Here is a 144,179-nt window from a genome sequence, read left to right on the forward strand (position 1 = left end):
AGTCAAGGTGAAGGTGCTGCTGGATTCAGGCAGCTCCTGCAATTTCTTCAGCAAGGACTTCGCTCTGGAGCACCAACTCCACCTGCTGCCCCTGGATTTCCCCTTGCAAGTGACCACCATCGATGGCAGAGAACTTCTGGGAGGGGAAGTGACGCACCAGACCCCGCCAATGAGAATGAGGGTTTCCAGGCACACGGAGACCATTGCCTTTCACGTAGCCACACTGGCAGGACCCCCAATAATACTGGGAATGAGCTGGCTGTCACTGCATGATGCAGTAGTGGCATGGCATCAGCGGACAGTCACCTTTGGGTCAGCTTACTGCTTGGAACACTGCATGGGGGGGAAACCCCAAGGATGACAGTGGCCAGGGTGGCGGGAATGGCGGTGGAGCCAAAAGGGAAGGTGCCACCACAATATGCTGACCTGCAGGAGGTCTTCAGCGAGAAGGAGGCGAATAGACTACCCCCCATAGGCCCTTTGACTGCCAAATCAACCTACTCCCAGGGGCTCAGCTGCCAGTGGGTAAACTGTATGCCATGTCGGACAGGGAGATGCAGGAGTTGCGGGAATTTATTGACAAGAACCTGAAAAGAGGTTTCATAAGAGAATCAAAGGCGACTTCCGGTCGGCGCCAGCGTTAATGGCGGTCCTTGCTTCGAGCTCCGAAGCAGGACTACTCCACGAGTTCGGGTCTGACCCGCTACGGCGAGCGGGGGACCCCTAAAATCACAGGCGCAGAAGCCTGTGAGCAAGGAGATTCGGCGGGCACCTTTGCGCCCCCCGGTACTGTGAAAGAGCCTTTTTAAAGGCTCCGGAGCGGCACCGGGTGTGAGCGTGGTGCTGAGAATCGCTACCCAGCCCGTGGAGTGAAGCCGCGTCGCCATCAACGGAGAGCGCCGATTCCTTTCTGAAACTAAAGATTGACAACATCACCCGTGAGTAAGAACAAGAGAATAAGATTAACGGGACACTAAACATTTTGACATTCGGCTGAAAACGGGAAAGGTATAAATCAAGGAAGTCTGCCTTCCCGAACTGCATGACTAACAAAGCAACGAAAAAGCAAGCTGTATTTAAAAGGGAAACTTTTCTCTAATCCAGCAAACCTGACATCGAACGTAGACCTCCCCCCATCCGGCAGGAGAAGGGGGGAAGATAATTGGGACATTGTTTAACCTGCATTAAATAATTTGGATGGGAAATCTTTCACTGTCAAATCCTCTGACTCGGGCTGCCTGAATAAGGCACCGGGAAAGCGATCTGTCAGACGGATCTTGGATACAAAGTGGGACTTTATCTGTAACAAAATTATGGGACTTTAGTGGATTTATACTGTTGAATTTTGAACTGAAACAAAGTAAGGATTTACAAATGGACTTTTGAACTTTTTCGTCGCTCTATGCTTTCTTGTTTCTTTGTGGCTTATTCCTATTTGGATACAATTTGCTCCCTCTAGAGGGTTTCAAGGGAAACAGTTCCATTGAGGGAAGAAGCAGTGGGATTTTCCACTTGTAAATCTTTCCTGTGAGAACGACCTTGGATATGAGCACCCCAGTGGAGGAGATATCAACTAGATCAAAAACAAAGCAAGCACAAGCACAAAAGAAAAGGGGCTCTATGTCAGGAGCAGTACCAGCTGCACAGGAAAAAGTAACAACTGCATCAATGGATTCTATGACACAGGCACTGCTTAAGATAAATCAATCGCTGGAAGCATTGACAAAGCAGTCTACTGAAAATTCTAAAAAATTGACAGAACTGACAGCGAGATTGGACTTGAATACGGCAACTGTGACAACTAACACAGATTCCATAAATCGATTAATACAAGAAAGTTCAGAAACAAGAAAAATCGCTGAAAGTGCTAAAAGCACTGCAGAGGAGACAAGGGAAAGGTTTGTGCCAATTGCAAAAAAAGTGAATGAGCATGATGCAACTTTGGCCTTAATGGAACTGGAGAGGTAAGGGAAAAATCTGAAACTAAGATTGGTTCCTGAAAGTGAGGGGGACAGCCTTGCGGAATTCCTTACAGAGAACTTTGAGGAATTTTGGCAAGACGAATTGGAGAAAGAGGAGGAGTTTGTGATAACTACAGCCTTCCGGTTGGGCAGGAGACAGGGCAAGAAACCAAGGGATTGCCTAATCACGTTGAGATCCAAGGAAGAAAGAGATAAAATATTGAATCTACACTATCAAAAGGCACTGGTGATCCAGAATTGTCAAATACAGATCTTCAAGGACATCCCTAAATACATTTTGGAGGTGAGAACCTTCTATAAGGATCTAGTCGACCTGCTGAAGGAAAATACCATCCCATTTAGGTGGGAGTTCCCAGAAGGACTGTCCTTTAACTTCAAAGGTAAGAAGATAAAAATAAAAACAATTCAAGACAAAGAACAGTTTTTGGAGAGATATTTAGAAGACCTACGGAAAGGAACGGTAGGAGAAGAGAAACAACTGATATCGCAAACTTATCATTTGGACTTAACCCAATACCAACCGAGGAGGAACAAAAGCTTGGAGCAGTCGGTGGAAAAGGTACCCAGTAACAAGATGTCTCTGCAACTGCTGAGTTGGAATTGTAACGGTCTAAACCTTCCCCGAAAAAGAAATCAAGTTTTTCACATTTTAAAGAAAGAACAGTTAGATATAATATGCCTACAATAAACCCATATTGCCAGGATACACAGGAAACTTCTGACAAATAAGAGATTGGGACAAGAATTTATATCATCAGACAAAGTCAAGAAAAGAGGTGTGGTGATCTATGTAAAAGAAAAACTGGTTCCAAAAATGATATTTAAAGATGAACAAGGAAGATAACTGGCAGTTGAAATTCAAATTCAAGGAGAAAAAGTTCTGATAGTAGGAGTATATGCACCAAACGAAGGGAAGGCCGAATTCTTTAAGAAGCTGCATGAGACATTAATGGACTTCTTGGACTATAAAATCTTAATGATGGGAGATATGAACGGAGTTGTCTCCACAAACATGGATAAAGCACAGAGACAAGTGATTTCTAAGGAAGGGAGACTACCAAAGACTTTTTTTGAAATGACTGAAACTATGGATTTGATTGACATCTGGAGAACAAGGAACCCTCTGGAGAGGGAGGGAACCTTCTTCTCTGAAGCAAAAATGACATGGACAAGAATTGACCAAATATGGGTTACTAGTAGCCTGGCGCCAAGAATAAAAAAAGTAGGAATCTGCCCAAAAACCTGCTCCGACCATAATGCTGTAAAGATGGAGATGAAACTAACAACAACTGGATCCTTTAGATGGAGAATGAATGACACCCTATTTAAAGATGAAGAGATTTACAAGAAGGCCCAAAAAGCAGTGAAAGACTACTTTGAGGTAAACTTGAGAACAGATGTGGAGAAAAGAATAATTTGGGACGCTAGTAAAGCCGTGATGCGAGGTTTTCTAATTCAACAGAATTCTATAAAGAGGAAAAAACAAAATGAGAGGAAAGAAAAAATCTTAGAAAAAATAAAAGAAGCAGAAAAGAAATTGAGGTCCAGACCAAAGTCTCAGGAGATTTTGAGAGAAATAAAGTATTATCAGACGCAATACATGGAACTGATGAACCAAGAAATAGAATGGAAAATAAAGCAGATGAGACAAAAGACATTTGAATCAGCAGACAAATGTGGGAAACTTCTGTCATGGCAATTGAAAAAAAGGCAGAAACTGAACACTGTGACAAGTCTAGAAATGGATGGAAAGATTATCCACAAACCTAACGAGATAAGTAATTGTTTTCAAAGCTTTTTTAGGAAACTGTATGCACAAGGGCCAGTTAATGAACAAGAAATAGAAGAATTTATTAGAAAATATGGTTTACCAAAAATTTCAGAACAAAGCAAAATGATTCTGAATGAAAAGATAACAGATCAGGAAATAGAGGGTGCCATCCAGAACATGCAATTGGGAAAATCTCCAGGACCAGACGGTTTGACTGCTAGATATTACAAAGCGTTGAAGGAATGGTTAATACAACCATTGAAGGAAGTTTGTAATGAAATTATGGAGGGGAAAAAGGCACCTGAATCGTGGAAAGAGGCTTTCATCTCACTTATACCGAAAACAGAGACTGAAAAGAACCAGGTTAAAAACTACCGCCCTATATCCTTACTTAATGTGGATTATAAAATTTTTGCAGACATTTTGGCAAAAAGACTAAAAAAAGTGCTGATAGGGGAGATTCATAAAGATCAAGCTGGCTTTCTCCCAGGGAGACATATGTCAGACAATGTGAGGAACATTATAGACATTTTGGAGTTATTAGAAGTTGACATTAACCGAAAGGCGGTTTTGATTTTTGTGGATGCGGAGAAAGCCTTTGACAACATTTGTTGGAGTTTTATGATGAAGAATCTCCAAGGGATGGGGGTAGGCCAAGGTTTCGAAAACGGTATAGGTGCAATATATTCTAAACAAAAAGCAAAGCTAATAGTGAACAATGTGGTAACGGAAGAAATACCTATAGAAAAAGGTACACGACAGGGGTGCCCAATATCCCCTTTGCTTTTTATATCTGTCCTGGAGGTTTTGTTAAACATGATTAGAAAGGATCAGTTGGTTAAAGGAATACAGGTTGGAGCTAAACATTACAAATTAAGGGCATTTGCAGATGACTTAGTGTTAACGCTGCAACAGCCAGATACTAGTACTAAAAGAGCATTAGAACTAATTGAGATATTTGGTCAAGTAGCAGGATTTAAACTGAATAAACAGAAAACGAAAGTGTTGGAAAAAAAATTTAACAATGGATGAAAAAGAGAGATTTCAGAGTGAAACTGGTTTGGAAATAATGAAAAAAGTGAAATACCTAGGGGTGAATTTAACATCTAAGAATGTGAACTTATTTAAAGACAATTATGAAAAATGTTGGACAGAAGTTAAGAAAGATCTAGAAATATGGTCTAGGCTGAGACTTTCCTTGTTAGGCCGAATTGCTGTTATCAAGATGAACGTATTGCCTAGAATGTTATTCTTATTTCAGACCTTACAGATTCTAGACAAGATGGATTGCTTCAAGGGGTGGCAGAAAGATATATCTAAATTTGTCTGGCAGGGCAAAAAGCCCAGAATAAAATTTAAGATCTTAACTGATGCAAAAGATAGAGGGGGTTTTGCCCTGCCGGACTTAAGACTCTATTATGAATCAGCGGCTTTCTGCTGGTTGAAACACTGGCTACTCCTTGAAGACACAGACATTTTGGACTTAGAAGGGTATGATAATAACTTTGGTTGGCATGCATATCTATGGTATGACAAGGTAAAGGTGCATAAAGGCTTTAAAAACCATATTATTAGGAAAGCTTTGTATAATGTTTGGATTCGATATAAAGATTTGTTGGAAAGCAAAACCCCTAGGTGGCTGTCACCAATGGAAGCCAAGGCGGTGAAAAAATTAAACATGGAACCTAACTGGCCAAAATATTGTGAAATCCTAGAACAAGATGGTGAAAAGTTTAAACTCCAGAGTCATGAGAAGCTAAAGTTTAAAGTTCGAGATTGGTTACATTACTATCAGATAAATGAGACATTTAAGCAGGACAGGAAATTAGGATTTCAGAAGGAGAGGTCAAAGTTAGAAACAGAACTGCTAGAACCCAATACTAAGAATCTATCTAGAATGTATAACTTGCTGTTGAAATGGAATACACAGGAGGAAACGGTTAAATCAGCTATGATTAAATGGGCACAGGATATCGGTCATGACATTATGTTTGCTGACTGGGAACAGTTATGGACCACCGGCATTAAGTTTACGGCATGTAGTGCCTTAAAAGAGAACATAATGAAAATGATCTATAGGTGGTACATGACCCCAGTCAAGCTTGCAAAAATCTACCATTTGCCCAATAATAAATGTTGGAAATGTAATGAGTCTGAAGGTACCTTCTATCATCTCTGGTGGACCTGCCCAAAGATCAAAGCCTTTTGGGAAATGATCTATAATGAAATTAAAAAAGTCCTTAAGTGGACATTTATAAAGAAACCGGAGGCTTTTCTCTTGGGCATGGTCGGCCAGTTGGTGCCAAGGAAGGATAGGACTTTTTTTATGTATGCGACCACAGCAGCAAGGATCCTGTTGGCAAAGTATTGGAAGATGCAAGAACTACCTACTCTGGAAGAATGGCAGACAAAGGTGATTGACTTTATGGGACTGGCAGAGATGACCGGCAGAATCCGCGACCAGGGGAAAGAGACAGTGGAAGAGGACTGGAAGAAATTTAAAGTATATCTTTAAAATTGTTGTAAAATTGAGGACTGACAAGATGTCTAGGGGTAAGAAATAGAGAATTACGGCTGTAAACATTAACATTAAGTAAATTTAAAGAAAACTACTAGAGAAATTGACTGAAGGGTTGCTAAAGAGTTGTAAAACAAGGATGCAGTGAAAGGGAGGTATGGGGAAGTCATGTTTTAAATGTTTTTATATGTTTTTGTTTTGTGTTTTGTTTGTCTTTTTGTTAAAAAACCAATAAAAATTATTATATATAAAAAAAGAGAATCAAAGGCGGTGGGGGGCAGTTCTCTGTGGACAAAAAGGATACTAATCAGCCCAGATTAGTCGTAGATTTTAGGGCCCTAAACCAGGTATCAGAACCCGTGACCTTCCCAATGCCCAGGATTGACGACATTTTAACACGGGTGAGGCAGGGGAAATTTTTTACCAAGCTGGACCTCAGGGGGGCATACAATTTGATCAGGATGAGGGAGGGGGACAAATGGAAAACCACCATGTTCACCCCCCTAGGAGCCTTTGAATACTTAGTTATGCCCTTCGGATTACAGTCCGGCTCCGCCTGCTTTCAAGCTTTCATGCACCACGTGTTGGGGTCCCTACTGTACAAGAACTGCGTAGCCTTTTTGGACGACGTCTTAATCTATTCTGACAATGAGAAGCAACATGTCAGAGACGTCAGGGAAGTGCTAAAGAGACTGCAGAAGCACCAGTTGTGGGTCAAGCTGGAAAAATGGCAATTTCACACAAGGGAGGTCGAGTTTCTGGGGTACAAGTTGTCAGACAAGGGCCTAGCTATGGACCCCAGCAAGGTGCAGGCAGTACTGGAATGAAAGGCCCCCAAAACCCGGAAGGACGTGCAGAGGTTCCTAGGGTTCAGCAACTTCTACAGGAAGTTCATCAAGAACTTCACTCATTTAACAGCACCCATCACAGACTGTCTCAGCAGCAAAAAGAAGTTCGTCTGGACGGAAGGGGCCCAGCAATCCTTTGAAAGCCTGAAGGAAGCGTTCGCGTCGGAAGAGCAGCTCCTGCACGTGGATCTGGAGAAGCCCATGAGGCTAGAGACCGACGTGTCAGACTGGGCCATAGGAGCCATACTTTTGCAGCCAGGAACCCAGCAAGACTGGAAGCCGTGCGCCTTTTCCTCGAGGAAGCTGAACAAGTCGGAGCAGAACTACACGGTGTATGACCGCGAACTGCTAGCTATCTATGCAGCGTTTCGCCGATGGAGACATCTGTTAATAGGGGCGCGGCACAAGATCTAGGTTTGCACGGATCACAAGAACTTGGAGTACTGGAGGACTGTGCGAGTACTCAACCAGAGACAGATTCGATGGGCACAAGAGTTCTCCAAGTTTTCCTTCGAGATCCGGTATGTGCCGGGAGCGGAGAATGTTAGAGCCGATGCTCTCTCCCGGAAGCTGGAGTACATGGAAGGAGAGGGACCTCCGGAAGCCCGACACGTGTTCCCCGAGGACAAATGGGTGTGTGGGGGAGTGTTGGTTGGGAAACGAGAACTAGCCGGTCTCACCAGGGACGACGAGTTCGCCCAAACTAAAATCTACGGGAAGGAAGGGAAAACCAGGGAGAATTTGAGGAAAAGGAAGGGGTACTGTACTATAAGGGAGCGCTGTACGTACCGGGGGAGACCTTGAGGGGAAGGGTACTCAAACAACTCCACGACAACCCAACAGCGGGGCACTTTGGTCAGCACAAGACCATGCTGCTTGTCACCAGGCAGTTCTGGTGGCCAAGGGTAAAGGAAGATGTACGGGAGTACGTATGGGGGTGCGACCGCTGCCAGAGGGCAAAGGGGGAGAGGGCGGCCCCTGCAGGGTTACTGGAACCCTTACCCACACCGGGAAGACCCTGGGAGGTGGTATCCATAGATTTTATGACTGATTTGCCCAAATCAAGAGGGAAGACAGCAGTCATGGTAGTAGTTGACCTACTGACAAAAATGTGCCATTTCATAGCTTGCTCGCATGCGGTGACGGCAGAGGAAACGGCCAGATTGTTTGTGGATCACATATTCAGGTTGCATGGGACTCCCTCGAGGGTCATCTCAGATCGCGGGAAACAATTTACTTCAAGGTTCTGGAGGAAGCTCATGAGCTTGCTGCAGGTCGATGGGGTTCTCGACGGCGAGACACCCGGAAACCAACGGACAAGGGGAACGAGCGAACAGTATACTCCAGCAATACCTACGCTGTTACGTCAGCGAGAGACAGAACGATTGGGTAGAGAAACTAGCGCTGGCTGAATTTGCATACAATAACGCTGAACACGTGTCCACGGGAATGAGCCCGTTCATGGCCAATTATGGGTGTCACCCCAGGGCCTTCCCGGGGAGGGGGGAGGAAGGGTGGAGCATACCTGCAGCAGAGCAGTTTGTGGAAGAAATGGAGGCCTTGCACCAGCAACTCCAGATGAATTTGGAGAGGGCCAAAGAAATTTACAAGAGGCAGGCAGACAAGCACCGTCGGGAAGGGGAGACCATACGGGTGGGGGACCGGGTGTGGTTGTCAATCAGAGGGTTACCCTTTAAGGGAGGGTGCAAGAAGTTGCAGCCGAGGCGACTGGGACCTGTTGAGCAGGTGAACCCCGTGGCATTTAGGCTCAAGCTGCCTGACAGCATGAAGTTACACCCGGTGTTCCATAGGTCCCTACTCTCTCCGTACAGGGAGGGGCGGGAATTCCCGGGACAGGAGGGAGAAGTCACCACACACCCGCAAGTAGAGGAGAGAGAACACCACAACCAAGCCACGGAAATACTCGATTCCAGGTGGCGGGGGCGCAAGGTAGAGTACTTGGTCGCTTGGGAGGGAGAACCCCGATCCGAAGACACGTGGGTTCCCGCGGAGGCAATCAATGACGGGTATCTAGTGGAAGAGTTCCACAGTCTGTTCCCACGCAAACCAAAACAACCAGCGAGATTCTGGGAGGAGCAATTTGGCACCACCGACGACAAGGATTTTGTGGGTTTTCCTGCCTCCGAAGAGGAGGGAGGCGAAGCGTCGGAGAGGGAGGATTCAGACTGGGAGGCCCACCCCGCGGGGAGAGATCAGAGCGGGTGGGAAGCGGGTTTTGAATCTTCTGGGGATGGCGACAGCTCCTTCCGAGGATTTCCTGCATCGTCAGCCGAGGACAGGGACAAAGTTGGATCCAGAGGTCGGGCCGGAGGGAGTTCTGGGTGAGAGATGGATGTCAGGGAACTGCCATCGGAACGAGAGGAGGAGGCGAGGCTCCACGACGATGCTGGAGAGGGGCCAAGTAGGGAGAGAGGCAGGTCTCCTGTTGGGGAAGAAAATCAGCACAACACCAGGGATGGAGGGGGGCCAATGGGGGAAGCAGAGAGCAGGCTCAGAGACTCTTCACTGGACACCAGCGGGGAGAGCACAGGTCCTCCGCTACCCACGCCCTCCCTGCGCAGAAGACTTCCGCGCAGGGAGAGTAGGAGGAGACTGGGCGTCAAACAACTTTTATGTTGGAAAAGGTTTAAGAAACGCCCACTGTCGGATTCTGCCAGCGACTGAACAGCCACGAAGTGAGGGGCTGTCCAGCCAGGAAAGGTTTATCCAGGCCACCTAGCCAGGAGTGGCGGCAACTTACGCATGAGTTCTTTATATCTTATCCAAACATTAAACAATGCTTTCCTGACAATCTGGTTTTTAAATGCTTTATGTGCTTTAACCTTGTCATACCACAAATATGCATGCCACCCAAAACATTGTTTAAACCTTCTAAATCCAAAATGTCTGTGTTCTCAAGAAGCAGCCAGTCTTTCAACCAGCAGAATGCTGCTGATTCATAGTAAAGTTTAAAGTCTGGCAGGGCAAATCCACCCGTTTCCTTTGCATCAGTTAATATCTTAAATTTTATTCTGGGCTTCTTGCCCTGCCAGACAAATCTAGAAATATCTTTCTGCCACTTCTTGAAACAGTCCATCTTGTCCACAATTTGCAGTGTTTGAAACAAAAACAACATTCTAGGCAATACATTCATCTTTATAGCTGCAATTCGACTCAACAAGGAAAGCTTCAAATTTGACCAAATTTCTAAGTCTTTTTTCACTTCTATCCAGCATTTTTCATAATTATCTTTAAATAAATTCCCATTTTTAGCTGTCATATTAATCCCCAAATATTTCACTTTCTTAACCACAGTCAAAGAAGAATATACTTCTTTGGTGTCACTTCTATAAGGTGTTGTAAGTCTTCATAGAATTGGTCAATTTCAGTTTCTTCAGTACCAGTAGTTGGTGCATAAGCTTGGATTCCTGTGATGTTAAAAGATTCCTTGGATTCGTATCGAGATCATTCTATCATTTTTGAGATTGCATCCCAGTACAGCTTTTGCCACTCTTTTGTTGACTATGAGGGCCACTCCATTTCTGTTACGGGTTTCTTGCCCACAGTAGTAGATATGATGGTCCTCCGAACTGAATTCGCCCATTCCCGTCCATTTTAGTTCACTGATGCCCAGGATGTCAATATTTATTCATGCCATCTCATTTTTGACCACATCCAACTTACCAAGGTTCATGGTTCTTACATTCCAGGTTCCTATGCAATATTTTTCTTTACAGCATTGGACTTTCCTTTCGCTTCCAGGCATATCCGCAACTGAGCGACCTTTCGGCTTTGGCCCAGCCGCTTCATCAGCTCTGAATCTACTTGTACTTGTCCTCTGCTCTTCCTCAGTAGCATGTTGGACGCCTTTCGACCTGAGGGGCTCATCTTCCAGCATCATAACTTTTATATGCCTGTAGTCTTTGTCCATGGAGTTTTCTTGGCAGGGATACTGGAGTGGCTTGCCGGTTCCTCCTCCAGGTGGATCACATTTGGTCAAAACTCTCCACTATGACCTATTCATCTTGGGTGCCCTGCTCAGCATAGTTCATAGCTTCTCTGAGTTATTCAAGCCCCTTCGCCACGGCAAGGCAGTGATCCATGAAGGGGCTGTATGGGAGTATATTGTATTTAAAAATGGGGTATCAGAGTTTTTAGGGGGCTAACCAGGTTGGGATAACTGGGATAGCAGGCTTGTTGGGTTTTGAATGTCTTATGTAGATTTTTCAATTTCGTTGTTCTGTATGGGACAATGACAATAAAGATTATCATATCGTAATGATTGCAGCTATTATCACAAAAACGGTTATAGTTATTATCACAATAACGAATGCAATTATTAGCAGCCAACAAAAAGGCCTTTTGGGTCACAGGGAAGGGAGCTGAATATTGAGTGACAGCCGTCAATGCCTTTTGGAGGGACGCCTTGCTCTGATCTAAATCCAAACCTGAGACCGAAATATAAGTGGCAGGCTAAATATAAGCGACATTTCCAGGGCATTTCTCCTGACTAGCTGACTGCCTATTCTATGCTGCAGTTCCTGAATTTCAGCGGGTTGGAATGGATGACCCTTGGTGTCAGGGAACTGACATCGGAGCCAGAAGTGGAGGCAGGGCTCCCAAGCGATGCCGGAGAAGGGCCAAGCAGGGAGAGAGGGGACTCATCAGCTGGGGAAGGAAATCAGCGTAACATCAGGGATAAAGGGGGGTGGATGGGGGAATCGGAGAGAGGGCTCCAGGACTCTTCGCTGGAGACCAGCGGGGAGAGCACAGGTCCTCCGCTACCCACACCCACCCTGCACAGAAGACTTCTGCACAGGGAAAGTAGGTGTAGACTTGGTGTCAAAGAACTTCTTTCCTGGAAGAAGTTCAAGAAACGCCCACTGACGGATTCTGCTAGCGACTGAACAGCCACGAAGTGAAGGGCTGTCCAGCCAGGAAAGGTTTAACCAGGCTACCTAGCCAGGAGTGGCGGCAACTTACGCACAAGCAACCCCATATAACCATTACACTTGGGTCCCACCTGTGCCAGTCATGGCAGATTATTGCTTTCTTATTGTTAAGAAGGAAGCAATAAGAAAGCAGTACTAAGAAGAAGAAGAAAGGAAAAGGAATAAGAAAAGAAGAAAGCAACTATAAAAAGAAAGCATTAATATTATTGCTTTTTTAAGAAAGCAATACTAAAAAGAAAGCAATCATAATAAGAAAAAAGTAATAATAAGAAATCAGTGTTATTGCTTATTAAGAAGAAAGCAATAATAAGAGGAAGAAAATGAAGCAATATTGCTTATTATCAGTAAGAAGAATGAAAGAAACAATAAAAAGAAAATAAAGCAGCAAAAAGAAAAAATGCTTATTAAGAAGGCGATACAGTGGTACCTTGGGTTACATACGCTTCAGGTTACATACGCTTCAGGTTACAGACTCCGCTAACCCAGAAATAGTGCTTCAGGTTAAGAACTTTGCTTCAGGATGAGAACAGAAATCGTGCTTTTGCGGCGTGGCGGCAGCAGGAGGCCCCATTAGCTAAAGTGGTGCTTCAGGTTAAGAACGGATCTCTGGAACAAATTAAGTACTTAACCTGAGGTACCACTGTACTAATAAGAAAGCAATAAAAAGAGGAAGTAAACAAAGAGAAGAAAGCATTATTATTTTCTTATTAGGAAAAAGGGGGTCTGGGTTAAAGGTGGATCTACACAGATCCTCATGGATCCTCCACTTTTTTAAAAATAACTCCAACAAACCCAGTGTCAAATCACACCTGGAAGGCACGCCTACAGACTGGACTATAAAAAACGTGGATCCAATACTTTGCCGCGCTGCGGCACCACAAAAACATGGATCAGAGCCATGGATCCTCATGAATTCATATGATTTTTATATTGAAACAAAATAAAAATACCATGATAAACTAGACCACATCTTAGTCTGTAGCAGAACCAAAAAAATCACGCATCCACTGTTTCGTGGTGCAAAAACATGGTTAAAAAACACGGATCCTCATGATTTTTGCACTAGATCAGCCCAAAGTCACCATCAGATCAAATATCATGGCCATGGTCACAGCCTGCACCACAAAAATGACGGATCCACGGCTTCCTGGCAACACCGTGGCCCAAAAATGTGGTTTTGAAGCACAGATCCTCATGGATCCTCACGCTTTTTGCATTGGGCCAACCCAAGCTCAATGTCAAATCACATATCATAGCCAGGGGCACAGCCTGCACCACAAAAATCATTACTTGCACTACAAAAATCACAAAAATGCCCTTACCTGCACTTTTAATGTCACCATTGGAACATTATTATTAGAGCTGAGAGGAGAATGTATGACTATATATTGTACCAAGATATGGTTCATCTTCAAGAACAGATCAAATACATGCCAAAGTATTAAAGAGGAGAAAAAATATGAAACTGCTTACATACTGTCAACTAATATCCAGATTCAAGAAAGACTATATGGCAAACATTTAAATCAGTGAAAAGACAGAATTTGAATCCATCATAACAGAGTTCTACCTTTTGGGTAAAATTTATAAACTATTACTCAAATATGACACCGAGCCCAAACAAGCAAAACCTTGTATGACAAAATGGATGCAAAAAATTTAAGAGCAGTTTACAGTGGAACAATGAGAACAATTATGAATAAAGGAATAAAATTCACTGCAAGTTAAGCCCTAAAAAAAATTAGTACAGTGAAGCCTCTGGTTGCAGACATAACCTGTGACAAAGGCACGTCCGCAACCCACAGTGTTCGCATCCTGAAGCACTGCGTCTCCGCAGGCGCAGGTGCCAGCGCAATTTGGCGGTTCTGCGCATGTGCCAGCGGCGAAACCTGGAAGTAACCCGTTCCGGCACTTCCAGGTTTCCTGTGGTCCACAACCCAAAAACACGTAACCTGAAGCGGCCGTAACATGAGGTATGACTGTACAAAAATGTTCTTTCAATGGTATATAACTTTGAAAGATATACAGAAGATGAATGGACATTGCTGGAAATGTGATAGACCTTAAGGAATCTTCTTCCAATTATGGTGCACTTGTGAAAAGACCAAAACGTTTTGGAGGAAAGTTCATTTCAAAATGAAAAAATGTAAAAAAAACAACAACCCTAAATTTGCATTGGACCCCAAAACTATGCTGTTGGGAATGACTCCTTCAGCTACTGTATTGTGAAATCGTCAGTGGAACTATTTAGTTATATGACCACAACAATCAGAGTGGTGTTGGCTAACATATGGAAATCTGACATATGTCCTGAAATAGATGCATGGAAAGAGAAACTATCAGAATATGCAGTAATGGCAAAACCCGTCAATTTAGTAAATAATTGACTCATCTTTATAATTTGTATACAACTTAACAGAACTGTAACAAAATGAACATCTGTATGGATTTGTATAATAGACCTTAGTTACAAAAATATTTCCTGTTTAAAAATATGATAAAGAAATAAATATATAGTAGAAGAAATCTTGTCTGTCTGATCTAGAAATGAAATCATATTTTAAAATAATTCTTGCTTTAGATTTTTATAATCATATATGGTATTTCTCCAATAGCAAACTACCTAGAATTGGAAATAATATTTAGTACACTAACCTTTGTTTAACTCTTGATAAATGTCAGCTTGCTGAGTTATTTTGTACCATTGTGATTCAATGTTATATTTGCACTCAACAAGGGAAACCCACATGATCTGTGCAATGATCTGTGCAGGTGTTGCTGTGCAATACTAGGTGAATGATTCATAAGACCACTGCCATCCATGACTTGATCGTGGATGGAGGACTTGATCTGGCATGTGTAACAGAGACTTGGTTGGATGAAGCAGATGGGCCTGTCCTAGCTGCTGCTTGTCCACCAGGTTTCTCTTACGCACAGCAACCCAGGTCATGTGGGCGGGGAGGGGGGGGGTTGCAGTGATTTTTAGGAAGTCACTAGCTTGCATCATGCGTCCTACTGGGAAGACCTGAGTGCATGTTCTGGAAGTTGGGCAATAGGGGCAGTACAGGATTCCTTTTGTTGTACCAACCTCCCCACTTCACCAAGGATTCCCTGCCCGAGCTGCTTCAGGTCATGGCGGATGTTCTCCTGGGGACACCTAGTTTGGTTGTCCTGGGGGATTTTAACATCCATGCCGACACAACCTTACAAGGGGCCGCTCAGGACTTCGTGGAAAGCATGGCCTCCATGGGGCTGTCCCTGAATAAGTTTGGCCCAACTCATAGTCACAGACATGCCTTAGACCTGGTGTTCACCTCTAGTGGCGTGGGTGATCTGACACTAAGTAAAAGTGAAACAAAAAAAGTGCCATGGTCAGATCACTTCCTGCGGCAACTGGACTTCTCCATGACCCTTCTCCTCTGCAGGTAGGTGGGATCAATTTGGATGGTCCACCCCCGCCACTTAATGGATCCAAATGGTTTCCAGAGAGTGGTAGGGGATGCTTTATCCCATGTTGATGGCCTTTCAGCTGATTCCCTGGTGGCCCGCTGGAATGTGGAGTTAACCAGGGCTATCGACTGTCTGGTTCCGAAGCGCCCTCTCCGATTGCATGGAGCCTTGACAGCCCCGTGGTTTTCTTTGGAGCTGAGGGCGAGGAAACAATCGCTGAGACGGCTAGAGCACTGGTGGCAGAAAACTCATTCTGAATTGGACCGGACACAGGTTAGAGCTCAATGTCAAGCCTACCAAGTGCCGATAGCGACGGCGAAGAAGACTTTCTTCACCGCCTCTATTGCATCTGCAGAAAATAGTAGCAGGAGACTCTTTCAGGTGGTTTGCAATTTAACGGAACCACCTTTACCACCGGGGCCTTGTAAAGACCCCAAGATCTCCTGCAACGATTTTGCAAAATTTTTAGCAGATAAAGTTCCTCATATTCGGAAGGAGGTAGACACCACCGTGGGAGCAGGGCTGGGGCGGGAGAGTGCTAGAGCCCTGTCTGGTCAAGTTGCATGGAATCAGTTTCAATCCGTTACCCCCGAGGATGTGGACAGGCTGCTTTGATGCGTGAAACCAACCACCTGTCTCCTTGATCCTTGCCCATCCTGGCTAATAAAAGCAAGTCAGGAAGTGCTGGGCAATGGGCTCTGTGGGGTGGTGAATGCTTCCCTCTGTGAGGGAGCATTCCCAGACCTGCTGAAAGAGGCGGTCATTAAACCGCTTCTTAAAAAACCAACTTTAGGACTTCCGGTTGAGAGCGACCCCATCGCAAGCGGGGATTTTTCCGCTGGGAGAGTCCCGAGTTTTTCGGAGGATTTAGGGGTGTCACAGGGCGCAGTGACCCCCAGAAGTAGTGCCTGGAGGGTGTTCAGACACTCAGGTTCCCGCGGAGAGCAGAAACGCAGACCACCCGGCCGCCAGGTAACTCCTAAAAGGAGCGAAGTGAGCGGCGGGGAGGGTGAGCGGGCTGAAGGGAAGCCATAGCTACCTCCGGGAAACGAAGCCCCGAGCTTGCAGGGGAAGCGCTTAATTCTCGATTATAAGAAATTCGGACCTAATTTGTTTTAAAAGAAGCGGTCTAAAACATAAGGAAAGGAACCGGATGAAAAACATGTAAATACGTGACCAGCTATTATCTGCAATCAGTTTGAACGCATCCAAAAAGCAAAGCCGACAAAAGTGAAAGTAAGTTGCCGCTAGTGGCTATTGTTTTCTTTCCCCCTTCTGACTCTCTAAAAACTAACTTTTTAGAAGATACAAAATATCATAAGAAGAATCTAAGCCAGAAGGGGAGACAGAGGGTTTGAATTTGGTACATTAAAGGTCCTCTTTGGAACTGTGAAGGAAAGGATTGAGAAACCGATTGTGGTTTCACTTCTAAAAAAACTGCGCAGCGGAAGAAGAGTTTCCCACTCCATTGTTCTCTGGGGTTTTTTTGTCCCTTTATTTGCCTTCTTGCAACTATGGAAGATTTTTCCTCTCTTCTTTTTTAACGGGGGTATCTGTCTTTTTTATATATACATTTTGGATTATTTGGATTATTTACTGGTCACTTGCAATTTGGATTACAAATTTATTTCTTTTTCTCCTAACTTTCGGAGACTTTGGGTCCCTGGTGGACAGAAGGAAAATTACAACTTGTTTTTCTCTCCTGTTTTGCTTGTTCTTCTGGGTACTTTTTCGAATTGGCTGAAGAGTTGGATTACAAATTGATTATCAGAATTTAAAAGGATTAGCCTAATTGGTGGCAGAAGATTTGGAATTTTTAAAAGTTGAAATAAATTAATAAATAAATTTCCCCCCTTCTTGGAGGCACAACTTGAACATAATTGGAATACAAATTGGATTATAAAAAGATTATTACGATTTTTGAAAGGATTAGCCTAATTGGTGGCAAGAAGAGTATATTCATCGTGCTCGTGCCTTCAGTTACTTTTGCTCCCCCAAATTTAATGCCTGGATTGGACTGAAGATATTATAAGTTTGATAAACTTTGGAATATATAAATTATAAAATTTGACTTAAGTGGACATATTTGTATTGGGGGTTGGACCCACCTAAGATTGGTGGAAGTGGTGGTGGGATTTTACTCATTACAAAGTGAATTTGTGAGGGGTGTTTAAAGGGTATTTGTGGGAATGCCTCACCCACCGAAGAAAGGAGGGGAGGGAGGGACACCAGGAGATAGAAGAGGATCAAAGCCAGAATCAGATTTTAAGGGAGAAATATTAAAAATGTTCGCAGAAATTAGACAAAGTGAAAAGAATTTAGAGGACAAATTGGAGCATGTGGATACGAGAATTGAACAGGTAGACACGGGAATTGGGAAAATGGACCAAAAAAATGACGAAACAGTAAAAGAATTGAAAGGTCAAATTAAAGAAGTTTCTAAAAGAACACAATCTCTGGAAGAAGGAATGAAGAAGACAAGAGCCAAAATGAAGGAAGTGAAGCGGGAAGAAGAGAAAATCAAGGTGGGATTATCGGAAGTTAATAAATCACAAGAGGAGATATGGGATGCAATCGCTATGAATGAATTGAGGCAGCGAGAAGTGAACCTCAGGCTGAGAGCGGTCCCTGAGAGTCAAGGTGAAAATATCAGAGAGAAATTAGTAGCTGAGATAGCACAATGGCTGGAACTACAAAAGGAAGAAGTCGAGAGATCTGTACAGAATGCATTCAGGATGAGAGTAAGAACAACTAAATCAAGGAAAGTTCCTGGAGATTGTCTGATTACCTTTAAGGATAAGATATGAGAAATTTAATACTTCAAAAAAATAGAGGAACAAGATTGAATATCGATGGGAACTATATAATTATCTTTAAAGACATTCCAGTCAGACTGCTGAAACGAAGAGACCCATATAAACCATTGGTCCAAATTCTCAAGAGGAATAAGATTGAATTTAAATGGGAATTCCCACAGTGGATTTCCTTTGTCTATAAAAGCAAGAGACACAAACTTACTAGCCCAGAGGAAACAGGAAAATTCAGAGGCGTTATAAGGAATTATTGGAGGAGGAGGAAGAAGAAAGCAGTGGGAGGAACCGGTCCTCTAGGGGGGAAGTTTCCGGAAGAAAAGGAGAAGAAGAATGGAGAGATGGACGAGGAACAAGAAGAGGAAGAACAAGAAGAGGATAGATTATAAAGAATAAATAAATTAAATAAATTTTAATTAGGAAGAAAACGTGGCATTGAAACTTTGGAATTGGAATATTAACGGAATGAATGATAGGAAAAAACGAAACAAAATCGAACAATATTTAAAAAAGAAAAATTTGGATATTATCTGTCTTCAAGAAACTCATGTGGCAAGGAAACAGAAAAATTTTGATTAACAACAGATTAGGAAATGAATTTATATCCTCTGACAAAGGGAAAAAGAGAGGGGTTGTATTATATGTAAAGAAAAATATTGAAGCTCCACAAATTTTCAAAGATGAAGAAGGAAGAATAATTGCAATACAGGTCAAATGGCAGGGCGAAAAATTAATAATTGTCGGGATCTATGGACCTAATGGAAATAAGACTGCTTTCTATAGAAACTTGGAAGAAAGACTGTTTGAATATATGGATCAAAAAGTGATACTAATGGGGGATATGAACGGAGTTGTTTCAATGGAAATGGACAGACTAAGAGACAAAGAAGCTAGCAAAGAAGGAAAATTACCTAGGACTTTCTTTTCTATGACGAAAAATTGCAACTTAATTGATGTTTGGAGACTTAGACACCCATTGGAGAAACAGTTTACATTTTATTTGGAACCAAATCAGTCAATGTCAAGAATAGATCAAATTTGGGTCTCAAATGAACTAACTCCAAGAATTTGACAAATAGAAATTCAGCCAAGAGTAATCTCAGACCACAGTCTGATAAAATTGGAGATTAAAGGCTATGAAGAAATATCATTTAGGTGGAGATTAAATGACTATCTGCTGGACGATCAAAAAATTATACAAGAGGCCCGGAAAAAGTTGATGGAATTTTTTATGGACAATATAAATAAAGGCACAAAGATGAGTACAGTTTGGGATGCAAGTAAGGCAGTAATGAGAGGGTTCTTCATCCAACAGAATGCGATTAAAAACAAGAACAGAGAGAAAGGAAAGAAGGAAATTTTAAGACAAATAATGGACAATGAACAAAAACTAATTAAGAAACCGAATAATTTTAGAATAAAACAAAACATCAAAGCCCTGCAAACGCAGTTCGCAATGATTATAAATAAAGAAGTGGAATGGAACATTAAAAAGTTAAGACAAATAAATTTCGAGTTCACCAACAAATCAGGCAAATGGCTTGCATGGCAAATTAAGAAAAGGAAGGAACAAAACACAATTAACAAAATTATCGTGGATGGAGAAGAGATAGAAAACCCAAAAGGTATTAGGAAAGGATTCTTGGACTTTTATAATCATTTGTATAGAAACAGAGAAAAGAATAATATGAAGAAAATAGAAAGATTTTTAAGAGGAAAAAAGGTGCAAAAGATCCCGACAGAAAAGAAAGACAGACTGAACGCCCCAATTGATAATGAGGAAATAACAGAGATTATAAAAGAACTGAAAAAAGGAAAGGCACCAGGACCAGATGGCTTTACATCTAGTTATTACAAAGAATTGAGGCACACCCTGACGGTACCACTGAAAGAAGTTATGAACACTATTATGAAACAACAAGATATCCCGGAAACATGGAAAGAAGCCTTTATTACACTCATCCCCAAGCAAGACTTCGACTTAACACAAGTGAAGAACTATAGGCTGATCTTATTGCTGAATACAGACTATAAGATTTTTTTCTGGAATATTAGCAAGAAGATTTAAAAAGATATTGCAAGAATTTATCGATGAAGACCAAACAGGCTTTCTTCCAGGCAGGCAGATGAAAGATAATGTGAGAAATATAATAAATATTTTGGAATATCTGACTGCTAGGAATGAGAAACAAGCTATATTAATGTTTGTAGACGCGGAGAAGGCATTTGACAATATATAGTGGGAATTTATGTTTAAAAATTTAGAAATGATGGAAGTGGGGAATGATTTTTACAACGGTATAAGGGCAATTTATTCAGAGCAAAGAGCGAAATTGATTGTAAATAATGTACTTACAGAAGAAGTGAAGAAACGGAAAGGTACAAGTCAGGGATGTCCTCTCTCGCCACTGTTATTTATAACAGTTCTGGAGGTCCTTTTGAGTTCAATTAGGCGAAATGCATTAATAAAAGGGGTGACAGTAGGTGAAAACGAATATAAAGTTAAAGCCTTCGCCGACGACCTGGTAATAACGATAGAAGACCCTGTAAACAGTTTAAATGAGGTCTTAAAGGAGACTGACCAATTTGGCAAGGTGGCCAGGTTTATACTAAATAAGAGAAAAACCAAAGTAATGGCTAAGAATATGGATCAGAGTTTAATAGAAGAAATGCAAAGAGAAACAGAGATTGAAGTGGCTAAGAAGGTAAAATATTTGGGAATATGGTTAACCCCAAAAAACATTGATTTATTTCAAAATAACTATATACCGGTGTGGAATGGAATTAAGAAAGATTTGGAAGTTTGGGGCAGGATGAAACTTTCCTTCTGGGGTAGAATTTCAACGATCAAAATGAGTGTGCTTCCAAAGATGTTATTTTTGTTTCAAATTATTCCTATAATTAAGGGGACAAAGACCTTCAGAGAGTGGCAAAGAATGATTTCAAGATATATCTGGCAGGGCAAAAAGCCAAGAATACAATTTAAGTTACTAACCGATGCGAAGGAAAGAGGTGGTTTTGCCCAGCCAGATCTGAAACTATACTATGAAGCGTCTTGTCTCTGCTGGCTAAGGGATTGGATAAAATTAAAAAACAACAAATTATTATTAATTGGCAATATAATATATCGAAAATGCGTAACAAATAGAAAATATGGATGACTGGTGGAGGAGCTGGTGGAAGTACAAAAACTGGAAATTTGAGAACATGGTTGTGTTGATCAATTTGTAAAAGAAAATTTAATAAAAACTTATTATAAAAAATAAAAAAACAACTTTAGACCCGGCCAGTATGGCCAACTATCACCCAGTCTCAAATCTTCCATTCTTGGGCAAGGTGATTGAACAATTCAAAGTGTTGGTACTGACCTTTAAAGCCCTAAACGGCCTCGGCTCAGTAGACCTGAAGGAACATCTCCACCCCCATCGTTCTGCCCGGACGCTGAGGTCCAGCACCAAGGGCCTTCTGGTGGTTGCCTCATTGTGAGAAGCAAAGTGAAAGGGAACCAGGCAGAGGGCCTTCTCGGTAGTGGCGCCCGCCCTGCGGAATGTCCTCCCATTAGATGTCAAAGAGATAAACAACTACCTGACATTTAGAAGACATCTGAAGGCAGCCCTGTTTAGGGACGTTTTTAATGTGTTACTTTTTAATGTATTTTTATTTCATTTTTTTGGAAGCCGCCCAGAGTGGCTGGGGAAACCCAGCCAGATGGGCAGGGTACAAATATATTATTATTATTATTATTATTATTATTATTATTATTATTATTATTATTATTATTATTATCATCATCATCATCATCATCATCATCATCATCATCAGCATCAGCACTTTGTAGGATTTGATAATCTTTATAGGTCTTTTAAATTTCTAATCTATCTATCTATCTATCTGTCTGTCTGTCTGTCTGTCTGTCTGTCTATCTATCTATCTATCTATCTATCTATCTATCTATCTATCTATCTATCTATCTATCCCCTCCCCCTTTTTCCTTTCTGTACTTCCCTATCCTTATAAAATTGAATACCGTATATATATATTTTAAAAATTTACGGCTCCACAGTTTTCTGGGTTACCCCATATTCATTACCCAACCACCTATTCTGCTCATGGCCAGATCACTTTGGGGCACTGCCATGCTGAAAAAACATTCTCATGAAGCACAGATCCCCATGGATCCTTAGGTTTTTTATGTTTTGTCACCCTGAAATCACTATCAAATCACACATGATGTATATGACCATAGAATGAACCACAAAAACCACAGGGCACAGCCAAGGAACAAACACTATATTAAATACTTTAATCCTCATGGATCGTCATGATTGTTAAATGGACTCCACCAAATTACATTGTAAGATCACACCAATGTCCATGGAATGACCGAAATAAAAATTCTATCTGAAATGGTTCTGCATTAGCAAGAACATTGTATTAAAATGACATTCATATCCATAGCTTCCACTGTGAAGAATTGCACCTGGAAATTTTTGACGCTGCTAAACTTCAAGAATATCTAAGGCAGAGATTGTGATGATCTTACCTGTGAATGTAAATTATCAAACCAACTAGATGGAGACCACCAAAGTAACTATGAAAAACAATCATCTGTCTTGCGTCAATTCAGCTACAAATGGTTTGGGGATAAAAGTTGGTTGCTTTGGGGGGGGGGGTGGTAATTAGAAATGGAGGTTTAACTGCAAGTTTTCTTGCCAACAAATTTTGTCAGTGTAAACTTTGAAATACGTGGTGTCCATGGGCACCGTGGTGCCTACTGACAGCTTTCCTGGAGTCTACCACGTGTTTTTAGAAAATGAACAGGATTAGTGGTGAACTGTGCCCAGCATGACTTCAGATGGTTCATAGTACATTTGACTGGCTGCAGGGGGGAGTGCCACACTGGGGGGAGGGCGACAGTACGGTCGCTGTACTGGCTGCCGCTTGTGTGGCGTCCGTTTGGGCTGCCGCTCTTGTGGCAACTGAACAGGCAGCCCCTCTCGCAGCAACCGTATGGGCAGCTGCTCTCGGGGCGACTGTACAGGGTGCTGCTCGCGTGGCGTCGGTACGGGCAGCCGCTCTCCTGGTGACAATAAGGGCTGCCGCACACGCGGCGTCCGTACGGTCTGCCATGCATGCACAGTCCGTAGAGGACATTGTGTGCGCACCCATCATCCAGGACTTGTTATCATATTATAGCTGCCACAAAATCTATCGGCGTGCTACCAGAACTAGGGAAGCAGCTCACACAGTTGAAGCAAAATAAAAGACAGAAGAGTAGATCGGGAAGAAGGTTCCCCAGGCTGCAGGAAAAGATAACAGTAGCTCCAGCATCTGATTCAGTGCAGGCTGCTGAGGGGTTGGACTCCTTAAGATCACCAACTGACTATGAGACACCTGGAAAGCACTCAACCTCAGATGACCTCCACTCCAAAAAGTGGAGAAGAGGATTTGACAGTGACCAATATTGATTCTTTTGATAGCACCCCCATATTCTCAACACAAAGTGAGAAGTGTTTGGACAAATCGCTGATTTGTACATCAGTTCCCCCATGGCACAACTGTACCTTCCCCACACTCAGTCTACAAACCATGGGACTTGTGGGTTCAGTCGCCAACATCTGTGTGTATGACTATGACATAAACACACTGAAAGGATCAAGCTAGATAAATGACCGCATAATAGATGCCTTTCTTGCCTCCAGGGTGATCATGGCCAAAGAGCTAGGTCACGATGGAACAATTTTCCCACTTAGTTGCCACTTCATGCAGATATGTCAAAGATTGCCAGTGCAAGCCCTGAAGAACTGTTTGAGATTTGGAATGCTAAATAAAGATGTTTTGATTATTCCAGTACAGTGGTACCTCAGGTTACATACGCTTCAGATTGCATACGCTTCAGGTTACAGACTCCGCTAACCCAGAAATAGTGCTTCAGGTTAAGAACTTTGCTTCAGAATGAGAACAGAAATCGTGCTTTTGCGGCGTGGCGGCAGCAGGAGGCCCCATTAGCTAAAGTGGTGCTTCAGGTTAAGAACAGTTTCAGGTTAAGAAAAGACCTCCGGAACAAATTAAGTACTTAACCCGAGGTACCACTATAAATGACAGATGTTAAGTTGTGGGCAAACATATCAGACACAGCAAGTCTTCCAAAGCAGCTCTTTATTTGTAAGCTGGAACAGAACTGAACTGAGGAACTCAGTCAGCCTGCTTATATAGAGCTCCAGAACAATGTAACTGTTGCCATTTTCTAACACTATCCAATCACCGAACATCACTTTCGATCCTTCATTTGCATACAAACTATCCAATCACTGAACGTCACTTTCGATCCTTCATTTGCATAACTATCTACAGTATCCCCCTGCTGGCCCAGGGTGAGAACTTCAGTACATAACACCCCTCCCCACCGAGATAAGGCGTTAGTTACAATCGTACTGGTTTCCTTATATACAGCACTACACGTAATGGTTCAATTAGGCACAAAAGCATATCGGTTACATTTCACATACTTAGACCAACAGTGATACATGTCCAACAACATAGTCTTTTAAATAAGTTGGGCGCTTGGAAACTCTGCCAGACCGCCGGGGACTGGTAGCCAAGTCCGGGGGGGGCCACACAATTCTTGCTGAGGCTGTGGTGCGAACCTAGGTGGCATTGAAACCAAGTCCCCTGGATCCGCTGCTGTGGGTGGAGCCTCCGCAAGTGGAGTGGTCTGAGCCTGTGGTAAGTCTGGAAGACCCTCTGAAGTGGCTTGGTTCGGCTCCACGCTGGCAGTTTGCGAGAGAGGTGTAGGTGGAGCCTCACCATCTGTAAGTGTATCTTCCGGAGCCATGAGCGCAGTTGGGGGCACCACGGTACTGTCCAAGTCCCCAACCCTGCACCTAAGCTGGTCTATGTGCTGGCGCCACAAGCGTCCGTCTTCGAATGCCACCTGGTACGAGCGAGGTCCAGTGACTCCCACTACTGTGGCTGGCACCCAAGGAATGTCCCCCACATAGTTCCTGGCAAAGACCTAGTTTCCTGGAACAAATGACCGTGGCGTGTTGGCACAGCCTGGGGGTTTGGTCACGGCAAAGTCCGGGTGCAGCCGGTCGAGCGGGGACCTGAGGCGGTGGCCCATAAGCAGTTCAGCAAGACTCCGCCCTGTGGTCACATGAGGGGTGATGTGTTGCACGAACAAGTATTCGGCGCCCCTCTCATGCCAGTCTGCCCGGTCCAGGCGCGCCAGTGCCTCTTTTGCCGATAGCACCATTCTCTCCGCTTGCCCGTTGCTGGATGGATGAAATGGTGCCATTAGGGCATGGCGGATGCTCAGTCCCAAAAGATACCGCTCAAAAGTGCCTGACGTGAACTGTGGTCCGTTGTTGGAGACAGGGACATCAGGACACCCATGCGTCGCAAAGAGGCCTCGCAGCACCCGGATGACGGCCTCAGTAGTGGTGGAGGGCATCAGGGCCACCTCCAGCCATTTGGAATAGGCGTCCACCACTACCATAAAGGTCCGGCCGTGAAAGGGGCCGGCCAGATCGATGTGCACCCTCCACCAGGGTGTCTTGGGTGTCTCCCAGATGTGTCCCTTAGCTGCCGGTGGTGCAGGCCTCAATTCTTGGCACGCTTGACAGGCGGACACCCAGGCAGTGATGGCATCGTCCATGTTAGGCCACCAGACGTAACACCGAGCCAACGCCTTCATTTTGACGATTCCCGGGTGGCCAACGTGCAGAGCCTCCAGGACACATTGACGGAGTCTTTGGGGAATCATGACGTGGTCTCCCCACAGCAGACAGCCGCGATGAGCCGAGAGTTCATGTTGTCTGGTTGCGAACAGTTGGAACTCCAATGCAAAAGGCCCTTGTGGCCACCCACTCCACACCCAGTTGAGCACACGGCTGATGGTGCGATCCTGGGCAGATGCGGAGGCTACAGTGGCAGCCGATACAGGCGCTGCCGGAAGATCCTCAATCAGGAGGAGCGATGAAGCAGGAGCCGGGTCTTCCACAAACGCTGGAAGAGGGCAACGGCTAAGGGCGTCGGCATGGCCCATCGTTTTCCCCGGGTGATGGACGAGCCGTTAGTGGTAGGCAGCCAGGAAAACAGTCCATCGCAGCATGCGCGGCGAGAGGACCGGTGGAGTTGGATGATCACTGGCGAGGAGGCCCAGGAGCGGCTTGTGGTCAGTGATAAGGTCAAAAGTCCTGCCGTAGAGGTATTCATGGAACCTCTTCACTCCAGCCACAAGTGCCAGTGCCTCCTTGTCGAGCTGGCTGTAATTCCGTTCAGTTAGAGATAGCGTCCTGGAAAAGTAGGTGAGCGGTGCTTCTCTTCCATCTGGAAAACGGTGACTAAGGACAGCGCCAATGCCAAAAGGTGAGGCGTCGCAGGCAAGGACCAGCGGCCTGGCTTCACTGTACTGTACCAGCACACTGTCTGATGAAAGGAGGGCCTTGACCGCGTTGAAGGCCGCCGTCTCCCTTTTGATTTCTATTTCCCTCACTGTGCAGCAAAATGCTTGTCACAAGACAATTGTTTACATTCCACAGTCACAGTTACTGTTGGGTTCCCATGGGAATGGGAGACTGGATGTGACGTACACTGGTTTCCTGTTTTTCAGTGTTCTGTCATTTCTTTGTTAGAGATGGCAATTGCTTCTCTGCTCTCACAGAGGCAGGATGGATGTTTGTATGCTCTCAGCATAGAGTGTAAATAAAATTAGCATGTAGCACATTATCTGCTTATCCTTCTGCTGCGTGGACGACGCTCTGCTTGGGCTCAAGATAAGATGAGCCTGTATCAGCTCCAGATAGGCTGGAGCTGGTCAAAATCTCACACTCCCGATGACCCCAGGACCAAGGCGTCTTTGTGCTGAGGAGTCGGTGAAGAGGCTCAACCACCGTGGCTTTGTGGGGCAGGAACACGTTATAAAAGTTCAGCAGTCCCAGGAACGCCTGCAACTCTGTCATGTTCTTTGGGATGGAGGCCTGCTGGATAGCGCGGATCTTGGATGTGGTCGGGTGAAGGCCAGAGGTGTCGATAAGATAGCCCAGGAACTCCACCTGTGGAACGGCGATCTGGCACTTCTCCCTCTTTACCTTGAGCCCAGCACGGAGGCGCTCGAACAGCTGCTGGTGTGAGTCTGCAGACACCAAGACATCATCAAAATACGGTACCACGCCCGGAAGCCCTTGCAGGAGACGCTCCATAAGGCTTTGGAAGATGCCAGGAGCCACACTCACCCCGAACTGCAAACAGCGGCAACGGAATGCCCCTCGGTGGGTGACGATCGTCTGGGCTTCAGCAGTGGCATCATCGACGGGCAGTTGTTGATAGGCTTGGGCAAGGTCCAGCTTAGCAAAGATCTTACCCGAGAGCCAGTGTGGTGTAGTGGTTAAGAGCGGTAGTCACATAATCTGGGGAACCGGGTTCGTGTCTCCGCTCCTCCACATGCAGCTGCTGGGTGACCTTGGGCCAGTCACACTTCTTTGAAGTCTCTCAGCCCCACTCACCTCACAGAGTGTTTGTTGTGGGGGAGGAAGGGAAAGGAGATTGTTGGCCGCTTTGAGACTCCTGAAGGGGGGTGAAAGGCGGGATATCAAATCCAAACTCTTTTTCTTCTTCTTCTTACCCTCACCCAGGGAATGCAGCAGGTGTTGGACAACAGGAACCGGATAAGCATGCTGCTGAAGTGCCTTGTTGATCGTGCACTTGTAGTCAGTGCAGAGTCTCACCGACCCTTCTGGCTTGATGGGGGTTTCCCACTTGGCATGGTCAACCGGCTCCAAAACTCCTTGGGCGATCAGCTTGTTGTGTTGTTCGTCCACCTTAGCCTTGAGAGCAAAGGGAACCCGGCGTGGCTTTAGCTTGATGGGGGTGACTTGTGGATCAAGGCTAAAGGAGATGGGCGTACCTGTATATGGACCCAAAGTGCCGTCAAAAACCTCAGCAAAGTCTTTGACCAGACCCTCAGCCTCTGCGTTAGAGATGCAGTTGATGCCGGTGACTTCCAGGCCGAGGGCATCAAACCAGTCTAGCCCTAGGAGGCTTCGCCGCTGACCTTCGACCACCACCAGTCGGAGCAGGCCCGAAAAATCATTGAAGGCGATCCGGAACCGGCCAACACCTACCACGGGAATGTCGTTTCCCTGGTAGTCTCTCAGGTGTACGCGGTGAGAGTCGAGTTGCCTTTTGGACACTCTGGGTACCAGTCTTTTGATGGTGCTGCAAGACATGATGGACAGGGCAGACCCGGTGTCGATCTCCATGTCATATGGAGCTCCTTCAATGAGCACCATGACGTTCAGCTTGCGTTGTGTAGGCGAGTCAGTTTGGCCAATCGTGGTTCCAGATGGGCAGCGGCAGTTGGTGAGAGCGAAACAGCTTTCCTTGGCAGACTGGAGTGAAGACTTGGACTTGCGAGTCGGTGAAGGGGGCGTGTCAGACAAAGCCGATCGGCAGACCTTAGCGATGTGGCCCCTTCTGGAACACGTCCGACAGATGGCGTCTCTGAATCAACACTTGGCACGGGAATGGGGACTTCCGGGTTGGCGCCTCTGGCAATGGCGGAGCTCCTCCGATCGGGAGGAACTTGCTCTGTGGAAAGCAGGGTCTGACTGCCATGGCGAAGGCGGAGACCCACTGAAATCACAAGCAGGAGACTTCCGGGTTTAGCGCCATCGGTAATGGCGGATTCCCTCTGAGCTGGAGGGACCCGCTCCGTGGAAATCGGGTCGAACCGCTACGGCGAAGCGGAGGCCCTTCTTAAATCACAGGCGGGGTGAAGCCTGTGAATGTGGGGCTCGGCGGGCACCCTTTGCACCCCCCCAATTCGCATGGGGACCCGACTACGGGCTCCGGAGCGAAGCGGGCGAGTGGCGCGGTGCTGAGAGCAGACTGCTACCTCCACAGAGCGAAGCCGCATAGCTGTTACCGGAGAGCGCTGACTTCTTCCTGAGACAATTCGACTCTAAAAGCAACTACCCGTGAGTAGGATTAATTGGAAAAGGCAAGGGGGAAAAAGGGCTTTAAATTTGGCACCGAAGCGGGAAGGTATAAACAGGAAGTCTACCTTCCGCTTTTGTAAATAGACTAAAGCAAAGAAGCTGTAAGTAAGCTAAAGCCTGGGAAAACTGATTTGAAAGGACTAAAATCCCAACACCCAAATAAGTGATACCCCCCTTTGATGCAGGAGAAGAGGGGGGAGAGATTTGAACTATGTTTACCTGCAAGAGAGAGGGAAGGAAATAAAGATCTACTGCTCAAAACCTGGGAAAGGGCTGCCAATGGACAATAAGATTGCCGTTCTTGAAAGCGCACTGTTTGTGAACAGAGCAACTTTTGACAGCTAGCTCTGTTTTTGGCTGTCTTCTCCTGATCTTAGAAAGAAAGGAAGTAACTGAAAAGTAACTGAAAAGTATCAGAAATGGAAACTGACTTTTACTTTTGTTTCTCTGCTTGAAGTGGGGGTCTTAAAGTGCTACTTTGGAACATAACAATTATAGACTGATACTGTGTCCCCCTAGAGGAAGTTTCTGAAACTGTTAACAATTAGGCCAGGGGAATTTTCCACTTTAAAACAAGTTGTGGCCGTGGGACTGACCTTGGGTTTTCAATTGAAGTGTTATGGCAGATGGGAAAGAAAAAGCAGACTATCCTTTAGACAAAACAACGAGGTCTGGGAAATCTTGGCAGCGAAGACCGTGAACATCGGGTCCTTCCGCCTCATCTGCGGCTGCATCCACACAATCTAAGCCAAAAGGTATGTCATCTGAAGAAGCTTTAGCAGTTGCATTAGGCAAGATAAATGAATCATTGGAAAAATTAAGTAAACAGGTGGTTGAAGCGTCAACTAAAATTGATCAAAATACTATAAGTATTAACAAAAGGTAAATACCAACACAGAAACTATTGAGAAACTGCTACAGGAATCTACCCTGACTCGACAGACAGCTGAAGAAGCTAAGGAAAAAGCAGCTGCAGTAGAGGAGAAGATTTCAGGCATACAGAAGCAATTGGAGGACCATAGGTCGACATTTTCTATGATTGAACTTAAGGAGAAACAAACTAACTTAAGGATTAGATCTGTGCCTGAATTGGAGAAGGATAATCTGACAGACTTTCTTATGCAGGAATTTGCAGACTTCTGGGAACTGGATCCGGGAAAAGAAGGATTTAAGATCGTGAGTGCTTTTAGACTTGGAAGAGGGGGAAGAAGAACAGGGTGAGAGACTGTTTGATTACCCTCCGATCAAAAGAGGAGAGAGACAAAATTTTGGGTCTGCATTTCCAGAAGACTTTAGAAATACATCAGTCAAGTGTTGAGATATTTAAAGATATCCCAAAACATCTTTTGGACCTTAGGTCCAATTAGGGAGATTTGGTTGCCCTGTTGAGAAGGAACAGACTTATCTTCAGGTGGGAATTTCCCCAAGGCCTATCTTTTAGGTTTAAAGGAAGAAAGATAAATATAAGATCAGTGGAAGACAAAGAAAAATTTCTGAAAGATTACGGAGAAGACCTACAGAAAGAATCTGGAGAAGAGCCAAGAGCACTGGACAGAGACTCATTTGACAGAGGCCTAGAGCAAAGAGCATTGGACAGAGGATCATCAAAAAGAGGAATACTAGACATATCAAGACTATCCTTTGGACTGGACTGTCCAGAGAAAGAAACAGCAATACCACCGACAGAACAAGAGCAAGCACTTGGTGCAGTTGGAGGAAAAGTAGAATAATTACATCATGGCCCTGCAACTATTGAGCTGGAATACTAATGGTTTGAACTCCCTCAAAAAAGGAAAAAAGTATTTCACCTACTAAAAAAGGAACAATTGGACTTGATTTGCCTACAGGAAACACATGTGATAAGGCTCCACAGAAAAGTATTGATTAATAAAAGATTGGGTCAAGAATTTATCTCTTCAGACAAAGTAAAAAAAAGAGGAGTAGTAATTTATGCAAAGGAGAGCCTATCACCGAAATTTATATTTAAAGATGATCAAGGAAGATTTGTGGCAATTGAAATTAAACTACAAGGAGAGAAATTTTTGATAGTAGGTGTCTACGGTCCAAATGAGGGGAAATCAGAATTCTTTTAAAAGTTGCATGAAATCTTGTTGGACTATCTGGACTACAATATCATTATGATGGGGGACATGAATGGAGTAGTATCTACAAATATGGACAAGGCACAGTGTAATGGTTATAGGGGTTGCTCGTGTGTAAGTTCCCGCCACTCTTGGCTAGGTTGACTGGTTAAACTTTTTCTGTCTGGACAGCCCTTCACTTCATGGCTGTTTCAGTCGCTAGCAGAATCCGTCAGTGGGCGTTTCTTGAACTACTTCCAGCAAAGAAGTTCTTTGACGCCAAGTCTCCGCCTACTTTCCCTGCGCGGAAGTCTTCTGCGCAGGGTGGGTGTGGGTAGCGGAGGACCCGTGCTCTCTCCGCTGGTCTCCGGTGAGGAGTCCTGGAGCCCCCTCGCCGATTCCCCCATCTGCCCCCCTTTATCCCTGGTGTTACGCTGACTTCCTTCCCCAGCCAAAGAGCTCCCTCTCTCCCTGCTGGGCCCTTCTCCAGCATCGCTTGGGAGCCTTGCCTCCACGTCTGGCTCCAATGTCAGTTCCCTGACATCCACCTCCCCCCCCCCCCACAGGACCCCCTCCACCCCTGGCCCGACATTTTGACCCAACTTGGTCCCTTTCCTCGGCCGACGATGCGGGGAATCCCCGGAAGGAGCTGTTGCCATCCTCTGAGGATTCAAAACCCGCTTCCCACCCGCTCTGATCTCTTCCCGCGGGGTGGGCCTTCCAGTCTGATTCCTCTTCCTCTGACGCCTCTCCTCCCTCCTCTTCGGAGGCAGGAAAACCCACAAAATCCTCTTCATCGTCTGTGGTTCCAAATTGCTCCTCCCAGAATCTCGTTAGTGGTTTAGGTTTTTCTGGGAACACGCTGTGGAACTCCTCAACAAGATACCCATCATTGATAGCCTCCGTGGGAACCCACGTGTTTTCTGACCCGGGTTCTCCCTCCCAAGCTACCAAGTACTCCACCTGGCGCCCTCGCCACCTTGAATCGAGTATTTCCATGGCTTGGTTGTGGTGTTCCCTCTCCTCTACCTGCGGGTGTGTGGTGACTTCTCCCTCTCGCCCCGGGAATTCCCGCCCCTCCCTGTACGGTGAGAGTAGGGACCTATGGAACACCGGGTGTATCTTCATGCTGTCAGGCAACTTGAGCTTGAATGCCACGGGGTTCACCTGCTGTGTTACCTCAAAAGGTCCCAGCCGCCTTGGCTGCAACTTCTTGCACCCTCCCTTAAAGGGTAACCCTTGGGTTGATAACCACACCCGGTCTCCCACCCGTATGGTCTCCCCTTCCCGCCGGTGCTTGTCTGCCTGCCTCTTGTAAATTTCCTTGGCCCGTTCCAAGTTCATCTTAAGTTGCTGGTGCAAGGCCTCCATTTCTTCCACAAACTGCTCTGCCGCAGGTACGCTCCACCCTTCCTCCCCCCTCCCCGGGAAGGCCCTGGGGTGACACCCATAATTGGCCATGAATGGGCTCATTCCCGTGGACACATGTTCAGCGTTATTGTACGCAAATTCAGCCAGCGCTAGTTTCTCTACCCAATCGTTCTGTCTCTCGCTGACGTAGCAGCGTAGGTATTGCTGGAGTATACTGTTCGCTCTTTCTGCTTGCCCATTGGTTTCCGGGTGTCTCGCCGTCGAGAAGCCCACCTCGACCTGCAGTAAGCTCCTGAGCTTCCTCCAGAACCGGGAAGTAAATTGTTTCCCGCGATCTGAGATGACCCTCGAGGGAGTCCCATGCAGCCTGAAGATGTGATCTACAAACAACCTGGCTGTTTCCTCTGCCGTTACCACATGCGAGCAAGCTATGAAATGGCACATTTTTGTCAGCAGATCGACTACTACCATGACTGCTGTCTTCCCCCTTGACTTGGGCAAATCTGTCATAAAATCTATGGATACCACCTCCCAGGGTCTTCCCGGCATGGGTAAGGGTTCCAGTAACCCTGCGGGGGCAGCCCTCTCCCCCTTTTCCCTCTGGCAGCAGTTGCACCCCCGTACATCTTCCCGTACATCTTCCCTTACCCTTGGCCACCAGAACTGCCTGGTGACAAGCAACATGGTTTTGTGTTGACCAAAGTGCCCTGTTGTTGGGTTGTCGTGGAGTTGTTTGAGTACCCTTCCCCTCAAGGTCTCCCCCGGTACGTACAGCGCCCCCTTGTAGTAAAGTACCCCTTCCTTTTCCTCAAACCCTCCATGGTTTTCCCTTCCGTCCCGGAGTTCCCTGATTTTTGTTTGAGCGAATTCGTCGTTTCTAGTAAGCCCGGCCAGTTCTCGTTTCCCAACCAACACTCCCCCCCACACCCATCGGTTCTCGGGGAACACGTGTCTGACTTCCGGCGGTCCCTCTCCTTCCATGTACTCCGGCTTCCGGGAGAGAGCATCTGCTCTTACGTTTTCCTCTCCCGGCACGTACCGGATCTCAAAGAAAAACTTGGAGAACTCCTGTGCCCATCGAATCTGTCTTTGGTTGAGTACTTGCGTAGTCCTCCACTATTCCAAGTTCTTGTGATTCGTACACACCTGGATCTTGTGCTGCGCCCCTATTAGCAGATGTCTCCATCGTCGAAATGCTGCATAAATTGCAAGCAGTTTGCGGTCATATACCGTGTAGTTTTGCTCCGACTTGCTCAGCTTCCTCGAGAAAAAGGCGCACGGCCTCCAGCTCTGCTGGGCCCCTGGCTGCAACAGTACTGCTCCTATGGCCCGGTCTGACGCGTCGGTCTCCAGCCTCATTGGCTTCTGCAGATCCACGTGCAGGAGCTCCTCTTCCGAAGCGAATGCCTTCTTCAGTCTTTCAAAGGATTGCTGGGCACTTTCTGTCCAGATAAACTTCTTTTTGCTACTGAGACAATCTGTGATGGGCGCTGTCAAGTGGGTGAAGTTCTTGATGAACTTCCGGTAGAAGTTGCTGAACTCTAGGAACCTCTGCACGTCCTTCCGGGTTTTGGGGGTCTTCCATTTCAGCACCGCCTGCACCTTGCTGGGGTCCATAGCTAGGCCCTTGTCTGACAACTTGTACCCCAGAAACTCAACCTCCCTTGTGTGAAATTGGCATTTTTCCAGCTTGACCCACAACTGGTGCTTCTGCAGTCTCTTTAGCACTTCCCTGACGTCTCTGACATGTTGCTTCTCATTGTCCGAATAGATCAAGACGTCGTCCAAAAAGGCTACGCAGTTCTTGTACAGCAGGGACCCCAACACGTGGTGCATGAAAGCTTGAAAACAGGCGGAGCCCGACTATAATCCAAATGGCATAACTAAGTATTCAAAGGCTCCTAGGGGGGTGAACATGGTGGTTTTCCATTTGTCCCCCTCCCTCATCCTGATCAAATTGTACGCTCCCCTGAGTTCCAGCTTGGTAAAAAATTTCCCCTGCCTCACCCGTGTTAAAATGTCGTCAATCCTGGGCATTGGGAAGGTCACGGGTTCTGACACCAGGTTGACGGCCCGGTAGTCTACAACGAGCCTGGGCTGATTAGTATCCTTTTTGTCCACAAAGAACACCGGACTGCCCCCCACCGCCTTTGATTCTCTTATGAAACCTGTTTTCAGGTTCTTGTCAATAAATTCCCGCAACTCCTGCATTTCCCGGTCAGACATGGCATACAGCTTACCCACCGGCAGTTGAGCCCCTGGGAGTAAGTTGATTTGGCAGTCAAAGGGCCTATGGGGTGGTAGTCTATCCGCCTCCTTCTCGCTGAAGACCTCCTGCAGATCAGCATATTGTGGTGGCACCTCCCCTTTTGGCTCCACCGCCATTCCCGCCACCCTGGCAACGGTCATCCTGTTAGGATATTTCCGTTCCACCTTAAAAGGGAGCAGGCTTGTGAGTCACAGAGTCTGCGTATTTCCTGTTCTCAGGATGTTTATGTTTGCTATTGCTTTCGTTTTCTCTCTCTGCGCCAGAACACGCTAGCAGGCAGTCACGTTTGTTCTTTGTTCTGACCAACGCTGAATAAACATTCTAAATGATACCCTCCTGAGTGCAACTTTTGCTGTGTGAATTCTGCTGACAGAGTGTGCACCAGCCCAAGAATGTAGCAAGCTATTTCTTAGGCTTCGTGTCACTAATTGCTGATACTGTATCTACGGGAGGTCGATGGATCGTCCGGCAGCCGGCTTGGGGGCTCAGATGGACTTTATCTCCCTGGCAGTATCCCAACAACAGGTTATGGGCCCAGATTCACGGCACTTACAGAAGGGTAAGACTGCGACACACTGCTGAGGTATGTGGAAAAGCGAAAGAGGAGGCTTTTCTGTTGGGCCGCGGCAAAAAGCCTTTGATGTCCTGCAGGCCTAAGTTGGTCTGGGAGCCGAGCCAAGAAGGCTTTGTGATTAATGGGAGCCAAGATAACGAGTCTTTGAGGTAAAGAGAGAGACTCGGGCTCAAGAAAAGACCTGGAATGGAATTTTTCCAAGCGTCTGAATGCCCAAAGTTAAATGGGAAAAATTATCAGACCTGGGCAAAATGGTGTGAGAGTTTGCTGCGTCAGTATGGAGTATGGCATACTGTGTCTCAAGCCCCTCCAATTCCTCTGACAGAGAAATGGGAGGCCCAGAATTCGAAGGCCATAGACCTAATCGTCTTGTCCGTCTCTCTGGAGGAAATAAAAACGCTAGCTGGAAATACGACTGCACGTAAGATGTGGAATGCTTTGAAGAAAGCTCATCTGCAAGTCATCTCAGCTCAGAGTCTGAATGCCCAGAGTGTGAATACATCGGAGGTCCTGGCTGTTTCCCAGAATGCGAGTGAATGCAGGGATGCTGAGGGCACCAGTTGCAAGCTGCAGAGGGAGCAGACTGTGATGTCAGCCCAGGCAGCATTCCAGTCTCCAGGGGGAGCCAAGGAGTCGGCAGCTGAGAGCTCTGTTTCTCGTGGGAACCAAGGTCATCGCCTTTGTAGAGGCCGGAAGGCCAGAGGTAAACAGAGCAAGATGCCTGCAGATGGCCAGGAGCGCAGGGGCAAGCAGCAAAAGCCCACGCCAGGGAAAAACAAAGCTTTGTTCGCTGGCACTGCTTCACCAAAGGCTAAAGGCAAGTCTGATGGCTAGGAGCGGGGGGGCAAGCTGCAAAAGCCCACGCCGGTGGAAAACAAGGTTTTGCTTGCCAGAAAAACTGCTCCAAAGGCCAGGGCCAGGTTTATTGTTGACTCAGGTGCCAGTCGCCATTTATCAAAGGATAGACACCTGTTTATCTCCTTCACACCTCAAGATGGTGAGATCCACCTGGCTGATGGAAGGACGTTGCAAATTGCAGGAGAAGGGACTGTTAAACTTGCAAGTTTGCATACAACCATCAGTAATGTACTTTATGTTCCAGGAGCTGCGGACAATTTGCTGAGTGTCCCACAGCTGACTGGGCGTGGTTTTGAGATTTCCTTCAAGAGGAGCGTCTGTGTCATCAGGAAAGGCAAAGAGGACATTTTGCATGCAAAGTTTATAGATGGTTTATTCTGTATAACTTATGATGACAATGCTGTTGTGTCTAATGTTGATTCTTGTTGTGTTGCACAAACTAACAAGGTTCTTCATGCAGGATGCATTCATGAAGCACATCAAAGGTTTTGTCACATGTCTTGGCAAGCGCTAGCCAAGATGCCTGGGTTGGTTGAAGGTTTGAACATCAAACCCTGTAAGTTTCACATGAAATGTATATCTTGTGCAGAGAACAAGGTGAAGGTTGCTCCAAAAGGCAAGGAGTCTAGCAGGCAGGCTTCCAAACCCTACCAGCTAGTGCGCGCAAACCTGGTTGGTCCTCTTGCGCCCTCTTTGGGAGGAGCAAGGTACTTCATGGTTCTAATTGATTCTTTTTCTGGGTACATTCATGTGTTTATGCTTGAGCAGAAATCGCAAGCGTTTCCTAAGTTCAAGGCATTCTGTGCTTGGTTGGAGAATGTTCGTGGTAAACGTATCGGCTGACTCTTTACTGATCGGGGCGGGGAGTTCACTTCTCAGCAGTTTGAAGCTTTCCTGACTGAGAAGGGAATCCAGCATGACTTGTCAACGCCTAGGTCGCCATGGATGAATGGACTTGCGGAGCGAGCAATCCAAACTTTGCTTCAAGGCCTGAAAACCTTGTTGCATGATGCCAACCTCCCTGAGAAGTTTTGGGGGGAAGCTCTGTCAACGGTTGTTTATACCGTTAATCGGAGACTGTCATCACCCATAGGTTGCACTCCGTACGAGAAGATGTTTGGGAAAAGACCGAACATCAAGCACATGAGAATATTTGGTTCTGACATGTGGGTACACACCCCACAAAGCAACAAGCTTGGGAAGCGTGGGGCACATGGTTTGTTCATGGGGTACGAAAAAGGTGCATACAGGGTATGGATGACTAACTCTAAGTCCATTAAGTTCACCAAGAGTGTTGAGTACAATCCTAAGTGGGGGGAAATGTGGGAATTTTCCAGAGTTACCCTGAGGATGAGGATGAGGATGAGGATGATGATGATGATCAGAGTTCGGATTCCAGTTCAGTGGGTGGCGCTTCTGCTGGTGTCAGCGACAGCGATGACACAGCAGACTACAAGAGCGCAAAGGCCTCAGTCAGACCATCTGATGCGTCTGACAATGAACTGGAAGAACCACTGTTCACCATTGGTCACTTTTCTCCTAAGAAGGAGGAGATGAGTCCAGAAGACTTGCGTCTCGTTCGCAGGTCTGAAAGGGCGACCAAAGGCAGACCTCCAAAGAGATTTGCTGATGAGTTTGCTAAGACGGCAACTGCTGTTCTTAGTAGCTCAGAGAAGGTGTGGGTGTGAAGAGAATCAGAACTTACAGGGTTAAACAGTTCTGAGTGAAGTCTCACATTCTGAGGCGTGGCTATATTCACAGAGGGGAGTGTTTCTCTGTGTTTTTTTCCTTTCGCTTTTGCGGCGAGGCAGCAAGATGTGCGCTCTCTCGCCGGGGTGATTTAAGATGTTTTTCTACACGATTAACGACTATTGGAGTTAAGCAAGAACACTTGCGTGCAGTCTGATTTATTACACACACATTGCAACAGTTTCTAACCGCTGCGACGACTCTGCTACAGGAAGCTGATGGAGAGCTATCCACGGGAGTCCAGTGGGGCACAGGGAAGCGTGCCGGACTCCATCCAAAAGCCACAGGTTATGGAAGTCAGCCAAACGTTTGAAACTGTTGCCAAGTCGTGCAGGTGTGTGTTGAAGCCAGCTTAGGGGAGGCTGAAGCCAGTTGGAGTCCTGCCTAACGTTTGAGGCAGAGGAGATCGCTGGGAGGATCTCAGGACAGGGTGCCGGAGGAGCTGCTGTTACGTGAGTACGCTCAGCCCCGAGGGAGAAATGGCTCAGCCCCGAGAATATGGCTTTGGGCTTAAGCTGCCATGTCAGAAAATGAGTAGCCAAAGTTGGCTGGAGTGGAGTTTTCACGCAGAGCTTCTCCTAGTCGGGGAGCAGCTGTGGGACATAGTCCAGCCACCACAGAAGGCAACTGGGAAAGCAGATGCTGAAAGGGCTGCAGAGCAAAGTGAAGTTGAGCAGCGTGTGCTTGCTTTTTTGGCAGAGAATGTGGATGCTCATCTAAGGCCAGTTGTCCTGGATGCTAAAAGGCCAGAGGCTGCTTGGCTAGCACTCCGTGAGGCTTGTGAAGCTGGGGTGGGAAGCAAAGGCCAAGATGTGGCTGCATCCGAAGGGGAGAGGAAAGATGGCGCTGGCCACATTCTTGAGAGCCGACACACAGCTGGGAGGAGCTGGGAGCCCCCACGGGGGGACGAAGGGACTGTTGCTGTTGCTGCAACGTGTCTGTGTGAGGAGCCAGGAGAGAGGCCAAGAGTTGGGGGCCCTTTACCCACCAGAGGGGGTGCAGGAAAATGTCCTGAGAGCCCTGCGAGCAGTGGGGGGTAGTGAGCGGTGAAAGCTCAGAGACGCCTCATTTTCCAAAGGCTGCCAAGAGTTGTTTATGCCATGAGCTGAAGCCTAGCCGTGCTGGAGGCTTCAAGGCCAGCCACCTGCAGCAAGTACAGATAAGAGCTGTGGAGTTGTGTGGGAACGCTGAGACAAGTCCGGTCTCCAAGGCAACTGAAAGAGTTCCATCTACGGAAGCTGTGAAGGTCGTGGGCAAGTCTTCCTGCCAGGGGGAGTCTGTTGCCGTGACAACCAGAGAGGACATCTGCAGAGGACGGGGGCAGCGAGAAGTTTGTTGCCATGGCAATACTTAAGGACAACTCCAGTGAGGGCAGAGTGCTGCGCTGGGTCATAGACTCTGGAGCGAGTCATCACCTGATAACAGCGACACCTAGTGTCGAAATGTGGAACTGCAGAGCTGTTTCAGCTGGGAAAACAGTTGTTTTTGCTGATGGGTCACAGAGACCTTTGTCTAACGTGGCAAATGTTTTTGTTTCTTTCTTGCAGGTGGAGCTGGAGGTTTACGTTGTGCCTGAGATGAAACACTGTCTTTTATCTGTATCTTGTCTCTTAAAGGAGGGGTACAAGGTTTGCTTTGAAAATGATGTCTGTTCTATTTCCAGGGGTGGGAGGCAACTTGTCAGTGTTGCATGCCAGAACAATCTCTTCGTTTTGGAGACACCTCTGGAGGGTGAGGGAGCACAGGCGAAGTGTGCAAACGTTCCCACTCATGATTCATGTGCTTGTTTGTGGCACAAAAGAATGTCACATGGCTCTTGGGAAGATATCCAAAGGTTGCCCCAGTACACAGTAGGGTGCAGGATAAAACCATGTGACCGATCCCTAGATTGTAGGGCATGCAGAAAGGCAAAGGTAAAAGGGTGCAGTTATCCCAGGGTGGAGAGGGTAACCACAAAACCTTTTGAGCTTGTGCACACAGACCTTTTTGGGCCCATGCCAAAGCCAAGTCTGGGCGGGGCCAGGTTTGTGCTGACACTGACAGATGATTTTAGCCAGAATGGCTGGTCGTTTTCGCTGAGAACGAAAGGCGAAGCAGCGCAACTGATCAAAGATTGGGTTGTGGCAGTGGAACTACGGTTCTCCACCAAAGTACAGGGGTTCAAGAGTGACCGAGGTGCAGAGTTTACTGGGTCTGCTCTGCAGAGTTTCTTCCATCAGGGGATACGTCACAAGGTGACCGGTGCTACTTCTCCTCAGGAGAGGGGCATGGCGGAGCTAAGGAGTAAAGCTCTGGCTCAAGCAACAGAGGTTCTACTGTGTGACTCCGGTTTGCCTCAGAGTTTTTGGAGCGAGGCCTGGAGGGCGGCCAATTTCACGATGAACAGGTCCTACAATTCAGTGGTAGGTGACACCCCGTATTACATGCTCCACGGAATGAAGCCAAAGCTGCATTTCTTCCGTGTGTTCGGTTCACAGGCCTGGGTGCCTGTGCCAAAGGCTCAACGAAAGCAAGGTGACCCGAGGTTCCAGAAAATGATCTTCTGTGGATATGAACCTGCGACAAAGGGGTGGAGGTTTGCATATCCAGAAGGTGATCAGACCAAGCTTCTGATCAGTAAACATGCTGAGTTCTGTGAGCAGAATGGTTGGTCATGGATCCATGCGAATCCTGACATTCTCTCAGAATGTCTGTCTGATTCTGAGGAGGAGGGAGAGCTAGAGGCTGAACCTGTTGCTGAGGACCAAGTCTCTGAACAGGGTCAAGAACAGGGTTGGGCATCTCCACAGGTTGTTAAAAGAGAGCCCAAGAGTGAGCCTTCGTCTCCTGTTAGCAAAGTACAGAAGGCGCGAAGACGCACTAGGTCAGAGGGGGAGTCTTCTGATGTAGAAGACACACTTGCTGGCCACAGTGGGTCAGAAGGAGCACCTGAGTTTGTGCTCAGACGGTCCACTCGCACCACGAAGGGAGTTCCACCTGAGAGGTTTCAGGTCACCAATGCGTGGATTGGTTTCGCACAGTGCGAACCTGGGAGTTTTGAGGAGGTTCAACGGTTGCCTGAGACAAATGCCAGAAAGGGACGAGAGGCAATGGAAAGGGAGTTGAACTCAAAGAGGTCTGTAGATGTGTGTTCACAATTTCCCTCGGGATGCGAGACGAGAGGGTGTGTGAAGAGAATCAGAACTTACAATGTTAAACAGTTCTGAGTGACGTCTCACATTCTGAGGCGTTGCTATATTCACAGAGGGGAGTGTTTCTCTGTGTTTTTTTCCTTTCGCTTTTGCGGCGAGGCAGCAAGATGTGCGCTCTCTCGCCAGGGTGATTTAAGATGTTTTTCTACACGATTAAAGACTATTGGAGTTAAGCAAGAATGCTTGCGTGCAGTCTGATTTATTACACACACATTGCAACAGTTTCTAACCGCTGCGACGACTCTGCTACAGGAAGCTGATGGAGAGCTATCCACGGGAGTCCAGTGGGGCACAGGGAAGCGTGCTGGACTCCATCCAAAAGCCACAGTGGGAACCTTCAAGCTTCAAAGAGGTTCAGGAGTTAACCTCTAAAGATGCTGAGCCTTGGCTAAATGCCATGACGGCTGAAGTTGATTCCTTGAATAGGAACCAAACTTGGGAATTGGTACCGGTAGTCCCAGGAATGAGACTGGTTGGCAGCAAATGGGTCTTCAAGGCCAAGACAGACCAGAATGGCAAGGCTGTCAGACACAAAGCCAGATTGGTTGCCAGAGGTTTTTCACAGGTACCAGGACAGGATTACCACGAGACCTACTCGCCCACTGTCAAATATGAAAGCATTTGACTGATGCTCAAGATAGCTGCAGAGGAGAAACTGCATGTTTCCCACCATGACATTAATACAGCTTTTTTGTACGGGATTTTGGACGAGGAGCTGTTCATGCTTCCACCTGATGGAATGCAGATACAGAAGGGAATGGTCTGTAAACTGTGGAAATCCTTATATGGTCTCAAGCAGAGTGCCAGGTGTTGGAACACAAAACTCACTGAGACATTGCTTTCTCTAGGTTTTCACCAGGGCAAAGCTGATCCATGTGTGTTTTTCAAGGAGGAGGGGCAAAACAAACTGTATTGTTTATGTTTTGTTGATGATCTTCTGAGGTTTTGGAAGAATCAGGCTTTTTACCAAAGCACCCTAGCTCAGCTGAAGGAGCACTTTGACATGAAGGATCTTGGTGAGGTATCCAACTATCTTTCTCTGCAGGTGGAGAGGGACCAAGCAGGTAATTTTCTGGTACACCAAACACAGAAAATTGCTGATGTATTAACCAGGTTGAATTTGGTTGATGCAAACCCAGCAGACACACCGATGGTGACAGGTTACCAGGTAGATAGTACTGCTGAAGCGTTTTCTGACACTACGCTGTACAGATGCATTCTAGGCAAGTTGAATTTCATTGCTAGATGCTCTAGACCTGACATAGCTGTAAGCACTAACCTACTTAGCAGACATGCTAACAATCCTACTGTTCAGGATTGGAAAGCTCTGAAGCGCATAGCCCGCTATTTGAAAGGGACTATGCACTACAGGCTGAGGTTCACCAGTCAGAAGACTGGAGGTCTTGAAATCTTTGCAGATGCTAGCTTTGGAAGTGACACCACGGATGGTACAAGCACTTCTGGAGTATGCTACATGTACAACCACTGTCTGTTTGACTGGCTGTGCAAAAAGCAGACGACAGTGAGCCAAAGTTCCTGTGAAGCAGAACTCAATGCTCTGTCATTTTCACTCATGGATTGTGAATGGTTGATGCAACTGTTTAAGGACATCGGAGTTTCTGTGAAATGTCCTATACAAGTGTATCAAGACAATAGATCCTGTTTGGCTTTGCTGAACTCAGAGAGTTGCAAGCAAAGAACAAAGTACTTGCAGATTAAACTACATCATGCAAGAGAGTGTATTCAGAAAGGACTGATTCAGGTGTCCTACATGGCAGGAAATGAAATTCCTGCTGATCTGTTGTCCAAGGTTGTTAACAGAGAACAACTTAAGGTTTACGTACAGAGGTTGCAATTGGGTTGAACCACAGGTACTACAGGTTACACGGAAAGGGGGAGGATGTTAAGATATTTCCGTTCCACCTTAAAAGGGAGCCGGCTTGTGAGTCACAGAGTCTGCGTATTTCCTGTTCTCAGGATGTTTATGTTTGCTATTGCTTTCGTTTTCTCTCTCTGCGCCAGAACACGCTAGCAGGCAGTCACGTTTGTTCTTTGTTCTGACCAACGCTGAATAAACATTCTAAATGATACCCTCCTGAGTGCAACTTTTGCTGTGTGAATTCTGCTGACAGAGTGTGCACCAGCCCAAGAATGTAGCAAGCTATTTCTTAGGCTTCGTATCGCTAATTGCTGATACTGTAACTACGGGAGGTCGATGGATCGTCCGGCAGCCGGCTTGGGGGCTAAGATGGACTTTATCTCCCTGGCAGTCCCCCCCCCCCCCCAGACAGTGTTCCAAGCAGTGAGCTGACCCAAAGGTGACCGTCCGCTGATGCCATGCCACTACTGGATCATGTAGTGCCAGCCAGCTCATTCCTAGTATTATTGGGGGTCCTGCCAGTGTGGCTACGTGAAAGGCAATGGTCTCCGTGTGCCTGGAAACCCTCATTCTCATTGGTGGGGTCTGGTGCGACAATTCCCCTCCCAGAAGCTCCCTGCCATCGATGGTGGTCACTTGCAAGGGAAAATCCAGGGGCAGCAGGTGGAGTTGGTGCTCTAGAGCGAAGTCCTTGCTGAAGAAATTGCAGGAGCTGCCTGAATCCAGCAGCCCCTTCACCTTGACTGGGTGCCCATTCGGGAGTTCTAGCACCACTTCTATGGCTATAGCTGCCTTGGGGGGGTCTGGCTGGGGCACTTCTATTGGTTGCTGGCCTGGCTGCTGTGCCCGCTGATTGGCAGCCAAGCGTTGGCGTTTCCCTGCGCCTGCCCCTTTCCCCCCTCCTCCTCACAGCCAGCGGCTCCCACCATCCCTTGCCAGGCCTTTCTTTGAGGGCAGACCCTGGCAAAATGTCCTGGCCGTTGGCAGAGGAAACACTTCTTGGTGGTTTTCCAATCCTTTCCCTCCCTCTTGCGACCTTCACTGGAGTTTGAAACCGCGCGCGCCATCTATTTCCATTGGCTCAGCCGGCTGGGAAGGCTGCCTCGGTATTTCAGGAATGCGGTAGTCATGGCAACGTTCCCCTCTCCCTTCGCGCTTCTCCTGAGCCTGCGCTTCCTGTCTTACCCCAATCGCAAGCACAGCCTTGGTCAGCTGATCCATCGACTGTGGGCAGGAAAGCCCGTCCTTCACAATTGGGGACAACCCCTCCTCAAACAACATTTCAATGGGTTCAGAGTCCAGATCCCACCCTAGCCGGTGGATCAACATCGCAAAGCGCGACCAGTAGTCTCTAACTGATTGGCTCCCCTGCTTGCACCCCATCAATTCCCGTCGAGTCACATTTTGCTCCACTTCACTGGAATACATTGCTTCCATCCCCTGAAAAAATTTCCTAAGGTCCTTCAAGGCAGCATTTTGTGTCGCCATTAGGGGCTTGATCCATTCCCGGGCCCCATCTTGTAGATGCCCGACAATATATGCCACCCTTTCCCCATCATCAGCAAAGTCATTATGCTGCAGTTCCAAAGCGTACTCTATTTCCGTTCGGAACGCGTTATAGTTCTGGGGCTTCCCCCCAAACTTGTGTACCAGTCCCGGTACCTTCCTTGCGATGGGGGTGGGTCTGACCTGTGCATCCTGAGCCCGCTTTTCGTCCAGCCGCGCCGTCAGGAGAGCCACATGCTGTTCCAAATCTCGGTTCCTTTTCACCAGATTTTGCACTCCAGCTGCTTGCTCCGTTGCGCCGGCTTCTCCGGTTTGTCTCATTATGCTGCCTGCCTGTCGCTGCGCACAAGCAACGTCAGAGACTGACGGATTGCTGTAATGGTTATAGGGGTTGCTCGTGCGTAAGTTGCCGCCACTCTTGGCTAGGTTGACTGGTTAAAACTTTTCTGTCCGGACAGCCCTTCACTTCGTGGCTGTTTCAGTCGCTAGCAGAATCCGTCAGTGGGCGTTTCTTGAACTTCTTCCAGCAAAGAAGTTCTTTGACGCCAAGTCTACGCCTACTTTCCCTGCGCAGAAGTCTTCTGCGCAGGGTGGGTGTGGGTAGCGGAGGACCCGTGCTCTCCCCGCTGGTCTCCGGCGAGGAGTCCTGGAGCCCCCTCGCTGATTTCCCCATCTGCCCCCCTTTATCCCTGGTGTTACGCTGATTTCCTTCCCCAGCCAATGAGCTCCCTCTCTCCCTGCTGGGCCCTTCTCCGGCATCGCTTGGGAGCCTTGCCTCCACCTCTGGCTCCGATGTCAGTTCCCTGACACACAGAGACAGGTAGTTACTAAGGACGGCAGTGTACCAAAAACCTTTTTTGAGATGACTGACAATATGTACTTAGTTGATATTTGGAGAACAAAGAATCCCCTGGGTAGAGAGGGAACTTACTTCTCTGAAGCCAAAATGACATGGACAAGAATTGACCAAATTTGGATAACTAGAGGACTGGCTCCAAAGACTAGAAAAAGTGGAAATTTGTCCTAAAACTCGCTCCGACCATAATGCTGTGAAAATGGAGATGAAATTAACTGGCTCCTTCAGATGGAGGATGAACGACACCTTGTTTAGAGATGAAGAAGTGACCAAGAAGTCCCAAAAAACTTTGAGAGACTACTTTGAGATAAATATGAATACTACTGTTGAAAAAAGAGTAATCTGGGACACAAGCAAAGCGGTTATGAGAGGGTTTCTGATTCAACAGAATGCAATAAAGAGAACTCAAAATGAGAAAAAAGATAAAATTTTGGAGAAAATAAAAGAAGGTGAGAAGAAATTGAGAGCGAAACCAAAGTCGCAAGAGATTCTGAGAGAAATAAAGCTACATCAAGTACAATATATGAAAATGATGAATCAGGAAATAGAGTGGAAAATCAAACAGAATCGGCTAATAAATGTGGGAAACTGCTAGCTTGGCAAATGAAAAAAAGACAAAAACTTAACACCATTACAAATTTGGAAGTGGAAGGAAAGAACATACAGAATCCAGTGGAGATTAGAAAATGTTTCCAGAGATACTTTAAACAATTATATACACAAGGGCCACAGAAAGAGATTGATATAGATCAAATTTTGAAAATAAATGGACTACAAAATATCTCTCAAGAAAATAAGTTAATGTTGAACTATAAAATAACGGAACAGGAGGTAGAAGGTGCCATCCAGAATATGCAACTGGGTAAATCTCCAGGGCCGGACGGCTTAACTTCAAGATATTATAGATCCTTGAAAGATTGGATAATTCAACCACTAAAGGAAGTTTGTAATTGAATTTTGAGGGGGGGGAATGCACCAGAGTCGTGGAAGGAAGCTTACATTACACTTATACCGAAAACTGAGTCTGAGAAGACACAACTTAAGAACTACCGCCCATATCTCTGCTTAATGTGGATTACAAAATTTTTGCAGATATTTTGGCTAAAAGATTTTAAAAAGTTTTAGCGGAAGAGATACATAAAGACCAAGCTGGCTTTCTCCCGGGCAGACACTTGTCTGATAACACGAGAAATATAATTAATATCTTATGTAATGGGAATTGGGGTTGCTCATGCGTAAGTTGCCTCTACTCTTGGCAAAGTTGCCTGGTTAAACCTTTCCCTGGCTGCACAGCCCTTACTCCGCGGCTGTGTCAGTCACTGGCAGAATCCGTCAGTGGGCGTTTCCTGAACTTCTTCCAGCATAAAAGTTCTTTGATGCCAAGTCTCCGCCTAGCCTCCCTGCGCGGAAGTCTTCTGCGCAGGGTGGCCGTGGCCAGCGGAGGACCTGTGCTCTCCCCGCTAGTTTCTGTGGAAGAGTCCTGGAGACTTCTCTCCGAAGCCCTCCCCTGCTCCCCTTTCTTCCTGGTGTCACACTGATTTCCTTCCTCAGTAGATGAGTTCCCTCTCTCCCTGCTGGGCCCTTCTCCGGCATCGCTGGAGAGCCTTACCTCCACTCCTGGCTCCGATGGCAGTTCCCTGACATCTTAGAAAAATTACAAGTGAACATTAATACCAAAGCAGTTTTGATATTTGTAGACGCGGAGAAAGCTTTTGACAATATTTCTTGGAGTTTTATGAAGAAAAATCTTCAGGGGTTGGGGGTTGGTCAAGGTTTTGGAAATGGTATAGGTGCAATTTATTCAGAACAAAAGGCTAAACTAATTGTTAACAATGTGGTGACGGAGGAATTTAAGATAGAGAAAGGGACACGACAAGGTTGCCCAATTTCCCCATTGCTCTTTATTTCGGTCCTGGAGGTTCTCCTAAAAATGATCAGAAGGGACCAACTGGTTAAAGGTATACAAGTCGGAGCCAAACAGTACAAATTGAAAGCATTTGCAGACGATCTAGTATTGACATTACAGGAGCCAGAATCTAGTACCAAAAGACTACTTGAACTGATTCAAGAATTTGATCAGGTTGCAGGATTTAAGTTGAACAAGTTTAAAACCAAGGTTTTAGAGAAAAATCTAACTGCGATTGAGAAAGAGAGGTTTCAGAAGGAGACAGGTTTAACGCTGGTTAAGAAAGTAAAATACCTGGGGGTTAATATGACTGCTAAGAATGTGAATTTATTTAAAGATAACTATGAAAAATGCTGATCAGAAGTGAAAAATGATTTAGAAATATGGTCAAACTTGAAGCTTTCCTTGCTAGGCCGTATTGCTGCTATAAAAATGAATGTATTGCCAAGAATCTTGTTTTTGTTTCAATCATTGCAAATTTTGGATAAAATTGACTGTTTCAAGAAGTGGCAGAGAGATATTTCAAGATTTGTCTGGCAGGGCAAGAAGCCCAGAATAAAATTTAAAATACTAATTGATGCCAAGGAAAGAGGTGGATTAGCCCTGCCAGACCTTAAACTTTACTATGAATCAGCTGCATTTTGCTGGCTGAAAGAATGGCTGCTTCTTGAGAACACAGACATTTTGGATCTAGAAGGTTTTAATAATGTATTTGGGTGGCATGCATATTTGTGGTATGATAAGTTCAAAGCACATAAAGCATTTAAAAATCATATTGTCAGGAAAGCACTGTTTAATGTCTGGATAAGATATAAAGATCTACTTGAAAGTAAAACCCCAAGGTGGTTATCACCGATGGAAGCGAAGGCTCAGAAAAAGCTCAATATGGAGGCCAAATGGCCAAAATATTGGGAGATTTTGGAACAAGAAGGAGATAAATTGAAATTGCAGAGCTTTGAGAAACTAAAAGATAAAGTGCGAGATTGGCTTCATTATTATCAAATAAGGGAGGCTTACAATCTGGACAAGAAAATTGGCTTCCAGGTGGAAAAATCAAAATTGGAAACAGAACTGTTAGATCCCAAAACTAAGATACTATCAAGAATGTATAACTTGCTGTTGAAATGGAATACTCAGGATGAAATGGTGAAATCTGCTATGATAAAATGGGCACAAGATGTTGGACATAACATTATGTTTGCTGACTGGGAACAGTTGTGGACCACCGGTATGAAATTTACGGCATGTCATGCTTTAAGAGAGAATATTATGAAAATGATATACAGGTGGTACATGACACCAGTCAAGCTTGCAAAAATATATCATTTGCCCGATAATAAGTGTTGGAAATGTAAAGAAAATGAAGGTACATTCTTTCACCTTTGGTGGACGTGCCCAAGGATTAAGGCTTTCTGGGAGATGATCTATAATGAAATGAAAAAGGTATTTAAATATACCTTCCTGAAGAAACCAGAGGCCTTTCTCCTGGGCATGGTCGGCCAATTGGTGCCAAAGAAGGATAGAACTTTCTTTATGTATGCAACGACAGCAGCAAGAATACTCATCGCAAAGTATTGGAAGACACAAGATCTACCCACCCGGGAAGAATGGCAGATGAAGTTGATGGACTACATGGAACTGGCGGAGATGACTGGCAGAATCCGAGACCAGGGAGAAGAGTCGGTAGAAGAAGATTGGTAGAAATTTAAAGACTATTTACAGAAACACTGTAAAATTAAGGAATGCTAGAGGGAATGAAGTTATGTGGTTTTAGCAATAATGTCATAAAGGGGTATTTAAAAATGGATGGTTACCAGGTGAAAATGTAAAGTTACAATATATTAAGATAAAATATCAAGATAAAAGCAAAAAGGGTAAGGACTTGCTGAAACAACTACTGAACTAGAATACAAAAAAGGGAGGTGTGAGGAGGTCAGGGAAACAAGCAAATGAAAGACAAGACATGGAAAGACTGATTTGTTTTTATTTTTTTTTTAATTTTTCTGTATTTTGTATTTTTTGCTTTTTTCTCTTCTTTTTTCTTCTTTCTATTTTTGTAACTTCTTTGAAACTTTAATAAATATTATTCCAAAAAAAAGAGAATGAAATCACAAGCAGGAGAAGCTTGTGAACCTGGGTTTCGGCTGGCACCTTTTGCGCCTCCCCTACTCGCGGGGAAACCCTGTTTTGGGGATCCGGAGCGATGTGGGGTGAGTGGCGCGGTGCTTCGAATTGACTGCTTCTTTCACGGAGTGAAGCCGCATTGCTGTTGCCGGAGAGCGCTGACTTTTTCCTGTGGACAATTGGACTTTAAACAACTACCTGTGAGTAGAACGGAAAATTGGATCTTTAAATACCTTAATTTGGCACCGAAGCGGGAAGGTCTTAAACAGGAAGTCCGCCTTCCGCTTTTGTAAATAAATTGAAGCAAAGACGTTACAAGCTAAAGTCTTTGAAAGCTTTTGGCAAAGAATTAAATTTCCATCGGTTAAAATTACAAAACCCCCCTTGGAAGCAGGAGAAGAGGGGGGAAATTTTGGACCTAGCGAGCCTGCAGGAGAGAGTGAAAAATCAAATTACCACTGCTCTGAACCTGGAAACGGGCTGCCAGAAAGAGTTCATTAACTGCGAACGGAACATATTTGACAGCTAGCTAAATAAGAGAAAGATACTGTTTCCATTGTCCTCTTCTGCGTTTAAAAAAGAGGAAAAGTAACTGAAAATTGAAAGTATCTTTATTGCTTGAGTTGTGCTTGAAAGGATTGATACAAGTGGAGACAGTTTCCCTCTAGAGGGAACTTTTGAAACTGTTACAGGAGTGTAACTGGGGAATCACCAGCTGCAAGATAAGGAATTGTGAGAACCAGAGATTGACCTTGGACCATTTAAAAATGTCGACAGGAGAAGCCATAGTGACTGTATTATGTAAGATAAGCTATTCGCTGGAACAGCTTCATAAGAAGACGGATGACATGACTTTAAAAATTGATAACTTGGAACAGAAAGTGATTAATTTGAGACAAAAAGTGAGCACCAACACAGAAATAATTCAGGACTTGGTACAGGAATCTATTTTGGCAGGACAAATTGTGGAGGAGAAGGAGAAAGCACCTAAAGTAATACAAGCGGGATCCTTAGTCTTACAGAAGCAAATTGAGGACTACAAGTTGAGGCCTTTTATGATTGAATCTAGAAAAAGTCAGATTTTGAGGATTGGATCCCGGCTCGGACTGAAGAAGGAAAGTTGGAAAGATCCCTCTATGCAGGGATTAACTGACTTCTGGGACATGGACTTGGGTCTGGAGGAGATTGAAGTTCTGGGGGCCTTTGGATTTGGAGGAATCTTGAAACATGTCCTGAAACACTTTATGGATCTTAGCTTTAACTATGGAAATTTGGCTGACCTGTCTAGAAGGAATAAAAGAATTGTTAGGTTGGAGTTTTCCCAAGATTTGCTCTTTAGCATTAAAGAATATGAAGAAGACCTGCAGAAGGGACCTGGAAAAGAGTTAAGAGCCTCGGACATAAGCTCTCCAGGTTGATGGACTATATGGAATTGACGGAAAGGACTGGCAGAATCCGAAATCAGGGAGAGGAGATGGTGGAAGAAGATTGGAAAATTTAAAGTTTATATATAGAAATATTGTAAAATGTTATAAGGAGTTAAGCATATATAAGCATTTTAGTTTTAATGGAAAATAAGGTTAAAAAATATGTTATTTATAATATGATAGAAAATAGAGAAAGATGGAAAGGATTTGCTGAAACAATTAACAGAAGTGGAATACAAAAAGGGAGGTGAGAGGAGGTCGAGGAAACAAGGGAATGAAAGATAGAATATGGAAAAGGTGTGATGTATGTTTTTAAATTGTTTTTTTATTATTTAGGGTTAGGGTTAGGGATTGGGTTTTGTTTAGTTTAGTTTAATGTGTTTAGTTTAATGGGTTTAGGTTGTGTTTTTGATGCTGCCTACAGAGTAAGACATGGTCTACAGGATCCATTTAAAATCAGCTGGACGGGCAGGCCTGGAAATGTCTGGCATCCAAGCAGGTTGAAGTTCAACAGGCAGAGCGGTAGGTGGTTTTTTTTGAAGGGCATGAAGGAATGGAAATGTCCAGTAGGCAGGCGGATGTTCAACAGGTGGAACATCTGACGGGGGCTTTTTATAGGGTGTGCAGGCAGGCGGGAGTTCAACAGGCTCCTCTCCTCCATCTCTCCGCAGAACCCCATGACGGGCCTGCTGCCAGCCAGTGCTGACCACCCAGACGCCTGAGTCTGCTACAATATCTACAGCGTCCTGACAGTTTGGGTGCTGGGATTGGCTTACCTCAAGAATGCTGACCATGACGAGGACAAGGACAAGGCGTATGAGCCGGAGCAGGTAGCTAGGACGGAGTTGGAAAATAAAATAAAATAAAATAGGAAGGGAACAGAAAGGAATAAATTAAGAGAAAAGGAAAAAAAGGAAAGGAAGGAAATTAAGATAAAAGAAATTAAAAGAAATGTAAAGAAAATAGAAAATGAAATAATAGGGAAAGGAAAGAAATTAAATGAAATGAAACAAAGAAAGGAAAAAATAAAATAAAATAAAATAAAAAATAATAAGAAAAGAGAAATTAAAAGAAAAGAGAAAAATGAAATAATATAATAAAATCCAATAAGATAGAACACCATAAAATGGAACATAATAATTAAGTAAGATAAGATAAGATAAGATAAGATAAGATAAGATAAGATAAGATAAGATAAGATAAGATAAGATAAGATAAGATAAGATAAGATAAAATAATAATATAATATAAAATAAAATAAAATAATAATATAATATAATATAAAATAAAATAAAATAATAACTGTCAGGGACTCAAGAGCGGGAGCACAGGGAAGGGAGGAGATGGAGAGCGAGGGGGAGCAATCCGAGGGCAGCGTAGGAGAAGATGACAGTAGCCCGAGAGATTCCATGAGCCTCTCCAGCGAATCGGAAGATTCACAGAAGGGGGCGCCGGTGGCCAGAGCAAGGGGGGCCCCAAGGGGGACACTCCAGAAACAAGGGGCCAGCGGGGACTCCCAGAGCAGCAGTTGGAGATCAGGACCGGCTTCCCCACCAGAGCGTAGTGGGGGGGAGGAGTCCCAGGTATCGGGGCCAGCGTATTCACCACCAGCGAGAGAAGATGAGTCAGGGTTGACCATGCCTACATCGGAGAGTCAGGCAACGGAGGGGAGGTCACGTCCAGCCAGCTTCCAGGAGGAAGGAAGCAGGGATAGAAGCAGTGTAACGGTCAGGAGGAGGATCACGGGGTTGGCGCGAGAGCCAAGTTCAAATGTACAGGAGCGCGGGACAGCAGAGAACGAGGATTGGGAACCAGGTCCTAAAGCCCACAGGAGGCAGGGGGAGGAGTCAGGCGACTCAGCGTCAGAAGAGTCCAGAATGGTGAATGCCCCAGCGGGCAGGAGGACCCAGAGGAGGAGAGAGGAGAGGAAGAGGTGGAGCAGGGCTAGGATCTTAAACTGGTGTCAGAGGGGAGGAGATTCAGACGGAGCTTCGCCGGTCTAGGGTTTAAGACGTAGAGCTGCGCGCTGCGGCTTTGAAATAGAAACTGAACTTCAATAAAGACTTTTGTACATAACGACAGCCTGGCATTGGTCCTCTGTGAGCTGGGACCTAGGGGCAGCTCTGACAATAACTTAAATTAGGAAGAGAGAAATGGAAAGAAAATAAAAAATAAAAAATACAATAAGATAGAACACAATAATAAAGTGGCTTTGGGGTTGTCCGTCCCGAGTTCAAGTTCTAAGTTTCCGGCAGCGTTTTTCTTCCCCCTGCAGAGCGTGGTCAAGCTGATGCGAGGGCAGCTGTAGTGCATGATGAGACAGGTAGGGGGTCAGGCTGGATGACCGCTGGGGTGTACCTTCCCTCCATTTATTGCTATTCTATGGACCCCAAAAGGGAGGTTTTTCCAACATTTCCCGGAGCCGAGATTTGGTGTCAGGCTAGATGTCCGCTGGTAGATCCCTTTTTTTCCTCCAGGTGGACAAAGTGGAGACCTTTAAATACACCAGAGCCCCCGCAACGCTGTGCACGCCAAATCCCCTGGGTCGGGGACAACCGGTGGGGTCACTTGGAACCCATGATCAGAATAACTCCTAACAATAATGGTAATAATAGCCCCTAATGAAAACGGTCACCCCTAATGACCCCTAAGAATAATAACCCCTTAAGAACAACAAACCCCTAAGGACAACCCCTAAGAAGAATAACCACTAATAAAATTTATAAACCCTTAATCCAAACCCAGGATCATAATAACCCCTAATAATAGCGATAATAACAGTCCCTAATAAAAGTGATAACCCCTAAGAATAATAACCCCACAGAATAAGAAACCCTGAAGAATCACACCTAAGAAGAAGAACCCCTAATAAAAATAATAAACGCTTGATCCGAACCCACGATCGTAATAAGTCCCTAATAATACTTTGGCCACCTCATGAGAAGAGAAGACTCCCTGGAAAAGACCCTGATGTTGGGAAAGATGGAGGGCACAAGGAGAAGGACAGTGTCATCGAAGCTACCAGCATGAGTTTGACCAAACTGCAGGAGGCAGTGGAAGACAGGAGTGCCTGGGGTGCTCTGGTCCATGGGGTTACGAAGAGGCGGACACGACTAAACGACTAAACAACAACAATAGCAATAATAATAATCCCTAATAAAAACAATCACCCCTAATAACCCACAATAATAATAACCCCTATGTGTAACAAACAATTTAAGAAGAATGACCCCTAATAATAATAAAATATAAATAATAATAAATGATAGGAACCCATGATCATAATAACCCCTAATAATAGCAATAATAATAACCCCTAATAAAAATGGTCACCCCAATAAGGATAACAAACCCCTAAGAATAACAAACACCCCTCAGAAGAACCCCTAATAGAAATAATATGCCCTTAATCCAAAACCAGGATTGTAATAGCCGCTAATAATAGCAACAATAATAAAAACGGTAGCCCCTAATCACCCCTAATAATAATAATAACCCTTTTTTTGTGGGGCAGGATTTTGGGATCTGGGAACGCGGCAACAAGAGCAACCGGAGCATCACAGAGCTCAATGCCAGCTCGGTCGGTATGGCCAAGGTGAGGGGCACGGGGCGAGGTGGGATCAGGTGCTCACCCATGGGTGCTCTTTCTCCCTCTGCAGGTGGCCCTCGAGGTCTTCGACGAGCTGGACCTCTTCAGGGCCAACGGAAGCCCCCAATCGGTGATCCACGTGTTGTCGGACGAGGTGCAGCACTGTCTGGTATGGACCCGGGTTTGGGAGGGATCCAGATACCGAAATACTTGAATTTCTGAAAATTTTGAAAATTCTCAAAATTTTCTAAATTCCCAAAATTTTCTAAATTCCCAAAATTCAAATCTGAAGGGTTCCAGGTAGCCTCCTCCTCAGGATGTATGTTTGTATGTTTTGAACGCAGAGCTTGGAGGGGCACCCGTCATGGATGCCTGAGACTTTGAAAATTGAAATTGAATCGAAATGGAATAAAAATTTAAAGATTAAAATTTTAAAATTCAAACGGTACATTGACAGTTTAAAATCTAAAATTATTAAATAGACATCATAACATAAACAAATTAAAATTTAAAACTAACATGGAAACTTTGAAATTGAAAATTAACTTGAATTTTTTTAAATTAACATTAAAAATTAAAGAATTAAAACTCATTTTCACAGTTTAAAATTAGCATTGAAATTTGATGGCCCTCAGGGTCCCTTCCAGCTCTCTGGTTGCGTCCTGCTTTCCTGGTCTCCCTTTACTTGAAGGGGTGGACTGGATGACCCTTCTAGGATGGCGCTCTATGATTCCTCCGCCTCTCCCCACAGTCCATCCTCCATTCGATGCTGCTGAGGGTGTCGGCTTCCAAGGAGAATGAAGCAAGCCTCTTGTCCATCATCTCGTACGCCGAGGATGCTGAGGTGGTGGAGAAAGCAAAGCAGGATATCATTGACAAGTTGCAGGCAAAAATTTTCAAAAAAAAATTCCATTTCTTGGGGGAATAAAAAAAATTCAAAGAATTTTCGGGGGGGGTAATATTTTTTCTGGTGGTTTTTTTGGAAAAGATTCAATTTTTCGGAACGGCCAAAATCATTTGGAAATAATTCGAAGGATTTTCCAAAACCATTCAAAGGAGATGGAATTTCTCCCCCAAAAGATCAAAGAATTTTTCAGGAAATAAATTCGGGGGAAATGTGATTTTTTTTGAAGAACAAAACAAAGAAAGCAAAGAATTCTTTAATTTTTTCTTTAAAAATCAATCTTTTCCTCATTTCTTTTTTAAAAATCAAATTGGACAAATCAGTAAAAATGACTTGTAAAGCAGTTTCCCCTTCCTCTCCTCCAAAGGGAACGTGTCAGGGAACTGGGGGCTGAGAAGGGGGAAACGCTGGGGAAATACAGAGAGCAGCCTCCGATAATGAGCAGCTCCACCTCATCAGAGAGGGAGGATGACGAAGGGTTGTCAGGAAGCAATGAATCAGGGAAGGGGGAGCAACTTCCAGGGCTTCGCTCTTTACGTAAAGGAGGAAGGAAAAGGGGAGGTTTCAGGAAGTGGTTATGCTGGAGAAAATGAAGGGAGGGGCCAGTCTCAGCAACTGACACCAAATGAGGAGGACATGCTTTTTGAGAGCTCCGGATTGTAAATAGAATAATGGACTCAATAAATCTTGTAAAGTTGGCTGGAGTCTCGAGCTGTTATCTCTTCTAGCACCCACCACTCACCCTTGACAGCTTGCCGAGACTCCTTGCCGGGTGCTGGCAAGAAAAGGAAGATAACAACATGGAGGGGTCAGCGAGGAGAGAATTTGTTGCTTTGAAGAAAAGTCATTTGGAATTACAAGAGCACGCGAAGGAGCTGCGAATTAGGCTTGAGGAACGCCGTTCGCAAGCTGGGGAAGCGAGGGGTGCCGTACTGGGAAGCAGAATGTCTTCATTAGTCGGTAGGTTCGATGGGGACCCTCAGGAGTATTTGAGCTTTAAGACTGAAATGAAATATGCATTAGAGCTCCAGGGGAGTGAATTTGCTAACGATCAGCAGAAAGTGGCATTTGTAATCAGCCACCTATCTGGGCCAGCTAGAGAGTGGATGAGGCCACTAATAGCCACCGGTAACGATGCACTCCAGGACTTGGAAAAGTTTTATCAGGCGATGGACGCCATGTTTACAAATGAGAGCCAAGTTGATATGACTCAGCAGCAGCTATTGGCTTTGAGGCAAGGGAATATGACTGTCTGCAGTTACTGGTCTCAATTTGCCATGCTGGTCCACAAGCTGGGCTGGGATTTGAGTTTTGAACCAGTGCAGGCCCTTTTTAAGGCAGGGCTAAATTCAGACGTGAAAGACGAGCTTTCAAGAGGCCCCCGGCCCAAAGATATGGACACATTAACCAAGGCTGCCTTAGCCATCAGAGTCCGACAGGAATCCCGTTTGCTGGAGAGGAGGGGGAACAGAGGGGAGCGTTTCCATGGCAATCGCATTCCTGAAATGCCGGCAGGGGCTACTCAAGGTCAGAGCCAGCCAGAGCCCATGGAAATCGACTCAGCCTGCACGCGGGAGCATTCAAAAGTCCAGTCACAGGGCAAAAAGGAGGGAAAGGACGGGCAAGCTGCCAAGAAGTGTTTTCTGTGCCAGAAACCAGGCCACTTTGCCAGAGTGTGTCCGGAGCGTCATAACTGGCAGGGAATGGTGGGGGCCACTCCACAAGGAGAAGAAGAAGTGCCCCAGGTGCAGGGAAACGGGAAGGCCTGGCTGGTGGTAAACCGGGGCAGCAGCCAGGCAGGAGCAGCAGCAAAGAGCCCCGACCAGGCCACCCCAAACCAGGCATAGTGGTTAGGGTGCTGCTGGAGCTCCCAAATGGCCACACAGTGGAGGTCCACGCCCTAGTGGATTCGGGGGCCAGTGCTAATTTCTTCAGCAGGGACTTTGCTGCACAGCACCAGCTGCATCTCCGGCCGTTTGATTTTCCTCTGCAAGTTACCACGATTGATGGAAGGGCACTTTTGGGAGGGGAAGTCACGCATCAGACTCCTCGCATGAGAATGCGGATTTCCACCTTGGCTGGGCCTCCTATTATTCTGGGAATGAGTTGGTTGGCCTTGCATGACCCGGTGGTTTCTTGGCACCAGCGGTCCCTGACTTTCGGGTCGACCCACTGTTTGGAGAACTGCCTGGGAGGAGGAGAACCTCGGGTAAGGAAGGCCCAGGTGGTGACAATGTGCCTAGGAAAGAAAGGCGAAATCTCTCCACAATACAGGGACTTGGAGGAGATGTTCAGTGAGAGAGAGGCCAACACGTTACCGCCTCACCGGCCATACGATTGCCAGATTAACTTGGTCCCGGGGGCCAAGCTACCGGTGGGTAATCTGTACTCGATGTCCGACCAAGAGATACAGGAGTTGAACAAGTTTTATTGACAAAAACTTGAAAAGGGGGTTCATCAGGGAGTCCAAGGCAGTGGGTGGCAGCCCTGTGTTCTTTGTGGACAAGAAAGGGACTAAAGAACGGAGGCTGGTAGTTGACTTTAGAATTTTGAATTCCTTGACAGAACCCCTGGCCTTCCCCATGCCATGAATCGACGACGTTTTGGCGAGAGTGCGGAAAGGGAAAATTTTTAACAAAGCTGGACCTCAGGGGGGCGTACAATGTCATTAGGGTGCGAGAGGGAGACGAGTGGAAAACCACCATGTTTACTCCCCTTGGGGCATTTGGATATCTCGTTATGCCCTTCGGCTTACAATGCGGAAGCCCATGCTTTCAGGCGTTCGTGCACCACGTGCTAGGGCTGCTTCTATACCGTAACTGCGTTTGTTTTTTGGATGACATTCTGGTATTCTCCGAGAACAAAAAGCAGCATGTGCAGGACATGTGTGAGGTTCTGGGGAAGCTAAAGGAGCATCGCTGTGCTGGTCCTGGGGGGAGGTTACCGCAAGGCGTGGTCAGAGTCCGGTCCTGGGTCGAGGGTCTGGAGACTGTCCACCAAGGGCGAAGCGGGGTCCAAAGCAAGGAGCCGGGCAAGGTCGGGAACTCTGGAAGAACAGGTCTGGGTGCTGGCAGAAACAGGTTTCCAACGACATTGCTCCCGCAACCTGGGACCGGGCTGACTGGCCTTTATCTTCTCTGAGGGCAGGGGCGGTCCCGGCCCACAGGTGACCCGCCTCTCCTGGCGTTAAAGCGAGCACTCCTCCTGAGAGAACCCAGTTCCCTCCGCCTCTCTGCCCTGAGCCTCTGCAGCTCAGGAGAGGCTGGAGGGTTACTGGACCCAGGGGGAGGCTCACCTTCCCCTGACCGGGCTGGGAAAGGCGCACCTGTAGGCAATCGCCTCCGGAGCCAGAGTGGATTCATCTGGTGTCTGCTCCTGAGGATCCGGCACAGGTGCAGGCGCTTCAGATTCAAGGCCCTGCCCCGGCTCAGCCGGCCCTGGTGGCGGGGACTCCTGTGCAGGCTGGGATTCCTCTGGTTCAGCCTCTGAATCAGACTCCCAGGCCATCACAATCGCCTGTGGGTAAAGCTGGAAAAGTGCCAGTTCCACATGAGGGAGGTTGAGTTCCTGGGCTACCGGCTGTCGGATAAGGGTCTAGCAATGGATCCTGAGAAAGTGAAGGCCGTGGTGGAATGGAAAAACCCCAAGACCAGGAAGGATGTTCAGCGGTTCCTGGGGTTCAGCAACTTCTACAGGAAGTTCATCAAGAACTTTGCACGTTTGATGGCACCCATAACTGAGTGCCTTAGTGGGAAGAAGAAGTTTCTGTGGACTGAAGCGGCACAAGAGGGATTTGAGAAACTGAAGAAGGTTTTTGCATCGGAGGAGCAGTTATTGCACGTCAACCCCAACCTGCTGCTGCGAGTGGGAACTGATGCATCAGACCGGGCCATCAGAGCGGTCCTGATGCAGCAAGATGGTAGGGGGGATTGGAGACGGTGCAGCTTTTTCTCCCATAAACTGAAAAAATCAGAGTTAAACTACAGTATTTACGACAAAGAATTGCTTGCTATTTTTGCAGCTTTCAAACAGTGGAGACATTTCCTGATTGGTGTGAAACATCAGATACAGGTATGCACAGATCATAAGAACCTGGAGTACTGGCGTACGGCTCGTGTGTTATACCAAAGGCATGTGAGGGGAATCAGAACTGACAGGGTTAGACAGTTCTGAGTGACGTCTCACATTCTGAGGCGTGGCTATATTCACAGAGGGGAGTGTTTCTCTGTGTGTCTTTTTCCTTTCGCTTTTGCGGAGAAGCGGAGAGAATGCCAGCCAATTCGCCGGGCTGAATTTACGATGTGATTCTACTCATTAAAGGCTATTGGAGATAAGAGAAAAGCCTGCTTTGCAGTCTGAGTTATTCCCACACAAGCAACAGCTTTCCCTGCTGTGTAAACTCTGCCAAAGAGGCTGGAAGAGGTTTTACCGGCACGGACAGCAGTGGCGCAGCTAAAGAAGAGTGCCGGGCGCCATCTTGGCCCCCATAGGTAATGGAAGTCAGCCAAGCTTTGAAGCTATTGCTGTGATGTGTCTGTGTGTGGGAGAAGCCAGCTGAGGAGACACTGGAGCCAGTTGGAGCTGTGCCTAACGTTTGAGGCAGAGAGGAGCTCGCTGGGGAGGAGCTGGTCTGCAGAACCGGGTGCCGGAGCAGCTGCTGTTACGTGAGTACGCTGAGCCCCAGGGGAGAAGATGGCAGACGGCCAGGATTCATACTCCGTCCCTTTTCAAAAATTAGATGGAAAAAATTGAGAGGAGTGGAGTAGGAAGCTAAAGGCATGGCTGGTAGCCAAGGGTCTATGGGAGGCGGTCCAAGGGCCTCCACAGCAAGCTGCGGCTGGTGCTTCGGCAGCAGATATTGCAGCTGCCCATGCTTCGCAGAGAAGAAATCACAAAGCCCTGGGAGCTATCGTGCTCAGTTTGGAGAGCTCACAGCTACCTTTGGTAGAGGGGCTGGAGACTGCTCATGAGGCCTACCAGGCACTAGAGAGAGTGCATCACAGGACCACAGCTGGGGCAAAGATCCACACTACCAGACGCTTGTTTGAGATGAGGCTGCGTCCTGGGGATAGCATCAGACAGCATGTGACTGAGATGCTTTCTGTTTTCAACCAGCTGAGGCTGTTGCAAGTCAACTTTTCTGAGGAACTGAAAGTTTATATTTTGCTCAGCTCTTTGGACAAAAGTTATGACTTTTTGTGTCTAACTTTGGAATTGATGGATCCTACAGCTCTTACGCTGGCGTATGTGACAGGACGCTTGAGTGACGAACAGGAACGCCGTCTAAGAGAGGGCCGTGCTGGCACAGGGAGCCCATCCGGTTGCAGAGGGGGGGGCAGGCCAGCGGAAGGCACAGTTCAGGCTTTTTCCACTCTTCGCTGCTTTATCTGTGGGTCGGTTGACCATCTGCATTGTTCCTGCCCCCGGCGAGCCAGAGAGGCTGGGCAGGATGTCTCCAAGGTCGCTTCCCATGGCAGTCAGCCAGGTTTCCATGGCAGCCAGTCCAGGAAAGGAGGCCAGCGTGGGAATGCGCAGGGAGGACGTGACACAGGAAGTGAGGACGGTTCTTATCACCTAGCCGCTTCTATGGCAACGATAAAGGACAACTCCAGTGAGGAGAGAGTGCTGCGCTGGGTCATAGACTCTGGAGCGAGTCATCATCTCATGCCACCTAGTGGAGAGATGTGGAACTGCAGGGCTGTTTCAACTGAGAAAAGAGTTGTTTTTGCTGATGGGTCACAGAGACATTTGACCACTGTTGGAAATGTGTTTGTTTCTTTCTTGCAGGCGGAGCTGGAGGTCTACATTGTGCCTGAGATGAAACATTGTCTGTTATCTGTATCTTGTCAGGAGGGGTACAAGGTTTGCTTTGAAAATAATGTCTGTTCTATTTCCAGGGGTGGGAGGCAACTCGTCAGTGTTGCATGTCAGAACAATCTTTTTATTCTGGAGACACCTCTGGAGGGTGAGAGGGACGCTGAGGGAGCACAGGCGAAGTGTGCAAACGTTCCCACTCATGATTCATGTGCTCACTTGTGGCACAAAAGAATGTCACATGGCTCTTGGGAAAATATCCAAAAGTTGCCCCAGTACACAGTAGGGTGCAGGATAAAAGCATGTGACCGATCCCTAGATTGTAGGGCATGCAGAAGGGCAAAGGTAAAAGGGTGCAGTTATCCCAGGTTGGAGAGGGTAACCACAAAGCCTTTTGAGCTTGTGCACACAGACCTTTTTGGGCCCATGCCAAAGAGTCTGGGCGGGGCCAGATTTGTGCTGACGCTGACAGATGATTTTACCCAGAATGGGTGGGTCTTCTCGCTGAGACGGAAAAGCGAGGCAGCGCAACTGATCAAAGATTGGGTTGCGGCGGTGGAACTACAGTTTTCCACCAAGGTGCAGGGGTTTCAGAGTGACCGAGGCGCAGAGGTCACTGGGTCTGCTCTGCAGAGTTTCTTCCGGCAGAAGGGAATACGTCACTGGTTAACGGGTGCTAGTTCTCCTCAGGAGATTGGTGTGGCGGAGCGCAAGAGTAGGGCACTGGCTGAAGCTGCTGATGTTCTACTGTTTGACTCTGGTTTGCCTCAGAGTTTTTTGGGGGAGGTGATGAAGACGGCCAATTTCACGATGAACAGGTCCTACAATTCAGTGGTAGGTGACACCCCGTTTTTCTTGCTGCACCAGAAGAAGATGAAGCTGCATTTCTACCGTGTGTTTGGTTCCCAAGCCTGGGTGCTTGTGCCAAAGGCTCAACGAAAGAAGGGTGACCCGAGGTCCCGGAAAATGATCTTCTGTGGATATGAGCCTGCGACAAAGGGGTGGAGGTTTGCATATCCAGAAGGTGATCAGACCAAGCTTCTGATCAGTAAACATGCTGAGTTCTGTGAGCAGAATGGTTGGTCAGGGCTCCATGCGAATCCTGACGTTCTCTCAGAATGTCTGTCTGATTCTGAGGAGGAGGGAGAGGCAGAAGCTGAACCTGTTGATGAGGACCAGGTCGCTGACCAAGGTCAAGAACAGGATTGGGCATCTCCACAGGTTGTTAAAAGAGAGCCCAAGAGGGAGCCTTCGTCTCCCGTTAGCAAAGTGCAGAAGGCCCGAAGACGCAGTAAGTCAGAGGGGGAGTCTTCTGGTGTCGGAGACACACATGCTGGCCCCAGTGGGTCAGAAGGAGACCTGAGACAGTGCTCAGATGGTCCGCACGCACCACGAAGGGGGTACCACCTGAGAGGTTTCAGGTCACCAGCGCATGGGTTGGTTTCGCGCAGTGCGAACCTGGGAGTTTTGAGGAGGTTCAACAGTTGCCTGAGACAGAAGCCAGGAAGGGGCAAGAGGCAATGGGAAAGGAGTTGAACTCAAAGAGATCTGTAGATGTGTCCTCACAGTTTCCCTCAGGATGCGAGACGAGAGGGGGTATGAGGGGAATCAGAACTGACAGGGTTAAACAGTTCTGAGTGACGTCTCACATTCTGAGGCGTGGCTACGTCACAGAGGGGAGTGTTTCTCTGTGTGTCTTTTTCTTTTCGCTTTTGCGGAGAAGCAGAGAGAATGCCAGCCAATTCGCCGGGCTGAATTTACGATGTGATTCTACTCATTAAAGGCTACTGGAGATAAGAGAAAAGCCTGCTTTGCAGTCTGAGTTATTCCCACACAAGCAACAGCTTTCCCCGCTGTGTAAACTCTGCTAAGAGGGCCAAAGAGGCTGGAAGAGGTTTTTACCGGCACGGACAGCAGTGGCGCAGCTAAAGAAGAGTGCCGGGTGCCATCTTGGCCCCCATAAGGCAAATACGCTGGGCAGAGTTTTTTGCCAACTTCAACTTTAGGATTCAGTACGTGCCAGGAGAGCAGAACGTGAGGGCAGATGCGCTATCACACAAACCGGAGTACTGGGCAGAAGAGGGACCTCCTGTAGCCAGGCTCATGTTCCTGGAGAACAGGTGGACTTGTGGGGGGGCACTGGTGGATAACGATGAACTGGCGCAACTGATCAGAGACGATGCTCTTGCACAGTGGAAGCTGAACGAGCTTAGGGAAAACGGGGGAGCTGAGGGAGGTTTCGAGGAGAAAGGGGGGCTTCTGTTCTATCAGGGGGGCATGTGAGATAAGATGGCGCCCGGCACGCTTCCGCTGCGCCGATGGACGCCTGTGCCGATAGAAAAAACTTGAGCTCTCTTAGCTCTCTTAGCAGAGACCTTAGCAGAGTTTTGCAGCGGCAGAAAGTGTTGCCTTGTGTGTGGATAATAAATCAGACTGAATTCAGGCTTCTTGCTAATCTCCAACAGCCTTTAATGAGAAGAAAAACATCATAAATCAGTCTGGCGAGAGAGCGGACATCCTTTCGTCTCTCAGCCAAAAACGAAAGTAACTCACACACAAAGAAAGATTCCCGTATGTGAACATAACCACGCCTCAGAATGTGAGATGCCACACAGAACTCTTTAACCCTGTAAGTTCTGATTCTCCTCACCCCCCCTCTCATCTCGCATCCTGAGGGAAACTGTGAGTATAACTCACCCCAAACACAACCCTTCACAGAACTCCCCATGTCGCTGGAAGGTCAAGGGTTTGGTAAACCCATCAGCTAGGTTCTCCTGGTTCGAACAATACTTGAGCCGTATCCAACCTGCCTGGACACTCTGACATACATTCTGGAAGCGTATGTCCAAATGCTTGGTTCTGGACTTGAACTGTCCAGATTCTGCCAACCTAAGACAAGGTTGATTGTCTCCCCAAACAGTTATGGGCAAGCAACAATCCCCACAAATCTCTTGGATCAAGCACCAGTAGAAGTCCAACTCCCTGCACAAATCTGACAACGCACTGAACTCAGCCTCAGTGGAAGAAAGTGCAATAAGACTTTGCTTCCGGGACTTCCACCCAACCAGGGATTCCCCAAACTTTACCACCAGCCCAGACACAGACTTCCTGTCCCCAAGATATGCCCAATCGCTGTCACTCCAGAACGTAAGCCGTGCGTCACCTTCAGCTGACAACGTGAGGCAAACCTCTTTGGTATCCTGCAAATACCTCAACACTCTCTTGATGCCTTGCCAGGCATTCACACTGGGCTTTGTAGCCTCCCTGCTGAGCAGATTCACAGCAAACGCTATGTCTGGTCTGCTCCACTGAGAGAGATACAACAGACTCCCTAGCGCTGACTGAAACACCTCAGGGTTTGGGAACTCAGAACGCTCCCCAAGCTGACTGTCCTTCACGAAGTTGGTCTCCATGGGCGTTCTGACCCCTGCACAGTCAGACATCCGGAACTTCGCAAGCAACTGCTCAATCTTGCCTTTCTGACTGAGCAAGAAACGCCCGTTCTCAGACCTGTCTATCCTAACGCCTAGATAAACCTGAACGGGACCAAGGTTTTTGAGCTTAAACTTCTTACCAAGCTCTTTGGCAAAACCTTGCACTTGTCTACCTGTCTGTGCAACATACAGAATATCATCTACAAACACCAGAATCGCTTCCTGTGTCTCTCCTGACCCCTTCAGGTACAGGCAACTGTCTGCAAGACTCTTCCGGAAACCCAAACTTTCCAGAGCTTCATTCAGGCACATGTTCCAATTTCTGGCTGACTGTTTCAAACCATAAATTGACTTGTGTAGCTTCCACACAACAACCGGCTCATTGCCCTCAAACCCTGGAGGAGGTAACATGTACAGATCCTCCTTCAGATCCGAGTTCAGATAAGCCACATCCACATCAAAGTGGTGCACTTGGTGCCCTCTTTGAGCAGCTACTGCCAAAAGCACACGCAGAGTCTCACTCCGGGACGTAGGAGCATACACCTCGGTGTAATGCAGCTCCCTTCTCTGCGTGAACCTTCTGGCTACAAGCCTCACCTTGTACTGAGGTTCTCCAGACGCTGTGGGCTTAATCCTGTAAACCCAACGACAGCTCACGGCCTGCTTGCCCTCTGGCAGCTTTGTGGTGGAGAACACACCTAAGGACCTCATTGAGTTCAACTCCTTTCCCATTGCCTCTTGCCATTTCCTGGCTTCCGCTTCAGGCAACTGTTGAACCTCCTCAAAACTCTCTGGTTCGCACTGAGCTAAACCAACCCACACGCTGGTGACCTCAAACCTCTCAGGTGGTACCCCCTTTGTAGTGCGTGTGGAACGTCTGAGCACTGTCTCAGGTGCTCCCTCTGACCCAATGGGGCCAGCAAGTGTGTCCTTATCAGAAGACTCCCCCTCTGACTTACTGCATCTTCTGGCCTTCTGCACTTTACTAACGGGAGACAAAGGCTCACTCTTGGGCTCTCTTTTAACAACCTGTGGAGATGCCCCTCCCTGTTCTTGACCCTGGTCAGAGACCTGGTCCTCATCAACAGGTTCAGCTTCTAACCCTCCCTCCTCAGCAGAATCAGACAGACACTCTGAGAGAACGTCAGGATTTGCATGGATCCTTGACCAACCACTCTGCTCACAGAACTCAGCACTTCTGCTGACTAGAATCCTGGACTGATCGCCTTCTGGATAGGCAAACCTCCACCCTTTTGTCGCAGGCTCGTACTCACAAAAGATCATTTTCCGGGACCTCGGGTCACCTTTCTTGCGTTGAGCCTTTGGCACAAGCACCCAAGCTTTGCAACCAAACACACGGAAGAAATGCACCTTGGGCTTCTTTCCGTGCAGCAGAAAATAGGGCGTGTCCCCTACAACAGAGCTATAGGACCTGTTCAACGTGAAGCTGGCAGCTTTCCAAGCTTCGGCCCAAAAGCTCTGAGGCAAACCAGCATCAAACAGTAGAGCGTCAGCTGCCTCAGCTAGCGTTCTGTTCCTGCGCTCCGCTACGCCATTCTCCTGAGGAGAAAAAGCAACCGTCAACCTGTGACGTATCCCTTTCTGGTGGAAAAAACTCTGCAGAGCAGACCCAGTGAACTCTCCGCCTCGGTCACTCTGAAAGCTCTGCACCTTGGTGGAAAACTGTAGTTCCACCGCCGCAACCCAGTCTTTGATCAGTTGCGCCGCCTCGCTTTTCCGTTTCAGCGAGAAAATCCAGCCGTTCCTTGAAAACTCATCTGTCAGCTTGAGCGCATACCTGGCCCCGCCCAGACTCGGCACTGGCATGGGTCCACAAAGGTCTGTATGCACAAGCTCAAAAGGCCTTGTGGTTACCCTCTCCGATCTGGGATAACTGCACCTTTTTATCTTTGCTCTTTTGCATGCCCTACAATCCAAGAATTTACCACATGCTTTCATCTTACAACCCTCAGTGCATTCGGGCAACTTCTGGATATATTTCCAACAGCTGTGCGACATTCTCCTGTGCCACAAGTGAGCACACGAATCATGTGTGGGAACGTTAGCACATTGCGCCTGTGCTGTCTCAGCGTCCCCCTTACCCTCCAGAGGTGTCTCCAGAACAAAGAGGTTGTTCTGACATGGAACATTGACCAGTTGTTTCCCGCCCCTGGAAATAGAACAGACATCATTTTCAAAGCAAACCTTATAACCCTCCTTTACAAGAGCAGATACAGATAAAAGACAACATTTCATTCCTGGCACAACCTCCAGCTCTGCCTGTAAAAAAGAAACAAACACATTGCCAACAGTGGTTAATTGTCTCTGTGAGCCATCAGCAAGAGTGACTGTTTTCCCAGTTGAAACAGCCCTGCAGTTCCACATTTCACCACTAGATGGCATCAGGTGATGGCTGGCTCCTGAGTCGATGACCCAACGCAGCATGCTGCCCTCACTGGAGTTGTCCTTTAGCATTGCCATAGAGGCAGCTAGGTGATAAGAAGAACCGTCCTTCTCACTTCCTCTGTCACGTTCTCCCTTCGCATTCCCACGCTGGCCTCCTCTAGACTGGCTGCCATGGAAACCTGGCTGGCTGCCACGAGGACTTGGCTGACTGCCATGGGAAGCGACCTTGGAGACATCCTGCCCGGCCTCTCTGGCTCTCCTCGGACAGGATCGACGTAAATGGTCAACAGACCCACAGACAAAACAACGAGTGGAAAAAGCCTGAACTGTGCCTTCTGGCTTGCCCCCCCCCCCCCCTGCTACCGGCACGGCACCCTGCGCCAGCTCGGCCCTCTCTGAGACGGTGTTCCTCCTCGTCACACAAACGACCAGTCACATACTGCAGCGTAAGATCCGCAGGATTCAACGATTCCAAAGTTAGACACAAATTGTCATAACTTTTCTCCAAAGAGCTGAGCAAAATATAAACTCTCAGTTCCTCAGTAAAGTTGACTTGCAACAGTCTCAGCTTGTTGAAAACAGAGAGCATCTCAGTCACATGCTGTCTGATGCTATCACCAGGACGCAGCTTCAGCTCAAACAAGCTTCTGGTGGTGTGGATCTTTGCCCCAGCTGTGGTCCTGTGGTGCACTCTCCACCAAAGGTAGCTGTGAGCCCTCCAAACTGAGCACTATAGCTGTGAGGAGAACCTGAGCTTACAGGGTTAAACAGCTCAGAGTGTACGCCCTGCCTACAAATTGGGAGGGGGGAGACTATGCGTCATATCCGAGAGTCTCCAGCCTTTGTTCTTTCTCTCTACTTTCGCTTTTGAGGAGAGAGGACGTGTTTTCACGATGCTGTTCGCTGTGATAGACAATGGATAGTCTGCTGTAAATAAAAACTGCTTCTAGCTGCTAAGATCCTGAGTGGACTTTATTTAAGCACACTGAAGAACGCACTGGAGCTTGCAGCTTTCTCTTGCCGCTGCTTAAACTCTGCGTTTGCTCAGAGCCTTTGGAATGTGGCCTTTGAAGTCCGGAGGCCTGGCTAGTAACTGCGCAGCCGAAGCGGGCTGGACGCCAAGGCTTATCTGAGCAATAAACATTCTTCAATAGCTCCTAGGGCTTTCTGATTTTTCCTCTGTGAGGCTTGGGCAGCTGCAACAACCGCTGCTGCAGCTCCGGCTGCAGCTTGCTGTGGGGGCCCTTGGATTGCCTCCCACAGACCCTTGGCTACCAGCCAGGCCTTCAGCTTCCTTGACCACTCCTCCCAGTTTCTCCCATTTAATTTTTTGAAGGGGGTGGAGTATGACTCCTGGCCATCTGCCATCTTCTCCCCCGGGGCTGAGCCTACTCACGTAACAGCAGCTCCTCTTGGCACCCGGTCCTGAAGATGAGATCCTCCCCAGCAAGCTTCTGTTGGTACTAAAGGGTTAAGAGGTAACAAGTCGCTCTAATCAATGAGCAGCTGGAAGTCATTAAGCATCCAGGAATTTGAGTTAGTTTGTATAAATAGTCAGTTCACCCATGTGTTTCCCCCCTCCCCCCTTGACCTGACTCGCAGACTCAGTTTGTGGCCATGGGCGTGTTTGCTGATATGAGTTAAGTTTAGAGTAAAGTTTTCTTTATGCTGGAGATAAAAGCATGTGTGCTTTATCGCCAGGGTTTTAAGTTTGTAAATAAAGTTTTTCCCTGAGTTCCAAAGTGCTTGCTCCAGGATTCTTCATTGAAAGGTACTGACTTTCCTGCCTTCTTCAACCGCTGCACGAAATTCTCTGCTGAGATAAGATTTATTTTTTAAAAAATATTTTTTATTAAGTTTTCAACAAATTTTTATCATAACAAAACAAAACATATAAAACACAATACAAAACATAGAAAAACATAAAACACATACGTTCAATTCTTAATTTCTTATAGCTTCCTTTCCCGACTTCCTCATGCCTCCCCTTTCTGTATTCCAATTTCAAATTTATTTTCAGCAAATCCTTCCCTTACTTTTAACTTACTTTTAATATTACTTATTCTCTTTAAATTAACCGTTGCCGCTACTAACCACTTAATTTCTAATCCAACATCATTTTAGCACTCATTAATTTTACTATATTTCTTTAAATAGTCCTTAAATTTTCTCCAATTTTCTCCTTAAATTTTCTCCAATCTTCCTCCGCCGTTTCTCTTCCCTGGTTTCGGATTCTGCTCGTCATCTCTGCCAAACCCATGTAGTCGATCACCTTCATCTGCCATTCTTCCACGGTGGGTAAATCTTGTGTCTTCCAGTACTTTGCGATGAGTATCCTTGCCGCTGTTGTAGCATACATAAAGAATGTTCTACCCTTCTTAGACACCAATTGGCCAACCATGCCCAGGAGAAAGGCCTCTGGTTTTTTAGGGAACGTGTACCTAAGTACCTTTTTAAGTTCATTATACATCTTTTCCCAGAAAGCCTTAATCTTTGGGCACATCCACCAAAGGTGATAGAATGTTCCTTCAATTTCTTTACATTTCCAGCATTTATTATCAGGCAAATGATAGATTTTTGCAAGCTTGACTGGGGTCATGTACCATCTGTAAATCATTTTCATAATATTTTCTGACATTTTCTCTTATGGCATTACATGCCGTAAATTTCATCCCAGTGGTCCACAACTTTTCCCAGTCAGCAAACATAATGTTATGGCCCATGTCCTGTGCCCACTTAATCATTGCAGATTTAACCGTTTCATCCTGTGTGTTCCATTTCAGCAGCAAGTTATACATTCTTATTAAATTCTTAGTGCTGGGTTCTAACAGTTCAGTCTCTAATTTTGATTTTTCCACCTGGAAGCCAATTTTCCTGTCCATTTTAAAAACTTCCATTATTTGATAATAATGAAGCCAATCTCTCACCTTCCCTTTTAATTTCTCAAAGCTTTGCAATTTCAATCTGTCCCCTTCTTGTTCCAAAATTTCCCAATATCTCGGCCATTTAGCCTCCATATTTAGTTTTTTAACAGCCTTTGCCTCCATAGGCGACAACCACCTTGGAGTTTTACTTTCCAACAAATCTTTGTATCTAATCCAGACATTATATAATGCTTTCCTGACAATATGGTTTTTGAACCCTTTGTGAGCTTTAACCTTGTCGTACCACAGATATGCATGCCACCCAAAAATATTGTTAAATCCTTCTAGATCCAAAATGTCAGTGTTCTCAAGAAGTAGCCAGTCTTTCAACCAGCAAAAAGCTGCTGATTCATAATATAGTTTAAAGTCTGGCAGGGCAAATCCGCCCCTTTCTTTTACATCAGTTAGTATCTTGAATTTAATTCTTGGCTTCTTGCCCTGCCAGACAAATCTAGAAATATCTTTCTGCCATTTCTTGAAACAATCCATCTTGTCCAATATTTTCAATGTTTGAAACAGAAATAACATTCTAGGCAATACATTCATCTTAATAACCGCAATTCTACCCAACAAGGAAAGCTTCATATTTGTCCAAATTTCTAAATCTTTTTTCACTTCTGTCCAAATTTTCTCATAATTGTCTTTAAATAAGTTCGCATTTCTAGATGTCATATTTATCCCCAAATATTTCACTTTCTTAACTACAGTTAACCCTATCTCATTCTGAAACCTTTCCTTTTCAAATGCTGTTAGTTTTTTCTCCAATACCTTCGTTTTAGACTTATTCAATTTAAATCCTGCCACATGACCAAATTCTTGAATTATTTCCAGAGCCCTTTTTGTACTAGATTCCGTCTCTTTTAGAGTAAGTACCAGATCATCTGCAAATGCTTTCAATTTATACTGTTTAGCTCCGACCTGTATCCCTTTAACCAACTGGTCCCTCCTAATCTTGTTCAGCAACACCTCCAGGACTGATATAATGCTGAGATAAGATTTATGGCATTGGAAGCGCACTGGACGTTTACTTAACATTAAACTAATTAAAGTTTAATGGACAGGTTATGGCTGTTTGTACATCAAGAAGGAGATAAGGAGTGCAGTTCAGAGTGATTTATGAAAGGACTGGAGCGAAGACAGAAGCGGTTGCCGACAACGAAAGCCTTCAAAGCAGCTTGAGTCCTGCAACGTGCCTAGAAAAAGTTTTAAACAGGCACTGCGCAGTTTGTACTCGCTGGAAGACGTCTTATTCCTCAAGGAGCCACCTCAGCAGCTGGGAGACGGTCTACAGGTCTGTGAGTATCATTCCTAAGCCCCAGGGAGGATGGCAGAGTCCCAGGAAAGTTTTGCTGTCCCGTTTACGCGACTCAATGGGAAAAACTGGCAAGATTGGAAGGCTAGAGTAAGGGTTTGGTTGCAAGCAAAAGAGTTGTGGAGTTGTACTGAAGCACCGCCTTTACAGGCAGCTGCAGACGCGTCTGCAGAAGACAAAGCAGCAGCAGCAGCTTCACAGAAACGCGACAGGAAAGCCCAAGGTCTATTAGTTTTGGCAGTGGGACCAGAGCAAATGCCTTATGTTTCTGAGTTAAAGAACACGCATGAGGTCTGGACGGTTCTGCAGCGGCTAAATTCCAGAAACACTGCGGGGGCCAAGATCCATGCTACAAGATGTTTGTTTGATTTACGTCTCCAACCAGGAGCGTGTGTGAAAGAACATATTGCCAAAATGGTGTCTGCCTTTAATCAACTAAGACAGCTGGGCATTCCTTTCTCTATGGAGCAGCAGTCATTCATATTGTTGTATTCTCTTGATAAAAGCTATGAGACTCTAGCTTTAACTTTGGAAGCTATGCCTTCAGCTGAATTAACCCTTGAATACATTTCTTCTCGGCTTTGCAGATGAACAGGATAAAAGACAAAGAGAAAGAGGTTTGTCTTCAAAGGGGAGTTGTGCTGTGCCTAAGAGTGGGGATGCTGAGTTTGAGAACACAGTAAATGCTTTTGCAGCTAGACACTGTTTTCGCTGTGGTTCCTCTTCCCATTTAATCAGGAACTGCACACGTGAACCTGGACAGCACCAAGGCCGTTACCCCTAGCTACCAGACAAGGAGTTCCAGGGGATGTCGAAGAAGAGGAGGAGGTCGTGGCTACTCCCACAGCACACAGCACATGGCTTCAGCAATGGCGCTGATGCAAGGGCGTGGCCAAGGCAGCAATCTACGCTGGTTGATCGACAGTGGTGCATCTCATCACCTGGTGGCGCCATCTAGTGTCCGTTTGCAGAATTGCAGGCATTTGCAAACCTTTAAAGTTATGACAATGGCAGATTCAACTAAACGTTCCTTAGAGACCGTAGGCACAGTGTTCTTGAATTGTTTGCATACAGAAATTGATGCCTATGTGCTAAAGGGAATGAAGGGGTGTATTTTGTCTGTGTCAGAACTTGATAGAGATGGGTTTAAAACTGTGTTTGAAAATGGGGTTTGCACTATTTCAAAGAATAACGTATCTCTTTTGCAGGTGGAATGCAGAAATGGGTTATATTATTTTGAGACAAGTCCAGATGAAGTTGAACAGGTTCATGCTGGTTGTGTGAACTCGCCCACCCATAATTCTTGTGTTCATTTATGGCACCGCAGTTTGGGACATATTAATTTTCAGTATGTTAAAAGGCAACCTGAATTATCAGAAGGGTGCAAAATGAACAAATGTACTAAGTATTTGGATTGTACTGCATGCAAAAGGGCGAAGGTTCATAGATGCAGCTATCCCAGTTCAGATAGGAAATCTGACAAAGTATTCCAACTTGTGCATATGGACCTATGTGGCCCAATGCCTGTTGCTAGCATGGGAGGTTTGAGGTATGCACTGTGTCTCTCGGATGACAAAACAAAAGTCACATGGTTTGTTCCTCTCAAAACAAAAGCAGATACTGCAGAAACAGTTAAAAATTGGGTTCATGCAGTAGAACTTGAATTCGGTACTAGAGTACTTGCTTTTCAGACAGACAGAGGGTCAGAATTTACCGGGTCTGTGTTGCAGAATTTCTTTAAGAAAAAGGGAATTAAGCATCGTCTGTCTTCACCTTATTCCCCCCAAGAAGGAGGCGTGGCCGAAAGTAAAAACAGGGTTCTGCAAGAGTTGGCAAACTCTATGTTGTTTGATTCTAAACTCCCTCAAAGTTACTGGGCGGAAGCCTGGCAGACGGCTACTCATATTCTGAACCAAGTATATAATTCGGTAATTGATACTACGCCACATTTTGCTTTATACAGGAAGAAGCCCAAAGTTAATTACTTTCGGGTGTTTGGATCTCTTTTTTTTTAAAAAAAAAAAGATATTTATTAAAGTTTTCAAAAGATTATATAAAATAGAAAAAACAAAAAAAAAACAGAGAAAGCAATAAGACATACATACAAAACACATACAATAACAATTATAATTTCAATCCCTTATATTCATAAAACTTACTTTCCCGACCTCCTCATACCTCCCCTTTCTGTATTCCAATCTCTAATTAAATCAATTCAGCAAATCCTTCCCCTAATTTCTATTTAATTTTTTATCTTTCTTTTCTTAATTACATAATCATTACAGCTAGAAACCCCTTAATTTCTAAATCAACATCGTTCTAACATTCAATAATCTTACATATGTCTTAAGATAGTCCTTAAATTTTTTCCAATCTTCTTCCGCCGTCTCTTTTCCCTGGTCTCGGATTCTGCCGGTCATTTCTGCCAGTCCCATATAGTCTATAACCTTCATCTGCCATTCTTCCACGGTGGGTATATCTTCTGTCTTCCAATACTTTGCGATGAGTATTCTTGCTGCTGTTGTAGCATACATAAAAAAAGTTCTATCCTCCTTTAACACCAATTGGCCAACCATACCCAGGAGAAAGGCCTCTGGTTTCTTCAAAAAGGTGTATTTAAGTACCTTTTTCATTTCATTATAAATCATTTCCCAGAAAGCCTTAATCTTTGGGCATGTCCACCAAAGGTGAAAGAATGTACCTTCATTCTCTTTACATTTCCAGCACTTATTATCAGACAAGTGGTAAATTTTTGCAAGCTTGACTGGAGTCATGTACCACCTATAAATCATTTTCATAATATTTTCTTTTAGGGCATTACATGCCGTAAATTTAATACCGGTGGTCCACAACCGTTCCCAGTCCTCAAACATAATGTTATGACCAATATCTTGTGCCCACTTGATCATAGCTGATTTAACTATTTCATCCTGTGTATTCCATTCCAACAGCAAGTTATACATTTTTGACACATTCTTAGTTTAGGGTTCTAACAGTTCTGTTTCCAATTTTGATTTTTCCACCTGGAAACCAATTCTCCTGTCCAACTTGTAAGCCTCCATTATTTGATAATAATGAAGCCAGTCTCACACTTTATCTTTCAATTTCTCATAACTCTGCAATTTGAATTTATCCCCTTCTTGTTCCAAAATCTCCCAGTATTTCGGCCATTTAGATTCCATATTAAGTTTTTTTACAGCCTTTGCCTCCATTGGGGACAACCACCTTGGAGTTTTGTTTTCCAGCAAGTCTTTATACTTGACCCAGACATTGTACAATGCTTTCCTGACAATATGGTTTTTAAAAGCTTTATGAGCTTTAACCTTGTCGTACCACAGATATGCATGCCACCCAAAAGTATTATTAAAACCTTCTAGGTCCAAAATGTCTGTATTCTCCAGAAGTAGCCAGTCTTTCAACCAGCAGAAAGCTGCTGATTCATAATATAATTTGTGGTCTGGCAGGGCAAATCCACCCCTTTCCTTTGCGTCAGTTAATATCTTAAATTTTATTCTGGGCTTCTTGCCCTGCCAGACAAATCTAGAAATATCTTTCTGCCACTTCTTGAAACAGTCCACCTTATCAACTATTTGCAATGTTTGGAATAAGAATAACATTCTAGGCAATACATTCATCTTTATAACTGCAATTCGCCCCAACAAGGAAAGCTTCAAATTTGAGCAAATTTCCAAATCTTTTTTCACTTCTGTCCAACATTTCTCGTAATTATCTTTAAACAAATTCACATTTTTAGCTGTCATATTAATCCCCAAATATTTCACTTTCTTAACCACAGTTAAACCTGTCTCATTCTGAAACCTCTCCCTTTCAATAGGTGTTAAATTTTTCTCCAATACCTTAGTTTTTGACTTATTCAGTTTAAATCCTGCTACTTGACCAAACTCTTGAATTAATTCTAAAACCCTTTTAGTACTAGATTCTGGCTCTTGTAATGTAAGTACAAGATCATCTGCAAATGCTCTCAATTTGTACTGTTTGGCTCCGACCTGTATACCTTTAACCAACTGGTCTCTTCTGATCATGTTCAGCAAAACCTCCAGGACTGATATAAAAAGTAGTGGGGAGAGTGGGCACCCCTGACATGGAGACAGCTCCACAGAAACCGGGTCTTACCGCTGCAGCGAAGCGGGGACCCTCTCAAAAATCGCAGGCGGAAGAAGCCTACGACCGTGGGACTCGGCGGGCACCGTTTGCGCCCCCCCCCCCCGTTTAGCAAAGGGACCCTATTAAGGGCTCCGGAGTGAGACGGAGGTTGACGTGGTGCTGAGAGTCAATCGCTACTTCTGCGGAGCGAAGCTGCATAGCCGATGTCGGAGAGCGCTGTCCTTTTTCCTGTGACAATTCGGATTTTAAACAACAACCCATGAGTAGGACAATTGAAACTTTTGGACTTAAAAAAACATATTTGAATTTGAACCGAGACGGGAAGGTGTAAACAGGAAGTCCGCCTCCCGTTCCTTGTATAGAGAATAAAGCAAAGATCTTATAAGCTAAAAGCCGGGTAAATTGACAGCTGGGAATTTCCTGCATTTTTAATCATCAACCCCCCCTAGCCAGCAGGAGGAAAGGGGGAGAAATTTGACTTTTAAATCCTGCTGAGAGTGTGTTAAGAAAGTAAGCTTCCACTGCCCCTAATCTGGGGATGGAATGACAGGAAAGAAACCGTTGGTGATGCCTACAATTTGATTATAAAAAATTGACAGATAGAACTGGAAAAGGGGAAAAAATAATCCTAATGCTCCCTTCTGCCTGTTTGTTTTACGTTGAAAGGAAACAAAATATCTGAGAATTGAAAGTAATTTTTTCCCTGTTGGTTACTTTTTTAAAAATGGATGCCAAAAAGTAACTACACCCCCTAGAGGAAGCTAGCCAGGGTGTTTGTTACAATCTACAAAGAGAACACTGTAACTGGGAAAAATAGACCGTGGGACTAGCTCCCTGACCTTGACAAAATGACTAGAAAGGAAGTTTTATCTACCCTGGACAAAATATATGATGTACTGCTCCAGCTGGATGAGAAAGTATCTCGGATGAATCAACAGATGGTCTATATAACAGCTGCAGTCAGCAAGGAGGTGCCAATAGGAAATGTAGCCACAGAAACTGCACAACAATCCACTCAGGAAGTTGGCCTAACAGAGCAAGTGCAAGGGCAGAGAAAGATGGAAGAGGCTGTGAATGCACCTCAAAAGATAAAGAGACTTCAAGTCCTACATGGCCAAAAGTTGCAACATTGGGAAATGGAACTTGGAGGACACTGGCTAAACTTTGGATTTAGGAAAAGTGTTATCTCTGGTGGGACTGTGAAACAGGTGGAAGATTATTTCTGGAATAACTGCTTTCTGGATTACAAACTAAATGATGGGGAGTGCATCAACGGGGAATGGGACAACTGGATGAAAGGAAATGAAGAATATTACTGCACGGAACTCCCCGGAGATTGGCTCCCCAAAGAGAAAGAGAAGAAATTGCAAAAGAACCCAACGGGGAACAAGGATGTATGCAACTACAAACAGAAACAAGAAAACCCGCAGAGGGGGCTTAGAAGTGACCTGAGGGCCTCAGACATTAGAACACCGGACTGAGGATGATATAATGATATAAGGACTGCCATTATCCGGAACCAGAAAAAGGGACGTTGGATAAATTTAGAATGAGAATTGCTTTTTGTAATAAACCTATATTTATGGAATTAGTGTAATACTAATGAAATATTAAGAGATGCTGGAAAGGAATAATTGGCTTTAGCAGAAAAGTCAAAATGGTGTATGTTTAAAAATTTTCAAGACCAAGAGGATGAGATAAGGATTAATGTGATTAATATAAAAAATGAAGAGGTTTGAGTAATAAGGCTGAATTTGCTGAACAATTTTCTAAATGGAATACAAAGAGGGAGGTGGGAGGAAGTCAGGAGAACAAGTGAAAGAATGTCGAAAAATTTGAAAGGAGGGATTTTATTTTTTATTTTTTTATTTTTTTATCTTTGTTTAGTTTTAGAGTTGAACTCTTGGTTTTTGTAATCTTTCTTCTTTGTAATTTTTTTGTGTTTAATTTTTGTTCTTGTCTTTGTAATCTTTTCCCCCCCTTAAAATCTAATAAAATATCATTTAAAAAATAAATAAATGCAGACTTACAGGAGGAAGTCTATATGACACCACCACCAGGTTTTGAAGGAGACAAGCCAAACCAGGTCTGGCGCCTACACAAATCCATTTATGGGTTGAAACAGTCCGCCCGTAATTGGAATTCCTGCTTAAACGATGCTCTAGAGAGCATGGTGTTCAGAAAGAGCGCAGCAGATGCGTGTCTTTATCTAAAAGGCTCGGGATATGAACAAGAAGCAGTTTTGATATTTGTTGACGATTTATTATACAGTGGAAAGGATGATAAACTTGCACAACAATTTGCCACAAAGCTTGGAAAAAAGTTTCAGATAAAATCACTAGGCACTGTATCTGTTTATCTAGGAGTTAAAATTCAGCAAGATGAAAATGGGAACTATTGGCTCAGCCAAGAAGCTAAGATCCAGCAGTTGCTGGAAAGGTTTAAAATGGACAACTGTGCTGGTGTTAAAACCCCAATGGAGTTAAGTTACACAAAGGATGCTCAAGCCGAGCAACAGGCAGAGTTCAGTAATCCCGGGGTTTACCAGTCAGCGATAGGCAGTCTACTCCACATTGCACAGTGGACTCGGCCCGATATAACATATGCTGTCAACATGCTGTGTAGACAAGCTGAAAAACCATCAATGCATGCTTGGCAAGGAGTAAAAAGAGTTTTAAGGTATCTCCAAACTACCAAAAGGTTTCGCTTAAAACTATCAGCAGAGGGCAGCACACAACTTGAATGTTGGGCCGACAGCAGTTGGGCAGATGCTGGACCAGATAGAAAATCAGTGTCAGGAATGGCGATAAAATTTGGAAATGCACTAATTGGTTGGAGTTCAAGAAAGCAATCACTTATAGCTTTAAGTTCAACTGAATCTGAGTTCAATGCATTATCAGATGTATGTAGAGAACTGGAATTTTATAAGCAACTGGTACAAGAATTGTTTGGAGAATGTTCCCTACCTATCAGAGTGTGGGAAGACAATCAACCTTGTATTAAACTAGCTAAATCAGGTCAATTCAAGGCACTCACACTCACAAAAAAATATCCGTTATCAAAATGTATGCCAAAGTGTAAAACAAGGTTTAATTGAACTAAAGTATTGTCCAAGCAAAGAAAATCTCGCAGACGGTTTTACAAAAGCTTTGAGTCCGCAATCTCATAAATATTTCTGTTCAGGTTTAAATTTGAATTAAGGTTGGTACAGCTCAGTGTTACGAGCGAGAGGGGGTGTTGGTACTAAAGGGTTAAGAGGTAACAAGTCGCTCTAATCAATGAGCAGCTGGAAGTCATTAAGCATCCAGGAATGTGAGTTAGTTTGTGTAAATAGTCAGTTCACCCGTGTGTTTCCCCCCTCCCCCCTTGACCTGACTCGCAGACTCAGTTTGTGGCCATGGGCGTGTTTGCTGATATGAGTTAAGTTTAGAGTAAAGTTTTCTTTATGCCGGAGATAAAAGCATGTGTGCTTTATCGCCAGGGTTTTAAGTTTGTAAATAAAGTTTTTCCCTGAGTTCCAAAGTGCTTGCTCCAGGATTCTTCATTGAAAGGTACTGACTTTCCTGCCTTCTTCAACCGCTGCACGAAATTCTCTGCTGAGATAAGATTTATGGCGTTGGAAGCGCACTGGACGTTTACTTAACATTAAACTAATTAAAGTTTAATGGACAGCTTCGCTGCCTCAAACGTTAGGCAGGAGCTCCAGCTGGCTTCTCCCACACACACAGGCACGACGTGGCAACAGCTTCCAAAGCTTGGCTAGCTTCCATAACCTGTAAGATAAGATGGCGCCCGGCACGCTTCCGCTGCACCGATGGACGCCTGTGCCGATAGAAAAAACTTGAGCTCTCTTAGCTCTCTTAGCAGAGTCCTTAGCAGAGTTTTGCAGCGGCAGAAAGTGTTGCCTTGTGTGTGGATAATAAATCAGACTGAATGCAGGCTTCTTGCTAATCTCCAACAGCCTTTAATGAGAAGAAAAACATCATAAATCAGCCTGGCGAGAGAGTGGACATCCTTTCGTCTCTCAGCCAAAAACGAAAGTAACTCACACACAAAGAAAGATTCCCATATGTGAACATAACCACGCCTCAGAATGTGAGACGTCACACAGAACTGTTTAACCCTGTAAGTTCTGATTCTCCTCACAGGGCACTGTATGTCCCGGGTGAATCCCTAAGGGCCAAGATCCTCAAGCAGCTCCACGACAACCCCACTGCGGGACATTTTCGGCAACACAAGACCATGTTGCTGGTTACAAGGGACTTTTGGTGGCCCAAGGTGAGGGAGAACGTGCGGGAATATGTGAAAAGTTGTGACACCTGTCAGAGTGCCAAAGGGGAGAGGGCTGCTCCGGCAGGGTTACTAGAACCTTTGCCCATACCAGGGAAGCCATGGGAAGTGGTGTCGGTAGATTTTATAACTGACCTACCAACGTCCAGAGGGAAAACAGCAGTCATGGTAGTGGTGGATCTACTAACCAAGATGTGTCACTTCATGGCATGTTCCCATGCAGTGACGGTGGAGGAGACAGCCACGCTGTTCGTAGAGCATGTGTTTCAGTTGCATGGGGTTCCTTCTAAGGTAATTTCTGACCAGGGGATGCAGTTCACCTCACAATTTTGGCGCAAGCTCATGGGTTTGCTGCAAGTAGAGGTGAGCTTCATGACAGCATGTTGTTGGGATACTGCCAGGGAGATAAAGTCCATCTGAGCCTCCACGTCGTCTCCGGACGATCCATCAATCTCCCGTAGTATCAGCAATTAGCGACACCAAGCCTCAGAAACAGATTGCCACATTCCTGGGCTGATGCACACTCTATCAGCAGAATTCACACAGCGAAAGGTGCACTCAGGAGGGTATCATTTAGAATGTTTATTCAGTGTTGGTCAGAACAAAGAAAAGCATGACCGACTGCTAGCGTGTTCTGGCGCAGAGAGAGAAAACGAAAGCAATAGCAAACATAAACATCCTGAGAAACAGGAAATACTCAGACTCTGTGACTCACAAGCCTGCTCTCTCTTAAGGTGGAACGGAAATATCTTAACATCCTCCCCCTTTCCGTGTAACCTGTAGTACCTGTGGTTCAACCCAATTGCAACCTCTGTACGTAAACCTTAAGTTGTTCTCTGTTAACAACCTTAGACAACAGATCAGCAGGAATTTCATTTCCTGCCATGTAGGACACCTGAATCAGTCCTTTTTGAATACACTCTCTTGCACGATGTAGCTTAATCTGCAAGTACTTGGTTCTCTGCTTGCAACTCTCTGAGTTCAGCAAAGCCAAACAGGATCTATTGTCTTGATACACTTGTATAGGACATTTCACAGAAACCCCAATGTCCTTAAACAGTTGCATCAACCATTCACAATCCATGAGTGAAAATGACAGAGCATTGAGTTCTGCATCACAGGAACTTAGGCTCACTGTCGTCTGCTTCTTGCACAGCCAGTCAAACAGACAGTGGTTGTACATGTAGCATACTCCAGAAGTGCTTGTACCATCTGTGGTGTCACTTCCAAAACTTGCATCTGCAAAGATTTCAAGACCTCCAGTCTTCTGACTGGTGAACCTCAGCCTGTAGTGCATAGTCCCTTTCAAATAGCGGGCTATGCGCTTCAGAGCTTTCCAATCCTGAACAGTAGGATTGTTAGCATGTCTGCTAAGCAGGTTAGTGCTTACAGCAATGTCAGGTCTTGAGCATCTAGCAATGAAATTCAACTTGCCTAGAATGCATCTGTACAGCGTAGTGTCAGAAAACGCTTCAGCAGTACTATCTACTTGGTAACCTGTCACCATCGGTGTGTCTGCTGGGTTTGCATCAACCAAATTCAACCTGGTTAATACATCAGCAATTTTCTGTGTTTGGTGTACCAGAAAATTACCTGCTTGGTCCCTCTCCACCTGCAGAGAAAGATAGTTGGATACCTCACCAAGATCCTTCATGTCAAAGTGCTCCTTCAGTTGAGCTAGGGTGCTTTGGTAAAAAGCCAGATTCTTCCAAAACGTCAGAAGATCATCAACAAAACATAAACAATACAGTTTGTTTTGCCCCTCCTCCTTGACAAACACACATGCATCAGCTTTGCCCTGGTGAAAACCTAGAGAAAGCAATGTCTCAGTGAGTTTTGTGTTCCAACACCTGGCACTCTGCTTGAGACCATATAAGGATTTCCGCAGTTTACAGACCATTCCCTTCTGTATCTGCATTCCATCAGGTGGAAGCATGTACAGCTCCTCCCCCAAAATTCCGTACAAAAAAGCTGTATTAATGTCATGATGGGAAACATGCAGTTTCTCCTCTGCAGCTATCTTGAGCATCAGCCGAATGCTCTCATATTTGACGGTGGGCGAGTAGGTCTCGTGGTAATCCTGTCCTGGTACCTGTGAAAAACCTCTGGCAACCAATCTGGCTTTGTGTCTGACAACCTTACCATTCTGGTTTGTCTTGGCCTTGAAGACCCATTTGCTGCCAACCAGTCTCATTCCTGGGAGCACCGGTACCAACTCCCAAGTTTGGTTCCTGTTCAAGGAATCAACTTCAGCCTTCATGGCATTTAGCCAAGGCTCAGCATCTTTAGAGGTTAACTCCTGAACCTCTTTGAAGCTTGAAGGTTCCCACACCTTCTCTGAGCTACTAAGAACAGCAGTTGCCGTCTTAGCAAACTCATCAGCAAATCTCTTTGGAGGTCTGCCTTTGGTCGCCCTTTCAGACCTGCGAACTAGACGTAAGTCTTCTGGACTCATCTCCTCCTTCTTAGGAGAAAAGTGACCAATGGTGAACAGTGGTTCTTCCAGTTCATTGTCAGACGCATCAGATGGTCTGACTGAGGCCTTTGTGCTCTTGTAGTCTGCTGTGTCATCACTGTCACTGACACCAGCAGCAGCGCCGCCCACTGAACTGGAATCCGAACTCTGCTCATCATCATCATCATCCTCATCCTCATCCTCAGCTTCCTCAACATCATCTGCCTTTTTCACATCACCTTCATCCTGCTCTGGGTAACTCTGGAAAATTCCCACATTTTCCCCCCACTTAGGATTGTACTCAACACTCTTGGTGAACTTAATGCACCTTTTTCGTACCCCATGAACAAACCATGTGCCCCACGCTTCCCAAGCTTGTTGCTTTGTGGGGTGTGTACCCACATGTCAGAACCAAAGATTTTCATGTGCTTGACGTTCGGTTTTTTTCCAAACATCTTCTCGTACGGAGTGCAACCTATGGGTGATGACAGTCTCCGATTAACGGTATAAACAACCGTTGACAGAGCTTCCCCCCAAAACTTCTCAGGGAGGTTGGCATCATGCAACAAGGTTTTTAGGCCTTGAAGCAAAGTTTGGATTGCTCGCTCCGCAAGTCCATTCATCCATGGCGATCTAGGCATTGACAAGTCATGCTGGATTCTCTTCTCAGTCAGGAAAGCTTCAAACTGCTGAGAAGTGAACTCCCCGCCCCGATCGGTAAAAAGACAGCCGATACGTTTACCACGAACATTCTCCAACCAAGCACAGAATGCCTTGAACTTAGGGAATGCTTGCGATTTCTGCTCAAGCATAAACACATGAATGTACCTAGAAAAAGAATCAATTAGAACCATGAAGTACCTTGCTCCTCCCAAAGAGGGCGCAAGTGGACCAACCAGGTCTGCATGCACTAGCTGGTAGGGTTTGGAAGCCTGCCTGCTAGACTCCTTGCCTTTTGGAGCAACCTTCACCTTGTACTCTGCACAAGATACACATTTCATGTGATATTTACAAGGTTTGATGTTCAAACCTTCAACCAACCCTGGCATCTTGGCTAGCGCTTGCCAAGACATGTGACAAAATTTTCGATGTGCTTCATGAATACATCCTGCATGAAGAACCTTGTTAGTTTGTGCAACACAACAAGAATCAACATTAGACACAACAGCATTGTCATCATAAGTTATACAGAATAAACCATCCATAAACTTTGCATGCAAAATGTCCACTTTGCCTTTCCTGATGACACAGACGCTCCTCTTGAAGGAAATCTCAAAACCACGCCCAGTCAGCTGTGGGACACTCAGCAAATTGTCCGCAGCTCCTGGAACATAAAGTACGTTACTGATGGTTGTATGCAAACTTGCAAGTTTAACAGTCCCTTCTCCTGCAATTTGCAACGTCCTTCCATCAGCCAGGTGGATCTCTCCGTCTTGAGGTGTGAAGGAGATAAACAGGTGCTTATCCTTCGATAAATGGCGACTGGCGCCTGAGTCCACAATAAACCTGGCTTTAGCCTTTGGAGCAGTCTTTGCAGCAAGCAAAACCTTGTTTTCCACCGGCGTGGGCTTTTGCAGCTTGCCCCCCTGCTCCTGGCCATCAGATTTGCCTTTAGCCTTTGTTGAAGCAGTGCCAGCAAACAACGCTTTGTTTTCCACTGGCGTGGGCTCTTCACCCCTCCCCCTCTGCTTCGGGCCATCTGCAGGCATCTGTCTTTGTTTACCTCTGGCCTTCCGGCCTCTGCAAAGACGATGACCTTGGCTCTTACGAGAAACAGAGCTCTCAGCTGCCGACTCCTTGGCTCCCCCTGGAGGCTGGAATATTGCCTGGGCTGACATCACAGTCTGCTCCCTCTGCAGCTTGCAACCGGTGCCCTCTGCATCCCTGCATTCACTCGCATTCTGGGAAACAGCCAGGACCTCCGATGCATTCACACCCTGGGCATTCAGACTCTGAGCTGGGATGATTGGCAGATGGGCAGCTTTCAAAGCATTCCACATCTCACGTGCACTGGGCTTGCCAGCCAGGGTGATTAACTCTTCAGGAGCTACTGAGAGCAAAATTATCCCCATGGCTCTCGAATCCTGTGCCTTCCACTCATCTGTCACAGGGGCTGGGGGATTCTCAGTAATGGTATTCCACACTCCAAGCCTTCTCATCTGGCCCTCACAGTACCTTGCCCAGGTCTGATAGCTGTGGCCATTTAGCTTTGGTGGACACGGAGCAGCTTCTGAGGATTGTAAAAGATCCATCTCATGTCTTTACGTGAGCCCAAGTCTCTATGCCTTCAAAGACTTATTATCTTGGCAGCTCATTAATCACGAAGCCTTCTGGCTCGGCTCCCAGGCCAATTAAGCCTGCCGGACATCAGAGACTCTTCCGCGGCTCACAGAAAAGCCTCCTCTTTTGCTTTTCCACATACCTCAGCAGTCTGTCGCAGTCGCAGTCTTACTCTCCTTTAAGTGCTGTGAATCTGGGCCCGAAACCTGTTGTTGGGATACTGCCAGGGAGATAAAGTCCATCTGAGCCTCCACGTCGTCTCCGGACGATCCATCGATCTCCCGTAGTCACGCAGTATCAGCAATTAGTGACACCAAGCCTCAGAAACAGATTGCCACATTCCTGGGCTGATGCACACTCTGTCAGCAGAATTCACACAGCGAAAGTTGCACTCAGGAGGGTATCATTTAGAATGTTTATTCAGCGTTGGTCAGAACAAAGAAAAGCATGACCGACTGCTAGCGTGTTCTGGCGCAGAGAGAGAAAACAAAAGCAATAGCAAACATAAACATCCTGAGAAACAGGAAATACTCAGACTCTGTGACTCACTAGCCTGCTCTCTCTTAAGGTGGAACGGAAATATCCTAACACAAGGCACCCCGAAACCAACAGGCAAGCGGAGAGAGCAAATGCCGTTTTGCAACAGTATTTGCAGTGTTATGTCAGTCAAAGACAGAACGACTGGGTGGACAAATTAGCACTAGCAGAATTTGCGTACAACAACGCCGAAAACGTGTCCACAGGGATGGCTCCTTTCTTTGCCAATCACAGGTCTCACCCCAGGGCCTTTCCGGGGAGGGGAGGGGAGGGGAGAGGAGTCATGGAGTGTGCCGGCCGCTGAACAGTTTGCGGAAGAGATGGAGGCTATTCACCAACAGCTTCAGTTGAACTTGGAGTGGGCCAAAGAGGTGTACAAGAGGGAAGCAGACAGGAATCGAAGACCAGGGGAGGTCATCCGGGTAGGGGATAGGGTGTGGTTGTCCACGCAGGGGTTGCCCTGGAGGGATGGGTGCAAGAAGCTCAAGCCCAGGAGAGTGGGGCCCTCTGAGGTCATCCAACAGGTCAATCCCGTGGCGTTTAAGTTAAGGCTGCTGGACAGTATGAGGATTCATGCTGTCTTCCACAGGTCACTGCTGTCGCCCTATCGGGAAGGGAGCAACCATCACGGTAGAGGGGAAGGGGTGACCCCAACACCCAACATAGAGGAAAGAGAAATGCAATGAGCTGACAGAAATATTGGACTCTCATTGGAGCGGGCAGCAACTAGAGTATCTAGTGGCTTGGGAGGGGGCGCCTAGCTCAGAAAACACGTGGGTTCCGGAGACTTGCATCACTGAGGAGTATCTGGTGGAGGAGTTCCACGCTTTATTTCCCAACAAACCAAAACCGCCGGATAAGTTCTTTAGGGAGATTTTAGGGCCAACCGATGACGAGGAGGACTTCGAGGGTTTCGCACCATCTGACGATGATGAGTGGGAAACGAGGGGGGTCGATGGGAACGGCACGGGAGAAGGTCATCCCGGGAATTGCCGGGAAACTGCGGGGTTGGGGGAGGGCTGGGGGGATGTTTTTGCGGATAGAGAAGATGAAGATGTCATCTTTCTAGGATTCTCTCCTGCGCCTCGCGACATCGGTGACAGAGAGATAGCCGTCTCTCCTGAGGAGGAGGGGAGGCATCGAGGAGGGGGTGGATGTCAGGGAAGTGGGGGCTGAGAAGGGGGAAACGCTGGGGAAATACAGAGAGCAGCCTCCGATAATGAGCAGCTGCACCTCGTCAGAGAGGGAGGATGACAAAGGGTTGTCAGGAAGCAATGAATCAGGGAGGGGGGAGCAACTTCCAGGGCTTCGCTCTTTACGTAAAGGAGGAAGGAAAAGGGGAGAAGAGAAACTCAAAGAAGAGAACTCAAAATGAGAAAAAAGATAAAATTTTGGAGAAAATAAAAGGAGAGAAGAAATTAAGAGCGAAACCAAAGTCGCAAGAGATTCTGAGAGAAATAAAGTTGTATCAAGTACAATATATGAAAATGATAAATCAGGAAATAGAATGGAAAATCAAGCAGATGAGACAAAAGACATTTGAATCGGCTAATAAATGTGGGAAACTGCTGGCTTGGCAGATGAAAAAAAGACAAAAACTGAATACCATTACAAACTTGGAAGTGGAAGGAAAGAATATACAGAATCCAGTGGAGATTAGAAAGTGCTTCCAGAGATAGTTCAAACAACTATATACACAGAAAGAGACCGACATAGATCAATTTTTAAGAACAAATGGATTACAAAAAATCTCTCAAGAAAATAAATTAATGCTGAATTGTAAAATAACAGATCAGGAGGTGGAAGGTGCCATCCAAAATATGCAGCTGGGCAAATCTCCAGGGCCGGACGGTTTAACCTCAAAATACTATAGATCTTTGAAAGATTGGTTAATTCAACCACTAAAGGAGGTTTGTAATGAAATTTTGGAGGGGGGAAAAAGTGCCTGAGTCGTGGAAGGAAGCTTATATTACACTTATACCAAAAACTGAGTCCGAAAAAACACAACTTAAGAACTACCGCCCCATATCCCTACTTAACGTGGATTACAAAATTTTTGCAGATATTTTGGCTAAAAGACTGAAAAAGGTACTAGTCGATGAGATACACAAAGACCAAGCTGGCTTTCTCCCGGGTAGACACTTGTCTGACAACACGAGAAATATAATTAACATTTTAGAGAAGCTGCAAGTGAACATTAATACTAAAGCAGTTTTGATATTTGTTGAGACGGAGAAAGCCTTTGACAATATTTCTTGGAGTTTCATGAAGAAAAATCTACAGGGGATGGGGGTTCGTCAAGGTTTTGAAAATGGTATAGGTGCAATTTACTCAGAACAAAAGGCTAAATTGATAGTTAACAACGTGGTGACAGAAGAATTTAAGATGGAGAAAGGGACAAGACAAGGCTGCCCAATTTCCCCATTGCTTTTCATTTCGGTCCTGGAGGTCTTGCTAAACATGATTAGAAGGGACCATTTGATCAAAGGTATTCAGGTCGGAGCTAAACAGTATAAACTTAAAGCGTTTGCAGATGACTTAGTATTGACATTACAGGAGCCAGAATCTAGTACTAAAAGAGTATTAGAATTGATTCAGGAATTTGGTCAAGTGGCAGGATTTAAGTTGAACAAGTTAAAGACTAAGGTTCTTGAGAAAAATTTAACACCGATTGAGAAAGAGAGGTTTCAGAAGGAGACGGGATTAACATTGGTTAAGAAAGTAAAATACCTGGGGGTTAATATGACTGCTAAGAACCTAAATTTGTTTAAGGATAATTACGAGAAATGTTGGTCAGAAGTGAAAAAGGATCTTGAAATATGGTCAAATTTGAAGCTTTCCTTGTTTGGTCGAATTGCTGTTATAAAGATGAATGTATTGCCAAGAATGTTATTTTTATTTCAATCACTGCAAATTTTGGACAAAATGGATTGTTTCAAGAAGTGGCAGAAAGAGATTTTTAGATTTGTCTGGCAGGGCAAGAAGCCCAGAATAAAATTTAAAATATTAACTGATGCTAAGGATAGAGGTGGATTTGCCCTGCCGGACCTTAAACTTTACTATGAATCAGCAGCATTTGCTGGTTGAAAGAATGGCTGCTTCTTGAGAACACAGACATTTTGGATCTAGAAGGTTTCAATAATGTTTTTGGGTGGCATGCATATCTGTGGTATGACAAGGTTAAAGCTCACAAAGCATTTAAAAACCATATTGTCAGAAGAGCATTGTTTAATGTCTGGACAAGATATAAAGATTTACTTGAAAATAAAACCTCAAGGTGGCTATCACCGATGGAAGCGAAGGCTCAGAAAAAAGCTCAATATGGAGGCCAAATGGCCAAAATATTGGGAGATTTTGGAACAAGAAGGTGACAAATTGAAATTGCAGAGTTTTGAGAGACTAAAAGATAAAGTGCGAGACTGGCTTCATTATTATCAAATAAGGGAGGCTTATAATATGGATAAAAAAATTGGTTTCCAGGTGGAAAAATCAAAATTGGAAACAGAACTGTTAGATCCCAAAACTAAGATATTATCAAGAATGTATAACTTGCTGTTGAAATGGAATACACAGGATGAAACGGTTAAATCTGCTATGATTAAATGGGCACAAGATGTTGGACATAACATAATGTTTGCTGACTGGGAGCAGTTGTGGACCACTGGTATGAAATTTACGGCATGTAATCCCCTAAGAGAGAATATTATGAAAATGATATACAGGTGGTACATGACACCAGTCAAGCTTGCAAAAATATATCACTTGCCCGATAATAAGTGTTGGAAATGTAAGGAAAATGAAGGTACATTATTTCACCTTTGGTGGATGTGCCCAAAGATTAAGGCCTTCTGGGAAATGATATATAATGAAATGAAAAAGGTATTTAAATATACCTTCCTGAAGAAACCAAAGGCCTTTCTCCTGGGCATGGTCGGCCAATTGGTGCCAAAGAAGGACATTTTTTTTTAATGTATGCTACAACAGCAGCAAGAATACTCATCGCGAAATATTGGAAGACACAAGATCTACCCACCTTGGAAGAATGGCAGATGAAAGTGATAGACTATATGGAATTGGCGGAAATGACTGGCAGAATCCGAGACCAGGGAGAAGAGTTGGTGGAAGAAAATTGGAAGAAATTTAAAGACTATCTGCAGAAACACTGTAAAATTAATGAATGTTAAAATGATGCAGGATTGAAATGAGATGGTTTTAGTAACAAAGTTAAAAGAATATGCGAAAAAGGATTGATAATTAGATGAAAATATGATGTTCAATATGTTAAGATTTATAATTAAGATAAAAACAAAGAGGGAAAGGATTTGCTGAATTAACTATGTGAACTGGAATACAAAAAAGGGAGGTGTGAGGAGGTCAGGAAACGAGTAATTGAAATATAAGACACGAAAAGATTGATTTGTTTTTAATTGTTTCCCCCCCCCACACATATTTTGTACTTTTTTCTGTATTTCTGTATTTTTTTTCTTTTTCTTTTTCTTTTCTTATATTGTAATTTTCTTTGTTTCTAAAATCTCAATAAATATCTTTTTAAAAAAGAAAAAGAAAAGGGGAGGTTTCAGGAAGTGGTTATGCTGGAGAAAACGAAGGGAGGGGACAGTCTCAGCAACTGACACCGAATGAGGAGGACATGCTTTTTGAGAGCTCTGGATTGTAAATAGAATAATGGACTCAATAAATCTTGTAAAGCTGGCTGGAGTCCCGAGCTGTTATCTCTTCTAGCACCCACCACTCACCCTTGACACTACAGTTGTTGCCAGTTTCTCCACGATGGCTACCGGACTCCCAAAGTGTTGAGTTTTATTTTATTTTGTTTGTTTTTTTAAAAATTTTGATTTATTTATTAATTTGTGTGTTTTTTATTTGTTCATTTCATTTATTTATTTATTTATTTTAACTTATGTTTTTTCCTTATTTTGGGGGGACCCCCAATGCTTAAGCTTAAGCTTTTTGAGAGTATCGAGTGCGAGTGGCTGCTCTTTTGGACCTACCTGCTGATTGATGGCATCTTTCACGGCGATGCCGAGCAGGTCAGGGGGAGGGCCTCTGATGACCCAGTTGGATTTGGGGTTTGAGTTCTGATTCCCTGCTTCACGCCTGTCCGTCCAAAGGTCCAGGAGTACCAGGAAGCCCTGGAAGGCGTCCTCGTCAAGGGGAAGGACGGGATCCGATTGATCCCAGAACCCTACAGCGTCCCATTGGACAAGGTGAGTGGTTTTATTGGGGGGGGGGGGGTCGGCCATCCGGGTTCCCATTTCTCGAACCCGCAACCTTCTCCCCCCACAGGTCGACAAGGAGTGCTGAAACCCTCACACGGTGGACCATAACCAATAATTCGTTTCGGGCCCAGAAGTACGGCAGAAGAACAGAATGCAGATTGTCTTCTCTGCATGTCAAGAAGATTGATGAGGGGTATGTGCTCAAGCCCCGGGAAGCCTGCCAGTCCCTAATTAATTGGCAATAAGGGTGGACTTTGAACTTTAAGCCAAAGTGCTGGTCGGCTGCGGCCGGAGAATGCAAAGGCCTCATTTGAAACGCAGCTGCTTGTAAATAGACGCAGCCTGCTTTAAAGACACAGACATGGCTAATCCAAAGGTACAGGAGGCTCTTCAATTTGCAATGGGAATTCCAAAGCTCTCAAAAGGGAATTATCAGAACTGGGTGCAGTATGCAGAAGCTCTGCTAAGAAAAGAGGGTCTGTTTAATGTGATAACAGATGCCCCCCCCCCAGCTCCAGTTACCGAAGCATGGGAGGCTAAGGATTCCAAAGCAAGGTGAATCTGACGCTTATTGTGTCTCCTGAAGAGTTATGTCTTTTGCGTGACAAGGCCTCAGCCAAAGAAATGTAGGACAGTCTCCAACAGTCACATTTAAGAACGGAGGCGGGTGCTTCTTTGTTCTTTTATGCCAAGTTGCATGATATGGCACTTGTTGAAGGAGCAGATGTATGTGCTCACCTCATGGAAATGCAGAATCTTAGGCATGAGTTGCAACAGCGTGGAATCACCTTTCCAGAGGCTGTGTATTCCTTCATGATTCTGCATTCTTTGGGTTCAAGTTGGGAAGCAATTGACAGCCAGCTTGCTGTTTTGCCAACTGCTCAGCTAACAGTAGTGCATGTCACTGCTGTGGTGTTAACTGAAGTGGATCGGCATAGTGCTAGCTGTATCACCAAAGGGGAGTCCTCACAGACGTCATCCCAGAATGCAGTGCAACCACTAGATGGTGCCAAAGCTTTGAAGGCAGTGAAATGCTACTTGTGTGGACGTCTAGGCCACATGAAGAGGGATTGTAAACATCCCAATGCCAAGGCAACAGAGCAGCGCAGCGAAAGCTCAATGCGTGGAAAAGGCAAAGGTCAGAAGTCCAGGACAACGCAACACAAGGCTATGGTCTCACGCTTCACTCCAAAGGTTCAGAAGACATCTAGATCTTTCTTCATCGTTGACTTGGGAGCGACCAGGCACGTCTGCAAAGACAAACACCTGTTTGTGTCCTTTACTCCGCAGGAAGGTGCGATTCACCAAGCGGATGACCACACAATCTCCAGTCAAGGCTATGGAATGGTTGTTCTTCACAGCTTGGATACATCAATACGCAACATTCTTTTTGTTCCAGATGCTGCACACAACCTATTGAGCGTCTCGCAGCTGACTGAACAGGACATAGACGTTTCCTTCAAGAAGAGGAAGTGCACCATCACCAAGAAAGATGATTTTGTATTGCATGCTGATTATTTTGATCATTGCATTATGATGATTCTGTTGAGGTTGTGCAGGATGAAACTTGTTGTATTGCAGATATTAACAAGGTTTTGCATGCAGGATGTATTCATGATTATCACAGGAAACTTGGTCATTTAAACTTTGAGGCAGTTTCCAAAATGCCTGCCTTAGTTGAAGGTATGACTATTAAGCCCTGCAGGTACCATATGAAGTGTAAGGCATGTGCAGCAAACAAGGTCAAAATGGCTGCAAAAGGTAAGGTGTCTAGTAGACAAGCTACAGAACCATACCAGGTAGTGCATGCTGATCTTGTTGGTCCACTAACACCCTCTTTGGGTGGAGCCAGGTATTTTATGGTTATCATTGATTCATATTCCAAGTATATTCATGTGTTCAATCCTAGGTTCAAGGAATTCTGTGCTTGGTTGCAAAATGTGCATGATAAACAGGTGAAATGTTTGTTTACAGATCGAGGGGGAGAATTCACTTCTCAGCAGTCTGAAGCTTTTCTGACTAAGAAAGGAATTCAACATGACCTTTCAAGTCCACGGTCTCCTTGGATGAATGGACTTTGTGAAAGGGCAAGCCAAACATTGCTTCAAGGCTTGAAAACCTTACTGCATTATGCCACTCTTCCAGAGAGTTATTGGACAGAAGCGCTCAGCTGTTTTTTTTATACTTATAATCGCAGATTGTCATCACCGATTGGTTGTACCCCCTATGAAAAGATGTTTGGCAAGAAACCATTCATCAAGCACATGAGAATTTTTGGTTCTGACATGTGGGTTCACACACAGTTCACACAAAGCTCCAAGTTAGGCAAAAGTGGTTTGCATGGTATCTTTCTATGATATCAAAAAGGTTCTTACAGAGTAATGATGACTGACTCTAATACAGTTAGGCTCACTAGAAGTGTTGAGTATAATGTCAAGTGGGGGGAGAATGTGGGCATTTTCCAATGTTATCCTGATGACAGTGAAGAGTCTGAGGATAAGCAGCAGCAAAACCCCACAACCACTGATGAAGGTTCTGATTCTGAATCTGCGACCCTCTGAAGTCTCTGATCGAGAATTGGAGGAACCACTGTTCACCATAGGCCCCTTTTCTCCTAAGAAAGAAGAGGAGAGCATTGAAGACTTACGTCTAATTCGCAGGTCTGAAAGAGCCACAAAAGGAAGACCTCCAAAGAGATTTGCTGATGAATTTGCTAAAGCAGCAAAAGCTGTAACTGCTGTTAATAGCGCCAAGAAGATATTTGAACCTTCAAACTTCCAAGAGATCTTAAAAATAGCGAAAAATACGGTAATTGCAATGCTTCTGATTTCAGGTAAAAAAAATTTAAGAACAAATGGATTACAAAAAATCTCTCAAGAAAATAAATTAATGCTGAATTATAAAATAACAGATCAGGAGGTGGAAGGTGCCATCCAAAATATGCAGTTGGACAGTGGGCACAGGACATTGGTTACAACATTATGTTTGCTGACTGGGAACGGTTATGGACCACTGGTATGAATTTCACGGCATGTAATGCTTTGAAAGAAAATATTATGAAAATGATTTATAGGTGGTACATGACACCAGTCAAGCTTGCAAAGATATATCATGTGCCTGACAATAAGTGTTGGAAATGTAAGGAAACTGAGGGTACATTCTTTCACCTCTGGTGGACATGCCCAAAGGTTAAGGCCTTCTGGGAAATGATCTATAATGAACTGAAAAAGGTATTTAAGTATACCTTTCTTAAGAAACCAGAGGCCTTTCTATTGGGCATTGTTGGCCAGATGGTGTTAAAGAAGGATAGAACCTTTTTCATGTATGCAACAACAGCAGCAAGAATACTTATCGCAAAGTACTGGAAGACACAAGATTTGCCCACCTTGGAAGAATGGCAGATGCAACTGATAGACTATATGGAACTGGCAGAAATGACTGGCAGAATCCGAGACATGGGAGAAGAACAAACAGAAGAAGATTGGATGAAATTTAAAGATTATCTGCAAAAACATTGTAAACTATTTGAACGTTAAAATGATGCAGGATATAGAGATAGTGTGGCATTAGTGACAAAGCTGAAAGGAACGTGCAAAGATGTTTTATAAGTAACAAGTGAAGAAACATAGCAAAATTAATCAATGATGGGGGATTAGAAGATAAGTGGCTAGTAGCGGCAATGGTTAATTTAAAAGAAATTAAGTAACATTAAGATCAGTCAAAATAAGGGAAGAGTTTGCTGAAACAAATTTGGAAACTGGAATACAGAAAAGGGAGGTGTGAGGAAGTCGGGAAAGTAAGGTATATGAAATTAAGAACTGAATTTATATATTTTGTTTGATTTTTATATGTTATATTGTTTATTGTTTGTTATTGTGTCGTTTTGTTTTGTTTGTTATGATAAAATTTGTTGAAAACCTAATAAAAATCTTTTTTTAAAAAACAACAAAATATGCAGTTGGACAAATCTCCAGGGCCGGACGGTTTAACCTCAAAATATTATAGATCTCTGAAAGATTGGCTAATTCAACCACTAAAGGAGGTTTGTAATGAAATTTTGGAGGGGGGAAAAGCGCCTGAGTCGTGGAAGGAAGTTTATATTACACTTATACCAAAAACTGAGTCCGAAAAAACACAACTTAAGAACTACCGCCCCATATCCCTACTTAACGTGGATTACAAAATTTTTGCAGATATTTTGGCTAAAAGACTGAAAAAGGTACTAGTCGAGGAGATACACAAAGACCAAGCTGGCTTTCTCCTGGGTAGACACTTGTCTGACAACACGAGAAATATAATTAACATTTTAGAGAAGCTGCAAGTGAACATTAATACTAAAGCAGTTTTGATATTTGTTGAGACGGAGAAAGCCTTTGACAATATTTCTTGGAGTTTCATGAAGAAAAAGCTTCAGGGGATGGGGGTTCGTCAAGGTTTTGAAAATGGTATAGGTGCAATTTACTCAGAACAAAAGGCTAAATTGATAGTTAACAACGTGGTGACAGAAGAATTTAAGATGGAGAAAGGGACACGACAAGGCTGCCCAATTTCCCCACTGCTTTTTATTTCGGTCCTGGAGGTTTTGCTAAACATGATTAGAAGGGACCATCTGATCAAAGGTATTCAGGTCGGAGCTAAACAGTACAAACTTAAAGCGTTTGCAGATGACTTAGTATTGACATTACAGGAGCCAGAATCTAGTACTAAAAGAGTATTAGAATTGATTCAGGAATTTGGTCAAGTGGCAGGATTTAAGTTGAACAAGTTAAAGACTAAGGTTCTTGAGAAAAATTTAACACCGATTGAGAAAGAGAGGTTTCAGAAGGAGACGGGATTAACATTGGTTAAGAAAGTAAAATACCTGGGGGTTAACATGACTGCTAAGAACTTAAATTTATTTAAAGATAATTACGAGAAATGTTGGTCAGAAGTGAAAAAGGATCTTGAAATATGGTCAAATTTGAAGCTTTCCTTGTTTGGTCGAATTGCTGTTATAAAGATGAATGTATTGCCAAGAATGTTATTTTTATTTCAATCACTGCAAATTTTGGACAAAATGGATTGTTTCAAGAAGTGGCAGAAAGAGATTTTTAGATTTGTCTGGCAGGGCAAGAAGCCCAGAATAAAATTTAAAATATTAACTGCTGCAAAGGATAGAGGTGGATTTGCCCTGCCAGACCTTAAACTTTACTATGAATCAGCAGCATTTGCTGGTTGAAAGAATGGCTGCTTCTTGAGAACACAGACATTTTGGATCTAGAAGGTTCTAATAATGTTTTTGGGTGGCATGCATATCTGTGGTATGACAAGTTTAAAGCTCACAAAGCATTTAAAAACCATATTGTCAGAAGAGCACTGTTTAATGTCTGGATAAGATATAAAGACTTACTTGAAAATAAAACCCCAAGGTGGTTATCACCGATGGAAGCGAAGGCTCAGAAAAAGCTCAATATGGAGGCCAAATGGCCGAAATATTGGGAGATTTTGGAACAAGAAGGTGACAAATTGAAATTGCAGAGTTTTGAGAAACTAAAAGGTAAAGTGCGAGACTGGCTTCATTATTATCAAATAAGGGAGGCCTACAATTTGGACAAGAAAATTGGCTTCCAGGTGGAAAAATCAAAATTGGAAACAGAACTGTTAGATCCCAAAACTAAGATATTATCAAGAATGTATAACTTGCTGTTGAAATGGAATACTCAGGATGAAACGGTTAAATCTGCTATGATAAAATGGGCACAAGATATTGGACATAACATAATGTTTGCTGACTGGGAACAGTTGTGGACCACAGGTATGAAATTCACGGCATGTAATGCCTTAAGAGAGAATATTATGAAAATGATATACAGGTGGTACATGACCCCAGTCAAGCTCGCAAAAATTTATCATTTGCCCGAGAATAAGTGTTGGAAGTGTAAAGAAAATGAAGGTACATTCTTTCACCTTTGGTGGACGTGCCCAAAGATTAAGGCTTTCTGGGAAATGATCTATAATGAAATGAAAAAGGTATTTAAATATACCTTTCTGAAGAAACCAGAGGCCTTTCTCCTGGGCATGGTCGGCCAATTGGTGCCAAAGAGGGATAGAACATTCTTTATGTATGCTACAACAGCAGCAAGAATACTCATCGCAAAGTATTGGAAGACACAAGATCTACCCACCTTGGAAGAATGGCAGATGAAAGTGATAGACTATATGGAATTGGCGGAAATGACTGGCAGAATCCGAGACCAGGGAGAAGAGTTGGTGGAAGAAGACTGGAAGAAATCTAAAGACTATCTGCAGAAACACTGTAAAATTAATGAATGTTAAAATGATGTAGGATTGAAATGAGAGGCTTTAGCAACAAAGTTAAAAAAATATGTAAAAATGGATTGATATTTGATAATTAGATGAAAACATGAAGCTCAATATGTTAAGATATAAAATTAAGATAAAAACAAAGAGGGTAAGGATTTGCTGAATTAACCATGTGAACTGGAATACAAAAAAGGGAGGCGTGAGGAGGTGAGGAAAATAAGTCAATGAAACCTAAGACATGAAAAGATTGATTTGTTTTTAATTGTGCTTTTTTACTTATCATTTATTTTTTATGTATTTTGTATTTTTCATTTGTATTCTTGTAATTTTTTTATTTCTTATTTTTTTCTTTTTTTATTCTGTAACTGCTTTCTGTTTATAAAATCTTAATAAATATCTTATAAAAAAAAAAAAACTTCCAAGAGATCCAGGCTTTGGACCCGAAGGATACTGAGTCATGGTTAAGTGCCATGAAGGCTGAGCTTGATTCCTTCGAGAGGAACAAAACATGGGAGCTAGTTCTGACAGTTCCAGGGATGAAACTGCTTGACAGCAAATTGGTTTTCAAAGCAAAGCCAGATCAAAATGGCAAGGTAGTCAGACACAAAGCCAGATTGGTAGCCAGAGGTTTTTCACAGGTACCAGAAGAAGACAATCACGAGACCTACTCACACACCGTGAGATATGAGAGCATTAGGCTTATGCTCAAACTTGCTGCAGAAGAGAATCTACATGTTTCTCATCACGATGTGAATACAGCATTTTTGTACAGAACCTTAGGTGAATCACTTTATATGCTTCCACCTGATGGCGTACAGGTAAAACAGGGATTTGTTTGTTCTCTGAAGAAGTCCCTATATGGTCTCAAGCAAAGTACACAATGCTGGCACTCTAAACTCACTGAAGTGTTGTTTTCTCTAGGTTTTCAGTGAGGTGAAGCTGATCCATGTGTATTTGTCAAAGAGGAAGGGCAAAAGAAGCTTTATTGCTTATTTTATGTTGATGATATTCTGTTCTTTTGGAAGGATGTCACAATGTACAATAACGCCCTAGCTCAACTGAAGGAGCACTTTGACATGAAAGATCTTGGTGAGGTAATCAACTACCTATCTCTGGAAATAGAGAGAGACCAAGATGGTAATATTTTAGTACACCAGTCACAGAAAATTACTGATGTGTTAACCAAACTAAACCTGATGGATGCTAACCCTGTAGACACACCAATGACAACAGGATGTTGTTGTTGTTTAGTCGTTTAGTCGTGTCCGACTCTTCGTGACCCCATGGACCAGAGCACGCCAGGCACTTCTGTCCTCCACTGCCTCCCGCAGTTTGATCAAACTCAGGCTGGTAGCTTCAAGAACACCATCCAACCATCTCATCCTCTGTCGTCCCCTTCTCCTTGTGCCCTCCATCTTTCCCAACATCAGGGTCTTTTCCAGGGAGTCTTCTCTTCTCATGAGGTGGCCAAAGTATTGGAGCCTCAGCTTCACGATCTGTCCTTCCAGTGAGCACTCAGGGCTGATTTCCTTAAGAATGGATAGGTTTGATCTTCTTGCAGTCCATAGGGCTCTCAAGAGTCTCCTCCAGCACCATAATTCAAAAGCATCAATTCTTCGGCGATCAGCCTTCTTTATGGTCCAGCTCTCACTTCCATACATCACTACTGGGAAAACCATAGCTTTTACTATACGGACCTTTGTTGGCAAGGTGATGTCTCTACTTTTTAAGATGCTGTCTAGGTTTGTCATTGCTTTTCTCCCAAGAAGCAGGCGTCTTTTAATTTCGTGACTGCTGTCACCATCTGCAGTGATCCTGGAGCCCAAGAAAGTAAAATCTCTTACTGCCTCCATTTCTTCCCCTTCTATTTGCCAGGAGGTGATGGAACCAGTGGCCATGATCTTCGTTTTTTTGATGTTGAGCTTCAGACCATATTTTGCGCTCTCCTCTTTCACCCTCAATAAAAAGTTTTTTAATTCCTCCTCACTTTCTGCCATCAAGGTTGTGTCATCTGCATATCTGAGGTTGTTGATATTTCTTCCGGCAATCTTAATTCCGGCTTCGGATTCATCCAGCCCAGCCTTTCGCATGATGAATTCTGCATATAAGTTAAATAAGCAGGGAGACAATATACAGCCTTGTTGTACTCCTTTCCCAATTTTGAACCAATCAACAGAATAGATGATACTGAAGAAGCATTTTCTGACACTACACTGTATAGAAGTGTGCTAGGCAAATGAAACTTCATTGCCAGATGTTCAAGGCCTGACACTGCAGTTAGCACAAATTTGCTAAGCAGGCATGTCAACAACCCTACTGTTAAGGATTGGAAAGCTCTGAAACGCATAGCACGCAATTTGAAAGGCACTATGCACTACAGACTGAGATTTAACAAACAGAAGTCTGGTGGTCTTGAGATATTTGCTGATGCGAGTTTGGGAAGTGACACTACAGACAGGAAAAGCACGTCTGGGGTTTGCTACATGTACAACCAGGGTCTATTTGATTGGTCTTTGTTCTGACCAACGCTGAATAAAGTTGTAAATAATGCTCTCCTGAGTGCATCTTTTGCTGTACGAACTCTGCTGAAAGAGCGTGCACCAGCCTTGGAATGTGGCATGTTATTTCTGAGGCTCATGTCGCTAATTGACAGATACTGTATCTACGGGAGATCAATGGATCGTCTGGAGGCGACGTGGAACCATGATGGCCTTTGTCTCCCTGGCAGTATCCCAACATGGTCGTGCAAGCAGCAAACAACAGTAAGCTTAAGTTCTTGTGTAGCTGAACTGATTGCACTGTCTTATTCACTTGTGCATTGTGAATGGTTGTTACAATTGTGTAAAGACATGAATTCCTGTCAGATGTCCAATCCAGGTTTATCAGAACAACAAACATGTTTGGCTTTGCTGACTTCTGAAGGTTGTAAGCAAAGCATGAAGCACTTGCAATTGAAGCTGCAACATGCTAGAGAATGTGTTCAGAGAGGACTCGTAACAGTGTCCTACATGCCAGGTAATGCCTGCTGATTCATTGTCCAAGGTTGTTCCGAAGGATCAACACTGTACCTATGTACAGAAATTGGGTGTGCTGCTCCAGGGGGGAGGTTACCGTGGGGCGAGGTCCAGGACCTGAGTTGAGGGTTGGCAGACAGTCCTCCTCGGGCGAAGCGGGGTCCACAGCATGAAGCCGGGCAAGGACAGGAACTCTGGGGGAAACAGGACTGGATGCTGGCTGAAACAGCTCTTCAACGACGTTGCTCCCGCAACCTGGGACCGGGCTGACTGGCATTTATCTTCTCTGAGGCCAGGGGCGGCCCCGGCCCCCAGGAGACCCGCCTCTCCTGGCCTTAAGGCGAGCACTCCTCCTGGGAGAAACCAGTTCCCTTCGCCTCTCTGCCCTGAGCCTCTGCAGTTCAGGAGAGGCTGAAGGGTTACTGGGCCCAGGGGGAGACTCACCTGTAGGCACTGAGTCCTCAACCACCTCTGGAGCCAGAGTGGATTCACCTGGTGCCTGTTCCTGAGGATCCGGCACAGGTGCAGGCGCTTCAGAATCAAGGCCCTGCCCCAGTTCAGCCAGCCCAGGAGGCGGGGACTCCTGTGCAGGCTGGGATTCCTCCGGGTCAGCCTCTGAATTGGATTCCCAGGCCATCACACCATCCCCCCTCCCAGGCCCCCCCCTCAATCGAGGGTCTGGACCTGGCTTGCTGGGGTACGCCGCATGGAAATCTCGGAGGCAGGCAGGCGCGTGGACGTTGGCTGCTGGTTCCCATGAACGGTCCTCCGGTCCATACCCCTTCCAGTCTATGAGATACTGTAGCTTTCCCCTGCGGTATCGGGAGTCCAGAATGTGTTCCACCTCATACTCATGTTCCCCTTGAACCAAAACTGGCTGCGGTCGGGGACGGTTTGGGTGGAACTCGTCGGGTGGGGCCACTGGACACAGAAGGGACCTGTGGAAGACCGGGTGAACCTTCAGGGTTGCGGGCAACCGGAGACGGGATGCCACAGGCGAGACCTGGTCCACGATAGGAAACGGGCCGGTGAAACGGGTGTCCAGCTTCCGCGAAGGTCGAGAGGGGTGGAGGTGGCGAGTGGAGAGCCATACCAGGTCACCGACGTGGAGTTCCGGCCCCACCTGGCGGAGGCGGTCGGCCTAGGCCTTGTACGCCTCGGCCTGGCGCAGTTGCTCCATCAATAGCTGTTGCTGGGACTGGAGCTCCTGAAGCCACTCCATCACCGCAGGGACCGCGGATGCCGGCAGCACATCAGGAAACAGCCGTGGATGATAACCGTAACTAGCCTGGAACGGGGCCTGCTGGGTGGATGCATTCACCGCGTTGTTGTAAGCGAACTTCGCCAATGCTAGGTAGTCGACCCAGTCATCCTGCTGGTAGCTGCAGTAACACCGGAGGTACTGCTCCAGCACCGCATTCGTCCGTTCCGTCTGGCCATCGGTCTGTGGGTGGTAGGCTGATGAGAGACAGACCTCTGTCCCGAGGGTCTGGTGCAATGCTCTCCAGAACCGGGATGTGAACTGAACGCCCCAGTCGGACACCACACGCTCAGGTAGGCCATGCAGGCGGAAGACATGCTGAAGGTACAACTGAGCGGTTTCCTTAGCTGTGGGTATGGATGGGCAGGGGGCACAGTGACCATCTTAGTGAAATGGTCGGAGAAAACTAGAAGGCAGGTACAGCCACGAGACGGGGGTAAGTCCACTACAAAGTCCAGCGAAACCGTGTGCCAAGGACGTGGTGGGACTGGCCATGGCTGAAGTAGGCCGGGGGGGGGCGCCCGGTAGGGCCCTTGGCCCACCAGTAGACATCACAACCAGCGACGTAGCGAGCCACATCAGCCTTCAGGCGGGGCCACCAAAACTCACGGCTTACCAGATGGGTGGTCCGATACCGCCCAAAGTGTCCCGCTGCTGGGGCTTCATGGGTCATCCGGAGAACCTCAGCCCGCAGTGGCCCTGGCGGGATGTACAGGCGACCGTGGTGCAGCAGAAGGCCCTGATGCAGGACCAGCCCCGGATACTGAGGGCTGGACCCTTCAGCCAGCTCCCGGAGTCGTTCCTGGGCCCAAGCGTCGACCCGCTGCTGTTCCTGCACCCGAACTTGCAGTGGCTCAGCCTCCTGGGTGGCCAGGAATGCAGCCGGTGGTAGGATGGTGGTGGGTACTGCTTGCTGTACCGTGTCTGCGTTGTCTTCAGGTTTCTGGGACAGGGCATCCGCCTTCTGGTTTTGGGAGCTAGGGATGTAGCAGATCCGGAACTGGAACCGGGAAAAGAACAACGCCCACCGGATCTGCCTTTGGTTCAGCTTGCGGGTGGTCTGGAGGTACTCCAGGTTCCGGTGGTTGGTTCTCACCTCCACCGGGTGTCGTGCCCCCTCAAGATGGTGGCGCCAGACCTCAAAGGCCACCTTGATGGCCAGTAGTTCCCGCTCCCACACAGTATAGTTACGCTCCGCTGGAAGGAGCTGGCGGGAATAGAAGGCGCAGGATAAGAGTGGCGCATCAGGTCCGTACTGCTGAGACAAGACGGCACCGAGAGCCGTACTGGAGGCGTCGGTCTCTACCACAAAGGGTCGAGAGGGATCAGGATGTTGCAAGATCGGCGCTCTCTGGAAACAGGCCTTCAACCCCTGAAACGCCTCCTCTGCCTTCTTGTCCCAGGAAAACAGCATCTTGGGGCGCAGTAGCCGGGTCAACGGGGTGGTGCGATGAGCATAATCTGCAATGAAGGTCCGGTAATAGTTGGCGAACCCCAGGAACCGCTGTAGGTCCTTGCGGTTCCGAGGTGCCGCCCATTCCCGAACCGCTGCCACCTTTCCAGGATCCATCTGCACCCCATCTGGAGAGAGTCGGTGACCAAGGAAGTCCACTGACCGCTGATGGAACTCGCACTTGCTGAGCTTCGCATACAGGCGGTGCTCCCGCAAGCGCTGCAGCACGGTCCGGACATGACCCTCATGGCGAGCCGGGTCACGGGAGAAAACCAGAATGTCATCCAAGTACACCACCACGTACTTGTCTAGCAAGTCCTGGAACACGTGGTTGATGTACCGTTGGAACACAGCGGGCGCGTTGCACAATCCGAAGGGCATAACCAGGTATTCAAACTGCCCATACTGGGTTCCGAATGCTGTCTTCCACTCATCCCCGGCTCGGATCCGAATTAAATTGTAGGCCCCCCGGAGGTCTAGCTTGGTGAACACCTGCGCCCCTTGCACCCGCTCCAGCAACTCCAAAATAAGGGGCAAGGGGTACCGGTCTGGGATGGTAATTTTGTTCAGGGCCCTGTAATCATGGCAAAGGCGAAGCTCCCCACATTTCTTCTTAACGAAGAGCACTGGCGCAGCGGTGGGCAAGGTAGAAGGCCTAATGAAACCACGCTCCAGGTTCTTGCGCAGGAAGTCCTGCAAAGCTTCACGCTTTGGCTCTGTTAGAGAGTATAAGCGACTTACCGGCAGGGGCGCTCCGGGCTGGAGGTCTATGCCGCAGTCAAATGACCGATGCGGCGGCAGCTGGTCTGCCCCCCGTTCCTCGAACACATCTTGGTAGTCCCGGTACTCGGCGGGGAGCATGGATGCAGCCTCCTCAGTGGGTGCGGCTGCTAGCATCTCGGACCGAGCATGGGGACATGGGTCTGGGAAGTGCACAGTCCAATTGACCCAGTCAATCTGAAAATTGTGAGCCTCCAGCCAGTCCATCCCGAGCACCAGGGGGAACCGGGGCATGGAGGCAATGCCAAAAGTTCGCACCTCCCGGTGCTGCTGGAGACACAGGACCAAGGGCTGGGTCTCCCGAGTGATGGCACCCGAATGCAGGAGCCGTCCGTCGATTGCCTCCACCTGTACCGGTTCTGGCTTGTTCTGAAGTGGCACCTGATGATGAGCGGCAAAGGCAGCATCCATATAGGAGCGGGTTGCCCCCAAATCCACCAGAGCATGGGTAAGAATCCAGGGCCCACCTGGAGGGTAGAGACGCACTGGAACCATGAGATGTCGCAATTCCACTGGTGAGGGCCCCTCTAGCATGGTTTGGGGTCCCAGGTTGCTAGGGCCTTCGGCTACCGAGGTTGGTGGTTTTCCTGCGACTGGCATCTTCTTGGGACAGGATCGGGCATAATGTCCACTCCCACCGCAGTAAAGACACAGGTTCCCCTCCCAACGCTGCGTCTTCTCTGAGGGGGAGAGGCGAGGTTGCGCAGCCCCGAGCTGCGTTGGCTCATCCGGCAACTCGGCTGTGGGCGTGGACCTACTGGGAAGGACTGGAGCCAGGAGCCGGGGGTGCTGGCGGTCCCGGGCCTGGCGACGGTCCTCCAACCGATCGTCTATCTGCAGGCTCCGCTGAATAAGGGCGTCCAGCGTGGTAGGACGATCCAGCATGGCCAACTGGTCCAGTATCTCGTCCGACAGTCCCTCAAGATACTGGTCCCGAAGTGCAGAGTCATTCCAAGACACGTCTTGTGCCAACAGCTGAAATTCCATGGTGTAGGCAGCTGCAGTGGACTTGCCCTGTTTCAAACGCCTAATTGCCCGGTTGGCTTGACTCTCCTTCTGGGGGTTGCCGAATGCGGCCTCCAAATGGTTGCAAAACCCCATATAGTCTGTCAGCAAGGGAGAGTCTTGCCTGAGCAGCGGCAATGCCCACTTGGCCGCCTGGTCCTTTAACAAACTGATCCAAAAGTGCACCTTGGGGCGGTCGTCAGGGAAGTTCCGGGCTCGCCCCTGAATATGCAACTTGGCCTGGGCAAGGAACATGGGAAAGCTGGCCGGGGCCCCATCAAATTTCTCTGGCAAGGCCACTGTGTACTTGCCTGGAGCTGGGGTGTCGGCTACAGGAGCCGGTAGGGCGTCCAACCGCTGCTGAAGTGCCGTAACCGCATCGCTGACCTGCTGCACAGTGTGAGTCAAGGCCTGGTTCTCCTGGGCCAATGCCACCAGCGCAGCTGCCTGGTCGGCCATGGCTTCTGGCTTTTCCCGAACGCACCCCAACGAAGGGGGAGTGCGGGTGTGGCGGGAGCAAACTGTGCTGGTCCAGGGGGGAGGTTACTGTGGGGCAAGGTCCAGGACCTGAGTTGAGGGTCGGCAGACAGTCCTCCTCGGGTGAAGCGGGGTCCACAGCAGGAAGCCGGGCAAGGACAGGAACTCTGGGGGAAACAGGACTGGATGCTGGCCGAAACAGCTCATCAACGACGTTGCTCCCGCAACCTGGGACCGGGCTGACTGGCCTTTATCTTCTCTGAGGCCAGGGGCGGTCCCGGCCCCCAGGAGACCCGCCTCTCCTGGCCTTAAGGCGAGCACTCCTCCTGGGAGAAACCAGTTCCCTTCGCCTCTCTGCCCTGAGCCTCTGCAGTTCAGGAGAGGCTGAAGGGTTACTGGGCCCAGGGGGAGACTCACCTGTAGGCACTGAGTCCTCAACCACCTCTGGAGCCAGAGTGGATTCACCTGGTGCCTGCTCCTGAGGATCCGGCACAGGTGCAGGCGCTTCAGAATCAAGGCCCTGCCCCAGTTCAGCCGGCCCTGGAGGCGGGGACTCCTGTGCAGGCTGGGATTCCTCCGGTTCAGCCTCTGAATCGGATTCCCAGGCCATCACATTGGGTTTGTACTGAAATTGTACTGACACGCTGCCCGGTGGTGTTCACAGAAAGGGGGAGGATGTTAGTTTCTGTTCTTATCACTGTGCAGCTGCGTGGAGTCACAGGACTCTGTTTACATTCCAGGGCTTCCAGACTGTTGGCAGTCTCACGGGAAAGGAGACGGGATGTGACGTTTTCCTGCTTCCTTTGTTCTTTTATTCCTTTGTTTCAGTTGCTCTCTGCTTCCATAGAGAGAGGATGTATTTTCTGTTCTGCGTAGCTAGAAAATAAAACTCTTTACAATGTAGCTCATACTGTCTCATCCTTCCCTGTGCTGGGAACTCTGCTGATTGAAGAATGTACCTTGGAGCCTTATCAAAGGCTTGAGGTCGTTAATTATTCGTCGGAGGCGATTCTCAAGTACGGTCCTCGGCCCCATAACCCTTCCAGTCGATGAGGTACTGGAGCTTTCCCCTGTGGTACTATGAATCGAGGATACGCTCCACCTCATATTCCGGCTCCCCCTGCACCGACACCGGCCGAGACCTTGTACGGTGCGGGTGAAACTCATTGGGTGGGGCGACTGGATGGAGCACTGACCGATGAAATGGGTGAACCTTGAGCATTGGAGGTAACCGGAGGCAGTACGCCACAGGCAACACCTGGGCAGGGATGGGGAACAGGCCAGCGAACTGGCCATCCAGCTTCCATGAGGGCCGAGGGGGTGCAGGTGACAGGTGGAGAGCCACACCTGATTGCCGACATGGAGTTCCGGCCCCACCTGACGGTGGCGGTCGGCCTGGGTCTTATAGGTGTCCTTGACCTGGCGTAGTTGCTCCATCAGAAGTTGCTGCTGGGATTGGAGCTCCAGCAGCCAGTCTGTCACTGCGGGAATGGCAGACGCTGGCAGCTGAAAAAACACAATCAATATCAACAGTTAGTGCAAGCCCTGAGGAAAATCAACATTGAATTTAGATGGGAGTTCCCAGAAGGACTATCGTTTGCCTACAAAGGGAAAAGACACAGAATAACAAGACCAGATGAATTGGATAAATTTTTGAGAAGGTATAAAAAATTGGGAAGTGTGGAAGCAGCATCAATGGGGGCAGGAGCTGAAGGAGGAGATTTGCAAGACTCGGAGGAGGAGAGGGGAGAGGAAGAAGAAGAAGAGGAAAAAATAAATTAAAGACTATTATTAAAAATTAATTAGAAGACATCATGGCGTTGAAATTATGGACCTGGAATGTTAATGGGATGAATGAGGGGGAGGGATGAAATAAAATTCAACAATATTTGAAAAAACAAAATTTGGACATTATTTGTTTACAAGAGACTCATGTGATGAGGAGACATAGAAAAAGTGAAGGAATGAATTTATCTCATCGGACAAAACTAAAAAAAGAGGAGTGATATTGTATATAAAAAACAAATTAGAAGCTCAACAGATTTTTAAAGATGAAGAAGGTAGAATTGTGGCAGTACAAGTCAAATGGCAAGGTGGAAAAAAAATATCGTCGGAGTATATGCACCTAATGAAAACAAAATGGACTTTTTTAAAGACTTAGAAGAAAAACTATTTGAATATTTAGATCAAAAGATTATAATAATGGGTGATATGAATGCAGTGGTTTCAATGGAGATGGACAGATTAAGAGCAACAGGAAAATCAAAAGAAGGGAAATTACCAAAGACTTTTTTTTTTCGATGGTAGAGAACTGCAATTTAATTGACATTTGGAGACTGAAACACCCATTAGAAAAACAGTTTACTTATCAGTCAGAAGCAAATCAATCAATGTCAAGAATCGATCAAATATGGATAACAAATGAACTTTCAACAAGAATTTTAAAGATCGAAATACAGCCTAAGGTGCTTTTGGATCATAATCCAATAAAATGTACTTTAAAAGGAATTGAAGAAAAATCTTTCCGGTGGAGAATTACTGAAAATCTTTTTGATGATCAAAAAGTAGCAGGGAATGCACAAAAATGTATGAAGGACTATTTTACAAATAATATGAATCAAGGAACAAAAACAAGTATAGTTTGGGACGCGGGTAAAGCAGTTATGAGAGGTTTCTTTATTCAACAGAACACAATTAAAAACAAATACAGAGAAAAAGGGAAAAAAGAAATCTTAAAACAAATTATGGAAAATGAGAAGAAACTTGCCGACAGACCTAATGATAAAAAACTGAAACTGAACATAAAAACATTGCAAGCGCAATTCTCTATGATAATAAGCAAAGAAGTGGAATGGAACATCAAAAGGATGAGGCAAAAGAATTTTGAATATGCAAACAAATCTGGGAAACTACTAGCGTGGCAGATTAAAAAAAGGAAAGAACAAAATATGGTACACAAAATAGTGGTTGAAGATAAAGAGATTAAAGATCCGAAAGGAATAAGAAAAGGATTTGTGGCCTTTTATAGACAATTATATAAGAGGAAAGAGAAAGGAAATTTTTAAAAAATAGAAGAATATTTATTTTATTTTTTAAAAAAAATTATTAAGGTTTCAGCAAATTTAACAAACACAACATAAAAAACACAACACAAAACATAATAAAACATAAAACATATATAAGTTCAATTCTTAATTTCTTGTAGCTTACTTTCCCGACTTCCTCATACCTCCCCTTTCTGTATTCCAATTTCAAATTTATTTTCAGCAAATCCTTCCCTTATTTTTAACTTACTTTTAGTATTGCTTACTCTCCTTAATTTAACCATTGTCGCTATTAACTCCTTCATTTCTAATCCAACATCATTTTAGCACTCATTAATTTTGCTATATTTCTTTAAATAGTCCTTAAATTTTCTCCAAATTTTCTCCCAGTCAGCAAACATAATGTTATGACCCATATCCTGAGCCCACTTAATCATTGCAGATTTAACCGTCTCATCTTGAGTGTTCCATTTCAGCAGCAAATTATACATTCTTGACAAATTCTTAGTACTGGGTTCTAACAGTTCAGTCTCTAATTTTGATTTTTCCACCTGGAAGCCAATTTCCCTGTCCATTTTAAAAGTTTCCATTATTTGATAATAATGCAGCCAATCCCTCACCTTCCCTTTTAATTTCTCAAAGCTTTGCAATTTCCATCTGTCCCCTTCTTGTTCCACAATTTCCCAATATTTCGGCCATTTAGCCTCCATATTTAGTTTTTTAACACCCTTTGCCTCCATAGGTGACAACCACCTTGGAGTTTTACTTTCCAACAAATCTTTATATCTGATCCAAACATTAAATAGTGCCTTCCTGACAATATGGTTTTTAAACCCTTTGTGAGATTTAACCTTGTCGTACCACAGATATGCATGCACCCAAAAGTATTGTTAAATCCTTCCAAATCCAAAATGTCAGTGTTCTCAAGAAGTAGCCAATCTTTCAACCAGCAAAAAGCTGCTGATTCATAATATAGTTTAAAGTCTGGCAGGGCAAAACCGCCCCTTTCTTTTGCATCAGTTAATATCTTAAATTTAATTCTTGGCTTCTTGCCCTGCCAGACAAACCTAGAAATATCTTTCTGCCACTTCTTGAAACAATCCATCTTGTCCAATATTTGCAATGTTTGAAACAAAAACAACTTTCTAGGCAGTACATTCATCTTTATAACCGCAATTCTGCCCAACAAGGAAAGCTTCATATTTGTCCAAATTTCTAAATCTTTTTTGACTTCTGTCCAAGTCTTCTCATAATTATCTTTAAATAAATTCACATTTTTAGATGTCATATTTATCCCCAAATATTTCACTTTCTTAACTATCATTAACCCTGTCTCATTCTGAAACTTTTCCTTTTCAAATGCTGTTAGATTTTTTCCCAATACTTTCGTTTTAGACTTATTTAACTTAAAACCTGCCACTTGACCAAATTCTTGAATTATTTCCAAAACTCTTTTTGTACTAGATTCAGGCTCTTGTAAAGTACCAAGTCATCTGCAAATGCTTTCAGTTTATACTGTTTAGCTCCGACCTGTATCCCTTTAACCAACTGGTCACTCCTAATCTTATTCAGCAACACCTCCAGGACTGATATAAAAAGTAATGGAGAGATTGGGCACCCCTGACGTGTCCCTTTTTCTATCTTAAATTCTTCTGTAACCTCTTTATTTACAATAAGTTTCGCTTTTTGTTCCGAGTATATCGCGCCTATACCATTTTCAAACCCTTGGCCTACCCCCATCCCCCGGAGGTTCTTCATCATAAAACTCCAAGAAATATTATCAAAGGCTTTCTCAGCATCCACAAATATCAAAACTGCTTTAGTATTTATATTCACTTCAAGCTTTTCCAAAATATCAATTATATTCCTCACATTGTCTGATAAATGTCTTCTCGGGAGGAAGCCTGCTTGATCTCTTTGGATCTCCTCCATCAAAACTGTTTTCAGCCTTTTTGCTAAAACGTCAGCAAAAATTTTGTAATCCACATTTAATAGCGAGATCGGACGATAGTTCTTAAGTTGAGTCTTTTCAGTCTCTGTCTTTGGTATAAGCGTGATGTAGGCCTCTTTCCACGTATCTGGTGCCCTTTTCCCCTCCATAATTTCATTGCAGACTTCCTTCAAAGGTTGTACTAGCCACTCTTTCAAAACCTTATAATATTTGGAAGCTAGTCCATCCGGTCCTGGAGATTTGCCCAATGCCATATTTTGAATGGCACCTTCTATTTCTTGTTCTGTTATTTGCTGATTCAAAGTTCTTTTGCTTTCCTGTGAAATCTTTTTTAGTCCATTTTCCCCAAAAAATTGTTCTATGTCGGTATCTTTCTGCGGCCCTTGTGCATACAGTTGTCTAAAATATCTCTGGAAGCAGTCCCTAATTTCTGTTGGTTTATAAATATTCCTTCCATCCACTTCTAGATTTGTAACTGTATTCGCTTTTTGTCTCTTCTTTATTTGCCAAGCCAGGAGTTTGCCACATTTGTCTGCCGATTCAAAAGTCTTTTGTCTCATTTGTTTAATTTTCCATTCTATTTCCTGATTCATCAATTCCATATATTGTGTCTGGTAAAATTTTATTTCTTTCAGGATGTCCTGTGATTTTATTTTTAATCTTAATTTCCTTTCTCCCTCCTTTATCTTCTCCAAAAAATTTTCTTTCTTTTCGTTCTGGCTTTTCTTCCTTATCGCATTTTGTTGTATCAGGAGTCCTCTCATAACTGCTTTACTAGCATCCCAGATTATTCTTTTTTCTACGTTGGTCTTCATGTTAATTTCAAAATATTCTTTTAAAGTCTTTTGGGCCTTCTTACAAATTTCTTCATCTCTAAATAGGGTGTCATTCATCCTCCATCTAAAGGTACCAGTTGTTAACTTCATCACCATCTTAATCGCGTTATGGTCGGAGCACGTTTTTGGGCAGATTTCCACTTTTTTTATCTTTGATGCCATTCCTCTAGTAACCCAGATCTGGTCAATTCTAGTCCATGTCATTTTAGCTTCAGAAAAGAAGGTTCCTTCTCTCTCAAGTGGGTGTCTTACTCTCCAAATGTCCACTAAATCCATATTGTCAGTCATTTCAAAAAAGATTTTTGGTAGTCTTCCATCTTTTGTAACTACCTGTCTTTGAGCTTTGTCCATGTTAGTTGATACTACTCCATTCATGTCCCTCATCAGAATTAAATTTGAGTCCATATAGTCCATCAATGTCTCATGCAACCTTTTGAAGAATTCCACTTTCCCCTCATTTGGTGCATAGATTCCCACGATCAAAAATTTCTCTCCTTGAACTTGTATTTCAACTGCCAAATATCTTCCTTGGTCATCTTTAAAAATTAATTTTGGCTGCAATTTTTCCTTTGCGTATATCACCACACCTCTTTTTTTTTTACACTGTTTGAAGAAATAAATTCTTGTCCCAATCTTTTATTTATAAGTAATTTCCTATGTGACCTCGTCACATGGGTCTCTTGTAAACAAATCAAGTCCAATTGCTCTTTTTTTAATATATGAAAAACATTTTTTCTTTTTCGGGGAATATTTAGACCATTACAGTTCCAGCTTAAAAGTTGCAAGGCCATGATGGGGTTATTTGTCTTCCCCTCCTACTGCTCCGAGTAATTCTTCATCCTCTGTCGGTGGTTTTGGTTCGTGTGGTAGCTTAGCTTTGTCCAGGATTCCTTCTCTTAAAAAGGAATGCTGTTGTCCCAAATCTACCCCCTTATGGAGGTCTTCTTCGTGATCTTCCTGAAATTTGTCTTTATCACCCACAGTCTTTATTTTCCTTTTCTTTCCCTTGTACTTGAAAGATAGACCTTGAGTATATTCCCACCTGAATGGTATGCTGTTCTTTTTCAGCAATGCCACCAGATCCTTGTACTGACCTCTTGCATCCAAAATGTGTTTCGGGATATCTTTAAAAATTTCTACAAAGGAATCTTCAATCCGCAGAGTTCTTTGATAGTGCAAATTCAGGATTTTATCCCTCTCTTCCTTTGATCTCAACGTTACCAAACAGTCTCTTACCTTGTTTCTTCTTTGTCTTGCACCAAGTCTAAATGCACTCTCTATCTTAAATTCTTCCTTTCCCAATTCCTGTTTCCAAAAATCCGAAAATTCTTTTGTTAAATATTCCACCAGGTTGTCTCCTTCAGTCTCGGGTATCAACCTAATCCTTAAATTCCTCTCCTTCCTCTGCATCTCAAGCATAGACAATGCCAGGTCATGGTCTTCCAATTTCCTGACTACCGGTGGAAACTTTTTGTCAGCAACAGATGCAATTTCTCTGGCTTCCTCGGCTATCTTTCGAGTAGTGGATGATTCTTCCAATAACTTTCCTATTGATTCTGTATTAGAATTCACCTTATTTCCAAGTTCAATTATGCTTTTGGTATTAAAATCAATTTTCCCTGAGATCTCAGCTACTGTCTTGTTAGTTTCAGCAACTTGTTCACAAGTCTCTGCACCTTGCTTTTTTAACTCTGCACCTTGTTTTTTCAACTGGTCCAGAGATTCATTTATTTTCCCTAGTAGTTTCGATAGTGCCTCCTCAGACATAGCTTTTGCTTTTTCCTGTAGGACTGCAGCTGTTCCAGAGGGTCCGGATGTTGATGCCCTTCTTTTCATAAGAGAGTCAGTTTTGTATTGTCTACCAGATCTCAAAGTTTTTTTCTGTAACTCTCTTTTGTCCTGGTCATCTGCCATAACACTATCTTACAGTCAAGGTCATTCCCACAGTCATAGTTCTCATACACAATAGTTCAGCTGGCTAGAGTTCAATTGTTGCTGAAATTAACCAAGTCAACCTCTAGAGGGCGAATTTACTCTGTTCTGTTTACAGTATCAACATAAAAGTATTTTTGTTAATAAAACAGTCTTTAAAGCTCTTAGACTTTTTCCCCAATGGCCACAATGTTAGTTTCCGTTGAAATTGCAACAAAGTCCGAATAGTCTCAGGAAAAGTGTATCCATCAAATTTATAGTACGCTTTTAGTTACTTTGTACCTTTAATACACAGACAGCCTCCTGCCGGTTACCCTCTCCGGCAGTCCGTTCCAGGGTTGAGAAACAGCAGTGTAAATTAAATTCCTTTCTTTAAATGCAGGTACTCCAAATATTAGTTACTTTCCCCCGCTCCTGCTTGCGGGGGGGAAGGTCCCAATCTCTTTGACGGTGGATCACAATATCAAGAAAGAAACTGTAAAAGTTAGTTGCTTATCAGTCTTTGCTTTGGTCTCACTGCAGAGCGGGAAGGTAGACTTCCTTTTAGACCTTTCCCGCCTCGGTGTCCAAATTGTCAAAATTTAGGTTCCAATTAAATTTTTAGTCCTTTGTCCTACTCACGGATGTCAGCTTCTTTTGCTCCAAATCCAGGAAGAAATCAGCGCTCTCCGTCAATGGCGACGTGGCTTCACTCCACGGGCTGGGTAAGAGCGACTCTCAGCACCGCGCCACACACCCGCTGCTGATCCGCAGCCTTTAAAAAGGCTATTTCACAGCTTCGGGGGGGTGCAAAGGTGCCCGCCGAGTCTCCGGTTCACAGGCTTTGCGCCTGTGATTTTTTGGGGTTCCCGCTTCGCCGTAGCTGCGGGACCCGAACCCGCGAAGCAGATCTCCCTCAGGAGCTCCGAGGGAAATCCGCCATTGAGCGATGGCGCTGACCGGAAGTCCAAAAAAATAATAATAGAAGAATATTTAAAAGAGAAAGGGGTGCAGAAGATTCCGATGAAAGAGAAAAGTAAATTAAATGAGAGGATAGAAAGAGAAGAAATAAGAAATGCAATTAAAGAATTAAAAAGTGGAAAGACACCAGGGCCGGATGGATTTAGTGCAAGATTTTACAAAGAAATGAAGGACATCCTGGTTGTACCACTGAGAGAAGTAATGAATGACATATTAACAAAGAAATAAATACCAGAAACTTGGAAAGAAGCATATATTACTTTGATACCCAAGCAAGATTCAGATTTATCCCAAGTTAAGAACTATAGGTAACTTATAAGTTAAGAACTATAGGTAACTTATAAGTGAAGAACTATAGGTGTTCTTGAAGCTTCCAGCATGAGTTTGATCAAACTGCGGGAGGCAGTGGAGGACAGAAGTGCCTGGAGACTTCCGGAGGCGGCGCGAACGGTAATGGCTGCCCTTTCCTAACCGGGAGAGGGAAGCTCCGCTGGAAAAGGGTCGTCCGCTACGGCGAAGCGGAGACCCATTTTGGAAAACCGCAGGCAGCGGAAGCCTGCGGTCTCGGGACCCGGCGGGCGCCAGGAGCAACCCCCGAAACGTTGAGGGAACCCCGTAAGGGGCTCCGGATCGCAGAGGGGGCAGCGGCGCTGTGGGTCTATGCGCATTCAGCGGAGCGAAGCCGCGCTGCTGTTGCCGGTGAGCGCCGACCTTTCTTCCTGCAACACAAGATTCTAAAACGCAACAACCCGTGAGTAACTGAGGACTTTACTAAATTTTGGGACTAAAAATACTGAAAACAAGCTGAAAGCGGAGTGACGAGGAAAAGGAAGTCCGTCTTCCGCAGCCATTGACTTTTAAAGCAAAGAGCAGGAGGAGTGGAGGCACAGAGAGAACTTTTGACAGCTCAGATTGAGCACCCGCAGAAATTACTTTCAATCCCCTTAAAGACTGTAAGCAACTGATTTTTGGACTTTTATCAGGACTTATATATCCTCTTCTTTGTGAATTACAACTTTACTAAAGAAGCCCAGGTGTCAGAACTGCCTGAGCAGTAGAACTGTCAGACTGCAAATTTGGATACATTGTGTTTAAACTTTGAGACAGTCTGAGGGAGTTCAGAATGGTTACGTTCTTGCACTATGGAACTCCAGTAAGCACAACTTGAAATATTGTGGCAAACTTAAAACCAACTCTGCTAAAACTACTTTTGTGAAGATCCCTAAGTATTGGTTCAGATTTTGTATGATTGGAATGGACTCTTCTTCTTAGGACATTTTATGCTCCCCCTAGAGGATTGAGGATTTATAACAAAAACATTGTTTTACTTTCTATTTCCCGGCCCTCTGTCTGACTGCTACCACCTGGGCCGTAGCTTTCTCATGGGAACAACTCAGCTTGACCTTGACTGCTAGATAACTTTGGAATGAGTGGCGCAAAAAGAAAGGGATTAAGAACTAGACAAACAACTCTGACAACCTTAACTGCAGCCTCACAAACACGCAGATCATCTGTGCCTACTCTGCCCTCGGAGGAAAAAGCTACCTCCCTGTCACAGGCAGGGGAGGGAGAAACTGAGGAATTACAACTGGAAGAGATGGCCTCAGGAGGATCTGGTTCTGTATTAGAGAGAATTCTTGAGAAATTGGAGTCTTTGGACAGGAAAGTTGACCAACAAACTGCGAAAATTGACCTTAATACAGAAACTTTAAACAAATTATCTGGGCAAGTTGCACAGAATGCACAAGCAATCGGACAACTGAAGGAGGCTGCAGGTGAAAATCAGAAACTGGCCGAAGAGACCAGCCAAAGAGTGGGAGAGTTGGAAAAAGAAGTAAGGCCGCTCAGCAAGCAGGTTGGGGAACACCAGACCTACCTCTCTATGTTGGAACTTCGGAACAGGGAGACTAACTTAAGGATAAGATCGATACCAGAAGTGGAAGAAGGCAATCTAGCTGAGTTTTTGACCAAAGAATTCTCCAAGTTCTGGGGTCTAGAGGAGGAAGACTTTAAAATTGTGTCAGCCTTCAGACTTGGAAGACTCATAAAGAGAGAGAAGCCCAGAGACTGTTTGATTACGTTGAGATCAAAGGAGGAAAGGGACAAGATTTTGGGCCTGCACTACGGAAGATCCCTGAACATTTCGGACAAAAGAATTGAGATTTTTAAGGACATTCCTAAACAGCTGTTGGACCTCAGATCTGAATATTTGGACTTAGTAAAACTGCTGAGAAGCAACTCAATCATCTTCAGGTGGGACTTTCCCCAAGGATTATCCTTTACCTTTAGAGGGAAGAAGATTAAAATTAGAACTTTGGAAGATAGGGATAAGTTTTTGACTGCCTACGGAGAGGACCTTCATAAAGGACTTGAACTACCCTCAGGGCCTGAACCACCACAGGTACCTGTACCACAGAACCCTGAAGACTCACAGAACAAAACACCATCCCAAGGAAATTAAACAGATCCATCCAGGATGTCTCTGCAACTTTTAAGCTGGAACATAAATGGCTGTAACAGCCCGGAAAAAAGGAAGAAAATCTTTCACATATTAAAAAAGGAGCAACTAGACATTACTTGTCTACAAGAAACACATGTGACTAGGCTCCACAGAAAAATATTGGTAAATAAAAGGTTAGGCCAAGAATTTATATCTTCGGATTCAGTTAAGAAGAGAGGAGTGGTGATATATGCAAAGGAGAGCCTCTCACCAAAATTTCTATTTAAAGATGAACATGGAAGAATTTTGGCAATTGAAATACAGCACCAAGGAGAGAAAATTTTGATATTAGGAATCTACGCTCCAAATGAAGGGAAATCAGAATTTTACAAGAAGTTGCATGAGATTATGCTGGACTATCTGGACTATGATAACATCATCATGATGGGAGATATGAATGGGATCGTTTCAACGAACATGGATAGGTCACAAAGCCAAAAGGTTACTAAAGATGGCAGACTACCAAAGACCTTTTTCGAAATGACAGACAACATGGACTGGATTGATATATGGAGGACAAAGAACCCCTTGGGGAAAGAAGGAACATTTTTCTCTGAAGCCCAACTGACTTGGACAAGAATTGACCAAATATGGATTTCTAGAGGTCTGGCTCCTAAGGTTAGGAAAGTGGAAATCTGCCCAAAGACCTGCTCCGATCATAACGCGTTGAAAATGGACATGACACTATTACCAACCGGCTCCTTTAGATGGAAGATGAATGACAACTTGTTTAGAGATCAGGAGATTATTAAGAAGGCCAAAAAAACAATAAAGGACTACTTTGAGATAAATTTGAACACTGCAGTGGAAAAAAGAACAATCTGGGACGCAAGCAAAGCTGTGATGAGAGGGTTCTTGATACAACAGAACGCCATAAAGAAAAGACTACAAAATGAGAAAAAGGATAAGATTTTGGGGAAAATCAAAGAGTTAGAGAAGAAACTAAGAGTAAACCCGAAGTCACAGCCGATCTTGAGAGAAATTAAACTCCATCAGGCACAATATTCCAAACTGATAAATCAGGAAATAGAATGGAAGATTAAATTAATGAAACAAAAAACATTTGAATCGGCTAATAAATGTGGGAAACTGCTGGCTTGGCAGTTGAAGAAGAGACAAAAGTTGAACATAGTAACAAATTTGGAAATAGAAGGAAGACATATTCAGAACCCGGTGGAAATTAGAAAATGTTTCCAGAAATATTTTAAGAAATTATACACTCAAGGGCCACAAAATGAGGAAGAGATTGCAAAATTTTTGGAGAAAAATGGACTTAAAAAACTATCACAAGAAAATAGATCACTCCTGAATAGTAAAATAACACGATTAGAGATAGAACATGCCATTCAGAATATGAAGCTGGGCAAGTCTCCAGGGCCAGATGGCTTGACCTCCAAGTACTATAAGACATTAAGTGACTATTTGATTCAACCACTGATGGAGGTCAGCAATGAAATTATGGAGGGAAAGAAGGCGCCTGAATCGTGGAAGGAAGCTTTCATCACATTGATACCAAAATCAGAAACTGAAAAGACACAACTTAAGAACTACCGTCCCATTTCCCTTTTAAATGTGGATTATAAAATATTTGCTGACGTTTTGGCAGGAAGACTCAAAAGAGTTTTAAATGAGATAATTCATAAAGACCAGGCAGGCTTTCTCCCAGGAAGACACTTGTTTGCTAATACAAGGAACATTATTGACATTTTGGAACTTTTGCAAACAAATATTAACACTAAAGCAGTTTTAATTTTTATAGACGCGGAGAAGGCCTTCGATAACATCTCTTGGAAATTTATGAAGGGGAATTTAAAAGAAATGGGAGTGGGGCGGGGTTTTGAAAATGGGATTGATGCGATTTACTCAGAACAAAAGGCAAAACTGATAGTTAACAATGTGGTTACAGAAGAGTTTAAGATTGAAAAAGGGACACGACAAGGCTGCCCGATTTCCCCCTTGTTGTTTATTTCTGTCCTGGAGGTGCTCTTGAACTTGATTAGAGGGGACCGGTTGGTGCAAGGGATTCAGATCGGAGCGAAACAATATAAACTTAAAGCTTTTGCAGATGACCTTGTTTTGACATTGCAAGAGCCAGAATCTAGCACAAAAAGAGTGTTACAATTGATTCAGGACTTTGGTCGGGTAGCGGGCTTCAAACTAAATAAACAGAAAACTAAGGTGTTGGGAAAAAACTTGACAGATGCAGAGTCAGAACGGTTTCAGAGAGAAACAGAACTAACTGTGGTTAAAAAAGTAAAGTACCTAGGGGTAAACATAACAGCAAAAAATCTGAGTCTATTTAAGGACAATTATGAAAAATGTTGGTCTGAAATTAAGAGAGACTTGGACAGTTGGTCAAAATTGAAGCTTTCTTTGCTAGGCCGAATTGCTGCTATTAAGATGAATGTATTGCCTAAGATGTTGTTTTTGTTTCAAACATTGCAAATTGTGGACAAGACGGAGTGTTTCAGGAAGTGGCAGAGAGATATTTCTAAATTTGTCTGGCAGGGCAAAAAGCCCAGAATTAAGTTTAAGATATTAACTGATGCGAAAGAAAGAGGGGGCTTTGCCCTGCCAGACTTAAGGTTGTACTATGAAGCCGCAGCTTTCTGCTGGCTAAAAGACTGGCTACTTCTAGAGGACACTGATGTTTTAGATCTGGAAGGTTTTAACAATGCATTTGGTTGGCATGCATACTTATGGTATGATAAAGTTAAGATCAATAAGGCCTTTAAGAATCATATTGTCAGGAAAGCAGTGTTTAATGTCTGGACAAAATACAAAGACCTATTGGAAAATAAAACTCCAAGATGGCTATCACCTCTGGAGGCCAAGGCCCGAAAAAGACCCAATATGGAGGCCAAATGGCCGAAATATTGGGAAATAATAGAGAAAGAGGGTAATAATTGGAAATTGCAGAGTTTGGAAAAAATGAAAGACAAAGTGCGAGACTGGTTACACTACGCTCAGATCCAAGAAATTTTTAAAAACGATAAAAAGTTAGGATTCCAGGTGGAGAAATCGAAGTTGGAAACAGAATTGTTAGAACCTAAGACCAAAGTACTCTCAAGAATGTATAACTTGCTGTTGAAATGGAATACACAAGATGAAATGGTTAAGTCGGCCATGATAAAGTGGGCACAGGATATTGGGCATAATATTATGTTTGAGGATTGGGAAAGGTTGTGGACCACGGGGATGAACTTCACGGCATGTAATGCTCTGAAGGAAAATGTAATGAAAATGATATATAGGTGGTACATGACCCCAGTTAAACTTGCCAAAATATGCCATGTGCCAGACAATAAATGTTGGAAATGTAAGGAAAATGAAGGAACATTCTTTCACCTCTGGTGGACTTGTCCCAGGGTGAAGGTCTTCTGGGAAATGATATATAATGAGCTGAAAAAGGTATTTAAGTATACCTTCCTTAAGAAACCAGAGGCCTTCCTCTTGGGCATTGTCGGCCAGATGGTGCCAAAGAAGGATCGAACATTCTTTTTGTACGCAACAGCAGCAGCAAGGATACTTATCGCTAAGAAGTGGAAAACTCAAGATCTACCCACGCTGGAAGAATGGCAGATGCAGCTGATGGACTATATGCAACTGGCTGAGATGACTGGCAGAATTCGAGATCTGGGAGAAGAGAGGGTTGAAGAAGATTGGAGGAAATTTAAGACTTATTTACAAAAATATTGTGATTTGGTGGAAAGTTAAGTAGGATGTTTGATCATAAATAATTGGCCACCACAAAATCGGATTGGAATGGGATGTAAAGTGAGATTAAGAGAAATAAATTTGCAGAGGACTATATTTAAATAAGCGGTTATAAAATTTGCAAACTAGATGATAAATTGCATGGAAAAAAATTTATGATGATGAAAATGGCAGCGGGAGATGTGAGGAAGTCCAAAGAAGTTATGAAACTCTGTTGAGATAAAAGCAAGGTTGTTTATTGTCTTTGTACTCTATTCTGTAAAAACCCCTAATAAAAATTTTATTAAAAAAAAAAAAGAAGTGCCTGGCGTGCTCTGGTCCATGGGTCACGAAGAGTCCAAGGGATTCATGAAGAGTCATGAAGAGTCGGACACGATTAAACGACTAAACAACAACAAGAAGAAGAACTATAGGCTGATTTCACTGCTAAACAATGATTATAAACTGTTTGCAAGTATATTAGCAAATAGGATGAAAAAAGTGTTGAAGGGATTGATACATGAAGATCAAGCAGGCTTTTTTCCTGAAGATCAAGCAGGCTTTCTTCCTGGCAGATAAATGAAAGACAATATTAGGAATGTAATATTTTGGAGTACTTGACTGCCAGGAATGATAAACAAGCTATGTTGATATGTTGATATTTGTAGATGCGGAAAAGGCCTTTGATAATATTTCTTGGGAATTTATGTTAAAAAAAATTGAAATGATGGATATAGGACAAGGGTTTTTGAATGGTATTAAGGCAATATATAGATATCAAAGAGCAAAATTAATAGTTAACAATGTGGTAACAGAAAATATAAAAATAACCAAAGGTACGAGACAAGGATGTCTGCTCTCATCACTGTTATTTATCACGGTCCTGGAAGTCTTTTTAAGGGTAATAAGAAGTAATGAACAGATAAAAGGGGTAACAGTAGGAAGTAAACAATATAAAGTTAAGGCCTTTGCTGATGACTTGGTACTAACTTTGGAAAATTCGACAAATACTGTAACAGAAGTTTTGAATGAAATAGAGCAGTTTGGTCAATTGGCGGAATTTATTTTGAATAAGAAAAAGACAAAAATGATTAGTAAAAATATGGATCAAGAAACTATTGACAAAGTGCAGCAACAACTAGAAATAGAAGTGGTAAAGAAAGTTAAATATTTAGGAGTTTGGTTAACCCCCAGAAGTATTGATTTGTATCAGAATAACTACATTCCAACTTGGAGTAAGATTAAAAAAGACTTGGAGGTGTGGGGAAGAATGAAATTCTCATTTTGGGGAAGAATTGCAATAATAAAAATGAATGTGCTACCGAAAATGCTATTTCTATTTCAAACAGTTCCAGTAATCAGGGGAGCAGCTATCTTTAAAAATTGGCAAAGAGAAATTTCAAGGTTTATATGGCAGGGTAAGAAGCCGAGAATAAAGTTTAAATTATTGACAGATGCGAAAGAAAGAGGAGGCTTTGCCCTGCCAGACTTGAAATTATATTGTGAAGCATCTTGCCTCTGCTGGCTGAAGGAATGGATGAAATTAGAAAATACTGACTTGTTAGACTTAGAAGGTTTTGATAACAGATTTGGGTGGCATGCATATTTATGGTATGATAAAAAGCGAGTACACAAAGGTTTTGAAAACCACACCATAAGAAGGTCTTTGATTGAAGTCTGGGAAAGGTATAAAAACTTGTTGGAAGCAAAAACTCTGTATTGGCTGTCACCATTAGAGGCGATGAGCGTGAAAAAAATTAATATGAAAGGGGGATGGGTAACATATCAGAATTTAATAATAAAAACAGAAGGTAAATGGAAGATGAAATCGTTTGATGTAGTTAAGGAATATGTTAATGATTGGCTGCACTATTTTCAAATCAATGAAATGTTTAAAAAAGATCTGACATTAAGAGGCTTTGCTGATAAAGAATCAAAATTTCAGAAAGGAATAATAAATAGTGATTTTAAAGTTTTGGCTAAAATTTATAAGATATTATCAGAATGGTATACAAAGGATGAAGAGGTAAAATCGGTTATGATTGACTGGGCCAAAGATTTTGGATATAATATACAAATGGAGGATTGGGAGAAATTATGGAAAGAAGGTTTAAGATTCACTGCATGTATAACAATAAAAGAAAATGTGATGAAAATGATGTATTGATGGTATGTAACACCGGTGAAGTTAGCAAGGATGTACAAGAGATGTAATAAATGTTGCAAATGTAAAGAAAAAGAAGGCACATTCTATCATATGTGGTGGGAGTGTAAGAAAGTTAGAAGCTTTTGGGAAATGATATATAATGAATTGAAGAAAATGTTCAAATACTCATTTGTTAAGAAACCAGAAGGGTTTTTACTTGGTATTACAGGGAATGAGATAAATAAGAAAGAAAGTTATTTTTATATGCAGTGACCGCAGCAAGAATATTGATGGCCCAGAAATGGAAGCAAGAGGAGCTACCTACGTTAGAAGAATGGAGAATGAAGATGATGGACTATGCAGAACTTGATAGACTGACTGGAAGGATTCGAAATCGACGAGATCAGAGATTCACAGAAGATTGGGAAAAGTTTATAGAATATATGCATAAACTAAGTGACAATCAAATAACGTTTGTAAGTTTTAATGAAGCTCTGTGAGAAGAAACGTTAGATTGTGAGTAAAAATAAGAACTAATTTATAAAAACAATGGAAGTAAGATTTTAGAAACGTGTAAGAAATTAAGAAGGGAAGGAGTATCAGTTAAGTTGAGGGAAGTCAACGAGAGAATGGAGATAAAAATAAGATGTATGAATTGTATAAATTTTGTATTTCCTGGTGGAAACTGCAGTAGCAGCGGAGGTACTGCTCTAACACCGCGTTCGCCCATTCGGTCTGTCCGTCGGTCTGCAGATGGTAGGCCGACGATAGACAGACCTCTGTCCCGAGAGCCTGATGTAGGCCATGCCAGAAGCGGGAGGTGAACTGAGCACCACGATCAGAAATCAAGCATTCCAGTAGGCCATGCAGGCAGAAAAAGTGCTGCAGGTACAGTTGCGCCGTCTCCTTGGCTGAGGGTACAGACGGGCACGGAGCGCAGTGCACCATCTTAGTGAAATGATCCACGAATACCAGGAGGCAGGTGTTGGAATATTCCGTTCCACCTTAAGAACAGATGTGTGGATTGTTGCATGTCACATGTCTGTTTACAGTCCAGCACAGCTTGCTGGGAACTTCCGTTTGTGTATAGCTTTTGCTTTAGCTGTCTTGCTTTGGACACGATGGAGAGCAGACATGTTTCCTTTTGTCCTGATGTATGTTGAATAAACTGCTTGTAAATATGCTCACACAGCCTCTCCTGCCACTTCTGTTTGCGTGTTTACTCTGCTGAGTAGCGTGCCCCAGTTTCTGAAGCTCGGGTCGCAGATTCATGCTGATCCAAGGACTGGAGATCGCCCGGCACACCGGCCGGTGGGCTGGAGCCAGCTGGGGGCCTGCCAATTGCCCCAGTTTCCTTGGTTGCATGCCAGAAACATGGTTATGTGCCCAGATCCAGAGCACTTACACGAGAGTAAGGCTGCTGATGGCTGTAGGAGTGCAAATATCCAGAGATGTAGTGATCAGGTGGGATTGCTATGAGGAATTATAACAGATATAGAGTAAGCCATCTGTGTCAGCAATTATTTTTTATCACTCTACACCTCTGAATCTCTGGCCCTTTTGACTCTACTGCCCATTTCTCTCTCCTCACGTCACGTACACAGCAGTACACAGCAGTTAATTCGCCAGGCAGGCTTCCTGGGCATAAAAGATAGTGGGCAAGTTCTTTGATGTAGTTTTCTTATATCTGAAGATGTTAAACTTGGAGCCAGGAAACAGATCTCACATGAAGGTGGTAGTGATCTGGTCTTTCTGGCCATCCTTCTTATCATGTTTATTTCACACCTCTGGGGTTGCCAGATGCACCCCTTTGTAGTTCTCAACTTATTTACCACCCCTTTGTAGTTCTCAAGTTATTTACTACCCCTTTGTAGTTCTCAACATATTTACCCCAAAATATATGCATGCTAATTAGTGTTGTAGTGTAACTTTTTCCCCACGTGGGGTTTGATGAAATGCTCAGAGGAAATATGATTGGTTGTTACAAGCACTGTGTAAAAGATTCTTTTGCTAATAAAATGGCCTGGTGAGGGGTGTGGTTTACGCACTTTTCTTCGAGGGCCTTGCTGGTCAAAGCCTCGTGTCTTTTTATTAATCAGGGTCCAGTCCTTCCTTTACTTTGCAAACGCAACAGATGGCTACTGCATGACCTGGCAAGGAGGGAGGTATGTGGAGCAAAGCGTTCCCTGGCCGAGGCTAGAGGGCCTTTTATGTCTGTACCAAGCAATTAAGGCTGGAGAGAAGCAGGCTGTGTTGATTTAAAACCTGCTAAGATAAGCAGCTGTGAAGAGCTCAGTTCCTGGCTACAGTAAAAAGCAGGAATGGATCTATTACAGACCATGTCAGATGGGGCTTCCTGTCCACGTTTAAATGGACAAAATTATCAGATCTGGGCAAAGTACTGTGAGGGTCAATTGAGAAGGCTTTGGGTATGGAACACTGTTTCTGAGGAGCCCCCAGCTCAAATAACAGATGCATGGTCTGCAGCCAACTCCAAAGCAATGGGGGCGATTCTCCTGTCTGTTGCTCCAGAGGAGTTAATTACCTTGGCTGGCAAGACATCTTTGCACCAAATGTGGGAGGCGTTGAAGGAATTGCATCTGAGACAAGAGCTGGGTCTGTATTGCTTTACTTCAGAAAGCTGCACAGAAAGAAGCTTGAGCCAGGGGGAGACCTGAGAGCCCACATATTGGACTTGCAGAAGTTAAGACAGGAATTAGTGCATGGAGGTTTCACTATGCCTGAGTTTTTATTTGTGGTCCTGATCTTGGACTCCCTGGATGAGAGTTACCACGCTGTGGAAAGCCAGCTGGCTACTCTCCCTGCCCAAGACCTGACTGCAGCAAAGGTTTTGGCTGTCCTCCAAAATGAGTATGATCGGAGTAACACAGCAGAACCTGATTGTAAGCTTCAGGGGGAGCAGACTGCGACGTCACCTGGAACAGCATTGCAGCCACCAGGGGGAGCTAAGGCGTTGGCAGCTGTGAAATGCTGGTCCTGTGAGAATCAAGGTCACGTCCAATGGAATTGTCCAAAAGAAAAAGATAAACAGAGAAAAAAGTCTGCAGATGGCCAGAAGAAGGGGGGCCAAAAGCCCAAAACAGTGCAGAACAAGGCTTTGGTTACTAGCACTGCTTCTCCAAAAGCCAAAGCCCAATTTGTTGTGGATTTGGGCGCATCGCAGCACATTGCGAGGGACAGACACTTGTTTATCTCCTTTACGCCACAGGATGGAGCAATTCAACAGGCTGATGGTAAGACTCTGCAGGTTGCTGGAACTGGGACAGTGAAATTGGCAAGCTTGCACACTACCATTAGCAAGGTACTGTATGTTCCTGAATCAGCAGACAATTTGCTCAGTATCCCACAGCTGACTGAGCAAGACTTTGAAATGTCCTTCAAGAAGGGGATCTACGTCATTTGGAAGAACAATGAAGACATCTTGCATGCTAGTTTTGTAGATGGATTGTTCTTGATAACTTATGATGACAAAGCTGTTGATGTGCCTAACGTTGAATCTTGTTGTGTTGCATAAACTAACAAAGTTCTTCATTTAGATTGTATTCATGCCCATCACCGAAGATTTGGGCACATGGCTTGGCGCGCACTATCCAAGATGCCAGAGATGGTTCAAGGTATGACCATCAAACCCTGCAGGTATTACATGAAATATGTCTCTTGTGCAGAACACAAAGTTAAGGTTGCACCCAAAGGCAAAGTGTCTAGCAGGCAGGCTTCTAAACCCTATCAGCTAGTCCATGCAGACCTGGTTGCTCCACCTGCACCCTCTTTGGGTGGCGCAAGGTACTTCATGGTTTTAATTGATTCTTTTTCCAGGTACATTCATGTGTTCATGCTCAAGCAGAAATCAGAAGCGTTTCCTAGGTTCAAGGCATTCTGTTCTTGGTTGGAAAATGCCCACAGTGAACATATCGGTTGTTTGTTTACTGACCGAGGCAGCAAATTAACTTTTCAGCAGTTTGAAGCTTTTCTGACTGAGAAGGGAATCCAACATAACCTCTCAAGTCCTAGGATTCCATGGGAGAATGGACTTTGTGAAAGGGTAAACGAAACTTTGCTGCAAGGCCTAAAAACTTTGTTGCATGATGCCAATCTTCCTGAGCAATATTGGACAGAGTCACTCTCTAATTTTGTTTACACGTATAATAGAAGACTGTCTTCACCTATTGGCTGTACTCCCTATGAGAAGATGTTTGGTAAGAACCCTTACATCAAGCACATGAGAATCTTTGGTTCTGACATGTGGGTCCACACCCCACAGAGCAGCAAGCTTGGAAAGTGTGGGGCACATGGTTTGTTCATGGGGTACGAAAAAGGTGCATACAGGGTATTCATGACTGACTCTAAGACCATACGGTTTGCAAAGTGTTGAGTACAATCCCAAGTGGGGGGGGGGGGGAAATGTGGGAATTTTCCAGTCACTCAGAAGATAAGGATGATGAAGTAGCAGAGGAAGCTGAGGATGATGATCAGAGTTTGAATTCCAGCTCAGTGGGCAGCGCTGCTACTGATGTCAGTGACAGTGATGACACAGCAAGAGCGCAAAAGCCTCAGTCAGACCATCTGATGCATCTGACACTGAACTGGAAGAACCACTGTTTACCATTGGCCACCATTCTCTTAAGAAAGAGATGAGTGCTGAAGACTTGCGTCTAGTACGCAGTTCTGAAAGGGCCACAAAAGGCAAACCTCCAAAGAGATTTGCTGATGAGTTTGCTAAGACAGCAACTGCTGTTCTTAGTAGCTCAGAGAAGGTGTGGGAACCATCAAGCTTGCAAGAGGTGCAGGAGTTAACCTCTAAAGATGCTGAGCCTTGGCTTAATGCCATGAAGGCTGAAAATGATTCTTTGAATAGGAGCCAAACTTGGGAGCTGGTGCCAATAGTCCCAGGAATAAGGCTGGTGGACAGCAAATGGGTCTTTAAGGCCAAGACAGACCAGAATGGCAAGGTTGTCAGGCACAAAGCCAGATTGGTCGCCAGAGGTTTTTCTCAGGTACCAGGACAGGATTACCACGAGACCTACTCGCCCACCGTCAAGTATGAGATGAGAGCATCAGGCTTATGCTCAAGACTGCTGCAGAGGATAAGTTTCACGTTTCTCATCATGATGTAAATACAGCTTTTTTTGTATGGAATTTTGGGGGAGGAGCTGTACATGCTTCCACCAGATGGAGTGCAGGTAAAGAAGGGAATGGTCTGTAAACTACAGAAATCCTTATACGGTCTCAAGCAGAGTGCCAGGTGTTGGAACGCAAAACTCACTGAGACATTGCTTTCTCTAGGTTTTCACCAGGGCAAAGCTGATCCGTGTGTGTTTGTCAAAGAGGAGGGGCAAAGCAAACTGTATTGTTTATGCTTTTCTTTTCTTGAAGAATCAGGCTTTGTACCTATTGATAAAGCTGACTGGGTCCGGTACATTTCCACTGCTCCAGAAGTCCCAGACAGTAGCAGAGCAGCAGCATGTGCTTGATGTGTGAGTGAAGAGAGAGAGAGTCCACACTCTGCTTCTAAACTAAACAGTTTTATTTACATCAGACAGATAAAACAACAGACAATCCATCAGAGACAGCAGCCATCGTGCGTACATCTCTGCTTCTCTCCGCTGAGAAGTGACAGTAACTCACAGACAAAGAACTCAGCTCCAGGATGTAGGAAGCTCCTCCCCAGATGCAGGACACATAGAGGTTAACCCTATAAACACCAAACCTCACAGTACCAAAGCACCCTAGCTCAGCTGAAGGAGCACTTTGACATGAAGGATCTTCGTGAGGTATCCAACTATCTTTCTCTGCAGGTAGAGAAAGACCAGGCAGGTAATTTTCTGGTACACCAAACACAGAAAATTGCTGATGTATTAACCAGGCTGAATTTGGTTCATGCAAATCCTGTAGACACACCAATGGTGACAGGTTACCAGGTAGATGGTTCTGCTGAAGCATTTTCTGACACTACGCTGTACAGATGCATTCTAGGCAAACTGAATTTTATTGCTAGATGTTCAAGACCTGACATAGCTGTAAGCACTAATCTGCTTAGCAGACATGTCAACAATCCTACTTTTCAGGATTGGAAGGCTTTGAAGTGCATAGCTCGCTATCTCAAGGGCACTTTGCACTACAGATTGAGGTTCACAAGTCAGAAGACTGGAGGTCTTGAGATTTTTGCAGATGCTAGTTTTGGAAGTGACACCACAGATGGCACAAGCTCTTCTGGAGTGTGCTACATGTACAACCACTGTCTGTTTGACTGGCTGTGCGAGAAGTAGATGACAGTAAGACTAAATTCCTGTGAAGCAGAACTCAATGCCCTGTCATTTTCACTCATGGATTGTGAATGGTTGATGCAACTGTTTAAGGACATCAGAGTCAAGTTGACATGCCCTATACAGGTGTATCAAGATAACAGATCCTGTTTGGCTTTGCTGGCTTCAGAGAGCTGCAAGGAAAAAAACAAATACTTGCAGATAAAGTTACATTGTGCAAGGGAATGTATCCAGAAAGGACTCATTCAGGTGTCCTACATGCCAGGAAACGAAATTTGTGCAGATCTGTTGTCTAAAGGTTTATGTACAGTAGTTGCAGTTGGGTTGAAATACTACGACACAGGTTACACGGAAAGGGGGAGGATGTTGGAATATTCCGTTCCACCTTAAGAACAGATGTGTGGATTGTTGCATGTCACATGTCTGTTTACAGTCCGTTTGTGTATAGCTTTTGCTTTAGCTGTCTTGCTTTGGACACGATGGAGAGCAGACATGTTTCCTTTTGTCCTGATGTATGCTGAATAAACTGCTTGTAAATATGCTCACACAGCCTCTCCTGCCACTTCTGTTTGCGTGTTTACTCTGCTGAGTAGTGTGCCCCAGCTTCTGAAGCTCGTGTCAGGGAATGGGAGGCTGAGAAGGAGGTGAGGGGGAAGCAGAGAGAAACTTACAGAGAGCCTACACCTTTAATCAGCAGCTACTCATCCACGTCAGAGGAGGAAGAGAAAGAAACGTCAGGAGACAATGACACTGGGAGGGGGGAGCCAGTGCCGGGAACCAGCCACTCATGGAACAGAGGAAAAAGGAGGGCGGGACTGAGGAAATGGGCTTGCTGGGCACGGCGTAAAAAGACGTCAGACGATTCTGTTGGAAATTCAAGCCCTTCTCAGGAGAAGCTGGCAGCAGTCCAGGCACCCGGCTTGATTCCCTGTTGACCTCCCTGGCTGCATTCCCCAGCAGACGCAGGCAAGGTCTCGATCGGCGATTCTTCTCAAACGTGAGAAGAACACACCCCTCTTTCCTGCCTCCCCCAGGCAGGGGAAAGAGATAGACAGAAACGTATTTACATGCTTTTATTTCTGTCTTTGCAGCGTTACAAAAAACATGACTGCTCTCTCCATACTCCAGCAGTGTTGAGACTAAAACTTCCTGTACATCCTGTACAGCTCATATTACACTGTGAGGTAATTCCGGTGCTGCGCACTGTGAAATGACTGCCCCTCTGTTCCCACAGCAGTCCCAACATTCCCATCATGTTTACACTTCAAGCTAGGACTTTGCAGCTGCATTGCTTCATTATCGTAACAGATTCAACTGACACCTAGAGATGGAGTGTGCCTCCTGAAACCTGGAAACAAGCTTACATTATTCTGATTCCTAAACAGGATTTCTTCCTGGAAGACATATGAAAGACAATATTACAAATGTTGTGGATATTTTGGAAAGGTTAGAAGCAAGAAAGAGTTGTAAAGCAATGTTAATGTTTATCAATGCTGAGAAAGCCTTTGACAATGTTTCTTGGAGTTTTATGTTACATAACTTAGAGAGTATGGGGATAGGTCATGATTTTATAAATGGTATTAAAGTGATCTATCAAGAACGAAAAACTAAAATTATTGTAAATAATGTGGTTTCAGAGGAAATTAGAATTGAGAAGGGAACCAGGCAAGGGCATCCACTGTCCCCTCTGCTGTTTATCTCGGTTCTGGAGGTCTTGCTAAGTATGATTAGAATAGATGAACAAGTTAAAGGTATTACAGTAGGTTCGAAACAATACAAATTAAAAGCCTTTGCTGATGATTTAGTTCTGACATTACAAGATCCAGACTCCAGTGCAGTTAAAGCACTGGAGCTAATACATGAGTTTGGTCAGGTAGCAGGATTTAAATTAAACAAGAGCAAGACCAAAGTAATAGAGAAAAATCTGGATAATGAAGAAAGGAAAATATTACAAGAATAAACGGGCCTAGATTTTGTGAAAAAAATTAAATATTTGGGGGTGAACCTGTCTGGGAAAAATTTGAATTTGTATAAGGATAACTATGAGAAAATATGGAATGAAATTAAAAGAGGTTTAGAGGTGTGGTCTAACTTAAAATTGTCATTAATGGGCCGGATTTCTGTGATTAAGATGAATGTGCTGCCAAAGATGCTTTTTTTGTTTCAAGCCTTTCCAATTATAGACAATGTGAAATGTTTTAAAGAATGGCAAAAAGCTCTTTCTAGATTTATCTGGCAGGGGAGGAAACCCAGAATTAAATACAAATTACTTACAGATTCAAAAAAAAAAGAGGGGGATTCTTTCTGCCAGACTTAAAAATATATTTTGAAGCTGCCACACTTTGTTGGATTAAAGAATGGATGAAATTAGAAGATACATGTAATGGTTGTATGGGGTTGCTCGTGCGTAAGTTGCCGCCACTCCTGGCTAGGTAGCCTGGTTAAACCTTTCCTGTCTGGACAGCCCTTCACTTCGTGGCTGTTCAGTCGCTAGCAGAATCCATCAGTGGGCGTTTCTTGAACTTCTTCCAGCAAAGAAGTTCTTTGACGCCAAGTCTATGCCTACTTTCCCTGTGCGGAAGTCTTCTGCACAGGGTGGGTGTGGGTAGCGGAGGACCTGTGCTCTCCCCACTGGTCTCCAGCGAAGAGTCCTGGAGCCCTCTCTCCGATTCCCCCATCCGCCCCCCTTTATCCCTGGTGTTACGCTGATTTCCTTCCCCAGCCGCTGAGTCCCCTCTCTCCCTGCTTGGCCCTTCTCCGGCATCGCTTGGGAGCCCTACCTCCACTTCTGGCTCCGATGTCAGTTCCCTGACAATACAGATTTACTAGATTTGGAGGGATTTGATAATGTGTTTGGTTGGCATGCATATTTGTGGTATGATAAAGTAAAAGCCCATAAAGCATTTAAAAATCATATAATTAGGAAATTGTTGTATAATGTCTGGATAAAATACAAAGACCTTTTAGAAAGAAAGACGCCCAGATGGCTTTCACCAATGGAGGCAAAGGCCCAGAAAAAATTAAATATGGATACCAAATGGTTGAGATATTATGACTTATTAATAGAGGAAGAGGAAGGTTATAAATTAAGACCATTTGAGCAAATTAAAGATAAGCTAAATTGGCTACATTACCACCAGATTAACGAATTGTATAAACTGGATAAGAAAAATGGTTTTGCCTTGGAAAAATCTAAGTTGGAGATGGAGTTGTTAGATACTGAAGGTAAAAACTTATCTAAAATGTACAAGCTTTTGCTGGAGTGGCATACGAAAGATGAACAAGTTAAATCGGTGATGATAGATTGGGCAAGAGATTTAGGACATAACATAATGTTTGAGGACTGGGAAAGATTGTGGAAGAAAGGGGTGAAGTTCACCGCATGTACTTTGTTAAAGGAAAATATTATGAAAATGATGTATAGATGGTATTTGACTCCTGTAAAATTAGCAAAGATGTATCATAATTGTGATAATACATGTTGGAAATGTAAAGAGAAGGAAGGAACATTCTTTCATATGTGGTGGACCTGCCCCAAGGTGAAAGACTTCTGGGAAAAGATTTATAATGAATTGAAAAAAATGTTGAAATATACATTTACTAAGAAACCAGAGGCCTTTCTTCTTGGAATAATAGGTCTGGAATTGCCCAAGAAAGATGTTAATCTATTTTTGTATGCCACAACTGCGGCTCGTATTTTGTTAGCAAAAAAGTGGAAAACTCAAGAATTACCAACAGTAGAAGAATGGCAGATGAAGATGATGGATTTTATGGAGCTAGCCGATCTAACTGGAAGAGTCCGCAACCAGAAGGAGGAGGAACACCATGAAGAATGGAAGAAATTTAATGATTATTTAGCTAAATTTGTTAAGCTAAAATAACTGGAAATAGCGTCCAGATACTTAATGGGCTTAGGATTGTATTTATGTTAACTGATAAAATAATATGTCTAATACAAGAAGGAGAAGATTTAAAGATGTTAATGTTTAATTTAAAGGGTATTAAAATTGGGATTTGGAAAACTGTTATAAGGATATGCAATGAAATTCAACTAAAGGGAAACGAGGAAGTCGTTTTACAAAGTAAATAACTGTTATTTTCAATAAGGTTATGATTTATGTTTGTTATGTTTTGTTTGTTTTATGTTTTTCTTTGTCGTTGATATTGTAAAAACTAATAAAATTTTTGCAAAAAAAAAGAGAGAGAGAGAGAGATGGAGTGTGCCTTTTGAACTCTTGTAAATACTTTGAAGCTTTGCAATAAATCACTGTAACCGAGATGGCGGTTTGCCCGGAGTTTTATCTCAGCTAGCTTGTCAGCACAACCCTCACAGCTTGAATCGTCTCACATGCTGAAAGCTAGTGGAAAGGAAAAAGAAGAATAGAGAATGGAGCAAGAAATAAAAGAGCTGCGTCGGCGCAATGCCTGGCTGGAATCCCGAGCTTCGGAGCTTCAGGTGCGTCTGGAGGAAGCCAGAGCTGCTCAAGGTAGTGCCACAGGTGGGCTACTGGGGAGGAGCAAACCTGCATTAGTGGAAAAGTTTCAAGGCAACCCTGAGGAATATTTGGGATTTAAAACGGAGATGAAATATTTTCTGGAGCTGGAGGCAGCTCAGTTTGCTAACGATGCTCAGAAGATTGCCTACCTAATTAGCCACCTGTCGGGAGGGGCGAAGAGTTGGGTAAGGCCTTTGATTGCAGCTAATAATGAAGCGCTGCAAAGTTTGCCCAAGTTTTGGCAGCCGATGGATTTGATGTATGCAGATGAAAGCCACATAGATATGACGCAGCAGGAGCTTTTGGCTTTAAGGCAAGGCAGCTCTACAGTGCGTAGTTACTGGTCAGAATTTGCTATGCTTATACACAAACTGGGATGGGAGTTGGAATCTGAGCCTGTGCAGGCTTTGTTTAAAGCTGTACTGAACGCTGAAGTTAAGGATGAGCTTGCCAGGGGCCCCCGTCCTAAGAACATGGATGAGTTAACGAAGGCTGCTTTAGTGGTGGGGCTAAGACAGGAAGCCAGGCTGCAGGAAAGAAAGCAGAGCAAAGGCCAGCGTTTCCATGGTAACCAAATTCCTGAGATGCCGGCAGCTGCCTCTGAAGGTCAACAACAGCCAGAGCCCATGGAAATTGACTCAGCCCACACGCGGGAAAGTTCAAAAGTCCAACGGCCGAGCGGCAAAGAGGGAAAGGACTGGCAGGCGGCCAAGAAATGTTTTTTCTGCCAGAAGCCTGGACACTTTGCCAGAGTGTGTCCGGAGCGTTGTAACTGGCAGGGAATGGTTGGGGCCACCCCACAGGCAGAGGAGGAAGGACCCCACCCCACAGGCAGAGGAGGAAGGACCCCACGGGAGGGCCTGGCTGGTGGTGAACCGGGGCAACATCCAGGCAGGGGCAACAGCAAAAGCCGGCCAGGACACCCCAAAGCAAGCATAGTGTTGAAGGTGGTGATAGAACTCCCAAACGGCCACGCAGTGGGGGAGTTTGCTTTGGTGGACTCAGGAGCGAGTGCCTCATTTTTCAGCAAAGAGTTTGCAGCGCAGCACCAACTGAACCTGAGGCCTTTGGATTTTCCGCTGCAAGTCACCACAATTGATGGGAGAGAACTGTTGGGAGGGGAAGTGACCCATCAGACGCCACCCATGAGGATGCGGGTGTCTACTCACTCCGAGATCATCGCCTTTCACGTGGCCACGTTGGCGGGTCTGCCTATCATACTGGGCATGAGCTGGTTGGCCTTGCACGATCCGGTGGTTTCCTGGCATCAGCGGTCCCTGACGTTCGGGTCGGCGCACTGCATGGAGAACTGCCTGGGCCTTGAGCGACCTCAAGGGTCAGAGGCCAGGATGGCAGCAGCATGCAAAGCAGGGACGACCGAAATTCCTCCGTATTATCGGGACCTCCAGGAGGTGTTCAGCGAGAAGGAGGCTGACACGTTGCCACCGCACTGACCATATGATTGCCAGATCAATCTGATCCCGGGGGCCACGCTGCCGGTGGGGAAGCTCTACTCCATGTTGGAGCGAGAGATCAAGGACCTGAAGGACTTTATTGAGAAAAATCTAAAGAGGGGATTTATCAGGGAGTCCAAGGTGGCAGGGGGGAGCCCTGTGTTCTTTGTAGACAAGAAATCAACTAACGAGAGGAGGCTGGTGGTGGATTTCAGGGTCCTGAACAGCCTGACGGAACCTGTGGCCTTCCCAATGTCGCGAATCGGCGACGTTCTGGCCAGGGTGCGGAAGGGGAAAATTTTCACCAAGCTGGACCTCCGGGGGGCGTACAATCTCATCAGAGTGCGAGAGGGCAACGAGTGGAAGACCACCATGTTCACCCCACTGGGGGCGTTTGAGTATCTCGTCATGCCTTTCGGATTGCAGTCAGGAAGCCACTGTTTCCAAGCCTTCATGCATCACGTGCTAGGGCCGTTGCTGTACCGTAACTGTGTCTGCTTTTTGGATGACGTGCTGGTGTACTCAGACAATGAGGAACAGCATGTAAAAGACGTGCGTCAAGTTCTGAGCAAACTCAAGGAGCATCGGCTGTGGGTGAAGCTGGAGAAGTGTCAGTTTTGCGTGAAAGAGGTCGCGTTCCTGGGTTACAGGCTGTCCGACAAGGGCGTAGCCATGGATCTGGAGAAGGTGAAGGCTGTGGTTGAATGGGAGAGCCCCAAGACCCGGAAGGATGTTCAACATTTCCTGGGCTTCAGCAACTTCTACAGGAAGTTCATCAAGAACTTCGCAAAACTGACGGCACCCATAACGGACTGTCTTAGTGCTAAGAAGAAGTTTGTTTGGACGGAGGAGGCGCAAAGGGGGTTTGAGGAGCTTAAGAGGGTCTTCGCATCAGAGGAGCAGCTGCTGCACGTCAACCCCGAGCAACCGCTGCGAGTTGAGACAGATGCCTCAGATCGGGCGATAGGTGCGGTGTTGCTGCAACCAGATGAAAAGGGGGAGTGGCGGCCGTGTGATTTTTTTTCTCGGAAGTTGAAAAAGCCGGAGCAGAACTACACTATCTCCAACAAAGAATTGCTTGCTGTCAGAGCTGCCTCTAGGTCCCAGCTCACAGAGGACCAACGCCAGGTTGATGTAATGTACAAAAGTCTTTATTGAAGTTTAGTTTCCATTTCAACGCCAGAGCGTGCAGCCCTACGTCTTAAACCTTAGACCGGCGAAGTCCCGTCTGAATCACCTCCCCTTCCGCACCAGTTTAAGATCCTAGCCCTGCTCCACCTTCTGCGCTGTTCTCTCCTCCTCTGGGTCCTCCTGCCCACCGGGACATTGCCCTTTCTGGACTCCTCCGACGCTGAGTCGCTTAACTCCTCCCCCTGCCTCCGCCGGGCTTTAGGACCCGGTTCCCAATCCTCATTCTCTGCTGTCCCGTGCTCCTGTACATTTGAACTTGTTTCTCGCGCCAACCCAGTGACCTTTCTCCTAACCGTTACACTGCTTCTATCACTGCTTCCCTCTTCCATGACACTGGCCGGATCTGACCTCCCCTCCGTTGCCTGACTCTCCGATGGAGGCGTGGTCAGCTCTGCCTCGTCTCCTCTCCCTGGTGGGGAAAGCACTGGCCCCGATACCTGGGACTCTTCCCCCCCACTCTGCTCTGGTGGGGAAGCTGGTCCTGATTTCCAACTACTGCTCTGGGAGTCCCTGCTGCCCCCTTGCTCCTGGGGCGTTCCCCTTGGGAACCCCCTGCCCCTGGCCACTGGCGCCCCCTTTTGTGAATCTTCCGATTCGCTGGAGAGGCTCATGGAATCCCTCGGACCACTGTCCCCTCCTACGCTCCCCTCGGATTCCTCCCCCTCGCTCTCCATCTCCCCTCTTCCCTGTGCCTCTGCTCCTGAGCCCCTGACACTTGCGATCGTCGCTGCTTTCAAGCAATGGCGGCATTTCCTGATCGGGGCGAGGCACCAAGTTTTGGTGTGCATGGACCACAAGAACTTGGAGTACTGGCGTACGGCACGGGTTCTGTGCCAGAGGCAGATACGCTGGGCAGAGTTTTTTGCCAACTTTAACTTTAAGATTGAATATGTGCCGGGGAGCAGAATGCGAGGGCAGATGCGCTGTCTCGCAAACCGGAGTACCTGGGAGAGGAAGGGCCTCCGGTCGCCAGATTAATGTTCCCCGAGAACAAGTGGACTTGTGGGGGGGAGTTGGTGAAAGACGATGAACTGATGCGGCTGCTTAGAGAAGATGACTTTGCAAGGCAAATGATGGGGGGGGGGTTAAGGCAAAAGCGGGGTGCCGAGGGTGGTTTCGAGGTGAAAGGGGGGCTTCTGTACTATCGGGGGGCTTTGTATGTCCCAGGAGAAACCCTCAGGACCAGGGTCCTCAAGCAACTTCACGACAGCTGCATGGCAGGGCATTTTGGGCAACACAAAACCATGCTACTGGTTACCAGGGAATTTTGGTGGCCCAAGGTGAGGGAGGATGTAAGGGAATATGTGAGGGGGTGTGACACTTGCCAAAGGGCCAAAGGGGAAAGGGCGGCACCAGCAGGTTTGCTGCAACCTTTGCCCACACCAGCGAAGCCATGGGAGGTGGTGGCGGTGGCTTTCATCACTGATCTGCCCAAGTCTAAGGGTACGACAGCAATCATGGTGGTGGTGGACCTTCTAACCAAAATGTGTCATTTCGTGGCCTGCTCGCATGTCGTGACGGCGGAAGAAACAGCCAAGCTGTTCGTTGAGCACGTGTTTAGGTTACATGGGATGCCTGCCCGGGTGGTTTTGATAGGGGGACTCAATTCACCTCACGGTTCTGGCGCAAGCTCATGGGTTTGTTGCAAGTAGAGGTGAGTTTCACCACGGTGAGACACCCTGAGACCAATGGGCAGGCGGAGAGAGCGAATGCTGTTTTGCAACAGTATTTGCAGTGTTATGTCAGTCAGAGACAGAACGACTGGGTGACATACTAGCTCTGGCAGAGTTTGCTTACAATAACGTGGAGAACGTATCCACAGGGATGACTCTGTTTTTTTGCTAATCACGGGCGTCACCCCAGGGCATTCCCGGGAAGGGGGGAGGAGTCGTGGAGTGTGCCTGCAGCAGAACGTTTTGCGGAAGAAATGGAGGCGATCCACCTACAGCTTCAGTTGAACTTGGAAAGGGCTAAGGAGGTCTACAAGAGGGAGGCCGACAAGCATCGGCGGCCAGGGGAAGTCATCTGGGTTGGGGACAAGGTGTGGTTGTCCACGTAAGGCTTGCCCTGGAAAGGAGGTTGCAAGAAACTCAAACCCAGGAGAGTGGGGCCTTTTGAGGTAATCCAGCAGGTCAGTCCGGTGGCATTTAAATTAAGGTTGCCTGAGAGCATGAGGATCCATCCGGTATTTCACAGGTCACTGCTGTCACCCTACAGGGAAGGGGGAATGAGGCAGGGTAGTGGGGAAGGGGAACTCCCACCACCCGCAGTGGAGGAAAGGGAGGAGTGCAACGAGGTGACAGAAATACTGGATTCTCGCTGGAATGGGGAACAGTTAAAGTATCTGGTGGCATGGGAAGGAGCCCCTATTTCAGAGAATGCCTGGGTCCCGGAGAGTTGTGTCACTGATGAGTATCTGGTGGAGGAGTTCCACAATTTTTTCCCTGACAAACCCAAACCCAGGGGTAGATTTTTTCGACAGGTGTTCGGGCCGATGGACGATGAAGAGGACTTCGGGGGATTCCCACCATCTGACGAGGAGAAAGAAGAGGAGGATGGCGTCTATTGGGAAAGATGGGGAACTGCGGGTTTGAGGGAGGATTGGAGGAAGGTTTTTGAAGATACGGATGAGGAGGAGGGAAGTTTTCCAGGTTTCACCCCCGCCACCCCGAAGACAGGAGAATCAGGAATGGTCGATTCTCCTGAGCGGGAGGGGGCCTTTGGGGAGGGGGTGGATGTCAGTGAATGGGAGGCTGAGAAGGAGGTGAGGGGGAAGCAGAGAGAAACTTACAGAGAGCCTACGTCCTTAATCAGCAGCTACTCGTCCACGTCAGAGGAGGAAGAGAAAGAAACATCAGGAGACAATGATACTGGGAGGGGGGAGCCAGTGCCGGGAACCAGCCACTCAGCAGAGGAAAAAGGAGGGCGGGACTGAGGAAATGGGCTTGCTGGGCACGGCGTAAAAAGACGTCAGACGATTCAACTGACACCTAGAGATGGAGTGTGCCTTTTGAACTCTTGTAAATACTTTGAAGCTTTGCAATAAATCACTGTAACCAAGATGGCGGTTTGCCCAGAGTTTTATCTCAGCTAGCTTGTCAGCACAACCCTCACAGCTCGGGTCGCAGATTCATGCCGGTCCAAGGACTGGAGATCGCCTGACACACCGGCTGGTGGGCTGGAGCCATCTGGGGGCCTGCCAATTGCCCCAATTTCCTTGGTTGCATGCCAGCAATGACGAGATGGGGTAAGTCCACCACGAAGTCCAACGAAACCGTGTACCATGGACAAGGCAGGACTGGCAGTGGCTGAAACAGCCCAGTAGGTCTCCTGGTTGATCCCTTGGCCCGCTGGCAGGCATCGCAACCCACAATGTACCGCGCCATGTCGGCCTTCAAGCAGGGCCACCAGAATTCCCAGCTTAGCAGGTGGGTGGTCCGATATCTCCAGAAGTGCCCAGCTGCCGGGACGTCGTGAGCCACCTGGAGTACCTCGGCCCGCAACGGTCCCAATGGGATGTACAAGTGACCTTGGTGCATCAGTAAACCCTGGTGCAGAACCAGTTCTGGATATCGAGGGCATGCTCCACTGGCCAATTCCCAAATACGTTCCTGAGCCCACGCATCGATTCATTGCTGCTCCCGCACTTGATCCAGCAGTGACTCGGTCTCCTGAGTAGCCAGGAACGCTGCTGAAGGTACGATCATTGTCGGCGGCGCCTGCTGCACTGTCTCTGCAATGTCTTCCGGTTTCCGGGACAGGGCGTCTGCCTTCTGGTTTGGGGAGCTAGGGATGTAGCAGATCCGGAACTATAACTGGGAGAACAGCGCCCACCGGATCTGCTGCTGGTTCAACTTATGGGTGGTCTGGAGGTACTCCAGGTTCCGGTGGTCGGTCTTTAATTCCACCGGGTGTCATGCACCTTTGAGGTGATGATGCCAAACCTCAAAAGCCAACTTAATGGCCAGCAGTTCCCACTCCCACACGGTGTAGTTGCGCTTCGCCTGAAGGAGCTGGCGATAGTAGAAGGCGCAGGGTAACAATGGCACATCAGAACTGTGCTGCTGGGACAAGACGGCGCCGAGAGCCGTACTGGAAGCGTCGGTCTCCACCACAAAAGGACGAGAGGGATCAGGATGATGCAGGATTGGCGACTTCTAAAAGCAGGCCTTCAGCCCCTGAAACTCCACCTCGGCCTCTTTGTCCCAGGTGAAGGGCGTCTTTGGGTGCAGCAGTCAGGTCAGTGGAGTAGTGCGATGGGCATAACCTGTAATGAATTTCCGGTAGTAATTTGTGAACCCGAGGAACCGCTGCAGATCCTTGCGGTTCCGAGGGGCCACCCACTCTCGGACAGCAGACACCTTCCCGGGCTCCATCTACACCCTGTCAGGGGAGAGCCAGTGTCCGAGGAAGTCCACGACTGCTGGTGAAATTCACCCTTTATGAGCTTGGCATATAGGTGGTGCTGCCATAAGCGCTGCAGCACGGACCAGACATGTCCCTTGTGGCAAGCCGGGTCATGAGAGTAGATCAGAATGTCGTCAAGGTACACCACCACATACTTGTCTAGTAAGTCCCAGAACATGTGGTTGATGTACTGCTGGAACATGGTGGGCGTGTTACAGAACCCGAACGGCATGACCAAATATTCGAACTGCCCATATCAAATCACGAATGCTGTCTTCCACTTGTCCCCGGCGCAAATCCGGATCAGGTTATAGGCCCCCCAGAGGTCCAGCTTGGTAAACATCCTTGCCCCCTGCACCCGTTCCAGCAACTCTGTAATGAGGGGCAAGGGATGGTAATCTTATTCAGGGCCCGGTAATCGTGAGAGAGACGAAGCTCCACGCACTTCTTCTTGACAAAGAGTACTGGCGCAGGGGTGGGTGAAGTAGAGGGCCGAATGAACCCACACTCCAGGTTCTTATTGAGGAAAACCTGCAGGGCTTCTCGCTCTGGTTCTGTCAGGGAGTACAGGTGACTTACTGGCAAAAGTACCCCGGGCTGCAGGTCTATACCACAATCGAAAGGCCTATGGGGTGGAAGCGGGTCTGCCCCTTTTTCTTCGAAAACGTCCCGGTAATCCTGGTAGACGGCAGGAAGAGCCGAGGTAGGCCCCTCCATGGGGACGGTGTTGCGTTCGCAAAGTAAAGGAAGGACTGGACCCTGATTAAAAACAAGACACAAGGCTTTCACCAGCAAGGCTCTCGGAGAAAGTGCGTTCACCACACCCCGCACCATGCCATTTTATTAGCAAAAGAATCTTTTACACAGTGCTCATAAGAACCAATCATATTTCCTCTGAGCCTTTCATCAAACCCCACGTAGGGAAAAAGTTACACTACAACACTAATTAGCATGCATATATTTTGGGGTAAATAAATTGAGAACTACAAAGGGGTACAAAGGGGTGGTAAATAAGTTGAGAACTACAAAGGGGTGCATCTGGCAACCCCAGAGGTGTGAAATAAACATGATAAGAAGGATGGCTAGAAAGACCAGATCACTACCACCTTCATGTGAGATCTGTTTCCTGGCTCCAAGATTAACATTTTAAGATTATGTATAAGAAACTACATCAAAGAAACTTGCCCACTATCTTTATGGCCCAGGATGCCTGCCTGTGTATGTGACATGTGAGGAAGAGAGGAACTGCTGTGTATGTGACATGTAAGGAAGAGAGGAATGGAACGGGGATGCAGGGGTGTAGATTGATCAAGAATCATATCAAAATAGTTTAAACCCAGTCAACGCAATGCTTTCATTGCTGACACAGATGGCTTACTCTATATTTGTTATAATTCCTCATAGCAATCCCACCTGATCACTACATCTCACCGTTTTTTGTTTTTGTTTTTTATTTATTGTGTACAGAGAAGCTTAAGAGAGGAGAGGCATTGCGTCCTCATAATCTTCCTGCATGTGTTTCTGTATCACATAAAGATCTCTAGCAGGCATTCCTGAAGGTGGACATGGAAAAAATGTAGTGCAGAGAGAGAATAAGGAAGGGATACATTGTAAAAAACAACAAGTTCCAATTAAGGCAACAATGACTAGCAATCCAAACATGAGCCAGGTTCGAAACCATCCAAACTGTGGTAACCAAGACCACAGAGCGTCTCACCAGGAGGGAAGAACATCCTGTGTGATGTTGTGTGCTAGTGCTTGCAACTGATCAATTTGAGTTTGCACATGGTAACTATTATCAGTCAAATTAAAACAGCAAAGATTAGACACAACTTGACATCCTAGATGCTGGCGTAGCAAGAGGTAGTCGACAGAAGCTTTCAGTGTAATAACAGCTTCTCTTAAAATCTTCTGTTCTTGATTTAAAAGAGCTAAAGCACGTGAGGTATGATTTATAGATTTTGTCAAAGAACAGGCCAGGTGAGCACCCATGCGAGCATTGTATATAGCCAAAGCAGGGACTCCGACTAAAGAAGCAGCCAAGGAAGTATACTCTGCCTTGGAAAAAAGCTGTAGATTGGACTCACACACGTCTGTTAAACTTTCAGCACGACTGTCAGAGCTGCCTCTAGGTCCCAGCTCACAGAGGACCAACGCCCGGTTGATGTAATGTACAAAAGTCTTTATTGAAGTTTAGTTTCCATTTCAAACCCCAGAGCGTGCAGCCCTACGTCTTGACTCTAGATCGGCGAAGTCCCCTCTGAGTCACTATCCCTTCCGCACCAGTTTAAGATCCTAGCCCGGCTCCACCTCCTGCGCTGTTCCTTCCTCCTCTGGGTCCTTCTGCCCCCTGGGGTTTCCTCCTTCCTGGACTCTTCTGACGCTGACCCCCCTGAGTCTTGCCCTTCTTTCCGGCGGGCTTTAGGACCTGGCTCCCTATCCGGGCTACCTGCTGTGCCGCTCGCCTGTACATTTGAACTTGGCGCGCACGCCCAGCCTGTGACTTTCCTCTTGACCGTTTCCCCGCTCTCCGATGGAGGCGTGGTCAATCCTGACTCATCTCCTCTCTCTGGTGGTGAGAACACTGGTCCCGATGCCTGGGACTCCTCTCCCCCACTGCGCTCTGGTGGGGAAGCTGGTCCTGATTTCCAACTGCTGCTCAGGGAGTCCCCGCTGGCCCCTTCCTTCTGGGGTTTCCCCCTTGGCACCCCCCTTGCCCTGGCCATCGGCGCTCCTTTCTGTGAATCTTCCGATTCGCTGGAGAGACTCGTGGAATCTCTCTGACCACTGTCACTGCCTACACCCCCCTCGGATTCCTCCTCCTCGCTCTCCATTTGCTCCATCTCCTGTGTCTCTGCTCCTGAACCCCTGACAACGACGTTGATAGTGCTTTGAGTGCTGCTGCCTGTTTTTTTCTAAAAGTGAGCGATTAGGCATAACTAATGTCAATCGGCTAAGGCAGCATTGAGCATCAGATAAATTGGCGGGAATGTAGTTATAACGCCTTTGATTACAAGTGAAAAACCAGCCATCTGGTAAACGCACATGAGCATAATTAAAAGTAATTTTCTGAACACGTGAACATTTCCAAGTTGGCTTTCCACCTGTTTCCAAACAGTGATCTACTTTCTTACTGCAGTTCACAATCCAAACACAAGAGGTGTCTGGCGGGGCTGCAACTCTAGGTGTGTATAATGAGATTGCATCCAGGGGTAACTTTTGTATCACTGTTCCCCAATCATGCAGATTAGTATAAATTTTTTTTATAGAATATTTATTAAGATTTTCAATAATAATACAATGAAAAATAAAAATAACAAATAACAAAAATACAAAAATAAAGATAATTAAAAACACACAGAATTTCCATTGCTTATTTTCCTTTAACTTATTTCCCGGACCTCCTCATACCTCCCTTTTTTGTATTCCAGTTCACATGGTTAATTCAGCAAATCCTTACCTATTTCTAAACCTTTTTTTTCATATTCTCTTAAGCATTACAGCTGGAAACCACTTAATTTCAATCCAACATCATTCTAACATTCATTAATTTTACAATATTTCTGTAAATAGTCTTTAAATTTCTTCCAATCTTCTTCCGCCGACTCTTCTCCCTGGTCTCGGATTCTGCCAGTCATTTTTGCCAATCCCATATAGTCCATCACCTTCATCTGCCATTCTTCCAGAGTGGGTAGATCCTGTGTCTTCCAGTACTTTGCAATGAGTATTCTTGCTGCTGTTGTAGCATACATAAAGAAAGTTCTATCCTTCTTTGGCACCAATTGGCCGACCATGCCCAGGAGAAAGGCCTCTGGTTTCTTCAGGAAGGTGTATTGAAATACCTTTTTCATTTCATTGTAGATCATTTCCCAGAAAGCCTTAATCCTAGGGCACGTCCACCAAAGGTGAAAGAATGTACCTTCATTTTCTTTACATTTCCAACATTTATTATCGGGCAAATGATAAATTTTTGCGAGCTTGACTGGGGTCATGTACCACCTGTATATCATTTTCATAATATTCTCTCTTAAGGCATTACATGCCGTAAATTTAATACCAATGGTCCACAACCGTTCCCAGTCCTCAAACATAATGTTATGTCCAACATCTTGTGCCCATTTTATCATAGCAGATTTCACCGTTTCATCCTGAGTATTCCATTTCAACAGCAAGTTATACATCTTTGACAAAATCTTAGTTTTGGGTTCTAACAGTTCTGTTTCTAATTTTGATTTTTCCACTTGGAAGCCAATTTTCTTATCCAAATTATATGCCTCCATTATCTGATAATAATGAAGCCAATCTCGCACTTTGTTTTTTAGTTTCTCAAAACTCTGCAGTTTCAGTCTATCTCCTTCTTGTTCCAAAATTTCCCAATATTTCGGCCATTTGGCCTCCATATTGAGCTTTTTCTGAGCTTTTGCTTCCATTGGGGACAACCACCTTGGGGTTTTATTTTCCAATAGATCCTTATATCTTATCCAAACATTAAACAATGCTTTCCTGACAATATGGTTTTTAAATGCTTTATGTGCTTTAACCTTGTCGTACCACAAATAT

The 144,179-nt window shown here is 45.3% G+C and overlaps 2 protein-coding genes across 2 annotated transcripts in view; one reads left to right on the forward strand and one right to left on the reverse strand.

Moving 5' to 3' along the window:
* Window positions 1-36,425: 36,425 nt before the first annotated feature.
* On the reverse strand, window positions 36,426-84,728 carry LOC310835952 (uncharacterized protein). The gene is made up of 2 exons (XM_083720918.1): window positions 83,497-84,728; window positions 36,426-36,905 (listed from the first exon to the last, which is right to left on the reverse strand). The coding sequence occupies exons 1-2, from the start codon at window positions 84,625-84,627 to the stop codon at window positions 36,894-36,896; spliced, it is 1,143 nt and encodes a 380-aa protein (XP_083577044.1). The 5' UTR covers window positions 84,628-84,728; the 3' UTR covers window positions 36,426-36,893.
* Window positions 84,729-140,868: 56,140 nt separating this feature from the next.
* LOC310835955 (uncharacterized protein) overlaps window positions 140,869-144,179 on the forward strand; it is a 158,108-nt gene continuing 154,797 nt past the window's right edge. The window contains exon 1 of the mRNA XM_083720921.1: window positions 140,869-141,058. The gene's annotated coding sequence lies outside the window, so the exon portion shown is untranslated. The remainder of the gene's footprint in view (window positions 141,059-144,179) is intronic.

The sequence above is a fragment of the Podarcis gaigeae genome (assembly GCF_964106915.1).
Source record: "Podarcis gaigeae genome assembly, chromosome: W".
In the NCBI taxonomy this organism is placed as follows: Eukaryota; Metazoa; Chordata; class Lepidosauria; order Squamata; family Lacertidae; genus Podarcis; species Podarcis gaigeae.

Coding starts and splice junctions, on each gene's coding strand:
- LOC310835952 (XM_083720918.1), bottom strand. CDS start 84,627: ATGGATCTTTTACAATCCTCAGAAGCTGCTCCGTGTCCACCAAAGCTA.